We start from the raw sequence: 125,501 nt of genomic DNA on the forward strand, positions 1-125,501 counted from the left end.
ACGCGCGTATCCAAAACCTGCAAGTTGCGCTTATTGCTGACTCGGGCCATATATCTATCCAACTTATGCGTTGGTTGAATATATGTGTGCTTGTATACCAAAAGGGAATTGATGTGTCTCCATCCTATTCTCACTTTTGGAAGCTATATGTTTGATTGGAGAACAAGTTGCGTAGTAGGGCTCGTTTTTTTTTCCATGGTTTAGAATTAATTTTGAAGATAGTTCCACCGCTTGCTCTTAAGCTTAACAACCACATCTAAAATTTAAAATTTAGAAAATCCAAATTTGGTTGTAGCTTATAGTCGTCCATTAATTATAACACTGAAGAAAATCATCGGAAAAAAAATATCTACTTGATTTTAAAATTAAGTACTAAAATCCGAATTTGGTTGTACCTTATAATTCTATATATTGCTCTAGGTGTGGTTGTTTTCGAAATGTAAGCTGTATTAGTTCAACTTGTGTCACAAGGATGAAGAAAATAAATCAAATGACTTAGTTGCCTTTAATTTATAGTACAACATTGAAAAATATGAGTCATGTACTTTTTTTTAATAATAACATTTATTTAGCAAGTACGTACAAGAAGAAAAACAATAGTGACTAAAAATTCCAAAACTACTTACATTTACATTTTGAGTTGAGAAGGATAAAACAACTTAATTAAGTACAAATTCAATGTAACTTTTAGTTTTTTTATTTACAGGATTAATCTAGATTCTTTTTATGCTTTAATTTGTTAGGTTATAGTTTACTGTTTCATATTTAGCAAGATCCACGCTAAAAATATAATAACATTCTAAAAAATAAGTTATAATTTCATTTGTATAAATTAAAGAAAAAAGTTAATATATTAATTGTTTGAGCGTGGATCTAGTAGTTAAAAAGTGTTGAAGAAATAAGGAAAAAAAATCTTTCGACAAAAAGATGGCCGGTGAAAACGGTACGGAAATTTCCGAGATTTCCAGCTGCCATTTACAGTTTGCACCGATCGTTTCAATCGGTATTGGTAACCGATTATGGTGGAAATGGAAACAGTAATATCTTCTGGAAATGATAGTGAAAATGGGATGGAGGTTTTTCCGACCGTTTTGGTCGGTAACCGTAGTTGTACGGTAATTTTCGTCAAAATTCCGAAAAGATTCCAAAAGTTCCCCAGCGACTCAGCCAGCTCAACCCATCGGAAGCCCATGAATAAAAGAAGGCTGGTAAGCTTGCAGCCCAGAAAAAAGAGGAAGTGACAAGGGAAATGTTGTTAACCCTATGACATGGCTGACATGGCATGTGGATTTTGCTGAACTTTGGTCTCCTCAACTTATCAATGTTGAAGTATTGTTGAATTTTATTTATAGGGAAAATTTGAACCATGCCACATCAATTTTGCAAAATTTGTGATATGCCACCCCGACCCACATATCATTGACTCATGTGGGTCCTACATGTCATTGAGATACGGGTGACATATCTCAAATTTTGCAAAATTAGGGTGGCATGGTTCCAACAAACCATTTATATTGCTTGTCAAACTTATTATCATATCATTAATCATCATATAACGGTGTTATGTGGAGTGTGATGATGCAATAATAAAGTTAAAAAGTCATCTACGTGCATAGTTAAATGTGTGCTATGCCATACTCCGTTGATTCCGACATGAATTTTCGATTTCTGACCAATAGTATATTCCGTTCTGATGGTCCTGTTTCCGATATACCAATATTATTGATATCGTTACCGTTTCCGGGTCTACCATTCTAATTCTATTTTCGAGAAAAAAATATAAAAATAAAAATGGTACATAGTTTTTCCAACCATTTCCCTCCGACCATTGCCCTCCCTAGATGGCCCCATATTTTTCAGCCGTCGGAAATACTGTGTGTCCATATTACGTCGTCCCCAGTATCATCCGGCCGGAACCCGTAAATGCAAAAGTTGACGAATGCGACAAAACAATGGCAACTTCATTCTCAAATCGTGCGATTTTACTTGTTTTTAAGCATCACACATATCGCACCATTCTTTTACACATTAATTTACACACGTACGCTTGAAAATTACCGAAGTCAAACAAAAACATATCACTTAATTAATTACTATACACATGTTTTCCCATCAAATGCGCACGTCAATCTCTGATTAATTATTCTACCTAACCTTAGGTCACATTTTGAGCCATTAGGTAATTAGACATTTAGACCCCAAACTGTAATATTTAATTAAGAACCCGACACGTATGTGTCATTTGGTTAGCTAATTAATATTTGACAGAATTAACCAGGCGACAGCAGACATTTTTTTTTTTTGTGTGTGTGTGAATTGTATCAATCGATCTGTTGCTGTCTTGCCAGCATAAATTGTCTTTCCATGATAATCATCATCGTTGGAAAATTTATAAGGCGTGTCAAGGGTTTATTCCTGTTGGTGATTAATTAGTACACGTACGTGCGCTGACGCGCGCGTGCTGCATGTGCGCTATTAGCAGTTTCATCTTTTCTGCTAGCTACTCCTACTATGCATCAATAATCGTTGGCCTATTGCTGGTATACAGGGGTGGAGCCAAAAAAATTTCTACGCCTAGAACTCGAGTAGGGCTTAACTTATAGGATATTTGCTCTCTCAAAACATACATAGTGATTTAAAAGGATTTAGGCATGTTTATAGAGACACCGCCCCTGCTTGTACAAACGTGCAACACTCTGTGTTCGTTTCTCCAACAAGACATGGATTAAATTTTAGATACTCGTGACACATTTTTCAAACTACTAAACTGTGCGTTTCGTGCAAGAATTTTATATATGAAAGTTGCTCTAAAATATCAGTTTAATCCATTTTTCAAGTTTGTAATAATTAAAACTCAATTAATCACATATTATTACCACCTCGTTTTACGTGAAACAATCTTTATCTTTATCTTCATCTTCAGGAGATTCAAACACCACAATATATGTATTTATGCCACTAATTACCCTGCAAATATTTTTGGATGAGCAAAAATGCTAATCACAGTATCGGTTTTTTTTAACCAATAGAGAAAACTTCTATCAATATTTTTTAATGAACCGGCAAAAAACCGAGTCAAGCCGAGCCGCATGTGGGGTGAAATATCATATAAGTCGTGTCTCTCCCTCTCCCTCTCTTCCTTCTCTTAATTCTTCTCCACAGATCTAACCACTTCATTCGGAGGCGTCTACATTTCTAGCCGTGGCTCGACTTTGGCTTGCTCTTGGTAGGCGACTACATTTCAGCATCTCGATGCTGAAGGGTCATGTTGTAGTGGCAGCGGGCGCAGATAATATGAATTTCCTAGAGAATTTATGTGGCGAGCCGGCGACTAGGGATTAACGGAGCAGGCAACATGGTTGTCCCTTCAATACCGCTACACTGAGACCGATAGATCTGGTCACCATGAGCTCAAGGGTAAACAGATTTGTAACCAACACCCGTTATAAACGTAGACGAATATTAAGATTAAGTACGAGCATGTAAAACGAAAAACCCATTAGAGCATGATTAATTATTTTTTAATTATTATAAACTAAAAATAGATTTATTTGATTTTTTACAACTACTTTTATATAAAAAGTTTTTACATAAAATTCACAGTTTATCGATCTAGAATCTACATCTTAGTCAGAAAAGAACGTGGCCACTTGTGAAACTGATAATTAGGAATCTAACATGCCAAATGAACATCTAATCAAACTAACATATCACATCGATATATGATTCGACCATCGCATGCATCCATCAATACCTGTACAGTATACGAGACATGCACGGATGAAATTGAAGACATTATCACGTTGTCCCCATCGACCTTTAACCTCCATCTAAAGTCCCCATCGACCTTTAACCTCCATCTAACACCTGATATGATTGCATACAATCAGTCATGTCACACCATGGATATATATATATATATAATCCTGCAAAAAGAGCTTTGATTAATTGGAGATTGATCTGGCAATAATTATCGATCGATCTGCATATCTACGACATCACTACGTCCAGATGTCCAATGTTACGATCGACCGATCATTTTTACAGGAAATTTGATCAGTACACGTCGTGATCAATTAATCAACATATAGCAACAAAGAGCAAAATGGTGGTTTAATTTGAACCGTTCATTGGTTAACTCATGGTTGGTGCAAATTAGCTAGCTCACTCTATCACTGCGCTGCATTAGCTTAGCATGACACGTGTCTCCGATCCAAACCTCCATGGGCCCACCCAATCAAGTCCTGATGGCGAATAAATCCTTCTCTATCTGGTCACCCATCACACGTGTACAGAGCCCGGCTAGCTGCATGCCCTTTCAGCAACTTGGCTTTGTTAATTAGCCGGTTAATTAGCGTCGATTAACCACAGCTCCAGGCTCTACGTAATTGTGAGATTAACCTAACTACAATTTTAATTACGGATTTGAAAAAATGTGCACTTGCTTACCCATGCGTACACAGTTATATATTCTCAAAATATTGTAATTATATTCCCTCCGCTCCTAAAATATAATAAATTTTGGTTGGATGAGACATATCATAGTACAATAAATCTATACAGGAAGCCTGTCCAAATTCGTTGTATTATGATTCTTTTTGTTAGATAATGAAATATACTTTCAGTATTTGCTCAACGAGTTATAACCAATTATTACACCAAATCGCTCAAAAACGTTCGCAATCTAATGAGACCAAAACAGAAAGCAACACAAACTAATAAGCATCAACACAAGATTAAAGATCTACAATTATTGAAATCTTATTCGTGAACCTTCATTCGAAGTTGGCAAAAATGTGCATATTATTCGTTGTACTATAATATATTATATCAATCAAAATCTTTTATATTTTGATATAAAGAGAGTATTAGTTAAAGATAGATCGATCCTGGTTGGATAAATCCAACCGCAGTTCAATTCCGGCATAATCCAGGGAAATGGTATTCATGTTCTAAAACATAGGTAGCGTGTTGCTAGAGCTATCTATCTATCTATCTTCTACCTGTCGCTAATGATCTTTTCAACTGTGACATTTGTGTTACTCAATTAATCCAACAACTCCCCAGCCCAAGAGTAATTAAACTAAACCACGTAATTAGTCATGTAATTAAACTGCCTGCAGTCCATTCCGGTGTGACACTTGCGCAAAACAACGAGAGAAGCTTCAATATGTTTCTTCACACGTGTGCGTACGTAGCGCCAAGTGGATCCTCAATGATTAATGATGATCAATTTGCATCTAATAATTGAGCATCACGGATTGGTATGGTTCTCATTTAATTACCTTTGGATAAATGTGCATGACAACCGAGGCATGTTAGATGGTGGAGTTGTATGTGTAACTTAATTAGGCCTTTTTTTTCTTCTAATTGTTTAAAATTTAGAGTATTATTTTAATGGGTATTTAGGGTTTCAATAATTATGGGTTCTTTATCTTGTATTTGGTGCTTATTCGTTTGTGCTTGCGTTTTGTTAAATCTCGGTGTGTTCGTGTGAAACTATCTGTGTGCGATTGCTTTAGAGCGAATTTGTATAATAATTTATTGTAGTTCATTAAGTAAAGACTGGATTTTATTTTATTATCTTAAAAAAAGGTATTTAGGGCCGGGATCTAGTCTTAACTGTTCTACTCTCGGTTCCACCCTGCCTTTAATTACGTTTACTAACTAACGGATATGGTGTTTGATTTTTACAGGCTCTCCGTCTCTTGACCATGTGTAAGGATCAGCACACGCTTTAAATGGATATGTGTTTGGTGACGTGCAATCGAAAAATGATATAGTTAATAGCCATATGTCAACAATGTTCTATACAGTAATTAGCATACACAAATGGAAACGGAACTTTATTAGCCATGTGCCACATTGGCTACCTGCAGGATGGAGAGGATGCATATGCATGATATGATGTTGTACGAACCTTATCATAACGCGTAAAGACAAACCGACCAAAGGTCAATTACGCAACCGGAGAATTAATTCCAACACCTACAACTCTCCGTTTTAAATGTACATCACTTTTAAACATACGTTTTATCATTAAACTTATTTAAAACTTTAACTTTATGAAATACTTACTCAGTCTCAAAATATAAAAGATATTTTGGACGGATGAGAGATTTACTTAGTAGTATAAATCTGGACAGACTCCATATCCAAATTCATTATACTAAAAGTTTTCTTATCCGTCCAAAATTTCTTATATTTTAAATCCATATCCAAATTCATTATATTAAAAGTGTCTTATCCATTCAAAATTCCTTATATTTTAAAACGGAGGAAGCACAAGTTATGCATGCTTAAAATACTATGAAACAAAAGAGATAATAATTGTATAAATTTTGTCAATAAACAAATGATTAAATATATATGTCAGGAGGAAAGTACTAATACAGTACATATATGTATACAAGATCACAATACACACCGTATCATTGGTTAGGTATATATGAGAGAGATACATGCACTAGTATAATACACATTCACAGTTTCACACCAAGTAGCTTCCAAGATCACAACACTTCATAGCATTTGTTAGGCACGCATGAGAGAGATACATTCACTACTCTACTCTTAGATTTTACATTTTTACAAAGTATATGTATGACTTTAATCTTTTCTATGAACAGAACTATATGTACATATTTCCCTATATAAGCATGATTTTGATGAACAACAAACATAAAAGGGAAAACATTTACATGATCAATGCACGCGTATATATATATCACATATTTAATTAGCATGTGCATGCAGATGCAGTGCAAGAAAAAAAAAACTGCAAGCTAAGACCTCACGACGTCGCCGATGGCTGGCGGCGGAGCACCGGCGGGATGACGGCGGCGGCGAAGGGGCCAAAATGAGGCCGTCTGGCGCCGAACAAAGCGGCGGACGACGACGGCGGTGAGCCAGCGCCCGGAGACGGCACGGCGGCGGCGGTGATGGCGGCAGGGGCGCCGCCGCCGGCGAAGACGCGCGGAGAGAAGCTCTCAGAAGCTGCCGCAGCAACGACCTTGCTATGCTCACATGAAGGGCACACCCGGAACACCGTGCCGGCAGCAGCTGGTAGGTGGTGGAGGCCGTACAGCGGCGGGTACGACGACGTGGTGGTTCGGAGAGCGCCACGCAGCTCGGCCACCTCCCTCTGCAGCCGCCGGTTCTCCCGCGTCAGCCTCTCACAGCAGCGCTTCAGATGCTCGCAGTCCACCTCCGTCTGCTTCAGCTTCGTCCTGAGAATGATATATACATATATGTTGAGATGATTGATTCATGAATCATGATATAGTTTGGAGAATAGCTAGCTATAGCTAGCATCATTCTTAATTTGTTTGAGATATTGGAGAACACAGCAAATTAAAGGGAGATTAGTAGTATATGGTATGGTTTGTTTGTTACCTAGCTCTTCTGTTTTGGAACCAGACCTCCACTTGGCGCGGTCGAAGGTTGAGCCGATTAGCTAAATCACTCTTTTGTTTCTGTATACGAAATGAAAGGTAACTTTTGATTTCATTTCGGCTGTATCGATCTTATGCAAACAAAGAACTTTAGCTTTATTGACTTTAATCGCGATATGCTGGAACTTTTTTCTAAAGGAAGCTTAAACTGTAAATTAACATCCCAATCACACTCGAGTGTGAAATCAAACATGTGATATGTAAGTTAACCACTGAAGTGAGATGTAACATTTATTGCCAAGATTTCAAAAATTTTATTTTGTTACAAGGATCCGTTGCCATCAGAAGACCAATGTCCTCTGGAACTAATTTGGACTATTTCATAATCTAAGGCATCGTGTTAGTAGAAAACAGAGATGTGTGATGATTATATAGGGTTTCCTGAAGAACATATGGAATCCATCAAACTGTTATAACTCACAACGCTTTGTAGCATCGAAACTATATGTAACTGATCTCTTCGAACAAAGTCAAGAAGAGGAGGTAAATTAAGTTGATTGAACAATATCCTTCTAATTTATATGAACTAGACAGCATCTGCAAATTAAGAGACCTGATATACTTGATAGGACATGCGGTCTGATGCTTGATAGGTTTGTAAAAGTTGGAAAGATTGAGCAAGATACGACACATACCGGAGTTAGGGTGCTGTGTTCTTTGAAACTATCCTCCAGAAACGAGGACTGTTCCTTGGATAGCCTCAACTTCTTCCTCGCGCCACCACCGCCGTTATCCTCATCGTCTGCAGCTTCCTGATCAGCTACCTGCTGTCTTGTGGATGCCTCCTGCATAGAAGATGGTGACGAAGGCCTCCCTGCCTCTGCGCCTCCGTCTGCTGGCCGAGTGTTCACATCAAAACCACGTGTGCACATCTCTGAATTTGCACTGCCTACACAGAAAAGGACTCATCACCATCCAACGATTTTTCATGCTCTTATATATTAAGCTCTGCTGTACTAAACCACCTACAGACCAACCTGGAAGTTGCAACTAATCATAACAACAGAGCAAATATGTAAAGTTCTCCTTCGCTTACCGGTCTCTGCAGAGGATACAAACAGAGGGAAGCTCAAGCTCTCGACAGGAGCCTCGCCATGAGGGCGAGTTTCATCTTCTTCTCCCTCCATAGCTTCTTCTGATGATTGTGTGCATGTTGTCTGGTCATCCTGTTCATCTCTTCTAGTTGCTCTTACTCCAAGCACAAGCTCCAGGTCTTCTTCATCGCCCATGCATGTTGGTGTAAGCACCGGTGTAGGTGCAATGGTGGCCTTCACTGGAGCTGGAGAGTCCCCTAGACTAAGCTCAAGTTCCATATCAAGGAGAGAGAGGGGTCATGGAGTGAGGAGGCAAAGAGGAAGCAATAAGCAACTATCATATATATAGTGGTGATGGGCCAATCATCAGGGATTGACCAGAATAATAAAATAACAGTATCCAAGATGACTAAGTAATCAGAATATAGTTTTAGATTACTGTTTATTTAATGCTAGGGAAGGTGATCAATCTAATCACAAATAATTGGAATCAAAAGTTCATGTGCCATTAGCTCGGTGATTCTTGAATTATTATATCAGTGAAGGTTTGCTTATTTCCAAGAGGATTTTCCGCATGGACATTCTATATTTGAGTTGTTCCTTCAGTATATATTCTTTCTGATTAACGAATGTAAATAATATTGGAGAAATATGAACTCTTTATGTCTCACAGTAGTTTAGTATTTTTCATATGCATAAAAGGTCTTTTTATTACCAAATCATTGTACTTCGTTTTAGGCAATTAAAACATACCATTTCTTTTTGTAGTCATAGCTTATATATAGATGTCTCAATATGTAGAAGTTATATAGGAAATATTAAAGATTTCCAATGGTTGCGATAGAGCCGTGTCAACTGACCATAATGTTTCTTGAAACAGAAGGAAATTAGGTGGGGAAAAAGGAGAGATTATTTCCTCCAGTACAACATTTTTTAACTTTGAAAGAAAAAGCATGGCTGAAAGCTTCCATCTATTCACAGTTTTTGAATTATCACTTAATTGTACAGACAGTGATACTGAGCATAACAAAGGTAGAAATTACTTTGTCATAAAAATTGCTTCAGAAGTTATCCCTCCTCAAAGATTATTTAATAAATCAGTGGTATAAAATGAATATAAAATAAAACAATAATGCAATAAAGTCTCATTGAATTAATCGTATATCACCAGGTGGTAAGTAGGAAAGCTGTGGTAAACTGGTAATGTCTAGAATCTGTATATGTCAAATCTGAACTGGAATCATCTATGAACTGAGTTGAGTGGGGCCTATATCTACTGATATAGATGACCATGATAGTATGAGAATGTGATTCTATGCAAAAAGAAAAAAAAAGAAGGAAAAAGAAGTTAATGATTTAAGAAGGGAACACGCTGAGTATGTAGTGAGTACAGATGTGTGCGTTCTACAAGTAAATAATGCTAAAGCAACTCCTATTAGATGCATCTAACCAGAATTGCTATGTAACTTGAGCAAGTTTCATCTGGACTAATTAACATGAAGCATGAGTTCAAACTAAGACTATATTCTGGTATAGTGAGACAGTATACTACTGATTGACCACAATGAATTTAATGCTATGCATGATAATGCATAAAGATTATACTGAAACTGATGAATCTTCCAACAGTGACTTTAGTCAACCCAAGGTTCTGGTATCCTGATGGAATACATTGCAGAAAATTTGATTATTGCTACATCAATCATGCAGCACACATGCACATGAATTCCAATCATCACGTAATGATATTACTAGAGGGATGTCATAGATTACAACTAAGGACTGTTATTGCTCTACTTGCAAAAGAAAGATTTGAGTAGGAATCTATCACATACCTTATAAAATGAGAACATTGCTTTCAGTAAAATTTCAGCAAGGCCGTACTTTGACAATTAGAACCAGTAATATATTTATAATATTCTTTGACAATGTATGGTTATATATAATAGAGAAAAAGGTTGATTGACATGGTCAAGGGTATAATTTTATCATGAAGACAAATTGCCTGTTGACAGCCTATGGATCTAAAATTAATAGGACAGAAAAATGAGTGAATTTGAGGATCATTTTATTATTGTCTGCGTCTGAGAATATTCTTTAGATAGATGAAAGTAGACGGTTCAGTATAGAGCACTCAACTGATGGTGATGAGGCCAACATTCCGACCCTCATGAATATTTGCAAGTAACTGATTTTGAATGTTCCAGAAAAAAAAAACTATTTTTTTCATCTATATATCTTGCTTTCAGAGATGGCAGACTGAAGCATCAGCACTAAAACCTGTAATATCTAGCCCTTGTTTTTAAAGTCTGAACGTACTACTTATTTGATGGATCAGTACGTATTTATATTTTGGAACAAAAAGAAGCACTCAGTATTGTTTTATAGAAGCAGTATTGTTTTATAGAAGTTTCTATTAGTTTTATGCCATTTAGTAAATTATGAACGTATAGTAAAATTGTATTCAAATTTTAACTCCAAATTGAAAGACTCAAATGTGAAGGCAGAATGAATAAAGCTCTCTACAAATTATAATACCATTGGTTATCATGCCACATCATTGTGTGCTAGAAATGTTCTTCATACTTTAAAACATATCACAAAATTAGAAAATAATACTTTGAAGTTTGGAGATGATGCTGTTTTTTGAACAAAACACAGGGGAGAAGTCCTCTGCGGTTATATTTTATATTTATATTCAAGAGAGTTGCGTCTTCAACAGAAAAGTAATACAACTAATTTTTCATGCCTTATCGTGCATTTACTTTTTTTTGGTTTAACCAACGGGAGAAACTTGGTTGCCACATGCAAACAGCAAACCTATCTTGCTATGATTTCTCTTGTATTAAAACCCGATTAGTATTTTTAAACAGGTGATGTTCTGAAGGCTGGGTCTGGAGAAGCTGAAGGTTTCTTAGTAGAGCACAAACAATACTAGTTTTAAAATGTAAATGTGACAGTTCATTTTATCATAATATAGTTTGTCTTTTTTATGAAAACCCATTCCTAACAACCCATGAAGCTGCGGTACAATGAGATAATAGGAGTATGTAGATCCAAGTGATATGCTTTGAAAAAGAGCATACATATCAATACAACAGAAGTAAACCTTCAGGAAAAGGTTGATGCGTATCATCCTAGATGCCAAAGCTAACTGGTCCAGATAAGTGTGATAGCATTTTCAATGTGTCAGCATAAAAAGAAATACAGTGAGGGTACTAAATTTCCATAACAAAACTATGTTTCAAAACTATAGAACAATTTAGTTGAAAATGGATTCAAATCAAGCCACAACACCTCCTAGCAGGACTTAAAGAGCCAAATATATTACTCTCTCCATCCCAAAATATAACAATATAACAATTCAAAATTTATCCCAAAATATAACAACTTCACCTACATTCTCTTCTCAACCAATCACAACCTTCCACCATTTAATTTCTCCACCTACTTCCTCTTCTCAACCAATCACAACATTCTCCCATTAAATTCCACATACTTTCTTAATACCCGTGTCCAACCCTAAAACTTCTTACATTTTGGGATGGAGGTAGTAGCAGGTCTTAAATCAGTTGTTTTTTTGGACAAAAATAGTGAAGTCAGATATCAATCTATCCAAACCAGTTGGCAATTTCATTGCTACTAGGTCTTCTAAACTATAATAAAAGTGAGGTATAGGAATGGCTAGAATGCCATCATTCGGATGCTCTGTATAAACCAATATAATTGGATTTGCAAGCTACACTGTCATCAACAAAGCTTCGCTCTAGTTTACTCACCATACAATCCACATTGACCAGTGATGCAAAAGCTTTGATTGAAGTGTTAGCAGAAACAGCTGCATAAGTAGCTATTGTCGGATTACAGAGTGAGGGCTCAAAGACTTGGAGTTCTTTTTTTAAGGTAAAACAAATCTAGGCTTTAAAACAGAATCAGTCTTTAGTATCAACTAGGCAGACATTTTTACAAGAGAATTTGGCAATTAAGAGCACTTCTAGCTTGCTTTTCTCAAGGAGTATGTATTCTCTTTAATGGGCAGAAATTCAACTTTCATCCAGGTATCGTGATTTTAGCCTCTATTATTGAAACAGTCTCCAATATTGTGTTATCCAAACTACTTGGTATTGCACATTTTAGTCATTCACTTGGTATTTCATAAATCATGGTTGACTCTATTTTATGTGCTATGACAGAGCTGTATGACAAAGTAACACCAAATCATGAATAACCTCTTTTGCAATTGTTGTTCACTTTCACAAGACCACAAGAAATCAACTTAAAATCAGATTCTCTGTATGCCGCCATCTCATAAGATATTATTGAGTGTTTGTTATGTTTCTGCATTTATATGCAATCACCAAAACTTCATCCATATCCTTCATTTAATATGTACATGTTGTGGTTCATATGATGCTTTTCCGTAAAGGCATCCAATCAACAAATGCAGGCAATGTCTTAAGAAGAAACATACCTCAGATCTGTTGGGAACAATCTTACACCACCTGTCGTCAGAAAAGCACTAGCAGCAGGCCTTCATCGATTCAGATGTAGCAAAGACCTTTGGTTATTGATTGGTGGTTCCAAATTATTGGAAAAACATCAACCGTTTGGGGACACCAGATAGATTATTTCTGAAAAAAGTTGATGCAGTGATTAACTTTCATGATGCAATACTAATACCAAGCACATTGTGTATATCGGTAATCTCTCCAATTAATTCATGCACATTAAAATCTGAAATACAAATCAATCAATGTATTAATCCATCATTACCAATTTAACACTTGAAAAAACTGCCTCTTGTATATATGTAAACTAGAATATCCTTCTAGATTGAAGAAAACATTTCGCCATGTGGAGTCTTCCATCAAAGTGGATAACAACACTAGCGCTATTTTCTCTCAAATTTGAATGTTTAACGTGGACTTTATTGGAAACTTTTACACATCAGAGTATCGTGTTCCATATGTAGAACTTGAACTGCTCCAAATCTAGATGTGCATGACAATTCATAATTTCATACAGTACAAAAAGTTCTGATGCACTGAAAAACATTGCAGCACACAAGCACATGCTATCCCTCCATACAGACAAAACTGAAGTGGGATGAACCAAGCAAAACTAAAGAACATAATCCAGATGTGCTAATAGCCTGACAAACCAAATAGCACAACTGATTATGTTGTGCCGAAACTGAAGAACTCCATGCCATATTTTGCCATAGTTACCACAGAACAAAGCCTTGGCAGGGAAAACTATAACAGTTAAGCATTCTACATATTCTTATTGCTAACTTAATTAACCAATGTGTAACTGGAGAACCAACAGATCCATAAGATGGCAAGGAATGACACTATGACAGTCATAATACACAAAATTTAAATTTTTAATAATTGTTCATTTTTAGTTATGAAAGGTATAGGTGTAAAATGAAATGTATAGTGCCAACGAATGTGATATGTATATGTCATATTTAATGAATGCCTCCTACGGAAATGCATCAGCTGATCTATCCTTCTTAGTTCTTACATGATAATTATTAATTGGAAATAATAAGTGTGCAACATGACAATACATCGCGTAAGTTGCGTGTCTGCTATAGGAACTGAGGTGGCATTCTCTTACGTCAATTATACTCGACGTAAACTATAAGAAGAGAACATGATAACATAGATCTAAAACAGCGGCATCACAATTAACAAAATTTACAATATGCAATAGATACCAAGTGACCTTGTAGCATGGCAGTTTCTTGAATATTAAAATGCTACATGACTTGTCCATGATCATTTCTTAGCGGCCACAACTGAAAAAAAAAAACAATGATGTACAGATGCTTGTCAACTGACTTATTAGGAAATTCAAGTTTATAATGTTAGTCATGGGAAATATGTGAATAACAATCAAGCTATGTTCATGACCTGCAAATACCAACTTCAGATAGTTCATGCTCTAGATTATTAAGTTTCAATCCCATAGAACTTTCCAATTCTTGATTTTGTGCAAAGCAGCAAACAATGCACCTTAAACAAGGATAGATTCAAGAATGACATGGCAGTCTTAAATGCATCTTCCTATATACTAGAAAAGGGTTATGTATTAGCTCTTATAAGATCAATTTAAGTTGCACTTTACATGAAATATGTTAAATGAACATTTTTACCATTGTTTACCGATGATAGATGGCATAATTTAAAGAGGCCATGCCAGAACAACACTGTCATAGCCTTTTCAAGTCACTTTAAAGCACACATCTATATTTTGCTAGAAAGATATAATATGGGATCATTTCCAGTATTTGACTTGCGTGTAACAGGCATCAAATATATGAAAAGAAAACCTGATAACATTGAATACTGCCATCTGTAAACAGTCATTTGTGTGCCACTTCTAGGAATAATACGATTGACAGGTCTTGATGTTCTCTATATCATGCATGCAACTCAGACTGCCTGCCTGTTAAAATATTTCAGCAGGTTAAAGTATGAGCATTTTGAGTTCATACTAGTAAAAACCAACATTTATGAACTGTTTTAAGAATTTATAGTTGTTGTAAACAAATTTGTCCAAACATCACAAGTGAATGCATATGAACACATTGAAACAAAAGCATAGAGTCCCCAATTCCCATACTGAGAATAAACTACTGTCACTCCACGAGCACTACTGAGCTTTTATTGTTTTTCAAAGGTTGACTTTCTATATTATTTGACTTCCAGGGCCCACATATTCTTAAAGCGGGTTACTCCACGTCCATGTTACTGCCGCCCTGAGGTTATTGAATGCAGTATAGCTTAAAGATCTAATAACAATATAACATTCATGCTTGAGCAACTCCTAATTATTTATAATATAAAGTCTATCTAATATGTTCAGTTTAGTTCCTTCTCTTTGTACGTGGAAGTGTATCATTTAGTCATAATGCCCTCATGAATATGGATAAACAATGAGAGGTTTGTGTCCCTGTAGGCGTAGCGCTGTCAATTACATATTTTCTACCAATGTTAAAAAGAAAATTCAAGATATTCACATTCAAGAGAAACTAAGCATGGAACAGGTTGCAGCACATATGAGATTGGTGGATACTGGATAGAAGAGCACAAACTAGGCAAACTCACATCGCCATTGAAGAAAGAGTATAAAATAAAGTCATGCCACGGCCACTTCCTCTATGAATAGTACTGTAATTCTTGCCGGATGCAGCATGTGATCGTATTTGTTATATCAAATGTTCTTTCAGGAGCACCATGGCATTGGTTGCCTACAGCATGTGCTACGGGATAAGCCTTATGTATCACTCAAGACACTCATTAATAGAGCATTAGGGCAAGATTAATTTATTTCCCCACCAAACCTCCCTCCCTCTCAGTCTGTGCGTGTGTTACTATTAACAGTAGCTTCGGCTAAGGTCCACGGTATATATGCAGTTAAGCAGAGAAAAGATAAGGAGGGCACAAGGATCAAAAGTAAAAAGGAACAGATGCTCAGGGCATGTTTTCAGTAGAAAATGTGATTTACCTGTAGCGTCAGAGCGACTGCATATTTGCATTGCTGCTGTTATCTGCAGTCACCTGTGACAGGGTAAAAGGAGAGAATAAGTACAATTGTACTACCACTCTTCCTAGAAACAACATGCATTGTACTACATTCTGTCGGTACAGAACAAATCAGAAACCAGTGTACTCTAGTTTTGGAATGCGACATTGCAGTCTGCTAACTGCACGCGGGAGAAAAGGCAAACAGAGCAGCATGCTAGTAAAGAGTGAACTGCAGAGGACACACAGTTCATGTCTAAAATGCAAACCAATGCAAGACACCACGGTCTAAAATATCAGACTTTATACAGAAATTAGAAGCTGAATCTTGCACGAGTCTCCATGCTAAATCCTGGAAAATCGTAACAATGTTTTACATTATAGAATGTTTGGACATGAAATGCAGGAGCTTGTTCCAGGGATCAATTGAATGATTTCTTCATTCCTTTTTAGTTTCTTCCTTTGCACAAACATAACAGCTCAAACACCAAACAGATATTCAATAGAAATCATGAAAAATGAACCCAGATATGAAGCTTTTCCAATGAAAATAACATAAGGCTTCCTTTCGAGGGCATCATTTATCTTAGTTTCTGGAAAAAAAAATCATGTTCCCAGTTCAACGGATTTCACCAACAAATACGGCTGACTTGACACTTCAACAGATTAATCCCTCAAAAGAAAAGAAAGGAAGATCAAAGCACCAAAATTCCAATGAACAATGCTCAAATGTGATTGGTATTGAAATATTATTTTATGAGCCAACTTAGAGAGTTTTAAGAAGTCCATAAGTACAAGATGCACGCAAGAAGCGTATGTAACAAGAATACCGATTGCAGTGATCTCACAATAGGACAATATATACATATTATATGAACTAGAAATCCAGCACCAATCATTATCTGCATTTGCATATAGATCTGCAATTGGAGGCGTCAACGGCACAGCAAACTGGATGCTTCAAATTTCTGAAGAGGCCCTGTACCTGTCGGGCGGTGGCATTACAAACATCTCGGTTGTAAACATCACCTTTTATTATTCAACATAACTCATGAATCTCTCTTTCTGTGCTAGGTAAGTTGACTAAGCAAACTCAAAGACATCAATTATCATTCTGGAGTCCTTACCTTCATTAATTGTGCAATGTGCATTAATTGAGCAGGAATGTTTAGCATTTGAAAAGTACATGGAGCCTGGAGAAGATGCTTCATTCCCCCTAAACTATAGCGTGAAAAGTGAGTGAGGCAGAGCAATGGAAGGGGGCCAGTAGTCATGCAAGTAGCAGCACCCTCTGACTGGATCAATCAAATCCTGGCTGTATTTTCATTCATTATCTTGTCAATTTTGCTGACAAGCTAGACTTAACTATAACACACAAGTTTACTTTTATGGACGTAAGCATTCAGGCAATAAAGATTGCTCATGCATGCATTGTGTACTCATGATCTAATATCTAATCAAATGCAGAAGCATCTTTCTGTTAGCTCAGTTCAAGAGGGCCTCAATACTAGATATGTAAAGGTGACAGTTCAGTTGCAAAATGCGGAGATTTGTGTTTTTTTTATGGTTTCATAAGCCAAAATTGTACCAGACTATCTCTATATGGTGAATACGAAAAAAAAAATATTGACGTAGGTTTTTCACTGGGACCATGGAAATTACAGATTGCAGAAATGTATTATTATGAGAAACAGAGCAAGAATTTGATTCGTTTCTTACCCACCATCACTTCCATCAACTTGCATTAGTTTGATATGCTTTAAAAGCAATGAATTGACTATCAGAAGGTCAAAAGATATAATTGCAGAAGCTTCAATCTTTTTCCATGGTAACAACACCCCTAACAGAATAAAATTCCAATCATTAGCATTGCTTTTAGTATAAATTTACAAAATGTGAAGTAGTTTGCTAGTGTAAATCATCAACATAGCTCAAATTAATATATCGAAACAACCCAGCACAGAATTGAAACACGATGTGATTGTCCATGATACAAGACAATACAGTAGAGAAGGCACAGTGTTCAATGAAAAAGGACATGGTATTAAATCAATAACTATAATGTATTTACTGAATTTTCCTAAAAAAATTTCTCATGATCACATCTGTTCAAACTGAATTTGGATATTTTATTTTTTAAAAAAATGCTCTGCATTGTAAAATTAGTGTCATACTGAAAAGCAACAAATAGCGTTCATGCAAAGTTGATAAAACACAGGCAGTACACCCAGGAATAATGTTGCATGTCAATTACTATACTGATCTGGTAGGCTGGCAGTTGACATGTGATAGCAAAGAATCTATCCCGTGCTATATTTTCATATGGATTCATGGCATGAGGTTAGGAATTCCAAAGTTCTCATCTGCACTTCGGCATTCCCACAGAATCATTAGCAACCTTCAACCAAATAGGATGGCATGCTTTTACTATAAAAAATTGGATGTACTCCCAAGTATTTGAACTGATTGGCTGGTGTGAGTATTTGATAGACGACAGATAAGGAAGACCATATAAAAAGTTCCAAGTGACAAGCAAATTTACAAAATAAATGAATGACATCACATTAATGATAGCAGGCAAAAGTAACCAAAGAGAACTCTTCCTTCTAAATAGGAAAAAAGTAGTCTATATAAATAAGGAGTTAGTGTAAAACATTCTTGCCACATCACCAAAACTACTAAGTGTTAGGACAGATGAAGCAGAGTAGTTGTGAAGTTCAAAATTTAATATATCTACCAACTTAAGAAAACATCTAATGGTTTTGACCTGCCAGTTTATAGAACCTTATAACTTTCATATGGAAGAGCAACATAGGAAGCTATAGGAAGTTGGTGTATCACATAGATCGGACATTAACAGCATTGTTTGTTACAAGATAATCAGAATTCTGTGCCTTCATTCGGCATTACATTGACTTTTGAGACACTCAGTATATCTGTATTGGAATTTTGGATGTACAACTAACTGAAAGCATATTTTGAAGCTATTGCATGAAAAAGCTCATTATAATTGGTAGAGATTCCCTTGGCTAACTAAATCTCAGAACAAAGCACAGGAACTCTAAACTAGCCCTTCAATTAGATTGAAGATAAATATGAAGCATAATTAAATTTTATTAAGTAAGGGGACCCAAGTTCCATAAGTATAATTTGCACTTAATCAATAGTAGTACCATACAAAACATACACTTGAACAATTAACTTCCAAATGGATTATAGTTTTTAGTAGGAATAAAGGCGCTATGGTTCAGCATTAGCACATAAAGTTGATTAATTAGAAAAACTGTTTAGCTTTAGCACATATATCCAACTGAAACTATCGTCCAGTTGTCTGTTTCATATTTTCTAGAGTTTTACTTTTAAAAAAAAACGACTAGAGTTTTACTTTCCATGGTCACTGGGTTTAAGAAATCTTTGTAGGGCACGCAATTGCTTTCTTAAACCAACCAGCTCACCAAAAGTCACATCTGTTCACTGCTTGTTAGCTCAAATTGGCCAAATCAAGAATAATTGTTGACGAAATAATTAATTATCTTAAAGATTCTCACCAGGGCATTATTTCAACTGATTCAAAACAGCATCAGGAGCTATTGCCGTTTACTATAATGTGACAGTGAGCCATTGCTTATGCAGCTACAAATTGGTGTATAATCCCAAACACTAATAACAAATACAAGAAACCGATCCCATGTAGTTGATTCCTTGATTCACTATGTAGCAAATTTTCTTTCTGTGATGCCCCTAAAACATATTGGTCTCCACAGAACGAAAAGGAAAAAAGCGATCATATCCGTTGAAGAATATGTCAACTGCAAATGTACCCAGTATCCATCTCACAGTTGATTCTAACATTAATAGTCGCAGCATCGCAGGCTGCAAACTTATCTTCATGGGCATCAAGCCATCAACAACTTGAGTCGCTATAGACGCAACTGTGATAGCCCAATTGCCCAAAGGGATAACGACCATCACTCCAAACTCAAAGGCTTCATTCCTAGAACAGCTAACTGAGTCTGGTTTCCAAGTGAGGTTTTACCACTACACTTCTACCTCGAACCCTGGACTAGTAAGCATCGCGCCGCCGTCCAGCCTCCAGGACGGCCTAGGCTACAGTACGAAGTTGAGAACCCTAGTGCCTCGATGGCTAGTCCATGGCAGCATACTCCTCTCAGCCTCTCAGCCTCTCACCCCGGCCGCTACAAGTACAAACCCCACTCTACACTACACCAACCCGGTCGGCGGAGAGCGGGCGCCGGGAGACGCTCGACTCGGAGTCAAATTTGAACCTCATATTGGCGAGCGGAAGCGTTTACCACCGCGAGGATGAATGCGGAGGAGGCTGGCCGTGGCCGGCCGCCACGCCGGGGATGGCCACGGCGGCGGCGGCGGCGGATCGATCATCGGCTCCCGGCGCCCGGGGGCATCCCCGCACCCAGCCCTCAGGCGCGCCGGCCGCCGGCCGCCGGGATGAGACGGAACAGGTGTTGGTGGCCGCGGCGGCGCGGCGGGGGGCGAGGCGAACGGCGGCCGCGCGCTCGGTGGGCGTGCGAGTGGGGAAGGGAAGGAAAATGGAAGAGAATGTTCGCTTTGCTTGTGGGAGGGGGTAGTGGGCCGAAAGCTGGGAGGAGGCCCGGCCCAGGAAAAATTTTGCGTTCGCATTTGGAGAGAGTAGAGAGATCTACATCCTATGAAGCCTTTATTATTTTGCATCTAATTTAGCTAACTTTTGGTCTGAGATGCATTCAAATTCTGAAATGTGTGTGTGCCTACAAGATTTGAAGGGGGGACTACAAAGTATTTCGTCCTCACCGTCACTGCACACAGGAAAATTGCCTTGTAGAGCAATTAAAATATATTATATTTTATTAGGGACTTGTAATATTTAGAGTAAATTTCACAGAACTACATATTTTGTGGTCCAAGTTAAATCATTGGTAGACTATAAATTACTTACATTTATATTTGTAATTACACTCTAAATTTAAATAGTTACATTGTATTTTTTATATTACACACTACATGAGAGGATTAGTATTAAAAATGATTTGTTGCCTACTTGAAAAGGTTTATAGGAGAGATATAAACATACCTACATATATAAAAGAGATAGCGATCACTTAGAGAAAAAACACTGAAATCAAGTAAAAAATGGAATATTTTTAGAAAAACTATTTTATTATATATAAAGTATCATTGTGAATAAAAAAAAGTTTTCATAATACTTATCGTTTTTTGACAAACTGATAAAAAGAGTGGGCATGGGAGTAGAGGTCATGTGGGCTCTGCCCGCGCAGGTTCTCGAATCCTGCCGACCACGCCTTTCTTATAAAAATAAATTGCATAGTTTTTATTCAATTTTGCACAAGATTTGTATTTATATAAGAGAAAATTCGATCCATAGCACAGGAAAGAAATCGGTACCAAAAAATAGCACACAAATTTTTCGTTTTCGGCGAGAAGCACAGGCCACCGTTTTTCCTTCGTCCCATAGCACTTCCGTCGCATTTATCCATCCAGTGAAGTGTTTTGCTGTTAGTCAACAGATAGAAAGACCAAATTGCCCTTCTTCTATCTGTATAACAAGGCCCACTCAATTTGCCCTGCGCTGGTATCACTGCTTGAGGTGAAGAGAAAGGGGAAAAACGACGGCGACGGCGACGGCGATAGCAGCGGCGGTGCCAGCGGCGGCGAGCAGAGGGGAGACAGCGACTGCTAGCGGCTGGCGGCTATATCGCGGCTGCATGCTCAAGGCTCTCTCACGGTATGTGCAATGACGAATTTGTGGTTGGGTTTTTGACTGGGGCAACCTAGATCTGAAGAAATGTTCTTTGTTTGTTTTTTGTGGTTTCTGAAGCAGGAATGTGTTTTTGTTAGACTCTTTTTGATAGACTGTTTAGATGGTTGCTCCAGACGACATCCCTCTTTGGTAAGATTGTTCTACAACCAAATCACAAATCACATTGTTCTTTGAAATAGGGGTTAGGAATGTGTGTGCTAACTATAGGAATCAATCTTGCTATGGCAGGGTTGATCCCTTTTCGGCATATCGGGTATGCATTACTATGCAATCATATACTCGAAAGGGTGATGTTGAAGTGGTTTGCGATGGGAAGGAATAGGACATAGTTGTTGATGGAGATAAATTCAACTTGATTGCGCTTACTGATGAGATTAAAGAACATTTTGAATGGGGAACCAATCAAAAAGCTAGCATGTTATATCTTGATAGTACAGGACAATACCTTCCACTGACTAGTGATGCTGCGCTGAGAAGACTGGTAGATTCAAATTTTCTATTTCGCGAAATTAGTGTTTTGGTTAGGGTGGAGGATATTGTTGAGGTTGCTGATGCCGATGGCAATGGCAATGCCAATTGCAATGGTGGTGATGGCAGTGGTGGTGATGGCTCTGGTGCTGATGTCAATGGTGGTGATGGCAATGATGGTGATGGCAGTGGTGCTGATGGAGATGGCAATGTAGTTGTAGGTGAGAAAGAGATGCAACAAAAAGCATCTAGTAAATGGCAAGCTATGCTTTGGGATGATACTCCTATTAGTAATCCTGAAGATCCTGAAGATGAACCAATTGGGGTGAATGAAGAACACTTATATGGAGTTGTAGATCTTGAATCTTAGAAGGAAGGGACTAGTGGAAAGAAGACAGATAAAGAGGGGTCAAGTGGGAATGAGGTAGCTACTCAGGATGTTCCAAATGATTTTGACCCGTAGCATGTCCCTGAAGAGGAAGTACCTGTTGATGAGATTGGCAATGTTGTGCCCTTGTTTGTGCACAATAGGGAGAATCCTACATTTGTTGTAGATGCAACATTCCCAAATGGAGAGGCTTTAGAACTTGCAATGAGACAGTTTGCAATAAAAGGAGAATTTGAGGTCGATGTTAGCCATAGTAATAAGGCTAGGTATATTGCAAAGTGCGCTAAAACAAAAGACTGGACATGGAGGATATATGCGAGGAAAGAGACCAAATCTAGTGTTTGGAAGGTTATTTGACTCTTTTTCTTGTTATTGCATATCATTTTTGATCTTTTTATTATAATATTGGCATCTCATCCTACTTTTGTTATGCATTGCAGATCAGTTGCTTAAGTGAGATTCATACTTGTGCTACTACAAGCAAGCTGAGTGGAAAGATGGCATCCTCAGGATGGATTGCAGATAGGGCTAAGGATATAATGACCACAGAGCCTAACATTGGCCCTAAGGCACTTCAAGATAGGTTGGAGAAGAAATATAATGTAACTCTCAGGTATGGCAGAATTTGGGAAGGCCTCCAAAAGGCAAAGGATGACATCCATGGATCATGGGAGGCTAGCTTTCAGCTTCTGTGGAGTTTTAAGGCTGAGGTAGAAAGATCAATGCCAGGTAGCATTGTTGACATCGATGTGAATGCAATGGGGGAAAAGGTTTTCTTTAGGAGGTTATTTGTTGCATTAAAACCCTGCATTGATGGATTTCTACTAGGATGCAGACCATATCTAGGTTGTGATTCTAGTTTTCTGACTGGGAAATATACATGGCAAATAGCAGCAGCAGTTGGAGTTGATGGTCACAATTGGCTTTTTCTAGTGGCATATGCAATTTTTTACAAGGAAAACTATGAAAATTGGGAATGGTTCATGCAAAGGTTGAAACAAGCAGTAGGTACTCGAGATGGATTGGTCATACATACTGATGCATACAAGGGATTGCAAACAGCAATTAGTGATGTTTTTGGTCAAACAGTGGAATATAGGGAATGCTTTCAACATCTCATGTTGAACTTCGGTAGGGGTAAAGTATTTGATTCCAATATGTGGCCTGCAACATGGACCTTTTCATTCTACAAGTACCAAGAGTACATGGATCAGATTAAAGAAGCATGCCCTGATGCTTATGAGTACCTAGAAGTCCACCATCCACATGCATGGACAAGAAGCAAGTTTTCAGAAGCATGCAAGATTGAGTATGTATGTAATAATCTTGCAGAATCATTCAATGCATGGATAAGTGATATAAAAGGCTTGCCTATTATTGACCTAGTAAATAAGCTAAGACAAATGATAATGAAGCAGATGTCAAGGAGAAAAAGAGTTGCAGAAGGCTTAACAGGTAAAATTCTTCCTAGTGTTGTTAGAGCTCTAAATGCCAAGAGTAGAGGACTAAACTATGAAATTGCAAGAAGTGGTCTTACTGATGCAGAGGTGATAGTTTTTATATGAAAACCAAAAAACACAACACTTATGGTGTTTTTCTAGAAAAGTGGGAATGCACTTGTCGACAGTGGCAAATTTCTGGCAAGCCATGCACACATGCAATTGCTTTCATTTGTTCCATCAGAGGAGCTAGTTTGGAAGATTATGTTGGGGAATTTTTCTCTGTAGATAGGTTCAAGTTAGCATATGCAAGTTCCATTGTACCCATGTCAGACAAGACCCAATGGCCAAAAGTTGACATAGGGTTCAAAATGTTGCCACCAAAGCTTGGAAGATCAGCAGGAAGACCTCAGAAAAATCGTGTGCCAAATAGTGCTGAAGGGAAAGGAAAGGGCAAGCGCAAAAGGTGCTCGAGATGTCAAGGATTTGGCCATCAAGCTAGAACTTGCAAGGAACCTGAGTGGGTAGACCCATCTGATCTTGCATCTGCTCCAGCACCCCCCCAAAAGAAAGAAAAGGTCTAGTTTTCCTGCTTCTCCTTCTGATATCTTAATCTGCATTTTTTGTACTGCTAACAATTTTTTGGTTCTCTTTCAGGAAGACCAAACCTGCAGTGGTAGTTGTCTCAAAGCCCCAGACAAGGTCTAAGTCCAAATGTGATGCCTCATCTTCTTCCCAGCCACTGCCTACATCCCCTTCACATCCTGCTAGAGTAGTTTCTACATCTCAGCCGCCTACAAGGACAACTCCTCCCAGGCTAGCAAAGACAAAAGCAAGGACAGCTGGTGTTAGGACAAAATGAACCAAAATACTACCTGTTAATCTATGGACCTGTATCTCTCTATGGATCTGTTAATCTATTCTGTATCTCTCTATGGACCATGGACCATGGACCATGTAAACTCTATGTTTGTATGCACCTGTTAATCTATCCTATTATGTGTGGACATGTTTGGTAGAACAAATGTGCTCAAAATCTGATCCTTAAGTATTCATGTTTTATTCCTGTCACACTATGTAAGTGCATAAACATACAAAAGTACTATCTTGTCACATAATTATCATCATTTCATTAAGATTAGAATAATTATCATCACATAATCTCCATTACTTCAAGTGCATAAACATACAAAAGTACTAACTTGTCACATACATCAGAGATCACAACTAACTTCCAGATTACAGCAGAGCTCACAGAAAGCCCTTTGCCACCACTACAACAATCATACCTAAAAGTACAGCACCAAAAACAACAATGCCAAATGCTGCAATCTTCAAATAGAGAGTTTGCTGCTTCACTTCGGACCTCATCATCAATACAACATCTATAAGCTTCTTCTTTGAACCTAGGTCTTCAACTTCATCCTCTTCAGAACTATCTCCCTTGATTTCTTCCCTACTAGCATCTCCATTCAGCAATCCATGATCGATAAGGTACTTCTGGTAGCATTCTTCCCAATACCGAAAATTGCATGGGGCATTCCTCTACAAATTTGACCCATTCATCACCTTATTAGGCACAATACAGGTGCAAACAACAAAAATAAATCACAACAAATTTGTACTTTACCTCTGTGCGGTTTGAACACTTGTAGTACACTCGATTTGGGTTTTTCTTGCTGCGGGACACATACCGAACAATTTGCTCTCCACAATCCGGATAATACACCAATGGCAACGATGAGGAGGGGGTAAAACGAATCTGACCAGTGGAAGAGGATGATGCATGACGAGGACGGCGGAGCATGGATCCCTCAACATGTGAGCCACGAACAGTTGAGCTACTCGAAGCCGCCATTGCCAACAAGAACTAGGGTTAGGGTTTGCTGAACAGAAAATGAAGAGAATGAACGGGAAAGAGCAAAGAAATGGGGAATAAGGGAGAAGAGACGAAGGGCAAATGAGTCCAACGATATTTTTCTCCACTCCGATCTAACGCCGTTACCTCACAATGCGACAGAAGTGCTACAGGATGAAGGAAAAACGGTGGCCTGTGCTTCTCGCCAAAAGTGAAAAATTTGTGTGCTATTTTTCGGTACCGATTTCTTTCCTGTGCTATGGATTGAATTTTCTCTTTATATAATACTAGTATTTATAAGACGCTTCGCATTCACATTTTCATTTCGGTTTGCACAATATTTTTCAGTTCGTATTTAATAAGACGCTTCACATTTCATTTGAAACCTGCTCCTGAACTCCTCTGACATCGGCCCACCACAAATTAAACAGAGCCCAATTTCCGCAAACATTAGTTAACCCCAACAAAAGCCATCGAAAAGAAGCCCATTAATTATACTTTAATGGCTGCTTGTGATTTTGGCCCGTACCTGCTGGTAATTCTATCCCGTGGTAGCTCGTAAATTTTTGCCCATTGGCATTGAAAATCTCCGTTCGTAGTTGCTGATAAATTTGGCATGTAAGATGATAATTTCGGACCATACTAGAAAATGGGTGCGCCTTTGGCGCATCAACTAAAAATAGCTCGTGAATCTTTATATTTTTTTCATTTAGGATATATAAACATTGTAGAGTTACTTATAATTAAGTGTTTATTTTCCGACAAATATATTACACCTAGATAAACGAAAACCGGCAAAAAAAATCTAAGCTCAAAATAACATCTCAAAATAGATGCACTTTGCCGCATATTGGATCAGGAAGTAGAAAATATTGATGTGCTAGCCTATAGAATGTTTTAATGGTCCAAATTTGTAAACGTTTCGCGTGCAGTACTATTTAGCAAGTCTTCGATAAAATAAAGGGTTAATTTGATCTGTGTCATTGCAAATGTGTTTATTTAGATAAATATATTACAATTCGTCTATTCGTAGCTATGCAACTCAAATTTTACAAAAATGGAACCATAACTCCGCCGCCACGTTTTTCATCTTCTTCCACATCTGCACGTGAGACACACCCGTCAGATTCATCTTTTTCCTTTATCCTTCCCTATTTTCTTTTTTTCCCCATCTCTATGGAACCATGCCATCGTAAATTTTACGATTTGAAAATAGAGTAAATTGCATCCACGGTGCATCAACTTGGCAGGTGGGTGCAATTTGGTGCAATAACTTGAAAAATGAGCATTCTAGTACACGAACTTGACAGGTAGGTGCAATTTAGTATAAGAACTTTATAAGTGATCGTATAAATGCAACAACTTGCATGGTAGGTACAATTTTGATAAAGTAAATTTAAGAGTTATGCGACAACTTAATTATTTGGAGCATTTTTTTTATATAAATTCAAATTTTAAGTATATTTATATTTTTATCCTAATAACTAATAACTGAAAGTCAATTAAACTGGATTTAGAAATTATTTTTTCGGTTAATATTTGAGAATGTGAAGAAAAAAATTCTTAAAGGTAATTGGATGTAAATTGTATTACTATGCGCAATATAATTCTTAAAGATTAAATTCAATATTATAAGGTAATATCCGTAAGATTACTTTGTAATGGCATATTGACATTGTGAAAAAAAACTCATATATCATATGCTTAGCCAAGTTGATGCACCAAAATAATAAATTGTTAAGTTCTTATACTAGAACGCACTTACTTGTCAAGTTGTTGCACTCGGACGTTCAATTCTCAAGTTCTTGCACTATATCGCACCCACCTATCAAGTTGTTGTATCGTGGGTGCAATTTACTCTTTAAAAATATATCATTACTATTCATCTATTTGTTCGGTTTACACTTTAAACCATAAATATATAACCATGAATTTTAGCATATTTTTTTAATATATGCATTCATGCGTATAGGTTGTGCTATGGTTTACTGACGGATTCTGTAATTAGTTTTTAAGTCACATTCATGGTGATACTTAAAAGCAAAATCAATTTAGAAATTAAAATAAACCTCACTTCCATCCTCATATAAATAATTCAGAGAAATTAATTTACCATCTTTGGAAATTGAATAACATATTATTTTAAATTAATATAAACATAATCATATCCATTCAAAGACATTTACTGATAAATTCTTATGAGACATTGTACAATTTTACATCTCACAAATCAACCCACAAAACTCAAAATATTGATAAAAAATGAGTCGTGAATTGAAGACTTATAAACAAATCTTGTCAGAGGTTATAACTTCTAAACCACCATCCCAACTAAAGCATAGTTGCCACTGGATAGAGAAAGACTCTTACGATTCTACTCGCAAATTAGCAAAGCTCCTTGTAAATCATCCACTCCTCACTACCCAATTTTGGAAGTCCAAGGCTAAGTCAATGACCCATTAATTGTGACAGAACCACTCAGCATAAAATTTATGCACATCACTGTGCCCAACCGAAATTAGCCACCCAATTGCCAACTCACTACTAACCTAGGGGAGGAGGGATATTTCCAACATAAAAACTTCCTGACTATATCAAAATTCAATGCAAACTCACTACTCCCTCTGTCCCTAAATATAATAACTTTTAGCTCTCAAGATTTGTCCCAAAATATAACAACTTCTACATCAACATTCTCTTCCCAACCAATCACAACCTCCACCATTCATTTTTCCCACCTACCTTCACTACTCAACCAATCACAATCCTCCATCATTTACTTCAACCTACTTTGTTAATAACCGTGTCCAACTCTAAAAGTACTTATATTCTGGGACAAAGGTAGTACTTGTTACTGTAATTTTATTAAACATTTGATCAAAGAAAAAGAGAAAACATGGGCTGTATTTAGGCGTTGGCAGTGACAGGCTGGACTAAGCAGCTTCACTATAGGCTGCCGAGGAATGCAGAACATATGTAACATTGGTTAGGCTGTGTTTAGTTTCTAAAATTGGGGAAAAGTTTAGGGAAAGTTGGTAGTTTGAAAAAAAGTTAGAAGTTTATGTGAGTAGAAAAGTTTTGGATGTGATGTGATGTGATGGAAAGTTGGGAGTTTGGAGGAAGTTTGATGTGAACTAAACGGGTCTTAGTTTCCTCCGACAAATTACAAGGCAACTACAAGATGAATCCCAGAATTACCTTATCCCAAATCTTGCCTTGATTTTTTCCCTTCCTCTTGGTAAGCCCCAAATCTTGATTTGAACTTTTTCTAGGCTCTCCCTCAAAAGATACGGAGCTATTCACGTCTAACTATAAAGTAAAAGTAGAGTAAATGACTCGTCTCAGGAAGAATACAGCAAAGCAACGTTCGAAAAAAAAAAAGCAATAGCAATTAAAGCTACTATGTTCTGCTCTTGGTAAGATCATGCAAAATCGATGCCAAAGAACAGCACAGCTCGAGTAATTTCAGCCACAATTAAAGCTTTATTCAGAGTAAAAGCATGATTTAGTATGTTGGGCCATTGGGCTGAAGAGGGCTTGGTTGGCATGGGAGTAGGCGAGGTGGCTGAGGTCACCAAGCTGCACGGACAAGGCCTGCTCGGCGCCACCAGGAGGCAGCTGAGCGCTGACCAGCTCCGACGTCATCCGACTGCCGGCCGCCAACAGCTCCGCTGACACCTCCAAAATCTTCTCGAACTAGGGTGGTGCGGATGGGGCAACCCCTTTCTCCTCGCTGGTCCACCCTGGATCCAGGCATCCAGCCACCAAGCTTGCGGCGGCAAGCTCTGGCACCTCCGAGCTAGGCATTGTTAGATCCGGTAGGAGCAGTTGTCGTCTGGAAGCGGCGACGTGCTTAAGCTCCACCGAGATGTGGAGGGAGGCTGGAGAGAAGCGGCGGCGGGGGCATGGAAAAGGAGGAGTCGACGGCCGGGGCAGGAAGGAGGAGAAGGGGAGGGGGTGCGGGCGGCGTCTCCGCCACCAAGCGCGCCGTCACGTGAGAGGCGAAGGAGGCGGACGATGTGCTGGAAGACTGAAATATGCGCGAAAGGTTATCCAGATGGACACTTGGCAGATTTTTGGGTGAGGTCTAACCAAAATTTTAGGGCGCCACGTGGCCCAATCGGAAGGCAGATCCTAGACCCAGAAATCGGTATTAGAGATTTGCTGGTAACTTCGGTCGGTAGTTGCTACTTGCTAGTGCAGAAGTCTAGAGTTGGGGCTTGTTCAGCCATTTATCGGTGAAACTATGGATATGATAAATTTGAGACGAAGGATGAACAGAAAGGGTGGTCGTGCCGGAGTGGTTATCGGGCATGACTAGAAATCATGTGGGCTCTGCCCGCGCAGGTTCGAATCCTGCCGACCACGCCCTTTTTGGCTTTTCTGTACGAACATCCCCAAGACTCCTATTTGCTTTTTTTTTTTGTGTTCATTTTTTTTATATTTTTCAGTTTCTTCTTTTGCATTTTTTGTGTTCATTTTTTGTGTTAGTATTGATACATTTTACTATTTATACCACATGCACATCCCCCATTTTGCTGCATTCCTTTTATATATAGTTTTCTTTATTATATTTTCAGTGCATTTTGCTTTTCTCTGTGTGTAAGAATACTTTTTTTTTCTATTTATACCACATGCACATCCCCTAGGCACATACTGTGCTGTGCTGGTCCTGGTCAGCTGTGCGGTGGTGCCTGGTGTACTGTACTCTTTGTCCATTGAGCTGGGCCGCTGGACTGGCTTGATGGGCTTGATGGGCTGGCTTCTCCAGGCCTCCAGCTGGTTTGGCTAGTTTTTAGGAATAAGTTCACTTTGACTCCCTTAAAAGTGATCCGAATCTAATCCATGCCCCTAAACTATAAAACCAGATATCTTGACCCCTAAACTATTAAAACCGGTGCAACTTGACTCCCTCGGCAGTTTTGAAGAGCGGTTTTGCTGACGTGGCGTCCATGTGGTAATGTTGACCTTGTCTGCCGTTGACGTGGCGTTTGGGTGGCATTAAAAATTAAAAACATACATGTGGGACCCATTCGTCATTCAGAAGAAAATTTTTGTGGGTCCACTGACATACGGGACCCACTGATATCTGGGACCCGCACGTCATCCCTTCTTCATCCTCGCTCTCTCTCTTCCTTCTCTCTCTCCCCCCCACGCGACCACGCCGGCGTCATGAGTCCCTGTCGCCGGCGCCTCCACCTCGCCACTGCCGGCACCTCCACCTCGCCACTGCTGGCGTCGTCCTCCCCGACCTCTCCATCGGGGTTCATCTCCTCGCCGGCTCCGCATCCATCGCCTCGAGTCAGCGTGGGCGGTGATGCTGGACGAGCTCCTCCGGGACGAGGCCGCTGCCGCCGCCGGGGGGTGGAGGTGGACGCCCCGTGCGCGTCCTCGTCTACGACGCGTTCCTCCTCTGGGCGTACGCCGTGGCGCGCCCCATCGGCGGTGGCGTTCACGTTCTTCACGCAGTCGTGCGCCGTCAACGTGGTGTACGGCCACGCGTGGTGCGGCCGTGTACACGTCCCCGTGGAGGCCGGCGCCATCGCGCTGATCGGCTTGCCGGCGCTGGAGCTGGAGGGCTTGCCGTGGTTCATTAAGGTCGGCCCCGGCCCGTACCCGGCGTACTTCGACTTGGTGATGAAGCAGTTCGACAGGCTGGAGCTCGCCGACGACGTGCTCGTCAATTCATTCTACGAGTTCGAACCCGAGCTGAGCTAGTAACCCCATCAAAGCTACAGTAGCAACTATCTGCTGGTGATAATGAAATTGCAGAGTTGCCTGCAGCTTGCTTGCCGGCGTCACTGTTGGCTTGCAGCTGGCCCGCTGCTGTCTGCCGCCTCCCGTGCACGCCCGCACAGTGTCACGCCATCGCCATCTACTGTGCGTGTCACGACATCGGCTCGGAACACAAGTCAACCCAAAAGATCGGACCGTGTAAAGCGGCCCTCGACCATGTACCCACAGAGTGTGTGGACCCGGTAGTCAGAGACCGGGCCACGGTAAGAGAGAGAGACCTTGAGCATAATGCTATAAAGGTCAGCAGGATTGGAGAGAGAGGGATATGAAAAACATTGTACACAACAATTCCCAATTGATTCAAATCTCTCTTCCTGCTATCTTGTTCTGTTCTTTCTTCCTCCTCAAGCTGCTCTTTCCTCCCTCCAATTCCTCAAATCTCCACGAACTCGCTGAAGAATTAGTGTACTCGTGACAATTTGGTATCAGAGCATCGATCCTGGAGAAGCCACGCTATACATCTCGCCTTCAGCTGCAGGTCGAGGCGATGGAGAAGCAGAACATCGACTTTGGCAAGGTCTTAATGGAGATTCAAGAGTCGCTTGTCTCGCTGAATCGGGCGCAAGGCGAGACGCAACCGCCGTCAACAAGCTGGACCAAGGCGTGACCAACTGGAGACCGCAAGTAGAAGCGGCAGTGAAGGAGTTGCGTGAGGAGGTGGGTGATCTCCGCTAGCAAATGGACCTGCTCGGCAAATCGCAGTCCGCGCCGCCGGCGACGTCTTCCCCTCGAGTTCCGTTGACGGACGAGGAAAGGAAGGCGCCGTTGCTTCCTACGCCACCAGCTTCGCGCGTGGCTGCGGCGGGGGACAGCGGAGACAAGTGGGCCAGTGGCCGCCAACATCCACATGAACACCGGGGAAGGGCACCAGGTGTGGTTACCACCGTGGTCCCGACCTCAGTCAAGGGTATGGTCAGTTCACCTGCTCCATCTTTGGGAATTTTGGATTGGGAAAATGATTTTGATTCGGGAGAGCGTAGGTTTAACCATAGAGTCCCTAAGTTAGATTTCCCAAAATTTGATGGTTCAGATCCACATGATTGGAGAATGAAGTGTGAGCATTACTTTGATGTGAATAACACTTATCCAGGGTTGTGGGTTAGAGTCTCTATCATTTACTTTTCTGGGAGGGCTGCTTCGTGGCTGAGATCAACTAGAGCCCACTTGCGGTTCCCTAATTGGGAGGATTTTTGCGCTGCAGTATCTGATAAGTTTGATAGAGACCAGCATGATTCGCTAATTAGACAGATGGATCAAATTAAACAGACGGGTTCGGTTTGGGAGTATTATGAACGATTCGATGAATTGATGAATCAATTGCTAGTTTATGATCCTGGGGTAAATATGCGTTACTTGACACATAGATTTATTGATGGGTTGCGTCGGGAGATTAGAAATGCTGTTTTACTTCAGAGACCCAAGAATCTCGAGTCTGCTCTGGCTGTTGCTTCCTTGCAGGAGGAAGTGTTGGAATCATCTGACTCCACACCGGTGAAGGAGGGCAAGAAGTTTGAGAGTTCTGGGCAGCACAAGACTAGTGGAAATTTTAAGGGAGCTTTTCCTTTACCATTGCCTCCTGGTCGTCATTTGGGGGTAATTCAGAGTGCAAGAGTGGATGAGAAGAAGGAAGGGGAAATTAAAAGATTGTCTGCATCTTCAGAGAAAGTGTCAGCTCTTAAAGCACAGCGTCGGGCACAAGGATTATGTTACATATGTGCTGAGAAATGGTCTCCCACTCATAAGTGTGCTAACACTGTGCAATTGCATGCAGTTCAGGAGCTGTTTTCTGTTTTGCATGAAGCTTGTGATGAGGCAGTTTGCAGTCCTGAGAATTCTGTTTTATCGGACAGTCAGGTGTTGATGGCAATCTGTCACGCCCGGAATTTCTATCCAAAATTCCAAACGTTTACATATGTGTGAACCCTCGTCCAGGAATCAGCCGAGGCACATAATAACAAATTGATAATAGAGTACAATTATTACTCTTAATTAATAAGCGAATAAAATGTCATTGCAGAGGTAGATAGTTCCTCTCAATCAATAAAGATCTAAGCAGCGGAAAAAATAAGATAAACGGCGCAGACGACTCCACTCCACAGGCATCTTGACCAGGGCTACACCTAATCCTCCACACCATCTTCATCACTGTAGAACTCCTCCTCTGATGAATGATTGCAAGGTGAGTATATGACATACTCAGCAAGCCACGCAACAATTATGCAAGTGCATAGGATAACAAAGGATGGCATAGTAGGGTTTCATTTGCATAAACAACATTTAATAAACATTTCAGAATTAAATAAAATAGTTAAGTAATAATTAAACAATATTAATCCAATGCTATACAACATACCCTGTTGCATAGGCCCAACCAATCTGAACAACCATCCCGGCTGCACAGTTCTATCTCCAAACCAGGAATATACCATTCCAAACCGGGGGCTTCAAATTATTACCAGTTATAGCATCTTTTATAATGATGAGAAGTGTGAAACTAATCACGAAAGACATTGTTAGACCCGCCCATAACCGCGGGCACGGCTATTCGAATAGTTTTACTCTGGCCAGAGGTGTACCACTGTACCCACAAGACACAGCCCCACAACATGTCACCATGTGCCTCAATACCACCACGGTACCTCGGAGAGGAGCTGTGACAGTACCCCTCGCACAACACAATCCACCACAGTGCACCGTTCCTGGATCATAATCACCCCCTTATAAACAAGGCATGGACTCCCCAGCGACCCCCGTGGGCTTATCTCCGCCACTTCTCAGTCTGGTGCCCCGCAATGAACCATACTATACAAAAGGTAAAGCCGTTGCCCACGCTGGCTTGTGGTTGGCACGGTTAATGTTTCACAACCGAAACTCGTGAACCGGTCCTTAATTGTCATGAGCACGACCATCAAAACCATGTGCTCACAACCCACCATTATCAGGTTTTAGTTGGCAAATTAATTAATTAACCAATTATGATTAACCATCACGAGCTATCATTAAGCCATCATTAATTAGTAGTGAGTCATAAGTTATCCCAATAGTGTGCTAACGTTTCTAAGCATGGCTAAGCAATCATATCTAATATCTAGCTGAACCAATATATAAAGCCCAACTAGTCAAGTTATAATAACCCAAGGTATCAAGGAATAAAGTAATCAAGAACAAAGGGCTATAACAAACAATAGGTTAATTCCACCCAATGACATTCGAAAATAAATGCAATAGTTGAATAGAAACAATAGCTTTAAACGGGATCAACATGCTCAAAGGGTTGTTTGGGATCTGTGTGACTTGCCTTGCTGGCCTCGGAACTCCTCAAATTCTTCTCCTGCGAAAACGGACTCTCGGGAAACGTCGGAATCTAAACAGAAAAGAGCAAAAACACCAAAACAGCACATAAACAAGCATGAACAGTACATGTGGATATTTTTAACATGTAGATCTCAATTTTAGAAAAATTTAGAGACTTGAACCAACTAAATCCGAGCTAAGATGAATTAGTTATGAATTTCTAAAGATTAAATCGGATTAAAACACTTATATGTATTTAATTGAATTATGACGCAATAATGAATTATTTTTGAAAAGGAAAAGAGGATTTATTGCGTCAGCGGCTAGGGTTTGCGGTGGACCGGGCGCACGGCGACGGTTCACAAGATTGGACGGCCGAGATCGATCCATCCAAAACGGACGGCCGAGATCGATCGGTCCACAGCCAGACCACGGCGGTCGGCACCAATGTCGTCAGCGGTGACGTCACCACCGGCGGCGGCTCGGGTGCGCATGCTCGCCGGCGAACGACGGCGCGGCGGCGCGAACGGAGAGCACCTACGGGTAGCAGACGGCACGGCGAACTCACCGGTGACCAAAACGGCGGCGGAAGATCAACGGACGGCGACGACGACGAGGAAGAAGCGGCGGCGACCTTCGGCTTGACGACGGCGACGGTGTTCCGGCGGTCTACGGCGACGACGGAGGGGCGGACGAGGTCGGCGACGGCTTGGCGATCACGACGGTGGCCTCCCCGAGCGACGGCGGCGCACGGCTGGGGCGACGGCGGCGCTAAGCTACACAATGCTAGGGCTCTACCGACGACGAGAGGCGAAGGCGAGGGTGGCGACGGGTAGCGGAGACACCGGGGATCCTTTTAAAGGGGCAAGGAGGCGGCGGCGAAGGCCCACGGCGACCGGCGACGCGAAGGAAAGGTTAGGGTTCGGGAGAGAGAGACGAATCCGATTCGAGATCGAATCCTCCGCTTTCCAAACGATTTAGGTGAAGTTTCCAAAAGGGAAAAGGTAGAGGAGATCCCGAGGATCATTTCCCCTCAATTGATTTCACCGGAGAAGGAAAGACGCGGCCGAATTTGGAAGGAGACGGCGGCGGCGCGGCGCTATGGTTCAGGCGGCGGCGGCGGCGCGAGGAAGACGAAGACCTAACAACTGGGCCCCACCTGTCAGCGAGCGAACACGCGCGCGAGCGGCGGCTGCGGGCCGGCTTGGGCCGAGGAAGAGAGAGAGGATTTTGGGCCGACTTTCGGCCCAAAGCCAAAAGAGACTTTTAAAAACCTTTTTCCAATTTAAATTATTCATGAAATGCAATTCCATTTATTAAAAATACTTCCTTAGCTCAAATAAATCCCAGAAAAATCTAGGAATTATAGAATCAAGCAAAGTATTTAATGAAATTTTATCTGGCCCCATTTTATATTGGAATTTATTATTTAAAATTAGACCTTCTCTTCTAGGCTTTTAAAATCAATTCTAATAATTCCAATTAAACAACAATTTATATTTTTAGGATTTTTAGGATGTGACACAATCTCTGTACATGCAGTTCAAGGATCTGAAGCTAGTGGATGCATGAGGATGTTGGGTCAGATTCAAGGCAAGGACGTTTTTATTTTGGTAGATTCTGGTAGCACTGCAAGTTTCATTAGTGCTAGAGTGGCAGAAGGGTTATCGGAACTTTCTCAGATTGCTACTAATTTGCAAGTGAAGGTGGCTGATGGAGCTACTTTGCACTGTCAGTCTGAAATTCTGGCCTGTGAATGGAGCACTCAAGGACAGAAATTTTGCACTACTCTCAAGATATTACCATTGGGAAATTATGACATGATATTAGGAATGAACTGGCTAATGCAGCACAGCCCAATGACTGTGAATTGGGTTACTAAATCTCTCACAATTGAAGGCAGGAATCCAGTTGTTACTTTGCAGGGAATTTTGTCAAACACTGCACAGTGCGGACTTATTCCTTCCAAACAGTTGAATGGGTTGAAACATAGACAGGCAGTAGCAAATCTTGTTCAACTGTGTTGTGTTACAGACCTGGAACCTTCAGAAGAATTTCCTCTTGCAGTACAATAGGTGCTAAATAAATTTGCTTCAGTATTTGAGGAACCTCAGGGTCTGCCACCTGTGAGATCGTTTTATCACACCATTCCTTTAATCCCTGGAGCAATGCCTGTCAACGTGAGGCCTTACCGTTATACTCCATCCCAGAAAGATGAGATTGAGTCTCAAGTCCAAGAAATGCTGTCTAAGGGATTGATTCAGCCCAGCTCAAGTCCATTCTCTTCACCTGTGCTGTTGGTTAATTTCTTCCTCCTCAAGCTGCTCTTTCCTCCCTCCAATTCCTCAAATATCCACGAACTCGCTGAAGAATTAGTATACTCGTGACACGCAGTCGAGCCATTCGTCGCCGCCCGCCAGCTGCTCGCTATCGTCACCCAGCGCAGCTTCGGCCCTCACCGCCCGCCGCCGGCCGAAGGGGAAGAACCGATGAGAAAGGGAGAGAAAGAAAGAAGGAAGAGAGGGAGGAGGAAGAAGGGATTTATGTGGGCCCCACATGTCAGTGGGCCCACAATTTCTTTTTTGAATGACAAATGGGCCCCGCATATATATTTTTAATTCTAATGCCACTTAAGCGCCACGTCAACGCCACATAGGACGAAGACCTAGTCAATACTGCCACGTAGACGCCATGTCAATGAAACCATCATCCAAAACCGCCGAGGGAGTCAAATTATACCGATTTTAATAGTTGTGGGGTCGAGATATCCGGTATTACGGTTTAGAGTCATGGATTAGATTCTGGTCACTTTTAAGGGAGTCAAAGTGAACTTATTCCTAGTTTTTATTAGCTGTATAGCTGGCCATCTAAGGTGAAATTTTTTGCTTGGAGATTATCACTGAATTCCATCCCAACTGAGAAGGTGCCTAAGCAACGAAATATGAGTACAACTTGTATATGTAAAGTTTGTGGTGCTGCAGAGGATACTTGGGATCATGCACTTCTTCATTGTACTATGTCAAAATGTGTGTGGGCTTTGATGGATAATGATCTTGCAGAACTAATTGCAACCACGAACATTAAAGATCCCAAGGATTGGCTCTTTTACATGCTTGATGTTTTAAAACCTGGAGACAGGACGAAGCTACTTGTATCATGTTGGGCAATTTGGCGAGCTAGACGGAGAGTTTTGCATGACGAATTTTATGAAAGCCCTTTAACAAGAATGCATTTTATTAAATCATATTTAGCTGATATGGATTTGATTATTATTCCTCTATGCCTACAGGATAAGAAGCACTTGACTTATCCTAAAGTACCAGTATGGATGCCACCTCCAGAAGATTATGTAAAGATAAATGTGGATGCAGCAATATCACGATGGGGTAACAAGGGAGCTGTTGGGGCAGTGTGTCATACTGTATCTGGTGAATTTGTGGCAGCCAGTGCTATGGTCTGGGAAGGGCTCTCTGACTCGGCAACTTTGGAAGCACTTGGATGCAATGAAGGCTTGGCAATAGCTATGGGCTGTAATATGTCAGAGGTCTGTATAGCCTCTGACTGCCTTGAGGTCATTAGGAGCATCTCAAAGAAACCAAGGTGCCAATATTTAGCAGTCCTAAATGATATTGAGGCAAGAAGGAAGCATTTTGCAAAAGTAGAGTTTCGTCATGAAAATCGGGCTTGGTTTTCAAATCCTCCTTGTAATATAAATAGGAATGTAAATGTGGACAGTAATAAATAAATTGTCCGCTCTTTCTAAAAAAAAAAAAAAGCTGTATAGCTGAATAATTTTGCGATCAGTGTTCGAGGGTACAAATGAATCAGCTATTATAAAATTGAGAACTAGGTCAAACACAGTTTTTTAGAAATAATTTATACATATAATTTTCTTATAAAAACTACACTATTAGAAAGCTAGGAAAGCATATCACATTTACATACAATCTATTAACTTATTAAAGTAATAAAAAAAGAGCCTTTACATTTGCTCCAACGGCCTAGATATCCTTATATTAATTGGATAGAAAGAAAAAAAATAAAGTCTATAGAAATATAATTTAAGAAAACAAAAAATTCAGAATTAAAAAAACAAGGAATATTGAAAAAGGATACTAGAGTCCATGTATACAATTTAAAACTAATTGAAGTTCGAAATTAAATGTTAATAAAATTAAAGCTATATCCCCGCAAAAAAATAAAATTAAAGTTATAGGTTACATAGTTCATATAGAAATACAATATAAAAGTAAATAAAATTATTTTTTAAAAAAAATATTGGGAAATAGTTTATAGTCCATATAGAATATAATTTAGAAATAAATCAAATTAAAAATTAAAAAATAAATATTGAGAAGAGTCTAAGGTCCATATAAAATACAGTTTATAAATATAAATTAAAAAATAAAAATAAGAAATATTGAAAGAGAAATATATAGTCCATATAAAAATAAGATAAATAAGGAATATTGAAAGAAGGGGCTAAAGTCCAAATAGGAATATAATTTAAAATAACTAAAGTTTGGAATTTAAAAATAAGAAATATGAAAAGAAGGGTTTAGAGTCCATATGGGAATAAAATTATAAAAAATGAAAATTCGAAATTAAATAATAAAAAATATTGGAATGGTATTCTAGAGTCCATATAGAACAAAATTTAAAATTATAAAATAATAAACCGCTACCACATATATATCACATTAGTTTGGTAAGTTAGTACATAATTTAAAATTATGTTATCATTTTAATATATTCTAATAGTAAAAATGTGAAAATCTATATATAATTTCGTGAGAAAAATATAACGACGTTAGCCCCACAGTCTACCGGGTGTACTGTTTTACCAATCGGAGAAGAACCCACGACGAAGCCGCCGCCACCGCCGCGCATCGTCTTGTCCATTTCGCAGGACAGAAAAACAGGAGTTCGCAGGTGGCACGCTGCGTTCACCCCGCGATCCTAGTGATCTGATTCAGGCGACTAGTAACTGGCACCACATGATCATGGTTGTCACTCGCGGCTGTCAATCAGACAGCGGAGCAGATCAGCAGAGCACCATATGCGCCATGCGACAAGCTAGCCCATACTGAACTAGTGCTAATTAAATTCCTAACGGGTTATCAATAGAGCGGTTAGCTAGCATAAGTCTTGATTATAGTGGTAAAGTGGGGGAGTGAAGTGCGCTGCTGTTGACACTTGACAGGTAGCTCGGCCTTCTTTTTTTTTTCTCTCTCTCTCTCTCTGGGATTCTTTCCGTTTGTCTTGTTGTATCTATCTTCTGTCTCCGACATGAGGTGGAGAGCTCGTATTTGGTGGGGGGCCTTGGGCAAGGAAGTGGACGGCCGACGTGTCACGATGAGCCGCAATAATTGCGCTCACAATGTGACAATTAGCAGCCAGTGTTAAAAAGCAGTGAACATCACCCCCACACACAGCTATTAGTATTGGTGTCGCAGTTGCAGGATCCTATTGGTTACCCATGGTTTATTATAAACCGCAGCGGTTTATTAATAATTAAAAAATAGTTTTTAGATAAAACTTTTGCATATATATTTTTTAACTATTCAAAAGTAAATGTTGAAAAACATTAAATTTAAATTTAAAATTTATTTTTTGACAGCGGTTTATAAGTCATGGGGGTTGTGTAGATGTGAATTGTGAACAGGGTTTACAAAATCGTGTGGTTAACCTTCTTATTTTTAAAATCACGATATATCTCGTGATAACCGCACGGTATTCACGGTAACCACGCGGTTACCGCCAGACCGTGGGATCACGGTAAACCCACCCCAAAACGCTTTGGGGGAAACTTGCGGCCTGTTATTTACACTTAAATCATGCCACAAATATATAAAGAAATATTAGTAGTACTAATTAATTACCATCCTAATTTAGACCATCTTTATATTGGCCATTTCCGGGAACCCGGGGGAGAATATCACAGGACCCAGGTGTACACAGCTCCGACCAGCTTCCTTCACCAATACCGTTGTCCCACCTGGCTAACTGGCTAACTTTCCTTGTCGCGTACGCAGTCCATGCCCAGGGGCCCCACCTGCAGTCTCACATCACAAAGCCATCAAAACCCCCACCACCCCCTCACTACCGCCTCCCGACTCCGAAGGCGAAGGCCAGCCAAAGGAAAGGAGAAAGAGCGGCCATGGCGGAAGACGCGCCGCCGTCGTCGCTTCCGCTGCTGCTGCCGCGGAAGTCGTTGTCCTCGTCCTCCGCGCAGCGCAAGCAGCAGTACGCGCGGTGCGTGTCGCACGCTGGGGACGAGCTCCACAGCTTCCGCTCCTGCCTCGCGTGGATGTGCGTCGACCACTCCACCCGCGCCCGCGGCGCCGCGTCGTGGGCGGCCTTCCTCCTCCTCGCCGTCGCCGCCCCGTCCGCGGCCACCCTCGCGCTCCCCTCCCCGGTCGGCGGCGGGGGGTCGCCGTTCGACGGGCAGGTCCAGGTGTCGCTCACCCTGGCCGCCGCGCTCGCCTACCTCACCCTCACGGCGCTCCTCCAGGGCCGCGGCCTCCGCCGCCTGCTCTACCTCGACCGCCTCCGCGACGACTCCGAGGAGGTCCGGTCCGGCTACATCGAGGAGCTCGCGGGCTCCTTCCGCGTCCTCGCCTGCTTCCTCCTCCCCTGCACGCTCGCCGAGGCCGCCTACAAGGCGTACTGGTACCTCGCCGCGCCGCCGTTCCGCTCCCCGTGGTGGTCCGCCGCCGCGTGCGCCGTCGAGGTCGCCTCCTGGGCCTACCGCACCGCCGTCTTCTTCATGGTCTGCGTCCTCTTCCGGACCATCTGCTACCTGCAGATCCTCCGGATGAAGGGCTTCGCGCGCGAGTTCTGCAGGTTCGCCGACGTCGCCGCCGTGCTCGAGAGCCACCGCCGCATCAGGAAGCAGCTCCACAGGATCAGCCACCGCTACCGCCGCTTCATACTCTGCTGCCTCGTCCTCGTCACCGCCAGCCAGTTCGCCGCCCTGCTTGCCACCACCAGGCCGCACGCGCAGATCAACCTCGCCACCGCCGGCGAGCTCGCGGTAAATCTTCCTTTTCTGCTCCTCTTTTTTTTTTTAACTTCCATTCCGATTTATGTTAAAAGGTAAGTAGTAATTGCTTCCTTCACCGAGAAATCAAGGTGATGCGATTACCGATTTGGTATGAAGATATCAGTAGCATCATGAACGATCTGAATCAGAAATATGCATTGTTCAAAGATGCGATTCACTGCATAATTAGTAGTAGCATTTAGCAGTAAGTAATCACTACAAATTTATCTCTTCAAGATAGGAAAATGATTCGGTGGAAATGGAAACCGCAATTGGATACATGTAAAATTGGGACAGGAATGATGAGAAGGGGCTGAATCGAAGCAGTTTTTAGTAACTGTTAATTCTGCTCTATCCCTGTTTCTTTCTACAAGCTCAGAAATCTGAATTCCGCTGTTGGGGATAGTGAAAATGCCAGATCAGGTTGAGCAAGGTCAAGTGGCTACTGGCTAGCCACACTGTAAGTAAAGTTAGTCCTAGAAGAAGCTTGCATACCCTGAAAAGGAAGCACAAATGTTCAGATAACTCTAGAAGTAGAACAGAACAGTGCATGAACCTCCACCACCCACCACATGTCCACAGCAGACAACTAGATCCACATTCCCATCACCACTCCATCAGTAGTTGTCTGTGTCTCAAAAGGGCTATACAGCTAGCTAGATTTGTATTGCAAAATGTTAAAAGAGAAAAATTCCCTGGTAGATGCTTGAGGAAATGCATATTCCTGAAGTTGAATATAGAATGTTATCCTTCAAAAGTGAGATCAGGAAGAACAATTAGGTTGCAAAATGGAATGTTGGAATTTCTGATAAAACTGAAGTATATTTTATAGTGGTCATTCAGCGGGCCATTTTTTTTATAATGGATAAAACTTGGTCTTTGTTTCAGCCATCTGTTCCTTGAGAATCATTTTCCATATTAAACATAACTCAATGTGTTTGCTCTGATAGTTAACCCAGGAACCCAGCAGTAAATCCCTGCGTTCATCGTGAACTCTGATTTTTACCGTGAGACTTGGAAGTTTTTGCCGGGGGACTTGGAAATTTTCATTCTGTCAGCCACTGGCTTCAGTGGCCTCGGTCTGAGACTCGAGTACCTGACATCTGTTTGTCGCTTCACATTTTGTGCAGCTCTGCTCGCTGAGCCTCGTGGCCGGGCTGCTGGTGTGCCTCCAGAGCGCGGCGAAGATCACGCACAAGACGCAGGCGATCACGAGCGTGGCGGCGGGGTGGCACGCCGACGCCACCATCAACGCCTTCGACAACGACAAGGAGGACCCCAACCCGGACCTCCCCCGCATCGTCGGCTACCTGGTGCCCGTGAACGCCTACTGGATGGCCTCCGGCGAGACCTCGTCGGACTCCTCCTCCTCCTCCTCCAGCGACGACGACGACTCCGGCCACCCCAAGTCCAAGTACATCCCTTTCCAGAACAACCACTGCTTCCAGCAGAGGCAGGCACTTGGTAAGCGCTCACAACAAAACAAAACAAACAAACAAAAGAACAAACAAACATATGTGAAAGCTGCATTTCATTTCATCAGTTCGTCCTGACCTGATCGATGTGGTGGTGGTGGTGTTTTTTTTGTCAGTGACGTACCTGGAGAACAACCGGGCCGGCATCACGGTGTACGGCTTCGTCGTCGACCGGACGTGGCTGCACGCGCTGTTCATGATCGAGTTCTCCCTCGTCATGTGGCTGCTGGGGAAGACGGTCGGTATATCCTGAGGCCTGAAGGAGAGCTTTGCCTCCTGTTGAAGCTTTCAGCTCTCTCTGCTCTGCAGCCGTGCCGAGATTTCTGATGATCAAAGATCTCCGCATCGTCTCATATTGCTTCCTGGATTGTACAATACAAAGTCGAGTGCAGAAATTGCAGATAGTAGTTCAGTTTCTGTGCCATGTCCGGCACAAAATCGAAGCAACAGTTCTGAAGTTTTTAGCTGTATGTTTTTCTTTAAAATTTTTTATGGTTCTTTGTTTGAGGCAGATTCTGATGGAGCATTAGTTGTATGAAGAATAATGGGATGGGATAGTTGTCCAGCTTGATTTGATGAGATTATGAGAGAACAGTAATCGTTGTATACTGTATAGGTTGATTTCATGAAACGATTACAGTGATATTCAGGTTGACTTTTTTTTTTCCAGATTTGTTCAGGTTGATGTTGTATTCTTGTTGCGTAGGAATCTCTAACGATAAATCATGGTTCTTACAAAGCTCAATGACATCCCTTGATTAGATCATTTCTCATATAAGGGCTTGTTTAGTTCCAAACTTTTTCTTCAAACTTCCAACTTTTTCATCACATCAAAACTTCCCTACACACATAAACTTTCAACTTTCCATCAAATCATTCCAATTTTAACAAAATTTTCAATTTTGGCGTGAACTAAACACACCCTAAATGTTTCGCAAAATTCAAAATTGCCCTGTTTAGTTCACACCAAACTTCCCCCAAACTTCCAACTTTCCATTACATCCAAAACTTTCCTACACACATAAACTCTCAAGTTTTTTTCCAAACTACTCCCTCCGTCCTAAAATAAGTGCAGTTTTGCACTATTCATGTTCAACTTTTGACCATTCGTCTTATTTGAATTTTTTTTATGATTAGTATTTTTATTGTTATTAGATGATAAAATATGAATAGTACTTTATGTATGACTAATTTTTTTCAATTTTTTCATAAATTTTTCAAATAAAACGAACGATCAAACATCGGACACGGTTCCCCACGACTGCACTTATTTTGGGACGGAGGTAGTACCAACTTTACCCAAACTTCTTCTCAATTTCAGGATCTAAACACAATAGCAACAAACTGATATGACTGCTGTAGCGTTCCTGTCAAATCAACAGTAACAGGTTGCAGCATGGTAACAACAAACAAAAGATATGCTCATGGATGATAATAATAGCTAATAAGTCGCTAGGATCAAACGTGCGATCCACTAGAACATGGATACAAAACGGCAGCACATGACAAGCAAATATGCCCAATAAGTTTTCATGATGTTCATGTTTTGGAACAGCAATCGCTGCCAAACAAAAAAACCCATTTGCGTCGATCCAATGGAAGGAAAAGAAAAGGGCATTCACAAAATCCATGCAAGGCAGCACCGGAAAAAAGCAGCACTGTTTTTGCCCTATATAGGCATGAGCAGTGCCCTAACAGAGATCTCCGTCCAACCTGTATCCTCGGTTGCTGCCTGTCTCAGCAAAGAAAAAGGTACTGGAAGAACATGATGATCCTCTGAAAACCAGGCATCAAATGCCGCGGTATGTTATTTTGCCTCCCTTGCGGATGGATAGAATGAACAGAACCCGTGGTAGCTCCCTTTCTTAGATGCCATGTGTTGACCTTACATGAGTCACCACAGGATGGTGCCGCCGCGAAGTCCTCCCTATGGCCCGAATACCACCGACACGTCCCCTTCGAGTGTTAGCTGAATCATGCTGGATATCAGAGGCAGCGACCGAGCTAGCTGTGACACTACGCCTAGGCCTCTCCCTGTACCTTCTGTAAGCTCTGGTGTATGAATCACCACTGGCAATTCTCCTGCCATGGCCAAATAAGGATGCCAAGAAGTCAATGCTGTCATCCAAACTACCATCTGATGACTCATAGAAGTCAAGCCTCTCATTCAGAGTGCGATCTAAGGATGTGAAGAAGTTGAGCCTCTCCTCCAAGTCATCTCCATCAGAAAGTAAATTGTTGTTGCTGCCACCATTAAACTCAACCACATAATCTCCCATAATGACAGCCCCTGGGGTCATGCTTCTGATAGTGCTAATGGCATCCTGCCGCTCTCTTTCACATTCAAACTTTTTCCACTCATCTGCATGTGCAGGATCAACTTCACGAGGTTTTGCTGAAGGATGCTTGGAATTCACATGCTTGCAAAGTTCTTTGTATGAACCAATGAATGAGCAGCCATCATGCATACAGGCTCTTTTCTTGCGATTGAGATACTGGCGAGCTGGTTCGACCACAGTCCATCCTTTGACATCCCCACGACAAAGAGGGCATGCAAGTTCCATTGCACATTGTTGCTTGCTGGCTGGCTGAGAATTCAAAGATAATGAAAGGCCAGGTGAAGACTCAATTAATACACTGTGGGCCAACTTCTCCTTTGCATAAGCTTCTTTGAAGTGTTCAAGGCAGTTAGAATGCTGGTGGTTGGTACCACACATATATGGCCGGCAACCCTTGTGGTGAGAAGTACAGAGGAGGAGGACAGCATCATGTGGATGCTCCAGGCAAACTGGGCAAGAAGCTCCTTTCCATTCTTTTTTCTCAGAGACCAATGCTATATCATTTTGCTCGCATGTTCCTTTCATCTTCCAGCAGCAGGAAGGTAAATCACTAGAAGATGAAGATGATCCACGTCGACGAGCTGGGAGGTTCCGGCCCCTTGGAGATCTACCCATCTCTTCAAAATAATATAAGTAGGGAACTGCAGGATGGAAGGACAATTATATGTCAATGCTACATATTAAAATTGTGACTCTTGCACACTATTCGGGTGCTACTGAAGAATGCATGGACATAAAATTACCACCTGCACTTAAGTTTAGGACCCATTTATGTTAATGACTTAATGCTACAAATTAAAGTTGTGACTCTAGCACTCTATTCTAGTGATACTAAAGCATGCATGGATATAAAATCACCGCCTGCACTTAAGTTTAGGACCCATTTCGAAAGTATGATTCTCTCAAAGATATCATACGAGACACCATATCCAGTTAGTAGGAATTTCTGTTCTATGTAATCCCAATGCTACAAACAGGGCCTTAGATATTCAATTGCCACCAGAATAAATGGTAGGAAATTTACATATTTTGTTAGCAATAGATATGATATTCTTTGTACAGACTGCTAGGGCAACTTACTTTTGCTGCACAGATCCTATATACAAAAAGCTGGAGATTCTTATGGAGGGTAACAAATAAAGGATGGTTTCGGCAAATTCCCCTCCCATGCATCTGATTAACTTGACAAACATGGTGGAAAACTGAGACTGAGAGACAAGGAGCATCCAGCATGAAGGCAAGCTACCCAGTATGCATTCACCACTACAACCACACTTATCTTCCATAGTTCGCATTCACCACTGCAGTAAAGCCATACTTATCTTCCATGGAACATATTAGACAGCCTGAACATCACTTGGGGACATGCACAAAATGGGGGAAATGCAATAAAGAGAACATGAAAGAAGTTTAGGTAAATTTATTTAATTCAATCTGAAGCTATGGGAGTTTTCTTTAGTGTAAATTTTGTATCATACCTAAATGTCTTTAGGATATTAAAAAATAATTATTTCCACTAGATATGTCCCAAAAAGCGTATTGGGACCTTCATAGTTTAAACTCAACTGGCCTTTCACATGAAGCTTGCTAGGCATACAACGGAAAGTAGTAGAGTATGATACAATCAATATTGAACACACAAAACACACTAAAAAAAAATCAAAACCAATCATCAAAGCTATGCATATGGAAAATAGGTAAACCTTCAAAGCTCTGTAATATATCTGAAATGAAGCATCAAAATGAAGAAGAAAAGAGTACGATATTTTTCACATACATCAGAAACAGATTTAGCACATAATGTAACACAAACAATTGTACAGGCACATTCCCAGTGGCGGATCTAACATGGGACATGGGGGTTCGGTTGAAACCCCCCAAACCTTTTTGGGAACCACCAAACTGCTACTAGTATTAAGGTTAAGGCAAATTTCAAGAACGGAAGCTAGGGTTAACGCAAATTCGAGAAAGAGTGCGTGGGTCGAGAGAGAGAGAGAGAGAGATGGGAAAGAGGATCTGCGTACCGGATGCGGCGGAAGCAGCAGGGCGAGCGACGGCGACCCTCCTCGCTCGCTCGCTCGCCGGATGGATGGATGGGGATCGGCGGAGGCGGAGGCGGAGGCGGCAGCGGTGGGGAAGGGCAAACTGACGAGGTGGAAACTCACAGGATTACAGTACTCACTCACTAATGGTGAGGGTAAGTTAGTAATTTCGCCTAGTACTTAATCCCCCCGGATTGTTTGCACATACCATCCCCACGACCCCACCCTACCCAAACGTGGAAATCTGAAAATTAGAAATAACTAGAAAATGAGCCGACCAATTATAACTCAGTATTTGTTATTTACGGTGTGTTTGATTCACGGTCATGCATGGATGGGATACGGCCATTTATATTTTATTTTATTGAACTAGAATAAATACCCGTGCGTTGCAACGGGTGAAGTCTATTTTAATTTTGTTGTTGTCATATAGTTTTAGTTAAGATGAAATTCGCTGTGGGAGTTCGCTTGGATATATATTTTATTAGAAAATCATGACCTGCAGTTAGTAGTCCGATCGTCTCAAGTTAGCATCCGAGTTTTTTTAAACATATTTCTTATATGATTCCTTCTGTATTACTAAAAGTGAATGATCTTAAAAAAGACTCAAATACGGATATGTATTTTCAAAAGTAAACAAACTTAAAAACCGACTAATACACGGATGACGTATCAAAATACCGACAAAAACATCTTCACTTTTTATAATAGTAGAGATATGGCGATCCAATTTTTTGTTTGGTTTGTATATATATGATGACCAAATTTCTTGTTTGGTTGGAGGGATATAGTACGGATGGGAAAAGCCAAAAGTTTGTCATATATATATTTTTATCAAAATATAATCATCCGATATCTTATTTAAAGATTTAACTATAGTAACAAATATAATGATTTAATCAAATCATAAATTAGATAAATGGTTTAGGAGAAAAATTTTTTTGGAGCTTTCTTAAAAAAAAAAAATCAAACCAACCGCGACCAATCAGAATAGGACATATCGCCCAGACAAAAACTTGATGGCTTCATCCAACCAAATCGGTCGGATGCACTCATCCAGCATATTGAGGGAATATTCCTTATTCCGGACAGCCCCGTCCACCCTGCCCTTAAAAAAAAAAGGCGGCCATCTCCTATCCAGGCTACTAACATTGATAGTTTCTCATCATGTGTTGGTTAGCTTATCGGTTGTAGCCAAAATAATTAATTTTTTAGTGGCTCTAGTTTTCTTTTCATCATAGATTATTTTCCATCATTTTCTTTTAAACCCGCTACTAACATTGATATATTATCATAAATTATTTTTACTGCTTAGTTTATTTTTATATGCTTACCAATAATAGCTCAAACGATTAATAATATATCCTGATTAGTGGGTTTATTGTGCTATATAGTCTTGTTAACTTTAATAAATAGCTCAAGATGGTGTTAGGGAAAAGGTTGAGGGATGTTTTTGATAAACCTTGAGTTCCACTTTACACTCACGGCTGTTGTTCGCCCGATCTTTCGATGAGTTGATAATAACTACGATTTAGGAGAAACGTTGATGACCCGACTACAACCGTACAAGACGTTGCATTGCGCCTTATCGATCGATACACCTTTCGTGGGTTGTTGATCTTGCCGATGCAGATCAACCTTATTCTAGCAATAAAAGCAATCTGAATTACAGATAGGAATTGATGCAGATCAACCTTATTCCAGCAATAAAAAAAAGCATAATATAATCTAGAATATATATCCATTTTCCTCTTGTTTTTATTTAGATTAATTTCAAGTAACGTTGTCGGAGACAAAGTTTATTTCAATATGCAGAATGAGGATAAACCGATCTCATGAGGATATACGCATTTGTGTTGCTTACCTAATTGGTTAAAAGGAAAATATTTCTTCACTAAATCAACACTTGTTAGAGAGAGTTAATAAATTAATCTCAGCTGGTAGAAACAAAGGGGTGGTAAATATTTTTGCAACAGCACCAGGTGGTTTTAGCAACGACGACAGATCTCCTCCCGCTCCGTGCCAGTCCCGGCGGTAGCGGTGGCGGCCAAGGCGGAGGCGAGTAGGCACGTTGGGCGGCAGGCGGTGGCGAATAAGATGGAGAGTTCGTCCGGGTTTGACTTGCTACTGTGCATTCGGTTTGTTTTACTGCTGATGTGTGACCTACGTGTGGGCTACTGTACTGCAGAGGTGCAAGGGAAAAACAGTCAGGTCACTATGGAAATGGATCCTCTGACTTTGGCTACAAAGTCACGGCCGTGCAGTTGGGTGATATCAGCCGTTGAGCCAATCTGACGGCTCTTATTTACGTGCCTTTGCTGATTGCCGAAGCAGGCCAAGCCGGCTGTAACATCTTCAAATTTTAAACTATAATTTGATTGCATCATGCTAGCTTTTGACTAGATTAGGGTAATTTAAAATTTTATTTGATTCTTAATTGGTTCAAATGTTACTTCTTAGAACCCTACTAATTTACCCTACCTATTCCCTTTATTTTAAACCTTAGTGAATTCGAGCAAATTCTCTCAAATTCCAAACTTCAAATTATTCCCTTAGTTTATCCTATTAATAGTGAGAATTTGCTATACTTCAAACCCTAGTGAAACCCCTCCAAACTCAGAGATTAAATTCATTCTTTTCTAGGGAAATATTCAAAAAATTCTGAAAACACTGTTCATTACACTCAAGGTGCTCGATGAAATGCCTAGCCCAGCTAGAGCAGCCCAACCTCTACCCAATCTTGCACAAAGTTTAGATATGGTCCTTGGGGACCACAATCCACTCAAAGCCGTGGTTTTCTTTGTCTCTTCCTCCCCTTCACGCATGCTGCCTGGTGTCCGACTTAGCCACGCGCCGAGCCGCTGCGTGTCGGCCTCGGGACCGCTCGCGCGTGCCCAACCGCCTTGGCGCGCCGCCAGCCGCACGACGCTCTCAGACCGCCGCCGCCACACCAATTTTGGCGACGACAAAGCCGGGACTACCTCCGCCGCGCAACGCCGTGCACGCCCGTCCAAAGCCACCGCCGAGTCCGATTTTGATTCTACCCGGGGTGAATTGAGCCAAGACTTGCCACACGGTTGAATTAAAGATAGACTGTGGTTCCCCTCTCACAATTCAAACCAATCACCGCCGAGCCGGCCGTTTTAACCCTCGTCGCCGCCGCGCGTCGCGCCTAGATTGGCGCCAACACGTCGCCAGTCGTTTCTACCCGTGGTCGAGCCAATCCTTCGTCGGTAAGTATTCGAACGTGGCCTCCCGCCACTCAAATTGATCTTGCCCGCCCTCTCACAGCCTCTGCCACCTTTGCCCCATCCTATTCCCGAGCTCATCCATGGGGATGATGGCGTTTGAGCTCATCCTTTCCCCCTGGCCCTATAAATAGGACCCCAATCCCTTCCTTGTCCATCATCGATCATCAACAACCATAGCCCCACAACCCCGAAGCTTTGCTTCACCAATCCATCTTATCAACCATTCTCGCCCGTCGGTCGAACACCTTGTGCGCGATCGACTCCACGCCTTTTCAACCATCCTCCACCCTAAATAACCCTTAGAACACCTTATATCAGCTATGTTCTATCATACTAAGTCCTAACCGAAGCCCTGCGTCGAGCTCTACCTTGCCGCACCGAGTGGAGCACCGTCGCCCCTGCTCTGCTCTGTTTTTCGTCGCCAAGAAGTTTTTCCGGCCGCAATCCTTCATCTCAGCTTATCTCGGTGAGTTCTTTCGTTTAAACCATCTATATACTCCATAGATTCCATTTTAGCAATTAGTTTGCACTACCATGCCACCCTCTGGGCTGCCGACGTGAGCACGATCGCCGCCAATGGAGACGCTCGTTGGCAAGTATTTTCTGCACCTTGCCGAAGGTCGGCAAGCTACCTAAATCCCTCTAGGAACTTTGTAGATGCTCTAGGAGCCCTCCCCGAGCCTTGTCTAACTCTCACTACCCCAATCACCTTCACAGCTTAACCATGTCACCGCCACTCTAGCCGCCAGCCCAACCACATACCAAATTAACCCCTCCGCCGCCGCTCGCCGTCGCCGGAGAACCCTAGCTCCCTCCCCTCCTCGGCCGCAACCCCTTCTCTCCTCTATCGCCGCTGCAATCCGAAACCCTAGCGCCGCCGGCCGCATTTGGGGATCGACTGGAGGTTGAAGAAGAGAAGAGAGAGAGACTGACAGGTGGGACCCGCACACAGTGCCATTTCACATTTAATTGATTTTCAAACTTTAGAAGCCAATATCTTTTAAAATATAGATCCAATTCCAGTGAAACTTGGACAAAAATTCTTCTAAAATCATTCTCTATCTTTTGAGACCCCTTTTGCTATTTTTCTATTTTATTCTATTTTCTCTATTTTTCTTATTTTTGGATTTTATTTGAATTCCTTTTAAATTTGAATTTTATATGTCTAACCCTAGGTCTTGAGGATTCTTCTGACATACTAGATAATATCAGTCAATCTCAGGACATTGAGCAAGGCCAGTTACTATACACCTTTTGATCATTTAAGCCTATATTTTACAAATTATTTATTTATAGCCTTCTATTCAATACTCTATTTTATATACACAATTTAACCATAGAAACCCAGATAATTTAGTATTGCTTATTTTGCTTACAATCTGGCTAAAATATCTTATCCTTAGATTGGGACAGTATGTTAGAATTGGATAATTTCCGGGTGGCTAGTATTGTCTCGATCGATATAGTTATTACCAGGTACTTATGTCGAACAAATGGGTACGACTGCAGTTTCTAGAATGCGGACAGACCTATTTATTATGTTAATTAGCAATGTGGTACCTCTGTATAGTGGTTCTTATTTTTAAGTCCTCGCGCAGGAGGCAACTATAGCCGCGAAGGGCAAATTTGACCATTACCATGTACAGGTAAATGGTTTGTGATACTCGAGTATAAATTATATGGTATATTTCTAAACCCTGATCGAGATGACGTGGTGTCATACGATCAGTTCCCTTTGAATACCTCAGGAACGCCAGAACTCCTCTTGCTGCTGTTAACATTACGTTCAGAGCATATGAGGATATAAGTTCATGGAACAGTTGCCACAATTGTTAATAACCTAATACTGGGCCATGACTAAAGCTGATGATTATCATCAAGTCGTGGACTGCTGGTAAATCGTACATCTGCTGCAGTAGAATATCTTTGAAACTATTCGAATAGCCGTACTCATGGAATTGAGTACCGGGACTCATATGGTACCCTGGTTAGAAATTTAAAGTCTACGTATTTATAAATTCTTGCTATAATTCTTCTAGATTATTTATTACTGCTTTTTGCAAAGAACCCTACTATATGCTAATGTATAACATATTTCCATGATAACTTGCTGAGTATTGTGAATACTCATCCTTGCTCTTATAACCCCTTTTTCAGATTTGGGTCAAGAGGAGGTCCCCTATGACTATTACTATGATGACCCCGATAACTTAGAGAATCCCTAGAGGTTATACCTCCCTAGTCAGAATATATAAAAACTTCCGCTGTGTATTAGTTCTACATATGATTAATTAGGTGAGTATCTATTATTGTAAAACCCTTAGTATTGTAAAACTTTAACGTATGCAATGAAGAACCAGCTATATTGTATGTATCAATATTTACTGATCCAGGGATTGATACATTAATTTTAGTCGGATCCAAGTAATTAGTTCTGGGACCCGATACCGGCCCATCAACTCCACGATGGTCTTTCGCTGTACGTTGTTGCCTGCAAAATAAGGGGTACTAGCAGATGAGTGAACTTCAATCTAAGGACAAAACTGAATACATAACTAAAATAAAGGCGATGCATTGAAACACAAGCTCCATAACTAAATAACTAGTTTTCAAAAAATAAAAAAACCAAAATAACTCTGTAATATTAAGGTATCACAAATAATAAGCATGTAGTAGTCATATTTTACTGCTCGATCCATAATGCTCTCTACTAGTCTTTTCTTCCTTACTTCACCACACAGAAATTGGTCCATGGTAAAAATTGGATTTTCAGTTGACTGCTTCTTTTACAACGTAGAAGGGAAGAACCAAGACAGGAAAAATAAGAATTGGAGTGTTATATTCGGTGATACCTTTTATTAGAAAAAAAAACTCTAGCGACAAAATAAGAATTGGCGTGGTTCTACAGAGCTGATGGGCCGGCCAAGCTTGCTTCAGCGATCAGCACAAGAAGCATATAAGAGCCGCTGGATTGGTTCAATGGTGGATACAACGCGGACTGCACGGCCGTGACTTTGTGGTCGAAGTCAGAGGATCCGCTTCCGGTCACTATTATATAGAATGACATGCCTAAATTCTGTATTTGGTTTCTTACCATAAAAGGTGGATACACACGATCTCATACAATGCATCAAACTTATATGTTATCGTGAACGTCGAGTTACACTTAACATGTACCAGTATGCATATCTAACCAATTATGATCTACCGATCCCAAGAGCCTAACCAAAATAGGTCAGCATGAGCAACATCAAGACAATGAACGTGCGCTATGTGAATCTTCTTTATATTTGTTACTAAAAAATAATAGCATCTTACTTTGGAGGACAAAAATTTATTAGAAAAAAATCCAAATAACCCCATAGACTTTATTTGAAAGTCCATCTAGCATTCTAAAGTTTGAAACCTTACATTTAGCATCCTAAATTTTATAATACCGTTCATATCGGTCCCTAAGGTGTTTTTACAAAGTGTTCTTTTATTTAATTTGCATATACATTAGCTGAGATTTGATCATGTGACATACGTACTGGACATACATGTTAAAATTTTCACTTAAATATAATCTTTCTTTTTACCCCTTATTCGCTCTTAATTACAAGAAAAGTACCGGCGTAACAATAGTATGACATCACTGTATATTATAAATTGACAACCTACAATTGACAATTGATGATACATAAATATATTATATTAGTTGTTTAAAGCCGTTTGTTTAAGTTCCTAAATACACAAAAACCACTATCCAAAACTGAACAGAGGTATGCAAATGGTTGTTTAAATATCATGGCAGACCTTTGTTCGGTTTTAAAGTTTAGGGTGCCAAATGGACTTCCATTTGAAGTTTTTTAGGGGGGGGGGGGGGGGTAGTTGGATTTTTTTTTCAAATTTTATTTGGTTTATATCCATATAGGAAAAATTTCAGAAAAATGGCATATGTATCCTCGTGGTGAAATTTACATCTAACTTTACTTTTGAAGGTTTTTATTCATGCATCGATTTTAGGGTGTCTATCCTTATAGACTTTTTATTGTAATATTGTAATTGCCTTTATAAGCTCATTAAATTGGGCAACAATTAGGACAAATAAATATAATGATATTCCACAAAGGCCTATAACCTCGATAGTAAAGCTCATTCGTCACCTTTGGCACTGAATTATCCTCTGCTGTCACCTTCTATGCTTCCATCTCCTTGTATTTGTCTTCTTTCTCTCTATTCACAGTAAATTTAACCTAACCACACATATTATGGTCTAAGTTACACAAAATCACAGAAATTTTAGCATGTGACAAATAATCATAAAATATCATAAAACCACACTATTGATCATTTTGACTTTGATCTAACACATTTTTTAGTTCTACAATCACATATAATATTCATGAGTTTTCTTTATCCATCATATGAATGTTGCGTCCATGTATGTATAGCATTTTAAAATTTTGATATAGGATCATGTCAAATTGGTTAACAATGTGGTTTTGTGAAGCTTTAGAACCATAATACCTGGGATTATGCATCACGTGTCAAAATCCCCATGGTTTTGTGCAACTTTGACCATAATTAAGTGGGGTTTTATGAAATTTACTCGTTTATATTTGTCCCTTTACTAGACCAGCTTAGCATATGGATAAATAAGATGATTTCACGGGGTTGTAATTAAAGGCCTATTATCATAAGAAATCTTCTTTTCTAAGGACAATACAATAAGTTGGTCATGACACTGCCATATCATTATCTATGCTATAAACACTTGAAAAGTATGCACAACCTTTGTACTGTTACAAAATATTGAGGCTGCTAGCCAATGTTATCAGCATATTTAATCCATCGTCACTTCTTTTCCATACATCGTTGTATATAAACACATCATAGAAATAATATTATAGAGCTTGTGTCCCTATTTCATATTGGTGACATTGATTCATGGTGTGAGAGGTCCTATTTGTATATATAAGTGTTTCATAGAAAACATAATCAAATAGGCCTTACTCATGAATCATGATAGTCGTGTTTAAGTAAAGGTGCATTATGTGTCTGATAACCAAAGAAGTACACAAGCCAACAAATCTACGACATGCCATTGTTGCCATGTTCTAATCATGAAAGAAGGAAGTAAAAATGACATAGCAAACACAACCATTGTCATCATGAATTGACTGCCAAAGTTTATAACTACCCTTTACATACCACTGTTTTTTTTTGTTATGTTTTGCTTGTAATAACCTCTTCATTTTCAAAAGAATAAATTTCACAAAACTATAAGTATTTTGCACAATTTATCACGAACTACAGATTTAAGAGCTTGTTTCACAAAACTACAGATTTAAGAACTTGTTTCACAAACTTATAGATTTAGTGTATTCGTTTATCACCGAACTACACATTTAGTGTCTTAATTTATCACAAAACTATGGGTTTTATGTCTCCATTATAAAACCTATAGCTTTGTGATAATGGAGACAATAAACCTGCAATTTTGTGATAAATGAAGATATTAAATTTGTAGTTTTGTGAAACAAGTTCTTAAATATGTAGTTTTGTGATATATGTGCAAAGTACAAGTAGTTTTGTGATAAACAAAGACACTGAATCTGTAGTTTTGTGAAACAAGTTCTTATAAATTTGTAGTTTTGTGATAGATCGTATAAAGTATCTGTAGTTTTACAAAATTTACTCTTTTCAAAAATATATTCACGTAGTATAGGATTCCCGCATGGTTCACCAACCAAAAGACCAAAGGAGAGGTGTATGAGGGATTGAGGGGAGCATTATGCAAATACACTAGTAAGTGATAATTCCATAAAAAAGCTAGAGGTTACTTCCAAGCGCACTAAGGCCCTGTTTTTTTCAGCTTAAGATTATTGTATTCTAGATTTATAGAATTAGATTACTATAAGCTGGATTATAATAAGCCGACATAGAATAAGCTACTAGCTGTTTGTTTCTCTGGATTATTATCTGTTTGTTAATTGTTAGTCACCCAATAATCTAAAATAAGCACCTTTAGAGTGGCTTACTAGATTATAGTAATCTGGCTCATAGATTATAATAATCTATCATAATAAGCTATTTGTTTGTTTCAGCTTACTCATAATAATCCAGATTATAATAATTCTAAGCTGAATCAAACAGGGCCTAAGTCTCTGAAGATTGTTGTTATGAAGGTAGGGCTTGGCACGATGAGTCGATGACTAGAAATAGTAGTGGATGAGCTCAATATGGTTGGACGACAAGAGAAGAGAACTATAGGACGGTGAGAAGGAGGAATGAAGAAAATGGAAAGGGACAAGAAGGCCACAATGGTATATATCAAACACAATACTATGTTTTAATATGTTATTTTTACAATTCAGTTTGTAGATTCTTAGTGCCCTTATTTAAAGAGTTAATTTTTAGAGTACTATAAATTATTTTTTCCCTTATCTTTGCTTACCAGTCTTGACAAACTAAGTTAAAATAAGAAGTAAACATAACACAGAAATAGGGGGAAAACGTATGTCTAGATAAGATCCACTTTCACTTCACCCATAAAAAGGGGGAAATCAAATTGCTTAGCATTACCAATAAAAGCAATGTAATCATAACTATTCAACTCGATCAACCAAATTGTCCAAACACAACCAAAATGGATACACATGAGGACTCGGCTTGCAACCGATGATGCAATCTTAGACTAATTAATAATAGCTTTTCGACACCTAAAATCCATACAGAGAATTGGTAACAATTACATGGAATTCCTAATTACATATGGTTTCTCCCCAAATCAATTGAGTGCGTCAGTGCAATAGGTAGACAACTCCTATAACCACCACAAATATATGCATAATCTTTTAAAAGTCATCTTTTTTTTTGTTTGTGCCCCTTTTGAAACCCAACCATCAGTCACTTCAATTCACCAAGTTGACCTTGAGCTATTTCTCAACAGATTCATAGGACTATCGACCAAAGAGGAAGCGTTCCTTTAAAGGAGATTGGAGGAGGTGGTGACCCTAGTATCTATTGCGTATGAATTATCCACTATGTTTAGGGAAGCCATTGATGACCGGTGAGGATCGTAGGGTTAAGGTGGCTACTAGTGAAAAGGAGGATGAGAGGAATATATAAAAGTGAGGAGGGAGAGGAAGAAGATGGGCGAGGATAAGAAGGTTATAGTAGTATATCGACTTTGCTTCTTCTTCTTTTTTTCAGTTTCTAGATTTTGAGCAACATTCTTTAAAGTGACAATTTTTATAATGGCATAAATAAAAACATTCTCTCTCTACCAATCTTTATTCATTCAGTTAATATAAAAAATAATATTGAAAACAAGGAAGAACAACTATCTAGATAATACCCACTTTCACTTCACCAACCATTAACAATAATAAAAAAACAAACATACAATATATTATCTACACAGCAATATCATACTAATTTAATTTGATTAGTTAAATCGTAATAAGAGAAAAATAGGCACAACACATACACAACCACCCTGACTCTAAGATAAAGTTCATCTAGAAGACTACCGGTAGTAATAACGCGTGAGTTTTCTATTCCAATGAAAAAAAAAAGGAGAAGGATATTCCAATGAAAAAAAGAAGAAGGAAAAACCGTATCTAACTAAGTATAGCCACCGTGGTAGCCAAGAGCCCCCCCACGACTTAATCCTATAAAACCCCCGCGATAATAATCCGCAACCTAGCTCCCCCCACCCCCTCCCTTTTTCTCTCTTTTCTTTTTGTTGTTTTCTCTCTCTCTCGCTCTCGCGTTGCGCCTGCGCCCCTTCCACCCCGCAGCCGCCGGCCGCTTCCAATTCGACTCCTCCCCCTCGCCGCCGCGGAAGCCGCCGGGCCGCGCGCCGCCGCCGATTCCCCGGCAGATTCGAGAGACTCGTCCGCCGATCAGAGGAGAGGAGAGGAGGCACCCGCCTCCAGGAGTAGAGGAGGAGGAGGAGGCGGCGTGAATTTGTTTTTTTTTTCTTTTTTGGTGTGTGTGAGTGTGTGAATTGCGGTTCGTGTGGTTCGTGTCTAGTGGGTGAGGCACCCCCCCTAGGGTTTGAGGGCGGCCTCGCTAGGGTTTGGGCCCCCCCGCGCGAGGGGAGGGAGGAGGAGGCTGCCCTAGCGGAGGAGGTGGAGGTCGCCCCCTGGTGTTGTGGGGAGGAGGAGGCGGCTGAGGCGGAGGTCGGTGTGGTGTGGTTGTGGTGTCGCATTGCGGAGGACGTTTGATTGTGCTGGTGGGCGCTGATTGGATCGGAGGGAGGAGGAGGAGCCATCCCTCTCTCCCCGCCGTTGCTAGGTGGGTAGATGGTGAGAGGCGCCGGCTGCCATGGAGCAGGACTTACCGGCGCTCAAGCCGCAATGGCTGGTGCAGGGCCAGGTCACCACCACGGGAGCCGCCAACCTCTGGACCGTAGCTTCGCCCCGCCCAGGCCCAGGTGAGCTCCACTGGCCTTGCCAATTTTGTGTTTTTTTTTCTTTTCCTTTGTTGCACTTGTGATTGCTAGTATGCTATAAATGTGATATATATCCCCTTTTGGGAATTGCTATGTGTTATATACTGTATAGTGGCATCAGGATATCGGTGTGAAACCAGTGATAGTTGTTGATTCATTCCATAGCAATCAGACATGAGTTTAGGGTTTTTTGGTGGTTCTGTATTGAGATGTTCATGGGAGCAATCTTCTCTTAATGTACTCTCTAACTCGTAGTTTTGGTTGATATGATTGAATTTGTTATGTAGTTTCATAATTGATTATTAGGTGACTGATATGGAAAAGTTAAGAGTAATCAGGTAGATTTCATCTGTATCCTTTTACAACCAATGTGTCCTGTATCACGAAATAATGCTTATTGTTTGAGTGCTATAAGGTGTTTCTAGGCACATGCTCTGTTGGTGTCACTGAAATGTAACAAAGCTTAAGATACTACTCTCTTCAAATAACTGTAAACATATAGTGATATTGTTGAAAATCTTATCATGCTTGCCACAACTTATCTACAAGAGAGACATACTTTAGTTATATGCACACCAAGCAAGTGATTACTACTCAATTTATGACATGTTTGCCTCTATTAATTATATACATGTCAATGTAATAATATCACCGATAACATTTAACAAAGTTCATTTGGTGGGCCTAGAAAAACTGAAGTGATAAGTATTTGTAATCTTTCTAAAATGACATGACATTTTATTTTGACCATATGGAATAGAGTACAGAGAAGTTTCTTTGGCTGTATCAGTTGATTTATTGTAGTGCTTAGTTTTTTCCCGATAACAAACACCATGCTTTGCATTGAGGATGTTTGTAGAGTACAGAGAAGTTTCTTTGGCTGTATCAGTTGATTTATTGTAGTGCTTAGTTTTTTCCCGATAACAAACACCATGCTTTGCATTGAGGATGTTTGTGATGTTTAGTTTCCACTGATATCACTGGATTTATGGTAGTGCTTAGTTTTTTTTCCTGATAACAAACACCATGCTTCGCATTGAGGATGTTTATGCTATTTAGTTTCCAGTGATATCACTGGATTTATGGTAGTGCTTAGTTTTTTCACGATAACAGAAACCATGCTTCGCATTGAGGATGTTTATGCTGTTTAGTTCATAGGGATGTTTATGTTGTTTAGTTTTCAGTGATATCATTGTAGGGCTTTGCATTGAGGATGCTTATGCTGTTTAGTTTTTAGTGATATCATTGTCCGTCAAGTCTAAGACACTTATTTCCGAATTTGGTAAACTATATATGATCATTTACATTGGTAACAAATATTTTCTTGGCACTTTCAGATAACCAAGGTAGGGGTGGTTCATCAAGGAACCATTCATCATCTGGCCACCACCGTGACCAGAATTCTAGGACATCTTCATCACGGATTTCCTCAAATGGGCCCCGTAAACATGACCGGGACCGGGATGGTATGGGAAAGTCGAGGGGTTATGCAAGTTTTGGTAGAAACAGGGAAAGGGAGCGAGAGAAAGAATTTGACTCCCGTGACAGAGAGAGTAGGTCCATTACAGCAGACGGTTTTGGGTCATTTAGTACATGTAGACCGGAAAGGGATAGATTGAATCGTTCCCGCTCGAGGACAGATTCATGGAATAAAGGTGTAGTTAGTCCAAATAATTGTAATACCTCTAGAAACAATACTGGTACTGGTGGCTCCTTTGAACGAGAATTTCCGCAGCTGCCTTTTGATGACAAGAGGCAAGATATCAACAGAGTACCATCTCCTGCCTCTCCAATTCAGAGAACTGTTGCACCGGATCGTTGGAATTCACTGCTAGCGGATGTTCCTGGCTCAAGTGAGCCAAAGAAAAACCTGGGTGTATCTTCTGTATTACGACCGGCTCCTAGTAAACAGCCTGAGGCAGCGCCGAACAGCGGGATCTCATTGAGCATGGCGGAGACTGTGATGCAAGTTCCTTTGTCAGTTGGGCCTCAGGTATTGCACATAATGAGTTTTTTGATACATTTTGCGATTATCTCTTGGCTTTCTGGATTCATGTGCATATTCTTCTCCTAACAGTTATCGATGGAAGCCCAAAAGATGGAAGAAATCAGTTTAAGACAGAACACTCTAAGGCCTATGACATCTCCAGCAATCAAATCTTCAGTAAGTTATATTTTTCCTTGACATCAAAATAATGATTCACATTTAGTAGGTGTCTATTGTCTGCCATCATTTGTGATTAACTTTTGGTCTTTGGCGAGAGTCTAATTGATTTCCATTAAATGTTGGCACTTCTAATTGCCAAATACTTTAGTGATCCCATAAATGAACTTATAAAGAGTTTTTATTGTTGGGATGGATATTTCCTATCACCATTGTTGCACAGAAAACATTTTTCATTGTTCATGGTGTAATTACCATTTGGAAATATCCTAGACGGTTTACAATACCATGAGTGAGATAGAGACTATCATGCCCCCTGGTATATAGGTGTTAAAACTACTCAACATGATATATAAAAGCTGCAACTATCAGTTCCTAGTAATCCCTAATTCTATGGATGCTCTGCTGTTATTCCCAGTTCAGTGGTTCGATCTTATCCACAACCACCTTATTTGCTAGCAGTGAGTCCCCACCCCCCCCCCCCCCCCCCCCCCCAAAAAAAAAAAAAAAGGTGTTTTGTGTTAAGCTGCTGCTTCTAGTTATGTTTTGTTTCACCACAACTTCTGCAGCACTGGGTGTTCTGATTAAGTAATTCATTTCATTATTCAGGTAACAAATTCTTCAAAAACAAAAGGTGTGAGAAATGGAGATCCTTCTGGTCCTATCAAGGCACATCAATCATTAATACCGTCCACAAATGGCTCTGCTCGAGCTCCAGTTAAAACTGATCTTTCAAAGGTATCTCAGGCAGGAAATCTAAAAATCCTCACCCGAGAGCAAAACTGTACTATACACACTGCCAAAGACTGTCCTGACAATCCTATGAGTCCTCCTCCAGCTCCTGTTGCTTCAGTGGAACCACTGAAAAAGCCATGTGTTAGCCAAAAGCTTAAGGTTGCCACCCATGACATTCCTCTCTCTATACTGCAAGGTGCTTATGTAGATAAAAAATTAAATGCAAGAGATAAGCATAGATTCTTTGAGTCGTTGAGGATCAAGTCTTCAAATGGTTCAAGCTCAACTGCTGAGTCAGGTTGTCCATCACCATCCAGTGTAGCTGATGTGAAACAAGATTCTTGTCTTAATGTTGGAAAAGATATATCCTTGTATCATTCTGGAAAAGATATATCCTTATATCATTCTGGAACAAAATGTATGGGAAATGGAAAGTGTTCCTGTGAAGAAGCAAATTCTTCTGATGGATCTCAGAGGCATCTGTCTGATAATGAGAACAATTCATCCTTGGATCACACTGCAGATGGGGTTTCTCAGAATCTTCTAGTAGAAAGCAGGTCCATCTCATCATCTGAACCTTCTGATAGGGGAGATGAATTCCGGGTGTTCCTATCAAACAATACCGAAGGCAGTTCATCGTCAGCACCTGCTGATTCAGATGATGGGTACAAGAGATCCCAGTCTGGCAGTGAGGAGGCTAGTTCATCCTCAGAGACTACCGAACCAGGAGATGAGGAGCATCCAGCTGAGGATAGTCTTCCTGCTGATTTTGTGGCTTTCATGATATCTCTCGGCTGGGAAAAAGACAAAAAGGTGGAACCTTTGGGACTGGAAGAGATTGCTGTCACTGTAAGTTTCCATTTGCATCCTAGTTTCTCATTGGTCTATCTTTGTTTTCCTTAAACAAAAAATAATTGTTCAACATGCCCACTTCACCAAAGTTAGAATCTGATAGTGTTTCAGTAATCTTTATTTACTTAGAAACTTCTGCTATCATTTTGTTGTGACACTTGTTCTAATCTTTCAGGTGAGGGCTAATGAGGAGCTAGAGCAGAAACTTTTGTCCATGGAAGACAATGCCAACATCAAGATCGTTCTCCTGTATATCTATTCGGGCAGAGGGCTGGATAAGGAGCTGATGAAGCCTAACGCAGGGGATAAAAACAATGCTTGAAGAACGCAGGTGCTAGGGAGTAAGGCCACAGTAGCTATCTGCAAAAAAATGCATTGCCAATCACACATCAGTGAGCAATTGGGCGTTGGTTTTGTTTGGATGCTGAGAAGACAGGTAGCAAAGGGAGTCTTGGCCTGAATTTTGTCTTAGATTAACAAGTCAAGATTATTTTTTTTCCTCTATTGACGCTTGTCCAGCAATTTGGGGAGGTGGGGGTTCACTGGTAGCTCTGACAATTTTTTGCTTGATAAAACAGAGGAAGTTTAGGATTTGTCGTCTTTTTCCCAGGAATACCAAAATGTAAGTCCGGTTATTGGAGGCGCATGGCTGTGCTGTCCTTTAAAAAGAATAGGTTCAAGTTTTCCCCCTTCTCAGGGCTTATCTTTGTTTTGGAAAAAGATAAGATGGGTTTTTAACATGAGGAAAGGTGAATAGTTATATTGGTCTCAAAAGGTCTGTCTCCTTTTGTGTCTTTCGTTCGTTTACTGTGGTGTGTTTAGTTGTTTGTTTCTCGGTGTTCCCTTCATAAGATCATCTTCAGGGAGATGCATTCTGAGCGTGCATGATAGTAACATCTAATGATCTTGCTTTGATCCAGCTGTTCTCAATGGGCAGACATTTTCTGATCATATTTTTACAAGGAATCAAGGATTATAATGCAGGGATTTCGTATGAGACAATTTGATCCTTGCAGCGCGTTCGAAAACTCTGTTGTTAAACCAGGGACTGAGAGGGTCCTCCACTGCTCACTGACACATGGCCCACATGTCAAATGACCTGCATGAAATTGAGTGACTGATGCTACGTCATTAGCAGGAACAAACGGTGACTATTGATTGTCGCACCATGGCCAGCAGCCAACTCCATATTCTGGCAGGGATTAATTCACTAAAAAAATGAAAATACTCTAGAAAAAACTACAAAAAGAATTGATCAAAATTTGCATGAAACAACGTTTTCTACATATCACTTCGATTTTTTCTACTTTGGTACACGGCACCTGAGAAACAACTCCCCCCTACATCTAAATGCAAGCCACTCCGGTCTCTCCTTCCCTCTTTCTTCGCATCACCAAGTCACCAATGGTGACACCAAAAAATAGCCACATCTACCGAATACTCTGAACAAGTAACATTTCACCATTTCAGTTCAAGCTAGCACTTGTGTAGTTGCGTAGCCGTGTTGCCATGTCGTCAATCCAAACCACCAGAAATGAGTCGAGTCCATCAGCTAAGGTGAGTGAGACCATAATATGCCCTGTTTCCAACATTTCCAGATTGTCGCTGGAGCAAGATCTCTCCATCAATCATCAGTCTCGTTGAGCCTACGAGGGAGCATTCGCCTGTGCAAAGGTCACCATGCGAGCCTACCGTGTATGTTAAATATTTACGGGGCAGCGGGTTTCTTTCTTCGCTAGATTAGAGCACTCCAAACAGCAGAATCTCCTTCACCGCATCGAGCATGTACTTCCTTGATCCTCTCGACCGACTTGCATATGCCGCTGCAGCTCCAATCGAAAGACGCCACACAGACATTGCCAGCTTGTCCTTTCCACTCGCAATCTGCGGAGTTGTTATTCAAAATTTAGAGGGAAGGGATGAAAAAATGGAAGCGTGTACGAGAAGCATTGGTCAAGATCGAGGAAACGCACCTGGTGGAGTCCCGCAGCACATGTTTCTTTCATCGATATGATTCACTTCTAAACCAATAAACCATGAACCAAGTGATACATCTTCGTTCGCAAATTTGTGTAAGATAGGCCTGACAAAACATCATTGGAAACATTAGTATTTTTTCGGTCATAAGGATTTTGCATGGCATGCATAGGAAACATACTGGTTGATTGAAATGTAGGTCGCGAGGTCTTTTGAAATCGCGTATATCTGCCCAGTAGCATGACGGAAGTATTTGTTCCCTTCCTCCCCAAATTTCCAGTACTCAGGTTCATGGTACTTCACATTCCTGTATGAAAGGAGCCAGTTCAAGCAGACATTTACTTCAAGCTACAAGTCAAATTTAAATTTCAAGATAGGGGAGTTAACGTTACTTGTCAGCGAGAACTGGGCCTGACTTCATGCATCCAATATACGTTCTTGGTTTTGATTTATGCCGAGCAAGGGTAGTGGCAAGCATTCCTGTTATGTTGTCACATGAAGTGGGTTATTATAGATTTCAACATAAGGCCAATCGGCACGTGAAAAAAATAATATACCCACCTAAGTTCACATGCACATCATCATCAACCTTCACATAAAAGTCAGCATCCCAAATACCAACTGCTGTAGAGAAGAAAATCTTTGTCTTAGCTGAGAGTTCATGATACCCTTCTACATGGTCCTGGTTGAACAAATGAACACATGGTAAAATGGTCAGTGCTGGTTCAAGGAAAGCATGTTCAAAGCTTTGAAAGGCAGGAAAGCATTACTTACTAGTCTAAGAAAGTCACGATGCTGAGCATCCTCTGAATCTATAGCTTTGTCCAATATACTGTTGGATGTAGCACTGCACAGCCATCGAAGCAGTTAGTATTTATACGAAATTTAAAAAGTATTTCAAGTTTCGATATACACATATATGGGAACATATGAAAACACGTGTTCTGCGGTGATTTATAGAACAAGGCAGTATATTAATTCTGGTTTTATCATTGAAGTCAGCTATGCACAACCAAAAGCCCTTTCAGATTGGCACTACTGATTATCACAAAACAGAGGAAGCAAAAATGGATTTATAAAGTTCTACATAAACAAATTATCCACTAGATTTCAGTGCATTCTCAAAAATCTTAGGAACTTGGTGTATTCTGCACACAAACTAGCTCTTAGCAAGCACAAGGATGGAATCCAAATGTCCTTGATGACAAAGATACTTAAGAACTACATATTTTTGCAACATGAGGTATGTTATAATGTTGTCCACTATACCAGCTCACCCAATTCTGACATTTCATGAGGTTATTTGCATGCTATTTTTGCAGGCATATTTTTGCATGTTATGGTAATAAAGGTATAGTGGAAGAAGTTGCTATCTAACATAAAAGAGAACAGAATGTCCAAATGTATGATTAAAACCACATGCAAAGATAAAAAAGGACAAGTGATTACTGATTAAACTGTAAAACGCACTAGGAGTACAAGAACCCTTTGTTTACCTATGCCCTATTGTGAAGCGGATAACAATTCCCTTTTGATCTTCTAGTTGCTGCAGCTTTGCACCTAAGAACAAGAAGTTCTAGTTAAAAAATGACGACAATGATAGCTTATGGAATCCAATAATGGAAGGGCTAACAATTAGCATGGTGATGATATCATAAAGATTTCCAAAATTACTAGCAGAACTATATGAACAGAATGATCATATGCATTATACATATTTCCTAGAAAGATGGACCCCAGAAGGAATTTTAAGTGCTGACTCCTATAAACGAGTATGCAAGATACCACCAGCATCTATCACATTCGACTTATGACTTATCTATGGAAGATGGCGTCAACGTAAATGGCAAAGACTAAGGTCAATCTTCTAGACTAATTGCATGCTTGTACAGATTAAGCTAAGCTAGTCCAAGTAGAACTATGAATTGCTTCCTACTTAATAAACTAATTCGTAGTAAGTCAAAATATGTTATTTAAATTTAAACTGTCAGATAAAATAGAGAGCTTAGAATTCAGTGTCATGTGCCACATGACGTGCATGTGATGAAAAACTAGTTCTAACAAATATCGTTATAGCAGCAACCATTGGGCCACTAGGAACTAAATAATCAAGCTAAGAGCCTTGGAGATGATGATGATTAAAAATGAAATGTCTAACAATAATAGAACCGTCTTGCTAGTTCATCCATAAAGTTATAATACAAGAAATAGCAACCTTGAGGCATCCATGTCTCTCGCACTGAATCACGGCGCTTGCGGCTGCTGAATGCGGTGTTTACTCCAATTACAACAAATGCCTTCTTCCTTGGTTGGCTAGTTTCTGAGGTTACTGGTGAGCCACCAGCGCGGAGAAGTTCCAGCGTGCTACGCTTAGCTGCAAGTTCCATCTGCAGCGTGGAGATGGACTTATCCAACAATCTAACGCCACAAAACAAATCCAAAGGAGAGAATCCTTTCAGAAACAAATATTCAAGCAACTCGTAATCATAAAGTGAACTCCAACTAGGGTCAAGTGAGCTCACTGTATGGCTTCGTGGGTCTTGGTTACCTCACCCATTATGTCCTTGTCTTCTCCATGCTTCTGCAAATCCAATTGAAGAAGCATATGGCAGATTACATGAGATCAATGGCAAAAAGACTAGAACCATGTGAATCTATTTAAATTTGGAGCCCACCCTCTTTGTATTGCAATCCTCTGATATGAGTTGCAACTCCCTATCCTGCCTCCGGCGTTGAGACATGATGTGGTTACTGGTATCAGGTGCCGTCCAAAAACTGTAAAACCACCCAAAAGAAATCGTCAGGGAGATGAAAGAGCAACCAAGAAAAGATAATCTGATCATCAAAATGCATGAATTCAAAAATAAAAAGGATCAGGAACCATAATAACCCGTGTCATTGCCTTTCCGTTATTTGATTAATTTCACTATTTCACAGCCTCGATATTTGAAATGAGCAACTGAACCTATGAACTATGATACCAAATCCCAGCTAGTTCGTATGCCAAGTTCCAGTCTAAATGGAATATACTGAACTACTGAAGACAATTCCATCAAGAAAAGTATAACTTGAACTTGTTGCAAAAATATATTTCCTCCTTAAAAAGGTTGAAAAGCTAAATCCGACCATAACACTCAATGACAATAACGCAGTTGTTCCGAATCCAAAGATATCATAAATGAAAATAAGCCCACACACAGCATTACTACTGTCTAGTGTCTACATCAAGTACGAATCCACACAGGAAGGCCACCACTTCATTGGGAGAAGCAAAACATCCTCAAAATGCAAGCTTTTGATAGATCTCATACAGGTATTAGGTGAAAAGAAGCTCACCTAACACAAGCAAAACTTCCAATCCTTCTTCGATTTCTAACCAAAATTAGCTCACCCAAAACAGCAAAAATCCCATCCTTCTTCCATTATTAAACCAGATTACACTCTACTAAATGCAGCATTTTTTTCCCTTTTCCTTTAACATGAAAATAGCAAAGTTTTTTTTTTTTTGGGTAGAAACTAATGCGGAAACAGTGAGCTAAGCATCACCTAACCACACACGCACGAGCAGATACAGCAGAAGAGAACACCTGCACCAGTCCACATCGAAACGCGATCTCCCGTTCTTAAAAAAAAAGGCGATCTTTTCACCAACTCCAGAATCCCAGATCGCCATGAACTCCGGAAGAGGAGAAAAACAAATCTTGGCACGCCAAGTTTTTTTTCAAGCAGCCCGACACGCCATTGGCTATGATTAGAAAGCTTTTCTTTTCAAACTCCAAATCTCAAACGGGTCGATCTCAAAAAAAAAAGAAGAATTAATCTCAGATTGGTCAAAGACCAGGGGAGAATCTACCAATGACCACCCAGAGACCACTTTTTTTACCCGACCACCGTAACAAGGAAACCGCACGGCGAGATCCGCCGCCGCCACCGGCGAGAGAGGGGAACTGGGAGAGGGAGAGAGACGCACCGATCCGTGAAGAGCATGCCGAGGCCGAAGCAGAATGCGCAGAGCAGCAGCATCCTCCACCGCGCGGAGGACCGCCTGTCCACCGCGCCGCCCTTCCCCTTCATCATCATCGCCGCCAGCCGAGCTCCAGCGCCCCCCCGGATCTTGGCCGCCTCCAAATCGTCGGAACCAAAAAAAAAAAAAAAAACCTGACCACCAACAAGACGAAGAACAAGAAGCTCCCCCCGTTGGCGCGGCAAGGCCCAAACCCGCGAGGAGATAGAGAAGAAGAACAGGGAGGGGTCAGAGATTGGCGGTGAGCCGACCGGGGAAGAGGAAGAGGAGAGATGAGGAGGAGGAAGCAGCTGCTGGTTTTGCTTTGGTTTGCTTGGCTTCGCCGTCTCAAACAAACGAAACTATGGAGCGCGTGATGGCCTCCTCCTTGTTTTGCCTTTCCTTTTTCCTCACAGCTTTTAAAAATTATTATTCACTATTAACATTTCAGTTTCCTTTTCCTATCTTTCTTTTCTTTTTCTTTTGTTTTTGTCTTTCTCCTTTTGAGCTGTGCTGCTGGTAAGTACAGTATATTTCTTCTGTTTTCCAACTCTGTTTCTTCCTCTCTTTTTTTTCTTCAAAAATCTCTTCCCTCGAATTCAGTGGGTGGGTCCATCATCTAGCAACCCGGGCTCGTCGATCAATATGTAATACTCCATCCGTTTCACAATGTAAGTCATTCTAGTATTTTCCACATTTATATAGTTGTTAATGAATCTAGATATATAAATACGTCTAGATTCATTAACAACTACGTGAATGTGGGAAATGCTAGAATGACTTACATTGTGAAACGGAGGAAGTAATATTTTAATATTGATATAAAAATCGAAAATATTATCTAAAAAATAAGAACTAAAAATAGAATTGTCGATTTGTCCGGCCTTTAAAAAAAAATTCTTGGCTTTGCAGCTACTTTAATTGTGGCATGAAAAATTCTTCATTTGAAGTATAAAAGGGAGTATATTAAGAATGAATATGCAAATGAAGCAACATTGCAATGGTTGTAGAATTAATACAAAATGTACTTTGGTGTGCTTTGGTTGGATACAAACCCATTAGTTGTTTAATCATGTGATGTTACGCTGGGCTAAATTATTACTACTAGCCAGAGAGGACGGGAGTACCTGCTGCTTGGTTGGATTACCTGGGACAGTGTGTTGAGTTAGGTCACCAATGCCTCTCTTGGATGTGACCACATGAGCTAATTTTGGGTCTCCACATGTTACAAAAACCACATTTTGAAATTTGAACAGATGACCAAACATAAGAAAATTCAGTAAAAACAAGTAAAAAAATATACAGCCAATTTGATATGCTGGCATTCAGAATTAAAATGGATAAACTTAATAACTAGGAGTAGTAGCAAAAGGGGAATAAAAGAATAATCCAATTAGATGTGCTGGCGACATTGGAGCTAGCCAACACGGTTGGGAATTTCTTTTGCCAGTCAAGCCGGAGATTCGATAGTCAAGACGCAAGCACCACTCTGATTAATTAGGAAACAATGGTTAAGAGAATCATTAGTGCATGCTAGTTGTTAGACAGGAAGAAGAACCATGGTCCAAAAGTCCAAACCGCCAGCTTAGCTCAGCTCAGCTACGTGCATTCGTGCGGCAACACCAACGTGCCATGCACGATGAGTTGGCTGGTAGTGACATTTTACGCAATTCCGATGGTTGGCTGGAAACTCGTCGATACATTGTATGACATGAAAGCATATGTAATATTTTTTTATAAGCACAGCACAACATTGAAACGCAGACACCCACTATACGGGGTACACTCATCCCTATAACACACATATATAATACTAATATGTTTTCTTAATAAATGATATGGTTAACTTTCTGATATATTTAATCACCCGTCTTACTTAAAAAACTTTTATGAATGCTGTTTGTTTTGTTGTGATTTGTTTTACCATAAGAAAACTTTAATCCTAACTTGTATTTACACTATTTTTTTCATAACACAAATGATTAAGTAAAAAAGTTAATAGTGCCGTATGTTAGAAAAACGGATACAAGTAAACTACGAATGCATAGATGTACAATAATCTTCTTCTAGAACGAACTTACTTTCATGTCGGGACACCGGCCAACATTTTTTTTTTCTTTGAGATCTGGTTCTGCATTATTTCGATCCAGTTGCTGGTTCTTTCCCCCCTCCTATTAAAATATGCAACGGATTCTATTTTGTTTGCGAACACAATGGATTATACACATTAAAAAAACTTAATTTATTTATGTGAACATGTAAATGATGACTTGTTTGGCATATGCTTTACATAGCTTGTGGCCAGTCCAACTTATGGCCTAAGCCAAAAAAGAAAAAGAAAATCTCCCCTTGGTTAATTAAGCTTCACTGCTAAACAAACCTATCTGAGGTGGTGTGTCAAGCATTGACAAAGATTTGTCATTTGTGGATGTTGATGCATGAGCTTGTGATCACAAATCACAATTAGACGCCGGTGGACAACCCATTTTCTTGCAGTGGTTGCCTGGCAGCTCGTTTCTGAACCAGCCAATCATTTCACAAAGCCAATAAGCTTTGAGCCGGGCCTATATAATTATGATTAGATTCTGCACCAAAGATTCTACATGCATGGACCACAATCGCATACATATATGATTTGATGTCATATATATACCAGTACTTTATTATGTAGGGAGATGATTTGCAAGCTTAACATTGACCATGTTAGGTAGTAGAAACATTCTATCTAAAATGGATACTAGAAGGTCAGGTTAGGTAGAAATGTTTGGTAAGTTTCAACTTGCAAAACTGAATGTTCTTTTTGGAAGTAATTGGGCTATGGCATGTGACTTTGTGACACTAGAGGTTTCAGACTGTTCAAGTGGCATACTGGAGCTGCTTCTCTCACTTTTGACATTGTTTGGTAGTGTCATACTAATCATACCCATGATCTAGGAACTATTTTTCCCCCAACCCAACAGAGTACACCCTCTGTAGGCTATGTCCAATAGACAATTCATGTATAAAAGTGAACTTAATTTGAGACAGAGAATATAGTAACTTGGAAATGGCGACATGATTTTTTTTTTTGTTCAAACAGCCCCCCTAAGTAGTACTACAGTAATGTCAACAACCAAATCCCAATTGAAAATGATTGATAACTGATAAGCACAGGAGTGGCATGGCTAATACTTTGCCTGAAAACCATGCCTTGTTACACCCTATCGTCTTCTGCATCAGAGGTTTGGTTGGACCAATACATCAAGTGAAGTCTTCAGAAAAGGGACTTCTTTAGCTTAGAAAAGCCCCCTGCAAATCAACACCAACTCATGAACTGTTAATTAGAATCCACGAATATACTCAGGACGTGTATTGTAAGGCAAAGAAAATTCCCACTGTTCTACAAAGATGTGTGTCTGTCAGTGGCCTACTGGTCAAGCTCAAGCAGGATAACTTCAGACAAGTCTATGCATACATCTCCGTGGAACATGTGGAATGCAATTGTGTAAAGCAGGTTGTAAAGTTATTATCAGTTGCTAGTAGACTTAATTTAGGTAGGAACCGTATCTAGGACTCAAGGAAGTATTTTCTGCATGCAACTACCTGGACTTGGTTTTTCTAAAAATAAAGAGGATTATGGATAGCTTACAGATGCAGTATACTGACCAGTCTAGCATTTAGGTTGGACATAAGCAGATGATGTGATACAAGAGCTTACTTGTCATACCTCACCCAATCTTCAAAGTGAATACATGTCCCCAGAAATATGAATTATTGATTCCACATAACTATTTCTTTCTGATTGAATCATATTTCGCATTCTTATCGTTTAAGTATCAGATATTTCGTATTCACTTAGGGATGACATCTGAAACGGTTATCCGCGATAAAAAAAGACATCTGAAATGGTTAACATTTAATAATAAACTAGCTAAATGCCCTTGCTTTGCTACGGATAAAAGGAAAAGAATATCATAATACTGCATTAAATAAATAAAACATTTTTTCATGATTATGTTACCCACCTTTTTGCTACAAGGAATACTCACCTCAATTTAATTTTATGTGGCTATCTATGTAGATCTAGTTGTTATGTAATATTAAGAAGTTCAAGGGATAATGTATAAAACCACAATGGGAATAGGTGATGTAATCTGCCACCACCATTAGAATCTTTTTAAAGGAGTATAGAAAACCATATGTGCAACAAGTAAACTTCATGTAAAATTGGTTAGCGCAAAAAGATATAGATCCATATATGCTATTTATATTCATAGAGGTCTGTTTACTCCAAAGTAACACAGTGAAACTAACTTGAGCCGCTTGTTATGCAATTATATTTACAGAGTTACTAAACTATGAGCAGAACTGTATAGTGCGACACAAAATTTCACATATCCCGTAACAAGGTTATTTCCGAATCGCCTTTACATTCCTCATCTATCTTGGCATACTTGTTAAATCAATCTTCAGAATGACAAGTCCAGTACATCAACCCACTGCAAGGCATAAATATCACCAACGCCATAAGAACCAGAAAAATAAGGGTGTGAGGGAAAATGTAACACAAAGAAAGGTAGAGCTAATACCTTATAAGCACAAACACAGACTGTAGGACGCCAGCAACACCAGTCCATGCAGATGGACCTGTATCTGTAAGTGCGTCTTGGACCAAAAAACCAACAGCCCCAGCCAAGGAAACAAAAGACACCACGTATGAAACAAAAAGCCAGAGTTTCAACCTGCAATTTAAATGTAATCATTGTCATACAGTGGATAATGAATGACAGACAGATGGAATTGTATTAATATGGAAAAGTTACCACTTTACAAGGGAGTAATAGTAGACAGACACAAGTACACAACAGATCAGACAGGTTTTTAGATATCATCATGACTCGACATACTGGTTTATGCATGGCCGTCTTGGCTTGTCAGAGGTTTGAATAACAGAATCATCTTTTAAAACACCAGCATGCAGAAAACCAAATCGAACATTCGATAAGTTGCGGGTAGTAATAATGAACTAACGACTAATATGATGTGCCATTCTGTTCTTAGTTTGTGTGGCACAACTGTTGTCAGTATAATGTAGATGTATCCCTCAGAAGAGTAACAGATCGAAGATGAATGAATGATTTCACTCTTATTCCATGGTAATCTCGTTCACTCATTGACAACGAAAAATCATGCTTCATATATTTCTCTGAGAAAGTAAATCACAGTTTACAGAGCCATATACCGTTTCCATTGTCTCGTATCATTGCCATTCTAGCATCTATTCCTTTATATCCCAAAACTAAATTAAAGAAATATGGCTCTCTTCTCCACGCATAGAATACAAAATGAGCACTACTGTGTTCCTAATCACATTTCGCAAGTGTAAACACGCATTCTTCAGAAAGCACCAAAAACTAACAGCTCTGAGTTGCACCAATGGATGCATGCGCGTAGCACTAAATCACAACTGGCAAGGTTAAGCATTATTAATCTTCCCAAATCAAGCTCCCAGACCAGTAAATAATCTAACCATAAGCAGCGATAGCACTGATACCCATGAATCAGTAAATCATGACTGAAGTTTCCAACACTCCTGCAAAACCAGAGGCAGGATTGCAGAAACCCTCGCAAACTAAACACAAAACCCACCTAAAAAAAGGAGCGAAAAACAAAGAAAAAAAACTTAAAATTATCCCCTCACCTCCACTCGGAGTCGTCGTAGGGCGAGTAGTAATTGTAGTTGGCGTCTTCCCTCTTCACGCAGTTGAACATGAGCGCGGCGAACGAAGCAAATAACCCTAAAAAAGAAAAGAACCAAACCCCCAACACCCTCGATCGGTTAGGTTAAAGGCTTCAATCTTTCGATCTTTGGGGGATTAGGGCGAGAGAGGAAGAAGGTGGTGTTACCGGGGAGGTAGTGAAGGAACGGGACGGCGGCGGCGCTGCAGACGACGGCGTCGACCCAGAACCACCAGCCGACCCCGAATACGGCGCCGGCGACGCCCGGCCCCACCACCGCCCACACCGCCGGGAAGCTGGTGGTATCCATCGCCGCCGCCGGGAAGAGGAACGGAGAAAGGTGAGAGCTTTTTTTTCAGTGTGGTCCTTGCAAAGCTGCTGCTTTTAGCCCTCCTGCTGCGGGTGTATACATTTTCTTTTAATCGCAAAAAGAAAATACATTTTCTTTTACGCATTGGTCCTTCCAGTTTGTAAATTTTGATGTAGTGGCACCGGTTAGACAATGCCATCTTTACAGAAATTTCACGGTAAATATGTATGGAGTTTCTGCAATTCAAGCACGGGCAAAGCTGCTAAATTCACATATCAACGCGGCGCAATCAAGAACCCGCCAATTTGCACTGACATAAGCAGCGGTAAACCAATTGGTTCGCCTGACCAGCCGCTACTCTCGGGAGTTTGTTAAGAATACATATATAAAAAAAGTTTTACTTATAAATTAATTTTTATTTTCTAATGAACTTTTTTTCTTATTAAAAATATGAGCAACCGATGAGGACCTAAATGTCCGGAAGGCAGTCTGAGCCAAAATAATTTTCTGAAAGCCTTTCTTCCATTTGCCAAGGACAGAGCACGACGGATCGTCATTGCTTCATCTATGTCAGACGTCGCAACTAGCAATCCCTGGGATCAGCTCGTTGAAAGCAAAAACACATGAGCCATTGTTGTCTCAGATCAGGACACCCACTCCCATTGGACGTGAAGAGTGGAAAAGTGCAGCATCTGCGTTTATGAACATTGTTCCAGTCTGTGCTGGAATCCATCCTAAAACTGAAGTAGAGTCGTCACACCTAGAGACATTCACAGGTTTGGAGCAGTACTGTACAATGATCTCCACATACACCAAAATGAATAGAAAATCCACGTATGAATAGAAGCATTGTTGTTCCTGGCATCATTTCTTGCCTCCCAAATGTGCCAAAAGGTCGCAGCAAGAGCAGTATTCTGAATGTTGGATCCACGCATCAGGAAGTCAAAAATCTACTGTCTCATGTTTGTGATGTTTCTCCTGCACAAGTTGGGGTCAAACTTTTGTCTAATTGCCTCCCACACTGCATCAGCAAACGGGCAGAACAAAAATGCATGTTTGATCCTATCATCTCTGTTGCAAAAGATACGCATCTATCCATAGCTGGAATATGTTGTCTGAAATAGCTGGTTTAGTCCAATTCACTTCATGAATCATACAAATTCAGTCAAGATTTCATTTTCCTTGTAATTTTGGACCCAAAACTCAAAATTCAGGGTCCAGACTCCAGACCTGAATGCATACTAGCAGGAACCAAGTTTGAGAATTAACAAGCAATAAGCAAATTTCACACTCTATTGCAGGAAATACAGATTTTTCCAGGAAATGCTAGAATATAAGCAGCTACACAGATACTGTTGAAATTCATGAAAGGGCCAACAAACAGCTCCTTCAGTCTCATGAACACTGACAATAGTCGCCCTGATCTATGTGATCAAATACAAGAGTTAACACGATCACGGCACTATTTGCCACTTGGTTTTGATTTCGATGAGTGACTATCCTCGGAGGGGCGTGAGCGCTGGAGTTCCTCAACTATTGCCGTGACCGCACGATCGCCCCTCACTAAGAGGCGCTCCAGCAACTCTACCTTCTGCAGCAGCTGCTCAGCATCAGTACTCGCACAGCTCACCAGCTTATCTGCGGTCTTCAGAGCCGTGCACAGCTGGTGGTAGAAACAATGATGAAGCAAGATCGTCAGCTTAAATGGCTGGAGTAGGCAATTACAGTGAACGGCATAAAAAAGGAGATCAAGATACACACCTTCAGCATCAATGAAGGCCATGAAGGGTCATTTTCTTGCAGCGCTTTCATCAAATTGTCATAGTGCTCCTGATAAGATGATGAACAGGTGCAAATTTTAGTTATGAACAGACGATGAACATCTGCAAACTAATGCCGTTTATAACCTGAAGATCATTCATCTGTACTATAGATTTAATTTGAATTTTACAGCAAACACGGTCAATTTGAAGCACATCTGAACCAAAAAAAATTCAGTTCGTGGCCTGGCAAAATAAATAAATAAATTCAGTTCGTCCAACATCTGATCTGCTCCACAAGATTGGCAAAGTCGCCAAGCAAAATTAAGCACAAATATGAATCCAACTTTCCAAGAACCACTCTATCTAACCCTTGCATCTATCATCATCAACTTAAGCTCGCCTGAAAGTAGAGTAGACTATTTCCTCAATCTCATAAACTGTATCAGGCACATTAATTCTTCACCTACTTAACCAGAAAATACCGGCACCCAACAGATAGCTCAGGAAATCGAACCAATTGCAGGACGGACGCATGATTAGGGAACTAAATCTCATATGATAGGATGAATCGATCGATTGGTGCCGACCAAATCTAGGAACGGGGAGGAGAGGAAAGAAGAGGAAGGGAGCACTAACCCCGAATAGCCGGTTCAGCTCGGATGGGTCGGCCTCCTCCGCCTGCTGCCCCGCCGAAGACGGCGACGACGGGACGGACACCTCCCCGCCGGCGAGGTCGGCGCCGCCGTCGACGGCGAGGTCGCTGAGGAGGTCGCCGATGGTGAGCAGCGGGCCCCCGACTCCCCGCATCTCGCCGCGTCTCCCCCTCTTCCCCTGTGGGCTTCGCTCGGTTTCTAGTCATGAGTATTTGGGCCTATTTAGGCCCACATTAGTTCATGGGCCCACACTGCACCAGCGAATTCCGGGAGCAGGGTTGACGTAAACCCACATTTACGCCTTCCCGTGTTATAGACGTAATTTGAACCATGCGCCGTAAAATTCATTTTTCCAAATGTCTGGAGTTACTCTGAACTGTGGAATCAGCTAAGTTTTTCTTTTCTTTATTATTATTATTAAGGGGGAAATGTACACCCCGTAGGAATGGTACAATTGTGCTGTAGCACAAAAGATGCAGCAGTGTTAACTATAAGTCTATAACTATAGCGGCATCCTCTTTGTGCTGAACAATTTAATGATACACTGGCCTATATAGAATGCCAATTTCTTCGTTGTAGTGATATCGCTAATACTTTGAGTTCAGATCATGACACGCAACTCAACCCTGTGTGGAATCATCCCTCCTGTGATGGCTCCTCTGATCTGCAATGTGAAACGGATAGCGTCATCAAAGCAAAGTCCAAATTAATTCATGTTTACTGGTTTTCATTATATTTTTTTTAGATAATGGACTGGTTTTCATTATATGGTAAATCATGTAAACACACTGTTAGAAAGTTAGCTTTTACGGTGCAGGCGGAATTATCAGCTCCATCGTTTGCCACTTTGCCCTCCAGCTTGTCTGCCGCAGGCGAAATTCAAATTCATATTACTAGTTTGAATTTTAAATTTACAGCATTAGCTTTTATTATTTATGATTTCTTAAAGCTGTGTGTTTCTATCTTCACGAATCCATTAATCTAGATATACGATTACATTGATAACATTTGAATAAATCATTTTATTCTCATTTTAGATTAAATTTTAAAATTTTAACCACTACAATTTTATAGGCAAAATTTGTTATATAACATCGAAAGTTCACGTTTTTGGTTTTATAGCACCGAAAGATACCGGTTCACTTTAACAACCAAAGTTTACATTGTTCCCATTTTTAGCACTTCCGTCAATTTTTTCGTCCGTCTTGATCGTTATTGACCCAGCTACGCACACGATATGACGTTTCTACCCCTCATTGACATGCATTCTACTTGTACTTGTGAGGGGTAGAAACATCATATCGTGTGTGTGGCTGGATCAAGACGGACGAAAAAGACCGAGAATTGACTGAAGTGCTAAAAATGGGAACAAGGTGAACTTTGGGTGCTATTAAAGTGAACCAGTATCTTTCGGTGCTATAAAACCAAAAACGTGAACTTTTGATGCTATATAACCAATTTTTCCAATTTTATATTATGTGAATAGCCAATACAGCCCTGAAGTTTCGCTTCGGGCTCAGTTTAGAACTCGATGTTTCAAGTCGTCCAAACAAGTCCTCCAAATTAACCATTTGGGTTAATATAGTCCTTGGACAAAAAAATACCACGTGAGTATACCAAGTCATCCTCGCATGCAGCGGTATGAATGAAATGATCATATTCTACCCCATATATACCATATAGAAAAGAAAAAAAAAAGACAAACAGAAAAAATAACAGGCCAGCCCAAGCCCAGCATTGTTGCGGATGGATGGCCAACAAAGGAATTTATACGATCAGTGCTTGGCTGCAGCAATCGTAAGTGACAATTCTAAAACGATCATACACGTGTGAACCATTCATCTTCTTTTTTTATTTCTTTTCTATATAGTATATAAGGGTAGAATGATCATTTCATTCATACCACTGCATGCGATGATGACTTAGGCTATGTTCGTAACGTAGTGTTGGGAACCCATCTCCTCCGCACGGAAAACGGAGCAATCCATTAGTGCGTGATTAATTAAGTATTAGTTTTTTTTCAAAAATGAATTAATTTGATTTTTTAAACAACTTTCGTATAGAAACTTTTTACAAAAAATGCATCGTTTAGTAGTTTGAAAAGCATACGTGCGGAAAACAAGGGAGATTGGTTGGGAGCAAGGAGTGCCGAACACAGCCTTAGCATACTCATGTGGCACTTTTTGTGAGTCTAAGGACCATATTAACCCAAATGATTAATTTGGATGATTTGTTTGGACGATTTGAAACCTCGAGGACTAAACTGAGCCCGAAGCGAAACTTCAGAGGCTGTATTAGCTATTTGCCCAATATATTATATACAAGCGTTAAATTTGTCGTAGATGTAAGACCTGGAGCTGTGCCAAACAAAACCTACGTTGCTAAGAACAAATATGTATATATAAAAATACTTATAGAGTTTTTTTTTGGTTGCTAGTAAGCGTTACGGCTTATTTATGTACATGTATGAAGCCAGCCAAGAATTTACTAATTAAGCAGGGATCGTTGACACTGATTCTACCATTTGATGGAACAACATTTGATGGTAGCTAGCTTACTCAGCAGGCGGCGACGATGGAGCGGTGTACTTCTGGATGGCGGCGATGATCCTCTCCTTGTCCCGCGTCGCGAACGCCTCCAGCAGCACCCCGTTCTTGTAGAAATGGAACAGCGGCACCACCTGCGTACATGCTCAACGGATCAACTCACAAACCATTTGCGCAATGATCAGATCGATCCACCACAGCAAGAACTCACTCGATCGATCGATCGATTGTTCCAGTCAGATATGATTATTTTATCGGTTACCTTGATGCGAAGCCGGTCTGCCACCTCTGACTGCTCGTCGTACTCGTCGATGACCTGCATGCATTCGCATCGTCCGGTATTCAGATTCAGATTCAGATTCAGATTCAGAATTTTCTGGCTTTTTGTCCAACGAATTAGCCGATCGACGGTGAGGGGTTAATCAGGAATGGCTTAATTAACTAACGTACGTTGTGCTTGAGGAAGACGACGGGGGAGCCGTGGTCGCCGGAGCCCTTGCAGAGCTTCATGAAGCCTTGCTCGATGTACTTGCAGCTGCCGCAGGACGGGCGGAAGAAGTCCACCACCACCAGCGCCCCCGTCGCCTTGGCGCGCTCCAGGACGCGGGCCAGCTCCTCCTCCGTCTTGAACTCCGTCACGCACTCCACCGGGCAGAACTCCTCCTCCTCCTCCTCGACGACCACGGGGGGGAGCCCCGGCAGCGACCCGTTCGTACTCCCGCCGCCGCCGTCGCTCTCCGTGGACGACGCGGAGGAGGAGGAGGAGGAGAGGTGGCGGTGGCGGCGGAGGGGAGGAGGAGGTCTCGGGAAGGTGGTGGTCGGCGGCGGGAGGGAGCGGCGGCCGGAGGAAGAGGATGTCGCGGGGAGGGGGAGGAGGGAGGCGGTGATCATGGCTGCATTGTGGCCGTGAATTGTCGTGCTAAGGATATTGCTTTTGATTTATTTTTTTTTTCTTTTGACAAAACTTTCCTCTTGGTGTTTTTTGTGTACTGCGCTGCTACTATGGGTGACCGAGGAACAGAGCTGGGAGAAAGAATTGTTTCCGCAGCTGGGAATTGGAGAAATTTGTAGCCATCGAAAAATTTTGGTTCAATTAAAATGCCATCACTTGAGGCAGTGGTGGATCTAGAAATTTTTTTTAGCCTGAGCAAACCTAACGATAGAAAACAAATTAATAAGTAAACACAGATACATATAGCATTTTATCATGGATAGAAGTAAATTGGGCTATTAGCTAATGACTAGGTGTGATAATTAGGTATAATCTAATGGTGCATGTATGTAGCTAGACTAATGGCTAAGCACCATAGTTAGTTCTAATGTATGGATGCATGCATACGGCGGAGCGGGCGCCTGCCCGTGCTGGCCGGGCCTTGGCTCCGCCGCTAACTTGAGGGCTTGATAAAATGTCACTCTCGATCAAGGTGTATTAGTCGAAATGCTATTCTAGACTATTTTATCCTTTGAGCTGTTTGTTCCTCCTCCAACACCTATACTTTCTCCTTTTTAGTGTCGGATCAGCTTAACAATGACCACAATATTGGCCCACTACAACAAACGCAATATTTCTGATGTGGCTACCGGCGAAAGGCGGAGTTGAAATTCATAAACAGCAGCAGCGACTAGGCAAAGGATGGCATCGGCCTCACTCGTGGGCACTTCCACATCTGCCTCCTCTATGATGACTCTGCCTCCGTCGCCGTGCTCCTTCACATCAACCCCACCCTTGTGCTCTACATTGCCAATTGTAATTGACAACAGGAGAGAGCGGCGGTCGGAGGAGGGGGAGGGAGGCAGTGATCATGGCTGCATTGTGGCCATGAATTATCATATTATGGATATTTATTTTGATTTTTTTTCTTTAGATAAAAATATTTGTATATTTTTTTACTACTGTGACTAAGAAACAAAACTGCGAGAAAGAATTGTTTACACAGCTAAGAAATGGGATTGAGTTATAGGTGTGCTTGTTTGTTTGTAGCAGACTTGGCTCATAAGTGTTATTGCAATCTCAACCGGACTTCGTGATACAAGGTTTCCTCTCAAGTTAAACTATAGAGGAATACACAAAAATCACCTGTTTGCTAGGCCGAGCCCGTGGCCGATGGATTTTTTTTCTCTTCTTTCTAATTTTAGGGAAAAAATGAATTGTTCTCAACATTTGTCTATTACAACTTAACCATGCTACTCCCTTCGATAAATACTGATGCTTAGGATTAGATTAAGTAAAACTTTTGAAATTCATACCATCAATGATGTCTCAAATGCTTTAAGAAAAGGGTTTGGTATATCGAAAGTATTACCATAATATCATGAACTTTATTATATTTTATTAACCTATTCTAATATAGAATTGATGGTTAAAATTTACAAGTTTGTCCAAATCTTGTCGGAAGTATTTGAATATTTGCAACAGGAGGGAATACATTTATTGAGTGCATGCTACAGTGCAGCCAAGGATTGGTTAAGGGTTAAAAGTGGCAAAAGGTTAAATGCCCCCGAACAATGATGTGATATCAATATATATATAAGATTTATTATGAGGTGGAGGAGAGTTACCGTCTATCAATATTACCAAACCGTTTAATAGATAGCTTAATACTACTCCTATCTATGCCATTGCACGTGTTGACCAAATATTTGAAATAGCTATTGCGTGAATTGTCTGTATTCTATTTAGATATGACGTAAAAAGGCTAGATTATATACTTAGAACAAGTACAATAGCAGGCTATAAGCCAGCTATAACCATATATCAAGAAGAAAATGAAAGAGAAAGAAGAAAGCGGGTTACGAATTTATAGCCAGCTGCAACACAAACTACAAGACGTTGTGTGTGTATGAGAGGTGAGACCGAGTATTAATGGTGTAGTATATTTTTATATGTAACCATTGTATGAATAAGTTATTAGATTAGCTATAGATGTTTTGGAGCTAACATTTGGCTATACTGTTAAACATCATCTACACAAATCACCTATAGTCAATTTAATAGCCAATTCATATAATAGTTACCTATAAACATATACTACACAATTACTATCTGGTCCCACCTATCATACACACATGCATCTTAAAGTCTGTGCTGCAGCTGGCTACAAATCTGTAACCCGTTGCTCTTCTCTCTCCTCTCTTATCTCCTTGAAATGTGTTTATAGGCTTATAATCTGCCATTGTACCTGCTCTTAGAGCAAGGTTAATAATACAGTCGACTTGGTGGCTATAAGGTTCTTGCAGCCTTTTCTTAGTCCACCGATATAATAGTTAGCTCTTTATAATTAATATAGAACCTACTTGTCTCTCTCACAGAGTTTTTTGGTTCTTGTGTCAAAGCCGGTGGTAAGTTTACAGCCCGCTTCTCCTCTCTCTCCTCTCCTCCATCTCAACATTTAGTTGGCTTACAGCTTACTATTATACTTGCTCTTAGAGCAAGTTCAATAGTATAGCCAACTACTAGCTCCAATTCATCTATAGCCAATCTAATAGCCCATTCATACAATAGTTACATACTACACTATTAATACCTGGTCCCACCTATCATTCACACACTGTGTCTTGGAGTCCGTGCTACAGCTGGCTACAAATCTGTAGCCCGCTGCCATTCTCTCTCCTCGTTTATCTTCTTAAAATATGTTTACAGCTGGCTTGTACCTGCTCTTATAGTGGTTTAAACCACTGTTACAAGAGATAGAGCATTCCAAGTTCCAACACTAGCAAACATCATGCATGGGCTATCCCGCAAATCTAGTACTTATCTCTGGTGTCTGCAAATAGTATGCCTTGTTGACTGATCTTCATGTTGTCATGCATAGAACCATAAACCACACTTACATTTCCCAGGCGGATCAGACTAGTATGCAGGCATGGACACCAAATCAAATGAATATAATCAACAACAGTAGCTACAGGTCAGGTTGGAGAAACATATCTGTCTAGTTAGCAAGATTCTGTACATTGTATACAGGTCAATGAGATGTGTCTTGCTGATTAATCACAGCAGTTTGAAAGAATCTGTTCCGATGCTAATTACATTGGAGTTAAGGAAAGGCTGGATTTCAACAGGAATGAATATTTTTCGACCACGAATCAAGGTCGGCCTTAAAAAAAAATATTGATGTAGTCATCTAGTCCTAATTAAGAATCACAATGCCGTTGCTATTCATCAGTGCTCTATACGGTCAGTAATTCACAATTTAGTTGACCTCAGAATAGACATGTCATACCAGTCTTCATGGATCATCTTTCAACATGTAGATGCCATCATGGTCAAAAGAATGAGAGTAAAGCTGCTGGGTATGAAGCTAGCAGTGTCAAAGACAACGAGCTTCTCACTTCCATAAAAGCTATTCAACAGAAGCCACCTCCTCCCTGCTAATTCAATTGTCGTTCTATATCAGAACTCCGAGAAAGTCCATATTATTGAAGAGGAGGTGCCACCAAATACAATGGCAAGTGGTGCAAAATCTTCGGCTCTTGTGGGGGACTGGGTGTGCTGCAAGGTCAGTAGCTTCCTGATAAATCTAACAATAAATGACTATTCACTTGACCCACTGTTTCTAGACGAAGAATCTGTAATAAGAACATATAAGAAAGTTAATTTGATGCCTCATAATAAGTATATAAAACAGCGCTGCAAATTAGACCTCGTGAACGACGCTTCCCCTCCATGGCTTCTTTCTTTTCTTGACAGCCTTGGCAAAGGAATGGACCATCCCAGCGACGCAAGTTCCCAGGTTGTGATGAATCTTCATGTACGGATATCCCTTGACTTGGTTTTAACTCCACTTGGCAAATGGCACATATGAAGAGCTTGAACATATTTCGAACTGGGTATTCGGAATCCAACCTGTAGTGATTAGAAAAAACTATGTAACAAACATATTCAGGATGTTTGATCAGACAGGATTGCAATAGAAAGTCCAGTTTCGAATTCCAAAAATTTCAACTGTTGTACTATTTGAGTGTATATTGTAGTCTGGCTCAAATTGTGTCAATTTTTACTCCATTTAACCTTCCTTATGATGTACACATCTATAAACTACTTCATGTTTGATGGTACGTGTTTGATATTTCCAGCCTTATGTTTATGTCACATGCTCCTGAGAAGGTCCTTCGGTTGAATTTGACTGTGTTACAGCGAAAAATGTATGTCCCAATTTCAACTTCTCTATATAAGGTTAGTGTCTTGAACTGATTCCCTCACATGAGGGGCACACTTAATGCTATTGATTTGTTGGTAATATTCAATGTAAATATATTTATAATTTTATTATAGTGGGTTATCAAGACGGAATTAGTGAACCAACCGTTTGGAAAGAAATGCGCATCCGTCCTCAAATATTTCCTCCACAATGTCTGGGTCCATATATTCTCTATCTGTATGGGATGATGAATCAGATGGTGTTTTCTTGCGAAACATGTTTTTGAAAACACCCATTCCTGGTTGCTTTTTTGTATATGGCATGGTAAGATTTGCTTTGTCTGGTAGTATGTCAACAACAATACAAGTAGTGTCATCCCTAAGTCCCTTTTGTTGCACTGCTTCCTGAAAGGATTTCAATTGTCAGAAGAGTATCATGTACTACTTAAGAGGTAAGATCGTGGGGAGGGAGAATTATACTTTGACAATTTGTTCCGCAGCAGCCTCTGGAGGAAGTGTTCGTGAACAGTTAAATGCAACTTCTGCAGTCAAGACATCCCAAACACCATCACTTGAAATAATAAGCCGGCCTCCAGCCGTTGATAGCTACAGAAATTAGAAAGCATATTAATGTTTCTCGTAATCAAGTGACGAATTACATGAATAACCTTGTCAATTCATGTAATTGTCAATGTCTGAGAGACAAAATATAAGCCTTAAATTGTCAATAAACTTTTTTTAAAAAAGGTAATAACTGGCAACCTTTTTAAACAAACAAATGACAATGCATGCAGCTAAAGATTAGGACTGACAAACTGATGTGATTAAAGTAAACTATAAGGAGAGCATGCAGATTCACATTGGTAGCATATGCAAATATAAGCTTTAAGTAGCCTAGTTGCAAAGACCATAGATTGTATATATATGGAAATAGACAATTTTGACAATAGGGAAGAATTTATAAGAGTGTCATGCCAGATATTAAGCTTGCCAAGAGACTCACTACTTCTATGATTTACAGAAGAAATGGGGTTGAGGAACATAAATATCAAAGCTGTGAAACTTCTTTTAGTACTCTAGTCTGCTAACAATATAACAAACATAATTGGAAATCGCCTTCAGGGCATACCTTTACTTGCTTGACATAAGGAACCGGAACAATGAATTGACCCACATCCTGGTCTCCAATTGACCTTGATAGACACAAACCACCAGGCCAGCATCTAAGAGGGCCAATCTGGGGGTAGAAAAGAAAGCAAAAATAAAAAAAATGAAGCAAGCAGAAAAAGGAAAGGAACACATTTAAGCAGTTAACTAACAAAGAACAACAGTACGCCTCCTTCCTACGCTTCCACCTGCATCAGTCACTATCCCCATCCTTTTTCTCTTGACCAACACGGCATATCCTCCCCTGCTACACTGTTGATGCAAGGCTAGCATATGCAACTATGATGCTAGAAAAATTGGCTGTCAATGTCAATACAGCTATACACAGCACACTATCCTGCAGAATTTTACTGTAGTGGTGAGCATACTACTCCTGTTTGCGAACACTTGTCACTTTTAATGACGCATGCTTAACTAGGAGATCATTTGTTTTTATCCAATTCAACTAAATTACTCTCAATAAATAAATTGATAAACATTGCCCCCCCCCCCCCCCCCCCCAAAAAAAAAAAAAAAAAAAAAAAAAAAACTGCAGGTGGTGGGGGAATTAGCAGGGGCAAAACTGAAATGAATGCTTTGGAGAGCTTGGGGTGACAAGTATTCGTGAACAAATAAAGAGATCAAACTAGATGGGTCTTTGTGATTGGAGTATGGACAACACAAATATTACACCCTTCCAGAAAAAAAAAAGAATCCCATGTGATGAACTTAAGCAAAGAAAATGGCAATATTGAACCACAAAACAGGGCAGGGTCACTTGAGTGACAAAAAAGGGATAGGAAAGTTCAAACCTCAGCACCACCAACGACATTAAGTCTACCAACATCACCCCCAGATTCTGTTACACGGTCAACCCTGCAGATCAAAATTATTAAGTAATAAAAGATAGATGATTGACATGAGAAAATCAAGAGCCGTATATCAGGATGAAAAAAAAAAAACTTACTCCTCTTTACTGGCATCAAATCGATGATCAGCAGATAAATGATAAATAGAACCTTCAGCTTCTAGTACACAACGCGAATCACCAACAGATGCAACAGTAATAAACAATCCATCTATTATGACAAATGTTACCGTTGTCCCTGATGAGCGGGCTGCAAGAAATAAAAACATATAGACATATCAGGCTCAGCTCTGATAATTGGCAAATAATAACATTAAATATGTAGTTATAAGAATTAAAAAATGAATAGTGATGGCTATCCATGTAACTCCATGGTAAAATGTATGGTCGTCTTTTCTAGCAGCATATCAAATTTTGGTTGGTTTTAGTAACGAGATGCATTGACAAGACACTAAATTGTTCAAAAATGTTACCAAAAAGGAACAACCGCAAGAGTCACTTCACTCCAGATTATTACTATCATTTTCGCTTATAGTTAGCAAACAAAAGATTCCCTTATTGGTTTTTTGTGTGGCGCCACACGAAAATTGCACCTCAACCCACCAGGCTGGTTATCCTCACGCACCTTTCGTTTGGAAATCTTTATCAGTTTTGACAAATGCTGCAACCATTGCTCTCGGAAGCGCGGCAAGCCAATCCTCCCTGTTGAGATCAGCAGGGATTGCGGTCAAGATGTTGCTCAAGAGATTCTCCTTGGTGTAAATCGCGGCTCCATTCCCATTGTGCCCATCAAACAGCTGCAACAGACAGCGGTTAAGGTACTTAAAGCTCAATTCATGCATCCCATAATCACAATTACTACTGACAGTTAGAAATGAACCCAAGGCAATTTTCTTATACAATACTGTAGTAACTAACACGGCGTGATCATGTCCATTGATCAATCGATCATCATCCTACGTCAAATCATCACAAATCGTACTAGTTTGGATCAACAGTAATAGACTCCCGGAATCAGGCAAATTCCGGCACGGTACACCGAGAGCCGACCAAAAAATTCCTACCCAACTTTCCACCCGCATTTCGCCCCCCACCCAACCCGATCGCGCATCACCACCGATCGGCTTACAGCCGGATCGGGGGGGGGGGGGGGGCGGCGTCGCGGAAGACGGCGATGGATAGGGAGGAGAGCGCTTACGCCGAAGGCGGAGAAGGAGGAGGAGGGGACGCCGGGGAGGCGCTCGCAGTCGGGCTTGAGGAAGGTGTAGTCCTCCCCCTTCTTGGCCTGGCTGAAGAGCCCGACCTGCAGCTCGGGGCGCTCCGCCGCGGTCTTCTCGCTGACCACCTCCCGCCGCAGCAGCACGGCGAGCGGCACCGTCGCCGCGCCGCCCCCCGCGGGCACCGGCACCGACTTGGACCGCGTCGACATGCCCCCCCTCCCTGCGACTGCCACCGCCACCGCCGAATCCGCTCCCGTTTTGGCGTGGAGCGATGCGGTGGTGGTGGTGGTGGTGCCCCTTTTTTTGGGGGGGAGGAGGAGAGGGAGAATGGTGGTGGTGGAGGTGTGAGAGGAGAGAAGAGGGAGAGAGGAGGGAGGAGGTCACATGGGGGGAAGGACGCGCAAATCCAGCCCGCTACGCGCATTAGACAATTTTGGGGCAAAAAGTAGGCGAGGGACGAGGATTCCACCACCCCGCCTGCCGGGGAAGGGTTTGTTTACCTTTTTCATTTTCGAAGTAATGCAGTGTTTAGTTCCACAGCTAAAAATTTTTTATACGAACATATATTTAAAATTATTAAATATAAATTAATAACAAAACAAATTACATATTCCACCTGTAAACTGGGAGGCGAATTTATTAATCTTAATTAATCCGTCATTAGCAAATATTTATTGTAGCACCACATTATTAAATCATGACGTAATTAGGCTTAAAAAATTCGTCTTGTAATTTACATACAAACTGTGCAATTGGTTTTTTCATCCACATTTAATGCTCTATGCATGTGTCCAAACATTTGATGTGATGGAATTTTTGGAAGTTTGAAGGGAACAACACAGCCTAAAATTGTTCATCACCGGTTTATCGAAAACCGATAAAAACTGACATTTTTTTTGTCCATACCGTGACAAAACTAGCTATTGTCGATCGGTTTTCACGAATCGAGATCAAGCGATTTCATGAAAACCGATTGATCGGTTTTCTAACCCTACTGTCAGGTTTTTTTTTAGAAAAAGAGAAGAAGTTTTAGTGCTCGTTCCAAGGACATAAATTTTGGTTGCTTTTCATAAGAAAACAGCTCATTTTTTTAAAAAAATATCGTGAAATTTATCTCCGAACCGAATATATCCTGAAAATATAGAAACGTATGCTCGCTTATTATGTGAGTGGAAGAAGAGTGAGTAAAGTAGGAAGTTCTCAAAGAAAAAAAGTAAAGTAGGAGTTTTTTCGCCATGCTTTTATCGAAGGTCATATGTACTTGGAATGGATTTAGAAAACCATCGAAATTATACGACCACTCGCTTATTTCAAAGCTTAATCACTATTACATGTTGACCTATATGAAGACGATATTGTCAGGGTTATGGATGCCACATATCTAATATTAGTTGACTAAATCTCGGCAGGACCCACCACATACCTTGTCCTATACGGAAACAACCTGCGGATATAGGAGGAGTTCTGGATAAGGAAAGACAACTAGAGTTCTACATGGAAACGACAAGTACTATTCGGATTATATCTATATCGGTTTCCCTAGTCCTACTTGGACAAGGAGACACCTATGGGTATAAATACAAGGCCCCTTAGGAGGAGAGGGGACACATGACCACCACAATCAACACCCACCACAGAAGACACGGAACAATAGATCAAGACAGAAGATCAACATACAAGCCAACATACGCCAAGACAAGCCGCCGGATATCGACATCAGAGATACGCATGGATCGACCATATCCGGTACCTACAGAGGCCGGCCGTAGGGATCTAGCGCTATCTTTGATCTCGCCGGGCACGAACTCGAGGAGGAATACTACCCTGTTGTCGACTACGAGTCAGACCTTCAGACCGCCATGTCGACAACAGTTAGATAGGCTACCCCAAATATTGTACTGGTGTGATTATGGTGAATAAGAGCAATATCGGCTTCGGCCAATAGGATGTAGGGTTATTACCTGACAATTCAGGGGCCTGAACCTGTATAAAAATCCTCGTCTCCGTCTCTTTTACCTCAGCCTCGCGTATATCCTAGTACCAACGATCCCCATACTATGCAAATACCGGAATCGCGACATCAAACATCGACAGATATCATAATATTGTCGTTATCGGACAATAATAACATCATGATCAAGTTCCCTCGTCTATTGGTAAAACTAAGATCCTTGACTTTTTTGGCGGTGTGAACCATGGTTTTCATACCAGGTGATTGGATTCGACGAGTGGCTATAATTTACTCTCTCTATCCCATAATATAAGGCGTGGCCAAAGTTGTTACGATCTCAAAAACTAATCTTTAGCTTATAATTTTTCATATGCTATAAGGTTTGTAGCAACAAAATTATAGCCATATAAAAGTAAATTTAAATCTCAATCTAATGATGTAAGTTTGAACAAATAAAATTTATTTCATATTATACTAGGTGCTGGCTAAATATTTTAAATGTTGAATATTAAAATATGTGCATGTCTTATATTATGGATAGTATAATGAAATGTTTTGGTACCACACTACCACCTCTTAAACCAAATCATACTTAAAATTCCCCTGAAAGAAAGAAGAAAGAGACAGGAAAAAAAACCAATGGTGATGGCTGGGTGGCTGTGGCTGGCCTATGGACGACGGTGGCGGGAAATTTTGGATGATTTTCATAAGAAAATAGCTCATTTTATTTAAAAAAGAATCTCGTGGAATTTACCCTCAAACTGAATATACCCTGCGAATATAGAAGAATGAGTAAAGTAGGAAGTTATTAAAAAAATTATAGTAGGAGTTTTTTCGCCATGCTTTTATTGAAAGTCATATGTGCTTGGAAAGGATTTAGAAAACCATCAAAAATATACGACCACTCGCTTATTTCAAAGCTTTGAGTGTGCTACTGTTAACCACTATTACATGTTGACCTATATGGAGATGATATCATAATACGGTCGTTATCATATAATAATAACATCATGATCAAGTTCCCTGGTCTATTGGTAAAAGTAAGATCCTTGACTTTTTTAGCAGTGTGAACCATGGCGTCATGTCTGTTGGATTCGACGAGTGGCTATAATTTATTATGAAACGTTTTGGTACCACCCCTTAGAGTAGGTACAATAGCAGGCTATAAGCCAGCTATAAACATATTTTAAGGAGATAAAAGAGAAAAGAGAAAAACAGCGGGGCTACAGATTTGTAGCCCAGCTGTAGCACGGACTTTAAGACGTAGTGTGTATATGACAAGTGGGACCAAGTATTAATAGTATAGTATGTAACTATTGTACAAATTAGCTATTAAATTGACTATAGATGATTTGAAGCTTACGTCGCCTGTACTATTAAACTTTCTCTTAAACCAAATCATACTTAAAATTCCCATGAAAGAAAGATGGAATAAATAGGAAAGAAAACCAGCGGTGATGGCTGGCTGGCCTATGGACGATGGTGGCGGGAAATTTTGTTGGGCGGCAACTCGGTCACGGTGGCGGGTAGAAATAGAACGACGCGTACTGCCTGCCACCGCCATGTGCCCAACGGCAAGTGGCAACTCTGACCACTGACCTCACCTGACCAGGATGGGCCCACCGCGCATGTGTCATCTGGACTCTCTCACTCAACCGAGCTCATCCATGGGCCCTCGTGGGCTATGGGCTACGTGGGCCAGGGATATGTCGTTGTGGGTTCTTCAGTGCCCCTGGCCCGCGTACAGTGTGACCGTTAGTGGTAGGAATAAGTTCACTTTGTGACCCTCAAAAGTGATCGAAATCTAATCCGTGACCCTAAACCGCAAAACCAGATATCTTGACCCCCCAACTCTTAAAACCGGTGCAATTTGACTTCCTCGGCGGTTTTGGAGGGCGGCTTTTCTGACGTGGCGTCCACGTGGCAGTGTTGACCTGATCTCTCGCTGACGTGGCGCATAGGTGGCATTAGCATACACGTGGGATCCATTTGTCATCCACACAAAAGGAAAATTTATGGGGCCCACATGTCAATCTAACCCTTCTTCCTCGTTCCTCTCTCTCTCCCTTATCTCTCTCTCCCCCTTCGGCAAGCAGGTCCCGATGGCGGCGGGCGGGTCCGGAGTGGCGGCGGCGGCGGCGAAGTGGGACGGCTCCTCCTCCTCCAGTTGGCTCCTCCCCACCTGTGAGCCGTCGGCAACGGAGAGGGAGCTCGGCGAGGGAGAGAGAGGCGGCGGCGAGATGGAGCTCGGCGGGCGTGCTTGTGCGCGGCATGGAGGCAGCCGGCGTGGAGATCGGCCTCGGCCAGGGTGAGGAGGTGCGAGAGCTCGGCGCCGTTGCTCGCTGAAGAAGAAGCCGATGCCCGTCTTAGACCTCGACCCGGCCACTCCCGCCGCTGAAGAAGACGCCCGTCTTGGACCCCGACCCAGCCATCCCCGCCGTCAAAGCCGACACTGCTGATGGGGTTGGAGGAGGCGCCGATCGCTGCCGCTAGGGAGGAGGCGTCGCCCGCTGCTACTCCCCGCTCCATGCGGGCGATGGCACCGCGGCTACTACTCTCTCGTCGGCGCCGACCGAAGGGGAGAGAGAGAAAAAGAGAAAGAAGAAAGAGGGGGAGGAAGAAGAAAGAGAGAGATTGGATGACATGTGGGCCCCACAATTTTTTTAAATGACATGTGGGCTTCACAATATTTTTTTTTGTGTAAATGACATGTGGGCCCCATAATTTTTTAAAATTCTAATACACATAAGCTCCACGTCATCGCCACTTGTAAGAAAGACAGGGTCAATACCGCCACGTAGGCGCCACGTCAGTAAAACCGCCCTCTAAAACCACCGAGAGAGTCAAATTGCACCGGTTTTAAGAGTTGGGGGGTGAAGATATCTGGTTTTGCGATTCAAGGTCACGGATTAGATTTCGATCACTTTTGAGGGTCACAAAGTGAACTTATTTCTTAGTGGTACGAGCGGCTCAGGCCGGAGATGGGCCCGGCTAGCAATGCATGGCAGTTGCCCGTTAGCCCGTTATCCCGTAGGCCCATGAAGAGAGGAGCACGGCCTCATCCATGCCAGTATGCCACTCTGCTTACTACTACTGCTTCCATTGCATGCAAACAGTAACACCAAGATTCCTAGATCAATTGCAGTGGAGTCTCTTCGTAAAACGGGAAAATATAGGGTGTAAATCATATATGTAGTGCAAACCTGAAAATTATCGTAGGATAAAAAATTGGACGTATGAGATTCCTCCACATTATCTCGAATATACTTTTAGTAAAACTTCTACTCCAGATTAAATATAAAGAGTGAAGTGCATGTGCGGTGTTTAAACTTACAAATGTGTCATCTAGATCCCTATACACTCAAAATACATTTTTGAGTCGCCGAACTTCATCAGTGTCATGTAGGTTCAGACGGGCTCCAACCTGCTCCGTGAGATGACGTGGCATGCGACAGTGATGCTTACGTGTCAATGGGATCCACATGTCATTCACATAAAAAATAAAATTTAAAAAGAAAGGAGAGAGAGGAGAGAAAATGATGTTTTTAATTTTGAAAAAATAAATGGAAAAAGAGAGGAGAAAAAATATTCTTATTTTTTTCTATATCCGATTGACATATAGGTTCTACTAACACATAGGCGCCACCATGGCATGCCATATCAGCACACGGAGTGAGTTGGAGCCTATTTGGACCTACATGATACCCTAGACAAGTTAAGGAGCCCAAAAAAATTCATTTTGTGAATTCAGGGACCTAGGTGACACATATGCACAAGTTTAGAGACCGCTTGTGCACTTTACTCAAATCTAAAAGTAAACATATTCTACTCGAGGTGGTATGGATGAATCTCGTACGTTTATTTTTGAACCTTTGCACCACATATTTTTGCTCCTAAAACAAACGGGGCTCAACCATTGTAAAGACAAAATGTGAGCCGGCCCGTAAGCATGTAAAATGCCTTTTTTTAGGGTAAGGATGTAATTAAAAAGTTGTGTTAGAGAAAAAGGAATTATTACTATTAGTTCATAATTAAATATTTACTGTGTAGAGCAAGATTCGATTCAACTCTACGGATCTCGACCGTTAGTTTTATAAGATGTATCGTTTGTGTAAACGGATATATATTTCTACGGCTTTTTTTATAGGCATTGGGAGTTCATACAGTGTTTTACTTTATATTTTAGATAATGAACACAAAACCATCCTGGCCTTTGCTTAATGAGCTATGTCCAATTATTACACCAAATCATTCAAAGCGAGTTATCTCAAAGTAAGCTTAAAACCACTCCCAAATTTAAAGCGAACACAAAGCAATAAACGTCAACACAAGATAAAGAGTACACAATTATCGGATCCTATTTGTGAACCTCAATCCAAAGTTGACAAAAAAATGCATAACAGTTATCTCAAGATTACGACACGCTGACTTTAGAAATTTGTTGTCTTCATCACACTTTTGTAGGAGAGCCCAGGACCGGAACCAATAATAAGTTACCCTGAAAAGAATCTGCATATAGGATAAAGTTGATGACTCATCAAAAACCATATCATTAATGCTCAACCATAAAGCCCAACATACAACAGACAAAGGAAAATGTACGAATTACCCCCTGAACTATAGCGGTCGACCGAATTACCCCCCTAAACTCGAAAACTAGACATCGTTCACCCTGAATTTTTAATACCGGACAAAAAAAAACCAAGGTACTATTGAGAGCGGTTTAAGGTTCGAATAGCACCCGTGTAGTCCAGTCGGCAAATTTTTTTTTTAAAAAGCTAGGGCTCACTTGTCAGATCACCACCCCCCTCTCTCTTCTCTTCCTCTAAACCGCGCGGCTGCTGCGGCCAGCCCACTCTCCCGCACACGCTCGCCATGGAGGGGTGCAAGTGTGCCCGACATGGAGGCGGAGGCGAGAGCGTTACCACTGGCGGCGCGACCGGCGGCAAGCGCGCCCGGCATGGAGGTGGAGGCGAGAGCGGTGCCGACTGGCAGCATGACCGGCAACGATCGCGGAGGCGACGACGACACAATCAAAGATGAAGATCCGGCGACAGAGACAACCATGTGCGGAACGGAGAGGTATCCGCCGCGCTCGTCCCCCACCCCAGCCTCACATGCTCCCGCGTCGGCTCGCCGCTGCCGCCGATGTCGCCGAGCGCCCGAGCGGCGGGAGCTGCATTGGCCAGATTTGGCCGTTAATGAAGAGCTCGCCTCCACCGCCGCACCTTCACTGCTGGGGAAGGGGGCATCGCGGGCGGGGCTGGACAGAGCGCTGACAAACAGGGTGGAGCCCTGCATGTGCTATCGCGTCAGCCGCTGCCGTCGATGAGGTGGTGGTCGCCGGAGACGGTGGCAGCGAGGTGATGGTCGTTGTAGAGGTCATGGTTGTCTCCGCCGCCGCACTCAAATGCCACGATGTACGATTACGATTACGAGGATGAGGAGGACTACGAGGAGGAGCTCTACCCGACCGGCCGAGCTCACGCCGATCCGCCTCCGCCACCAGCCCTGCTGTCTCCTCGAGTGAGGTCCCTCTCCGTCCTCCTCCATTCATAGACGCAGAGAAAGAGAGAGAACAGCCGCCTCCGCCACCAGCCCTGCTGTCTCCTCGAGTGAGGTCCCTCTCCGTCCTCCTCCATTCATAGACGCAGAGAAAGAGAGAGAATAGGGAAGTAGGGGGCAATGGGGATTGGAGAGGGCTTGCTTGAGGAAAGAGTAGACATGTGGGCCTAGATTTTTTTTTTTCTGACCGGATGCCACGTTGGCGGACACGTATGCAAACTGAAGTCAAAACCACTTGGAACAGCGCTAGAGGGGTTATTCATCCGGTATGAATAGTAGAGGGTGAACGATGTCTGGTTTTCAAGTTAGGGTTAGATCCGTGCTTTTTCCTTAAATAAATAGAGGTCCAACCATTGAGGCTACCTTTCCTTTACGTACTGTAGATCAACAAGGTGGTGACTATGTTTTTTGAACTGATCATTCTGCCCGCGGACAAGTTACGCATGTGCTGACGATCGATCGATCGAACTCTCTCAACCAACACAGGCCCTGTTTGGATCCTCGCCTGTTTGGATCCTCCGGGCTATTAGATAGTCCTTCGGAATCTTACTATTTAGGAGTATTAAACGTAGATTATTGACAAAATCCATTTCATAATCCATGGGCTATTTTGCGAGACGAATCTAACGAGGTATATTAATCCATTATTTGCTACAGTGATGCTACATAGACACAGCCCATCCTTTCCAGTCCTTCGATCGGTCGAACTAAACAGCTCCACGTTGAAAATCCCATGCTTGATGCTCATAAACTGCCGATGCTAACAATATATAGGCTGTGTTTAGATTCAGGGGTGTAAAGTTTTGGTGTGTTACATCGAATATAGGGACACACATTTGAAGTATTAAACGTAGTCTAATAACAAAACAAATTACAGAATCCGCCTGTAAACGTCATTAGCAAATGTTTACTGTAGCACCACATGTCAAATCATGGCGCAATTAGGCTTAAAAGATTCGTCTCGCAATTTACACGCAATCTATGTAATTAGTTATTTTTTCGTTTATATTTAATACTCCATGCAAGTGTTCAAACGTTCGATGTGATAGGGTGAAAAAATTTATGGGGTGGGATCTGTGGCCATATATCTCGCATACTACTGAACATTTTTTTCAGACGATTAAATTTGATTTTTCACATGCGGGTGGGTGATCCATCTGGTGTATGTGAAAATCAGATCTTTGCATACGGGTAGAACAACCACGTGTGAAAATCCGATTTTCGCATGTCGTCGCTTAAGCCATCTGTATGTGAAAATAAAAAGTCTTAGAAAAAGATCCAAACCCTAGCCCATGGATTCGGCGTCACCTGGTCGCCACTGCCACTCAAAACCCTAGCCCGCTGCATCTACCCGAGCCATCGTCGTTGAGGTCGTCATTGTTGCGGGGGAGGCTGGCCGTTCGCCGTATCGACGCAGGGGCGGGTCATCGTTGCCGGATCCGTGTGGGGAGAGGGCCGCTGCCGCTGGATCCGCGCGTGGGACGACTGCCGCCGCCGTGCGCCTCCTCCGCCGGCCTCCGCGCGGGGGAGGGCCGCCGTGGCCGTCGTGCGCCTCCTCCGCCCTCCCCGCTGCCATCGCCGGAGGAAAGAGTGGGAAGATGAGGACTTAGTGGGAGAGAGAGGAGGAGATAATTAAAAAAAGAATTAGTTATTTTCGCATGCGAAGCACTTAAAAGGACAACATATGAAATAAGCTTATTTTTGCATGTGGCTTCCTAAGAGACCCGTATGCGAAAATAGATTTGCATGCGGGTCTCTTAAGGAGCTATATACGAAAATGATGTTCGATTTTTGCAGACAGGAGCAGTTATGGTTTGCCTATAACCTATAGGGTTCCTCATATAGAAAAATCATTTATACAGTAGTGTCGAGCGCTGGATTCCACAGTAGTACTACACCATTTTTAGAAAAGAAAACTGCTACAACACGTTACAGAAAATTCCAATCCCACGTGTAGTACTTCTTTTAAGGCTCCTGTATCCCCTAAACCCTAACTTCCTCTCTCCTTCTCCCGTTCCCACAACTTCGTTGCCGGTCTTGATTGAGTTTGCTTCCTTCATTCGATCCTTCGCTGCCATCGCTCGCGTCGCTAGTGCTGAAAAAGAACCAACCGTGCCGGTGAGACACGCCATACCTTCGATCTCCTCCTCTCGCCTTCTCAGCTCTTCTCCATCGTCCTACCTTCTTCCCCATCTCCAGCAGCTCTTTGCTGTCGGAAATTCCCCCATCTTCTAACTACTCACTTTGCTTTGCCCTCGCCGTCAACATCGGCTTACCGCCTGCTATCGACCCTACAACTTTGGTTGCAACACTGCCGCCTCGCTGCCCACTCATTCTGCCGTCCACCACCAAGCCGTCATCTCCCACGGCCATCCCTCTAAGGCTGGCGGACCCCTCCCTTCCCCCTCCCCCACCTCTAACCTCAGGACTCTAACTGGTCGAGCCACTATCATCTCGTCGGAGCTGAAGCATAAGAAGTACAACATGAACAGTAATACGATTCAATGGTGATTTTATAGAAATCCACTCTAAATTTATATCAATGAAAGTTACCAATTCCGTAAAAGGGAAAAACGCAGACACACACACAAAAAAAAAACGGACATGCTATATTTATGGCGACACAAAATTAGCTTGATCACAGTCGGTCAATCTGACCCTTGGATATCATGTAGATTGATTTAAGGAACGTTTGATTTGCTAAGTCTGTATTTATTCCATCTCTCTGTATTACGAACCTGTTGCTCCTGTTATACATTAGTTTTCCATTAAATTTGCACTAGCATCTCTTCTATTTATATCTACTTACATATTTAATTTTGAGACTTACATTATAAATGCACTAAAATTACATATATAATTTTATGACTTACATATGTAATTTTAAAACTTACATTGTAAATACACTAAAATTACATATGTAATTTAGAGACTTACAATGTAAATACATGCCGACTATTTTTTGATAAAAAATATGACGCCATAAATATAGTTACTTTAAAAAAAAGGACAAGAAAACAAACACAGCTGCCGTTTTGGCGTTTGCGCGCGGCAGTTGAGCGTCGTCCTCCGCGTGATCACCAATATTCACGGGCCGGGGAGACACAGGAGCAGCGGAGGAGAGCGTACGTTACGTTTACGTTTTCAAAGCGTTGGACGTCATCAGGCGGCAGCCGCGCATGCTGTGCCTGTCCTCTCCTTGTGTCTCCTCGCTCACATTCGCCCGCCGCATGCAGACGCACCGAGCAGCCACGACCGGTACACACGGATCAACAACATTCACGCATATTCCACCCAAGGTTTGTTATCGGGGTATTAAGTTGTATCGTTTTTTCCAAGTAATATCGTATCATAGTATCGGGATACTATAAAATTTATTTTTTAAATTTAATTAATATTTAGATTAATTATATATAGCTATTCTATAAAAAATATAAAAAAAATATAGTAATGATATATGTCATATAAATAGAGACATTTATCAAGAGAAACAACGTTGGTTTTGATATAATTAACTGATTTTATATAAATTTGAGCATATTTATTTACATTATTTTCAAACCATATTATTTTAAATAATATTTTGTAATATCGTAGTGATCGTAGAATCGGGATACCACCTAAGATTTTGTAGGATCGTGTAGTAATGAATAGTAGGATCAAGATACTGTAAAAATTAGGATACTAGATGAAATCGATATCGTTTCGGCTTGAATAATGATAGTATTATAAGATAATAGGATACAAATCGAGATACAGACAACGTTCCACCCACCCATCCGAAAGTAGCACGTCACCCCGGCAAAACTGACGCGTCAGGCGTGTAGCATCAACCAGACCAATCAACCGGGGCTGCTCACATCGGAGTACTTTTTTTTTTTAAGAACTAGTACATCGGAGTACTAGGTTTGCATATATTATGCCATATGAGAAACTGGTTTCGGTATAACGTCATCGCTCAAATCAGTAGGGAGTTACAAAGATTTTTAAATATAGATAAACTTTACTATAAATAGCTTTTGATATAGAAATTTTATCACTAATTCATTCAACAACATAGAAATTTAATGGAGTTTTCTTGATTTCTTCGATGAGCCTAGGCTTGATGAGCTCCATCCCTACCTCCAATGGGTTTTGACAAAAATGTCATGATTAAATAGAGGGTATTCGCTAGAATTAATTAATGACATCATGGATAATATTGTCTTTCGGCTTTTCTACTTCCTCGGTCGAACGCTCGAAGAGAGCTAGGAAAGCATCTATACCGGGGAACTGGACGTTGGTACCAATATCGGTGACAGGGTGGGTGAGCACTAGCAGGTGTCCAGGCAGGTCGCGAGCTCTAGGTCATGGCTAACATAGTCTATGCTCTTCCGGCGTTAGGGCATCGATCTACAACCAAAGCTACTCCTAAAGTGTCCTCACTAACTGAGGACACTCTTTAGGAAGCTCATCTTCCAATGGAGGATACCACTAATGGGTTCTTCAAAATATGAGACCGCTTAATGAAGATACTCTAATCCACAATGGGTGTCCCAGCCCAAGGTAAAAAATTTCACCCCTACCCCTCCCTGCCAGCCCAGCCAGCCCACCCACGCCTCTTCCTCTCCTCACTCATTTCGGTCTCTCCAGCACACCCACGCCTCCTCTCCTCTTCTCGTCTTCTCCACCCGCTGTCGCCTCCTCTCTCTCTCTCTCTCCTCTGCCCCATCGTGCCGCCACCGCTTTTCCTCCGCCCGTCGTCGCTGGTGGCCGATGGCGAACGACGAGTGGCGTGGGTGAGATGCAACGTCGTGGAGTCGTCGCCGTCGTCTTCATCGCATCGCCGTTGTCTTCATTGCGGGGTCGTCGCCGGCCAGAGGCGGCATAACCGGCACCCCGCGGAGGAGTCGGCATGGAGCGGCGGCGCCGCATCGAGGAGGAACGGTGGCGGCCTGACAGTGGCCGCATCAACGACGCCGAGGAGGGCGTCCTGGTCCTGGTGGTGGAGGCGTCTATCTTTCTCTCCCTCTCTCTCCGTCACCGGCGGCTGCGAGGGCGATGAGGAGGGCCACCGCCGCCCCGGAGCCACACCTCTCTCCCCCTCCACCAGTCGCCGCTTCTCCCTCCCTCCGTGGCTGGTCGGGAGGCCAAATCCGATCGCCCGCAATGTGCCCAGGCGGTCGCGGCTCCTCCACCACTTCACCGCCTAGCCGAGGACCTCAAGGAGAACCACGGGCGAGAGTGAGAGGGGTGAGGGGTGGAAGGGGAATTTTTTCGGCTGTGAACGGTGTCCACGAGCCACACCTCGTGCCCAACGCGTTCCTCGGCTGTGTGCCTCTACGAAAAGTGAGCTAGGGCCGCGTCCCTCTACTAAGGCGTGCGTTCCATCGTTGGGAGACGATGCAGGCAAAAGAGAAAATGGCGACCGACGACGTGTGCTAGGGCTACACCCCAAGGGCACCCAATGCTGATGCTCTTAGAGAGAGAAATAAGAAGATCCAAGATCAATATCGTCCACAGTGTATTTTAGCGAGCATCCCCATTTAACCATGGATATTTTATCGAAGCCCGTTTACTAGGTAGGCAAAATTTTCTACGGGACACTCAAAAATTATGTAATTGGCTGAGGGACACCGCAAAAACGTGACACTGCCGATGGACACTAGAAAAATTGTGTAATTTGCTGTAGGACACCTGAGGTATTATTTTATAATTTATGGGCTGAAAAGGGGGAAAGGAATTTCAAAATGACAGGACTGCCCTCGGCGGCGTTCGTCGCGCCGTGCACCTCTCTGCTTCGCCCCTGAACTTGAGGCAGGGCTGCTGATTTCCTCGACGAGCTTCCGGATGTCTGACGGAGGCGGCAGAGTCGACGCTGTCGTCATCGTCCAGCGTTGGGCCACATGGTGCGCGATGTTGTAGCCGACGCTGTCTCCCATGAGGAAGCTGGCGGAGAGTTCCATGGGGACGTCGTGCTCATCGCGGAGGCCGGTGGTGATGAGGTGGCGGAGGACAGCTTCCCCGTCGTCGTACGCAGCAGGGAACCAGTGCTCGGGGATGAGAGGGACATGAGATCCGGCCGGCGCGGCCCGCGAGATCAGCGTCCTGTGCGACGCCGAGGTCGGCGTCGTCTTCTTCTCCAGCGCCGACAAGCTCTACGACTACTGCTCCCCCAAGACCTTGTGCGTGCCCTCAGTACGTTCTCACTCTTCTCTTCTCTTGGTTCTTCAGTGTATTCTTTGTCCACATAATAAGGTGTATATATATGCAAGAATCATTTTGATGCAACAGCTACATGGAATGTCCCCGGCTGCTGCTGCTGCTGCCCCGCCTCTTGTTCGATGGCAGAGCGGACAGACGCACGACGCGGTGGGGTGCCTCTGGGGGCATTCCCGTCATTTTCAAAATTTCTCTCTCCTCTTTCAACCCAAAAAATTATAAAATAATGTCTCTAGTGTCTTATAGCCAATTACACAACTTTTACAGTTTCCATCGACAATGTCACATTTTTACGGTGTCCCTCAGCCAATTACACGATATTTGAGTGTCCCGTAGCAAATTTTGTCTCGGTAATACTAATACGGTACTACTGAAGAAAAACCACTTTTTGCCGAGGGCATATATGCAATTTTCAAGGAAACCGTCGCGCTTACGTACGCTACTTGGACTAGCCCTTCACATCCGCGGAGATCCCAAGAAGACACGAGTAGTACTCGCAGACAAATTCTCCTCCTGAAAATCCAGTGAACTGCAGCAGCAGCAGCAGACGAGCTAGCAACCATGGCGTCGTCCACGGCAGCCGACGGCGACGACGAGGTGGTACGCGAGTTCGGCCCGATCCTCCGGGTCTACAAGAGCGGCCGCCTGGAGCGCCCCCTCGTCGCGCCCCCCGTCGGCCCGGGCCACGACGCCGCCACCGGCGTCCACTCCCGGGACGTCCACCTCGGCGACTACTCCGCGCGCCTCTACCTGCCTCCTCCCGCCGCCGCCGCCGAGCGCCTCCCCGTCGTCGTCTACGTGCACGGCGGCGGGTTCGTGGCGGAGTCCGCGGCGTCCCCGAGCTACCACCTCTTCCTCAACCGCCTCGCCGCCGCCTGCCCCGCGCTCTGCGTCTCCGTCGACTACCGCCTCGCGCCCGAGCACCCGCTCCCGGCGGGCTACGACGACTGCCTCGCCGCGCTCCGCTGGGTGCTCTCCGCCGCCGATCCCTGGGTCGCCGCGCGCGGCGACCTCGACCGCGTGTTCCTCGCCGGGGACAGTGCCGGCGGCAACATCTGCCACCACCTGGCCATGCACCACCACCACGACGCGCCGCCGCGCCGCCGCCTCAGGGGCGCGGTGCTGATCCACCCCTGGTTCTGGGGCTCGGAGGCCGTCGGCGAGGAGGCCCCCGACCCCGAGGGGCGCGCCAGGGGCGCCGGGCTGTGGGTGTACGCGTGCCCGGGCACCACCGGCATGGACGACCCGCGGATGAACCCCATGGCGCCCGGCGCGCCGCCGCTGGGGCGGATGGCGTGCGACCGGGTCATGGTGTGCGCCGCGGAGGGGGACTTCCTCAGGTGGCGCGCCCACGCGTACGCCGCCGCGGTGGCCGCGGCGAAGGGCGGCGCGGCGGTGGAGGTGCTGGAGACGGCCGGGGCGGGCCACGTCTTCCACCTGTTCGACCCCGACGGCGACAAGGCCAAGGAGCTGCTCGACAGGATGGTCACCTTCGTTAACGGCGCCGGCGCCGACGCCGCGTGATCTCCGAGTTAGCGGCCGCGCGCCATTGTTTTTGCTTTTGCGTGTGCGAAAAAAATTCCCTACTTTGATTTGATGAACTCTGCCAAGCTGTGATTGAATAAATGTGTGATTTTTATGGTTGCTGATGCATAATGTGTTAATGAAATGCCCGAATTTCCTACATCTTTCATATGAGAAAATTTTGAGCTGCAAAACATTAGAAATGGTGGCTCAGTGAAATCTTCGCTTACCTTAATACGGTAAATCTCAAGAAACGGTTGAAATGTTTGGTTGACAGGGGTATGTGGGGCTTATGATTATTACAATCTTGGCTTCAGTGAATCTTATTTTTTTTTTCCGATCCCAGATAGTTTTACTTGTAACTGGGTTACGGTTGTTGCTTCTCTGAGAACATCACTCAGGATGTTTAAGCCGGATTAGTTACAGTCGCCTTGTATTTGTCGTTAATTGGATGACAATATATAGTATTTATTTTAAACTTTAAAGAAGAGTTATTATTGATTTGGAAGCTACAGTAAATATAAACATGATTGTACATGCAACCACTGCAACTGTAGCACTTATTAACTACTGCACCTGCAACATTATTAGAGCAAAGCTAATAATACAGCCGACCTGTTGGCTATAAGATTATTTATAGCCTTCTCTTAGCCTACCCATACAATAGTTAGCTCTTTACAATCAATACAGGGTCCACTTGTCTCTCTCACAGAGTTTTTTGGTTATTGTGTCTAAGCCGGCTGTAAGTTTACAGCCCGCTTCACCTCTCTCCTCACTTCTCTCCTCCACCTCAGCATTTAGCCGGCTTATAGCCTACTATTATACTTGCTCTTAGATAGACACAACGCCATCGTTGACGTTCTTTAAATGTGGATGTCGCTCTTCTTTCACAAATTGATGTTCAGGCTGTGTTTAGTTCGTGGTCCAAAATTTTTTAAGTATACAGATATATATTTGAAGTATTAAACGTAGACTAATAACAAAATAAATTACAGATTCCGCCTGTAAACTGTGAGACGAATCTATTAAGCCTAATTAATCCGTCATTAGCAAATATTTACTGTAGCACCACATAGTCAAATCATGGCGTAATTAGGCTCAAAAGATCCATCACGTGATTTACATGCAAATTGTGCAATTGGTTTTTTCGTCTACATTTAATGCTCCATGCATGTGTCCAAATATTTGATGTGATAGGAAAGTTAGAAGTTTGCAGAAAAAAGTTTGAATCTAAACACGGCCTCAGCATGGAGAATGACTTATGTAGTTTTTTTTACTGGGAAACAGTGGGAGAATCCCCATGGTAATTTTCATTATATAGTTATATTGTGTGAAACTATTATAGACTTTCGAGGGGATGTTCCCTCGTTTTCTTTTGCATGTTACTTAAATGGTTATGAAAAAAATTAAAAAGATGTATTAACATGTGATATATCACTCCATAGACATGTAAGTTAAAATTCAACTTTTACATATCACAACGAAAAAACAAATTAAACTACAACTAGTTAACATATATTCACAGTCAATTTTTTTCGTTACGATATGGGAAAGTTGAATTTTAACTTCTATGTTTATAGAGTGATATATCACATGTTAATAAATCTTCTCGAATTTTTAATTAAAATTTTCATAACAAATTAAGTGACATGCAAATAACGAGAGGACATTCCTTAAGAGTTTAAAATCCACTTTCCTTATATTGTATACTATTTTACTAATAGAAATATAACACAAAAAAATAAATAAAACGCATAATCTTTTCATATATTAATAACTCCGGACCATTAAGAGTAAGGCTAATAAGAGAGTCAGCAGTGGGCTCTACAGTAATGTCGTGTCACTAGAAGTTTACTTAGGATTCACTTATATAATAAACTGGCTATAGGTTTGGCTGTTAGTCTACTCTATTGCCAATTAGAAATTTAATGTCTGTATTAGAGATGGCAACGGGGAATTAACCGACGAGGAATGTATCTCCGCCCACGCAAGCCAAAACTTTTCTTGTCACCGTCCCAGCGAAGTACGACGGGGATACTTTCTTCCCATGCCTGTCCCCGCATTGGGAATTAATCCCTGTGGGTCTTCGTCCCTGCTTAAAACAATATATACACATCAAATTATATATGCAATACAACACATATATTCATGTTTTATATTAATATATCAATATATATCCACTAATTCACATAATTAAACATAATATTATCGTTTATAAAACATCATGTAATATAATCACATAAGATAAGTAAAAAAAAGTTGAACTTGATCCCTTTGCAGGTCTTCACGGGGGACGGGGACGGGGAACGGAGGATCATCCCCGTCCCCATGAAATCCAACGAGGACATGGTTCCTCCCATTCAATTTCCTATGGAGAACCAATTCTAACCATCCTAACATATTAATAGGAGAATTCCTTGCAGGGAAACAGGGAATGGAGGCACATTGCCATCTCTAGCCTACATGTGCAGATCATCTGCTGTGGTTATATCTTTGTGGCTATTTCATCAAATAAGATACTTGTGTGCTCAGCCATACCATTACCAAAACAACAAAATAACACATGTACAATATATTCATATCATGGTGATTAAACAAGAAAACATATCAAGATATGTGAAACAACAATCATAATGATAGCAATCATACTTAGAAAAAGATAATACATTCTGTTAGGGTTACTGTCGGTGATATGGCCCGGGGGTATCATATTTAGAGGGAGGAGGCTGCCCCCCAAGGCCACGTGGTCCTCCCCCGAGGGGAGTGAGGCCCGAGGTGGGGTGGCGGCCACTGCTTCCAATAGACAAGTCGGAGGAGGCTGCCCCCCAAGGCCACGTGGCCCTCCCCCGAGGGGAGTGAGGCCCGAGGTGGGGTGGCGGCCACTCCTTCCCAAAGACTAGTTGGAGGAGGCTGCCCCCCAATGCCACGTGGCCCTCCCCCGAGGGGGATCGGGCCCGAGGTAGGGTGACGGCCACTCCCTGGTCGAGACTAGAGGGAGAAGGCTGCCCCAGGCGCCACGTGGCCCTCCCCCGAGGGGGGATCGGGCCCGAGGTCAGGCGGCGTCCGCCTCCTCCCGTGACTAGGGGTCGGGCTCCCCCGACCCCCTCTCTAGGTCACCACGTACGGTGGGTTAGGTGTCTGCCTCCAGGTGCCCACCTACCCGCATTAATGGCGACCCGAGCGGTCGCGCCACGCCGCATTTAATGTGGTGTGCAGTGCACTCAACCGGTCTGTGACCAGTCGAATGACTGATGGGACCCAGGATGTCAGGCGCACCATCGCGTGTGTCAGGTGACGTGCAGCCCGACATATCCCATCAAATAATGATGGTGAGAGGTTCTCATCCTCTTATCCCAGCCGGAGTCGGTCCTCCCGCTCTGGTCAAAGCAAGGCTCCCGTTTCCCGGTGTAATAGGAGCCCAGAAGTCTTCACCCATTAAATGGTGACTGACAGGGGCACCCCCCGTGTCAGGTGGCAAGATTTGACAGGCCCCATTATCAAGACGACGTGCGCTTGGCTTCCCAAGTCAAGAGACAAGACATGCATTTAATGCAAAGATTATAATACTTCTCCACCGGAGTTAGGTTAGGTTGTTGGGCCCATGTGGTAACCCCTTGAGGTATAAAAGGAGGTCCAGGCCTAGTGGTGGAGAGGGGGGACTTCCGAGCGAACTGGCGCTTGAGTCTCGCAACCCCAAGCACTTGTGTTCTACACTCGACCATAATCTCAAACACAGGAGTAGGTTATTACGCTTCTTAGCGGCCCGAACCTGTATAAACCCCTTTTCTCTCATCGTCTTTGGGGGATTGAACCCCCTCAAGATCACATATCGCTCACCGAATCCTCGAATCTCACCCGCTGCCCCCGGCCGAACTCACAAAGGGGGGCCTCAGGGGTGTCGCGCCACCCCAGGCAGGGGGCTAGGCCCCCAACTTCCTTATCGGAAAAGGCCAGCGGCCAGGCTTTTGTAGCGAGTCTTCGGAATGTCCGATGGCCCCCAAAGTTCCGGCCCAGCCTCATTGAGAAGTACGACGGCGGCGTCAACCCCTTCGAGTCCCTCCAGATCTGCACGACGATCATAGAGGCGGCGGGGGGTGATGATCAGGTCATGGCGAGCTTCTTCCCCATGGCCCTCAGGGGCCAAGCGCGGGGTTGGCTCATGAACTTGCTGCCTGCCTCGGTCTACTCCTGGGAGGACTCTTGCAGTTGAGCTCCGGATGCCATCGAAGCCCGGGACCGCCTGTGCTGGCTCTTCCGTAGCGGCTAGCTTTGGTCCCGCCGACTGGCTATGGTGCCCGGCCCGGCTCAACTAATCGTCCTTTCAAGTTTCAAGTATTTTCAATTTTTCAATTCATCAGCTTAATACAGCTTGAAGTCTTATATTTATTTTCCCCCGTTCTTTTCTCATGACTCTGCGACGCTCGTGTGTTACGCATTTGTTTGCTGCCTCGGTGGTAAGGGCCCAACCTCTCTCCCACTACATGAACGTTTCCTCGCTAAGTGTGGGGGCTAAGTTTTCTAGCCCTATTCCAGCCTTAAGTTGAGCGTCGGGTGCCGTCGAAACCCGGGACCCCCTGTGCTGGCTCTTCTGTAGCGGCTAGCTTTGGTCCCACCGGCTGGCTACGGTGCCCGGCCTGGCTCAACTGTGGACGGGGATCGCTGGCCCTAGAGTTTTTTTGGCTCTCACACTCGTGCGAAAGTAGTCGTCCGTGTAGAAGGGAGAGATATTGGAAGGAGGCCACCGAAAGGAAAGAGCAAACAGAATGTGTAGCATGGGGACACAGGCTCATGGGAACCTAACCTCGTTTGCTAAGTGATCACAGGCTTCCCAAGATGGTTCGGAACCCATGGTGAGAGGCCCTCTTCGAGCTAAAGGTTTGAAAGGTCGCGACATGCAAGCAAGGTTTGTGTTTGCTTCATTCATACAAGCAATTCTTTGCTATAAGTGTGGGGCTACGATTCCTAGCTCTATCCTAGCCCTGCGTCGAGCTCTGGGCGCCATCGACGTCCGGGGCCCCCTGTGCTGGCTCTTCCATAGCGGCTGGCTTTGGCCCCGTCGGCTGGCTACAGCGCCCAGCTTCGCTTGATCGCAGGCGAAGATTGTTGGCTATAGAAAGTTCAGTCCTCACACTCGCACGAAGATAATTGTTTGCATAGAATTATTTTTGCTTATATTTATCTCTCGCCCATCTCTTCCTCGCGGTCCCGCGGTACCCACGTGTCGCGCGCTGGCTTGCCTCCCTTGGTAACAAAAAGTTTGTATTCGCTTCATCTATTCAAATGATTCTTTGCTAAAAGTGTGGGGGCTACGATTCCTAGCTCTATCCTAGCCCTGCGTCGAGCTCTGCTCGCCGTCGACGCTCGGGGGCCCCTGTGTTGGCTCTTCCGTAGCAGCTAGCTTTGGCCCCGCCGGCTGGCTACGGTGCCCAGCCTGGCTTGATCACGGGTAAAGATTGCTGGCTATGGGAAGTTCAGTCCTCACGCTCACGCAAAAATAATCGTTTGAATAGATGAAGTAGAACACCAACAGAGGTGTTAACAAAAGGCAGGGGCAAGCGAGGTACGCGGCGTAAGGTCACGGGCCTGAGAGAATCTAACAACGTTTGCTGAGTATATACAGGAAATAAGTTCACGGCCTAAGATACGTGCTAAACTCCCGAGCCCACAGCGCTTCGGAAACCGGGAGGAAAGTGAGAAGTTAAGGCAACGTATGAACGTGACTAAACTCCCACCGCCCAACTCCCAGAATGATAGGATAGAAGATCGGGCCCACATGTCAACTGACTAAAAGATTGGCGTTAACCCTGACCACCTGGGAAAGGTTTTGGTTAGGGCTAACGCCGGGGGCTACTGTCAGCGATATGGGTCCGGGGGTATCATGTTTAGAGGGAGGAGGCTGCCCCCAAGGCCACGTGGCCCTCCCCCGAGGGGAGTGAGGCCCTAGGTGGGGTGGCGGCCACTCCTTCCCAAAGACTAGTTGGAGGAGGCTGCCCCCCAATGCCACGTGGCCCTCCTCCGAGGAGGATCGGGCCCGAGGTAGGGCGACGGCCACTCCTTGGTCGAGACTAGAGGGAGAAGGCTTCCCCAGGCGCCACGTGGCCCTCCCCCGAGGGGGGATCGGGCCCGAGGTCGGGCGGCGACCGCCTCCTCCCGTGACTAGGGGTCGGGCTCCCCTGACCCCCTCTCTAGGTCACCACGTACGGTGGGTTAGGTGTCCGCCTCCAGGTGCCCACCTACCCGCATTAATGGCGACCCGAGCGGTCGCGCCACGCCGCATTTAATGCAGTGTGCAGTGCACTCAACCGGTCTGTGACCGGTCGAATGACTGATGGGACCCAGGATGTCAGGCGCACCATCACGTGTGTCAGGCGACGTGCAGCCCGACATATCCCATCAAATAATGATGGTGAGAGGTTCTCATCCTTTCCCAGCCGGAGTCAGTCCTCCCGCTCTGGTCAAAGCAAGGCTCCCGTTTCTCGGTGTAATAGGAGCCCAGAAGTCTTCACCCATTAAATGGTGACTGACAGGGGCACCCCCCGTGTCAGGCGGCAAGATTTGACAGGCCCCATCATCAAGACGACGTGTGCTTGGCTTCCTAAGTCAAGAGACAAGACATGCATTTAATGCAAAGATTATAATACTTCTCCACCGGAGCTAGGTTAGGTTGTTGGGCCCATGTAGTAACCCCTTGAGGTATAAAAGGAGGTCCAGGCCTTGTGGTGGATAGGGGGAGGGGACTTCCGAGCGAACTGGCGCTTGAGTCTCGCAACCCCAGGCACTTGTGTTCTACACTCGACCATAATCCCAAACACAGGAATAGGGTATTACGCTTCTTAGCGGCCCGAACCTGTATAAACCCCTTTTCTCTCATCGTCTTTGGCGGATTGAACCCCCTCAAGATCACACAGCTTCGCTCACCGAATCCTCGAATCTCACCCGCTGCCCCCGGCCGAACTCACAAAGGGGGGCCTCACGGTTCCCTGGTGGAGGAGTTCATTCTCCGACAGTTACGGATAAGGCATACCCTCTATCCTACGACTTATGAAATATATGAATAAGGTATACCTTAACGTGTACGGATCGGTTCCGTATACGCTGCTGGGAAGCCGTCTCGAATTATAGAAAATATCTCTATAAGTTAAGAAACTACAAGTGTCCTACTCGGAGGGGATAGAACCTCTACTATACCGTGCCAGATTACATATCTCCAAGCCTTACTTAGGGGTCAAGATAATATACGGTATAAAAGGGGACCCCTGGGGGCGGTAAAGATCATCGAATCTCTTTGCCAACACACCCACCGAAGTTTACGAAGCCAGAGTACGCGGAGCCAACTTGCCGGGAGATCTCGTCGAATCCCTCGAGGACGATCTCATCGGTACCCTCTGTTTCAACTACTCTCTTTGTAATCTGTTCTCGTCATCATCAATCTCATCTAAACTGGACTAGGGCTATTACCTGTTAAGGGGCCTGGACCAGTATAATCCCTGTCTTTTATCTGCTTGATGTCGTACTACGTAGACCCTCGTTCTAACGTACCCCAATACTCAACTCATCCGGTCCGCGAGTATCCTTCGTCGACACATTCTTCTCAAAATATAATGATTTTTAGGGTTGGACACAGTTATTAAGAAAGTAGGTAGAATTAAATGGGAAAATATTGTGATTGGTTGATAAGTATAGATAGGTGAGAAAATTAAATGGTGGAGGTTTGTGATTGGTCGGGAAGAGAATGTTGATAGAAAAATTATTATATTTTAGAACAAATTCTAAAGGCTAAAACATATTATATTTTAGGACAAATGCAATAATTGATTAATTTTGAGTACCATGCATACAGATCAACTTCAAGCAACAATGTTCATCTTAATACCGAGATGACACAATTTTTAAGCAATATGCCAGCATGATCGTGGCACATGGCAGATACCACCATGACATAGACACTTAAACATTACATAAATCTTTCTAAAAAAGTATTTTAAAAAATACTGCTAAATAAGTCTTTGCCAGACAAGCCATTAATAATTAATCTAGACAACGAGAAAGGTACAAACCCGTGGTTCAAACTTCAATAGAAAGGAGCAACCGACCCATTCGCATCAGCAACCTTCAGTCACTACATGGAAAGAGAGAAGGAAACAAGGGTATGGAATAAATATTTAGCCAATGCAATATTACAATTTGTACTATCAAACATGACCATGGTGTAAATAACCTGTCACTGTCACGTACTCCCTCATTCCTAAATGTTTGATACCGTTGACTTTTTTAAACATGTTTGACCGTTTGTCTTATTCAAAAACTTTTATGAAATATGTAAAACTATATGTATACATGAAAGTATATTTAACAATAAATCAAATGATACGAAAAGAATTAATAATTACTTAAATTTTTTAAATAAGACGAACGGTCAAACATTTTTAAAAAAGTCAATGGCGTCAAATATTTTGGGATGGAGGGAGTATTTATTTTTATTACCATTCTATGCTTAGAGGTTCAGTACATATCCGCAAATAACCACAGTACCAATCAACAGACCATAGCACAATACTGAAAGAAGGTACATGCAAGATATCGTGTTGGTCCATATAAATCTCCCGAAGCGCCGTAGGATCGGTGAAAATTTAGAGCGCCACGTCAGCCCATTTTTTGCAACGTATCCCCACACTTTGAGTTAATTACGCATAGATCCCTGTAACCATCGACCGTCTGATCTTGCGGTAGGATCGATCTGACCATACACGTGTCCCCCTTGCCGGCCCTTCCTCATCCGTGGGATCGTTAGATCACGAACGGATGGCACAATTCTCGCCCGCCCACACCAAACCCTAGTAATATTATAGCAAAAGAAGAACAAAAACATGCATATATTAGTATCCTACCATGACAAATTGCAAATGATATTTCCAAACCTATTCCAAATGGGCTCAAACCAAATCATTTTTAAGTTGAGTATGCCGTGGATAAGAACAGATAGTAGCTTTTCTGCGCAGCACATCAGCGATACACAAATTACCACCAACATCTACTTTAGGAGGCAATGCAAATGATACCCTCTGGATATTCGTTCAAGTCAAAGTGAATGGTAGCATCATGTTTCTCATATTCGACTATCATATCATAAAGAACCATATAAGCATATAAGCTAGCATGATCTTCCCAACACTCTTTCACTTCCACAGGCAAGCAAGTCAAGGAACAATGGTAAAAAGGGAATGCAATACTCTGAAATCACACTCCACATCTTTCGTTGCCCCTTCTTATTTCTTGGCAAACAACTCATACTTCTCTGTTTGGGTCTTTGGGGAAGTGGTATAGTCTTCATGAAGGCAACCCATTTTGGATATATACCATGAACAATATGGTAACCCGTACTATACTTAGTCTCATTTATTGAAAACATAACCTGATGAGCTTCTCCTTTCGATGCATAAAAAACAGTGAGGAATGATTGAGCACATTAGGATTGTTGTTTAACCCAACAACTCGAAAGAAAACATTCCAAATATGAAGATCCTGAGAGAAAAAATAGGATTGAATAAGAGTTGGAGTGTAAAAGCCTCCTAATTAGTACTACCTCCATATTTTAATGTATGACGCCGTTGACTTTTTGTCCAACGTTTGACCATTCGTCTTATTCAAAAAAAATTATGTAATTATCATTTATTTTATTGTGATTTGATTCATCATCAAATGTTCTTTAAGCATAGCATAAATATTTTCATATTTGCACAAAAATTTTGAATAAAACGAATGGTCAAACATTGGTCGAAAAGTCAACATTAAAATATGGAGCGAGTAGTGAATAAGAGTGGGAATGCAAAAGCCTATATGGCTAGATTGGGGCTTGTGAAGACTTGAAGTACCATCCAAATTTTACTGCACTGTAATATCACAAGCATTATCAAACATTCTCTATGCATTTGATATGCTAGTACAAGAATAATATATTTTCTCATATATCATGTGGGCTTAATGTTTCCGATGCTGCTTAGAGCTATTATTCTTACCGGGACAATATTTATTAATTTCCGTGCGAGTAATTTGTTATCTTTGTTTATAGTTGCTTTACGCCCTAAATTTACTGGTCCATAAAAATTACACTATTGAAAACCAATAGTTAGACATTAAAAAAACCCAATTACATGCAATTTAAAGTTCATTAAACCGATAACACCACCATCGATTAAACTTAATTAACCTTAACAGCTTACCAAAATAGCACAATAACAGCCGCTCGTTCCCATCTACGGGGGATGCCCAAAAGTAGAAGCGAGCTGAGAGAGCAGCAACTCCCACCCTTCCCCTAAAAATCCCCCCCCACCCCACGCCTCCAGGGGGCCCACGCGTCAGCCTCTCGCATCCGGCGCATCTGACGGCCAAGCGCCCCCGCGAAATCCTAGATCTGACGGCCCAGATCCGTTTCTAACGACCTATATATATTCCCCGCCTCACCCAACCCACGCGCTCCCCTCCTCCGCCTCCACTCCTCTCGCGACCACCAACCAGCGGCTTCCCGGCGGCGGCGGCGGCGCGCGCGGGCGAGGGCGAGGGCGCGGCGAGGCGATGCAGATGGCTGCGGCGGCGGCGGCGAGCACCGAGGCCCCGGCGGTCGCGGCGGCCGCGCCTCACCACCACCACCCGCACCCCCACGCGCACGGGATGCACCCGCACGCGCACCACCACATCCAGGCGCAGCCGAGGTGGGTGGTCATCCCGTACCCGCCGCCGCACGGCATGGTGGCCGCCGCGCCGCCGCCTCCCCCGCCGCAGTTCGTCAAGCACTTCGCGCCGCCGGCGTCGGTCACCCCGCCGCCGCCGCAGCAGGCGCAGGCGGCGGCGGCGGCGGCCGGGGGTGGATCCGGCGGAGGGAACGGGGACGATAACCGGACGATTTGGGTTGGGGACCTCCAGTACTGGATGGACGAGGGCTACCTGCACAACTGCTTTGGCCCCAGCGGCGAGGTCCGGTCTCTCCCTCCCATTCCCAGCTCGCTCGCTCCCCCCGATCCAGCCTTGTCCGTAACGGATCTCTTTAATTCAGCTAGATTTGTTGTAGGGATGCGCGCTGATTCGTTCATTTTGTGCCGCGATTGGGATGGAAAGCTTTGTTTTGCGGCTATTTCTTGTTTGTGTATGCTGTAGTTGTTAGTTTTCCGTAGGATTTGGTTGGTTGCTGCTAAAGGCGCCTTAACTTTGAGTTCATTTAATGCAGTATGAGTGAATACACGAGTAATTTCGTGGCTCTTTACACCGCGATTTCTAGCGTGTTGTTGTGCATTAGCCAGGATGTCACAGTTTTCCCTCTTTTGCTGTTTGGTTTTCCATGTTTTGAACCGTGGTGACATTCTATAATATGTAAGTCGTGTAGGATTCATGATGGTATATGGTTACATCATCATCATTTACGTTGTGACTCGTGTAGTGGGATAAATTTGATCGTAAATGTTGCGATTTGCTAAGACTGTAAACATCTTCGCGAGTGTTGCTCTCTTTCGTGCCCTCTCTTTCTTGCGCGCACGAGGTCCATAGCATGCTTTTGCCTGGATATATTGGCGCCTGGTTGTAATTATTTAACTACATTAAATTGTTGATCATGCTAGTTATTATGCAATAATTTCATTAAATATAAGTGTATGTTTATCCCTTTCTTCGTTTTAACTATTGGTCTATGTAACTATATTAATAGAATGTTTTGGAAGAGAATAAGTATTTTCTAGTACTAGCAGAGTATTTTTTCCCATCTGGTCAATTAATGTATCGAATCTTAATTAAGCCATGTATGGACATATGGTGGACAATCTAATCCTCCATAGATGTTCCGATACGCATACGTGCCCAAAAACCATCTAAATACGATCCAAACAACTCAGTGTTTTGGGGAAAGGTATGGAAATGGCCACCATCATCACCAACTACTTTTATGGAAGTAGAAATTTACTAAGTGAAAAAAATATGTATCCTAAAAGAGGGGAAAGGTATGGAAATGACCACCATCATCACCAACTACTTTTATGGAAGTAGAAATTTACTAAGTGAAAAAAATATGTATCCTAAAAGAGGGGAAAGGTATGGAAATGACCACCATCATCACCAACTACTTTTATGGAAGTAGAAATTTACTAAGTGAAAAAAATATGTATCCTGAAAGACTAAATCTTTCTGTCGGTATGTCCTCTGTGCATTACTAATTTCCATTTTTTTTTGATTCCTACCTGTTTTGTAGGTGGTCACAATTAAAGTTATTCGTAATAGACATTCTGGAGTTTCTGAGGGTTATGGTTTTGTTGAGTTCTTTTCTCATGCATCAGCAGAGAAAGCACTCCAGAATTTTTCTGGTCATGTAATGCCTAATACCGACCGAGCTTTTAAGTTAAACTGGGCATCATATAGCATGGGAGAAAAGCGCTCCGAACTTGCTTCTGATCACTCAATATTTGTTGGTGATCTGGCTGTTGATGTTACGGATGAAATGTTGATGGATCTTTTTGCCAAAAAATACCGATCTGTGAAAGGAGCTAAAGTTATTATTGATGCAAACACCGGACGTTCTAGGGGCTACGGCTTTGTTAGGTTTGGAGATGATAACGACAAAACTCATGCGATGACTGAAATGAATGGTGCATATTGCTCTACCCGGCCAATTCGTATAGGACCTGCAACACCTAGAAGATCTTCAGGTATTACCAAATTTGAAGAGTTTGTTTTGAAGCACTCTGTTTCTGTCCTGCCTATCATTTAAAGTTTCCTAAATTTCCAAGTGTTGTAATCTTGTATGGCCTGGTCAGCCTACTTCAGCTTCAGCGTATGGTCTGGTAGGCTAAAGCCAGGGCCAACATATGGGGGAATATGTGGGTGGGTGTGAAAGAGTACAATATAGTATCACATTTGAAAACATTCTAGGTTTGATAATTGTTTCTCACTTTCTCCCATTGGACATATTTTTAATCTTTATATTATTTTTACTTCAGGTGATTCTGGCTCCTCGCCACCAAGGCAGTCAGATAGTGACTCAACTAACAGGACGGTATGCGCTACTTGTTTACATTGCTAATTTGTTAGCTTCTAACATAACTTGTAAAGAAAAAAAACATCTTATATCTAATATTGCTGCAGATATATGTTGGCGGGCTTGATCCCAACGCTACTGAAGATGAACTAAGGAAAGCATTTGCTAAGTATGGTGATCTTGCCTCTGTTAAAATTCCTGTTGGCAAACAGTGTGGTTTTGTTCAATTTGTCAACAGGTATATCTAAAACATTTTATCCTTACTCGATGCATCCTTAAGTAATAAATTGTTGAATGCTTAAATATTTATCGATTTACTGGTAAAAAATTGAGATCATGTAAAATCGCACATCTTTGTTATGTAGACCTGATGCAGAAGAAGCACTGCAAGGGTTGAATGGATCAACAATTGGAAAGCAGGCAGTGCGTCTTTCCTGGGGCCGCAGTCCAGCAAGCAAACAGGTGGGGACTTTTGACTCATTCCTTAAGTTACTCACTTTAACTCTGATTGACATGTTCAAAACTTGATAAGTGGAGAATTGCAAATCATCGGTGAATAAATTTTCCGTGCGGAGTCTAGGAAATGCATCATATACATGCATATGGGTATCCTATCCAAAGCGCTTTGCAGTTTGTGGAAGGATTTACAATGTATGGAAGGGAGTAATCTTGGTTTAAATACAAAACACAAAAATGAAGTGCTTTTGTCTTTGTTCTGAATCAACAAATGAAGAGGCCTTTTACTCTTAGTATATCCCAGTAGCCTGACTTTTACAAGGTCACATGTGTACTCGCTGGAGTACACTATCACCACTAGCTAAGACTCTTGACTACGGCAATGGTTCAAGAATGTGTCCTCTTTGTCAATGAAATCAACCTATTCAATCATGGATTTGCTGCATATTGTTGATTTTGCCTCAAGCTAGACGACCCGAAATAAATGTGTCAAGATAGGACCTGTTTGCCTATGCTTTCTTTCTGCCTACTGCCTAGAGGCTTCAAGAGCCCCTACATAAGGCAACAAGGCACCTGTGCTTGACAGCCTGAGATCAACTTGCTACAGGTGTTGCCACTTCTCATGGAGCAATCTCCTTGTTAGAGATTGTGAAAGATCTGATCCATCCAACTTTAGTTCCTCTGATGCTGCCTTGTAATACCCCAGCTTCCAAAATTCGAATTAGCACAGCTCTACCAAGGAGCAGGTCCACCTACGCATAGGATATTGCACCCCACCTATACTTTCTTCCTCACTTCATGAACAAATCTAAATTCTCCATGTAGGACTAATCTAACATTCTAACCAGCACCACACAATGGGCCACTCGGCCATCTACTAATTGGCTACAGTGTTAACCTCACTCCTCTTAGGAACTAGCACCCTTGGCAGCTCAAATGCATACGCACTCATACAGTGAATCTTCTGCTCTGATACCAACTGGAGCATCCTAGCTTCTAAAATGTGCATTGGTCCAACTCTTCTGAGGAGTGACCGAGTGAGCCTACATACGTATAGCACCCCACTTACAGTTTTGTGCTCACTTTGTAATAAAAGTGTTAACATGGAGGTGCTATGGCTGGAGTTTGTGTTCTTATTTGCTGAATTCAACATATGTAAGTTCTTCATGTGACTAATCCCACCATCATCGCACCATAGGGCACACAGGCCTCTACCAGTGGACTGGGAAAACTACATGCTTCTAAATCTGATCCTCCTACTCTAGCTTTGGAGATTTTCAAACTGATGTTGTTGATCTCCCTGTCCAAAACTAGTTGCATAATCTCCATCATCTTTAGGGCCATGCTATTATGAGCTCATCTGCCACGAGCGGTGCATGTGGGATGTCATGAGGGGGTGAATCTGACTAGTGGGCGGCGCGCACTGTGCATGTGGACTCTACGTGGCATAAGGCTGGTAGGAGCTGCTGCTGCTCATGCCTTCATGTGCTCATCCACCACTTCAGTAGCTTATCCGCCATCATCATCAGAATGCAAGGAAAACTTTGCTGTCTGAATGCATACTGAGATGGTTGTGTCATGGCTACTTTTGGGACTCAGGTGTCTATTTGCCAGAAAACAAGAAAGGAAAAATAATAACCTAGTTAGAAAGTGGTAAACATGACCTAGTTAGACAGCCGTAAACATACCTAAGTAACCTGGTTCACGGGACAAGCCAGCGTTCCAAGTTCTGGGAACTTTGTCCCTGGTTGAGGGTCGCTGCCTAGGTCATCTCAGACATCGATGGGTCGCTGCTTGGTCTATGGGATCCATGGCGTCGCCTCGGCCAGCAGACAAAGCTCGAGCAGAAGGGGGAGGTGGTGAAGAGAGGAATGGATGGTGACGGAGATGCGGTCAATGCCCTCGAGTCGACTTGCTCGTGGGGCCAGTGATGTCGGCAGCTGAGGATAGCAGAGGCTGCGAGCCATGTAGGAAAATAAGAGGTAGGATTAACGTGGGATTAATGTGTTAATGGGCCAGCCCAGCCCACCTGGCCGAGTTCACAACATAGAGAGAAAGGAGAAGTGACTGGGTAAGATTGAAGTGCTAATGGTAGGCTCTCTTATCGTGCAAACATCGCTGCCCAGTCGTCTCCAATCTTGTCTTGTTCTGAATGTATCGTCCCAAAAACATTTTAGTTCTCAACCCATACCTGTAACCAGCAGGTTCCCTGTCATCCCATGTTTTTGGAAGATGGCATCCCCCATTCCTCATTCTGGTTCCTTGAACCATTGACCTGGGAACTTCTGTGACTTAGCTTCAAACTTCACTGGTAGTGTGAGTTCTTTCTTCTGCTGTGCATATCACCAAGTATACCACAACATATATTATTGCTACCTTTTTGAAACCTGTTTGTATCCATGTCTGGATGATGCAAGGGAAATTCTCATCAAATACAACTCTTTGTCGCTTCTCAGCTTAATACTGTGTTTCTCCTGGAACTTAAATTTTCTTGTTGTTGCATGGTTACTCTTGTTCCATGGAGTTGCTGTGACTTGTGAATGTGATGCTTACTCATGTTACTTCTTGTCAGCTCAAAAAAGCTTTACAATACGTATGGATATTGTTATCATCTCTATTCATTACCCACCATCTGTTAAGTAAAATAGAGGTGTTTGAGCTAATTTCTTCTGCTCACACATTTGAATTTCTGTTTTTTCAGTCTAGGGGTGATTCCGGCCACCGGCGCAATGGCATGTACTACGGTACACCTTTCTACGGTGGATATGGCTATGCGTCGCCACTTCCACACCCAAACATGTATGCAGCAGCATATGGAGCCTACCCTTACTACGGTAACCAGCAGCTTGTGAGTTGATGAGAGGCTTCTCTCTTGTTTCCTCCAATGGAAAACGAGGTTTTGGTCCAGTAAGCATAGTAGCGTGTGATGAGATATTTATAGATGGCCATAAAGAAGTTGGTGAGACAGCAGGTATTACCTGAAATGGTACCTGCAGATTTGTGTCAGTGAGTACCGAGTAGAACCTAAAAAGCTTGTAGACAAAATAAGAGTTGTTCTTATTCTTTCAAGAAATTTTGACTCGCTAATAAAACTGAGCTATGTGATGTGCGACTATTTCCTTCCTTCTGCAACTGGTACAACTTCTAGGGTTAATCGTCATATACATGATGCTTATCTAGGAGAAGGTTTGTTAAGCTTATTACTTATGCTTCTCGTAAACATGATCTGCAAATAGGATGATTTGGTGAGATTATAAATGCCTCGCAGCTGGGAGAATTCGGTTATTTCTGATGCCGCTATTGAATATCTAATGACCTTGCGTGTTGTAATTAGCTTATGAAGCTATCGATTATTCGTGCCATGGAAAAGTATTATTTTTTTAAAAAAGAACATCAGCATTGTTTAGATACTTTGTTTTTTTTTGAATGGAACATTGTTTAGAAAATTTGTCTAGGTTATTTCTAGCTTTATAATACTCAGAAAGTAATATTTAGTTGATCACTGTAAGTAATTGTGGCTTCCTTAGCCGATGTGCTCTCCAATTTCCCCATTATCATGTTGGCCCAGGACAGGCAGACACGGCTAGGCACTTGAAGCAAATCTGCAGCCATACTACGGGTCTGTTTGAGGAGCTTTGGAGAAGCTGGGTTTCTCAACTTCTGGCTTCTAGTTCATTTTTCGGCTTCTAGTTCATTTTCCATATTCTAGAACTACAGACTCTCAAAATCTGAGTAAAAAGCTTCTGGCAAAACTGTAGCTGCTAGAAGCTCCCCTAAGCAGTCCCTACAAGCTAGAGGATAGTTGCAGGCTTGCAGCCAAGCCATGGCCATTACTACCAGAACCTTTGCTCCATCCGTCCCAAATTATAAGGTCTATATTTTTTTACACGGTCTTCGATGATATATTTTGATCATTAATTTATTTCATGTTATGTTTCCAACAAATATAAAATTAACATTACATGAAAGTACTTTAAAATATAAATATAGTGATATAACATGAATATAGTGAATATGAATATGGTGATATAACATGAAATTATGCATATTTCATACTAATCATATATATATGCTTTAAACTTGATAGCTTTTAAGTTTTGGCTAATTTTTGGACAGCCACAAACCCATGGCCGCTACAGGAACTTGAGCAGTTTTCTTTTTTAAAGAAAAATCTTCAACAACATTTTAAAGTTTGTGTAATGCACATGTAACACATGCTGGCATGGTGCACAGGAGTGTGAGAAAACCGCTGCAACAGTTGGTACACTGGGACTGCTGCTGGTGTCGACACGGTCGCCGTATGCAGACAAAGAGCAAAGCACAGGAGATGGTGCTTCATGATTCATGAATGTGCCCGGCATATGGCGTGTACAGCAGCAGCCAGCAACAGGAACTACAGGAGGAGGATGAGCTTTCCACCAACGGACAGGGGCACTGTGTGTCTGTGTGTGCCGATGCCGATCGATCCCAACCCGGCCCAGTCCTCCATAAATTTTTGGAGCTGTATCAGAGACGGCTCACGGGTGCTACTATTCTAGCCTGATGCTACTGCCTCTCATTCCCCCGCTCCCCCAGTTTCCCTGCTCTTTTATTATGGAGCTGTAGGAGCTCTGTACCCTGTAATGGCAACTCGTTAAAAAGAAAAACAACGATGACTTGTAATGGTATATATTCTTGAAAATTTCGGTAGTTGCCGAGGGGGCTAGGTTGTACTCCCTCTGTTTTTATTTACTTGTCATCATTATTGATGTTTCACCTTTCATCATTAATAATAGAGTAAATTTTAGAAAAACTGTAACTTTAGTGATAAAACTATCAGTTTGCTGCAACATTAGCGACATGTTTCAGTTTATGTAACAATAGCATGAGAAATTTTTACAAAACTGTAACTTTTACATTATATGTATTGTATATAACGTAAAAGTTACAGTTTTTGTGAAAATTTCCTATGCTGTTGTTGCAGCAAACTGATAGTTTTGTCACTAAAGTTGCACTTTTCTGAAATTTACTCTTAATAATATTTCAATTTGTTATGCTTTGTTAAATGGACATTATATAATCATATTTAGCTAGCATCAACACATTTTCATAATATAACATAGTACGTTTCTTTTTGAGAGAGGGTACATTTTTTTATATTTATAAATTATTGCTAAAATATACGTGGACAGACTTTGAATATAAATATGAACAGCATCTAGTGACATTTATTTAGAAACGGATGTGTTATTTAAACTTTGATTGTCTTGATATATTGATGCATAAATCCTTTTTACATGTTAGTAAAAAAAAACTGTACTATCTGCTCATTCACATTTGTGGACATGCTACATTCTTCGAAAGGGAAATAAAGCCATAAATTAGAAGTCATGATATACATGCAACTAATGCAATCTATTATTTATGTTGGATACCTTATTATATTTATTGTTTTTTCCCCATAGTTGTCATTTCTTTTCAAACCTAGAGATTTCTAATGACCCACAACTTGAGTTCCTCCTAACACCTTTGATACCTCCCACACCACCTTCTACTCCTCCAGCCTTACCCCGTGATGAAAGCTACCCTAGCTAGCCCGGACAGCCGCTAGGGCTTGTGGTGAAAACTTCATTAAATTTTAATATTGATGAGTAAATTGATGATGGAATTTCTATAACAAATATAAATTATATTGAAATTTATCTACACTCAAAAATCTTCCAGGCTCCGCTACTAGGTCTACCCCGTACATAGCTTTGTGTCTCCTAATCAGTGAAGGTGAAACATGTTGGCTCTATCCTCACCATGTGTCGAAATTAGAATCAAGCTATGAAAGTAGATGGGTTATAAGACAAGGGATTTATACAGGTTCAGACCTTCTCGATAAGAAGTAATACCCTACTCCTGTCCGAGGAAATATTCCGCTGATTGTGGTATTGATCTGACGATCTTGGATGTGATTCTGCCCATATTCTCCACACCATGCCACCCCCATGTTCTTGCCCTTAACCCTTCTCTCCCTCGTCCCTACAACTAACCCAACATACCATTATCCTTCACACTGTTTCCTTGCCCTTCCATCTTGATCACCTGGAGCTTCTACTCCCGTGGACACAACACATGGAAGTGTTTGTCTTCTTCTCGCCGCCTCTCTCCTACTCGCAATGCTCCAATGCCACTAATGGTGAATTATGCAGAAGGACGGTCCAGCTGTTCGGGTTGATCCATCCAATGGCCAACAATAGTTGATCGCTGAATAAATACTCGAGAAAAAAAAAACATCATGTCCTTGCAATAATGCATCTTCTCTTTACAAAATACAAAATATATCACGGAAAACATTAGTAAAAGAGTAATTTTACCATCCTTACAAAGGTACCCAGAGGTAACATATTTTTTTAGCGTAAAATTTGGTACCTCTGGATACTTAATATCTTAAAGTATAAAAAATTTTAGTGTAACCTCAAGATATTTTTTTTTCAAGTACATGAAATTCCTCTTACTACAAGCATATAATTGTAGGCACGCAAAAGCCATGTAAGTTACCGTGGATGAAAATTCTGGTGCTTTAAAAAGGTTTGGATATTGGAGGTTAGTGTAAAGAAGGAGAGGAGGTTTGTCATCTGTTCTGTAGTAACAAAATACTGGTATAGGGTTTACGCGAGGCCACTGTACAATACTTCCTCCGTCCTATAAAAACCTAACCTCGTATTGGATATGATGTTTTCTAGTACAACAAATCTAAACATACTCTTGTCCAAATTCGTTGTACTAGAAAACGTCCCATCCAATACTAGATTGTTTTTTTTTTTGGAAAAGTCCGTTTTACACCCTCGAACTCTTATACTTGTCTAAAATACACCCCCGAACTACAAAACCGGGTATAGTACACCCTCGAACTATCAATACCGGACACTTAACCCCCCAGGTTGTTTTTACCGTGGTTTTTGCCACGTCGGATGCCACGTCAGCCCTCGCCACGTCAGCACACAAGGTAATATGGGCCAAGCCCATACTCTGTTCGTTCTTCTCTCCCTCCCCTGTTCGTTCTTTTCTTCCTCACGACCGTTGGCGGCGGCCACGGCTGCGGTGGTGGCGCGGAGCTGCGAGGGCAGTGACGGCTGTGAGGGCGGAGCTGCAGTGGCGGCTCCCCGTTCCACACGTGGCCGCCACCAGCTCGCGACCGGCTGCGGCGTCGAGTCTCCTCCGCGCGAGGGGCCTGTGCGGCTCCCTCCTCCACCCGCGCCGCCTCCGCTTCTCTGTTGCGCTGGTAGCAGCCGCAAAGCCCGGGGCCGCCGGTAAGCCTCCAGGCCCCGCTCCTCCTTCCCCTCGCGTGCATGGTGCTGAACCGCTAATATGTGCGATGATATTTGCAGGGACGACTGGGGAGGCCGGAGGCAGCTGCAACACCGGTGGAAGAGCTCGCAAAATCTCTGCATGGAGTGGAGGTGTTTGATTTGAGAGGAAAGACGGTTCCCGTTGTTGATCTGTGGAAGGACAGGAATTTTTTGTCGTGCTTTGGAAGATTGATTGTGTTTGAGATGATTGATGCTGGTTGTTTGCAGGTGTGTGCTGTGCCGTAAGAGGGCCGATCTTCTTGCGGCTAAGCAGGTTAGTTTAGTGGCCGATTCCTCTCTGCGAATTTCGAGGAACAAAGAAAATACATCAAATGCTCAAAGTGATGCATTCTTCTATTCTATTTTTTTTTCAATGTACCAGGTTCCATTTACAAAAACATAAAATGTTTTCATTTTGAAACTTAGCAGCACCACCACCCTCGCAGCAGCTCCACGCCACCGTCGCCGTGACCGCCACCCTCGCAGCTCCGCGCCACCGCCGCCAATGGTTGTGAGGAGGAGAAGAACGAACAGGGGAGGGAGAGAAGAACGAACAAAGTATGGGCTTGGCCCATATTACCTTGTGTGCTGACGTGGCATCCGACGTGGCAAAAACCACGGTAAAAACAGCCGGGGGGAGGGGGGTTAAGTGTCCGGTATTGACAGTTTGAGGGTGTATTACACCCGGTTTGTAGTTCGGGGGTGTATTTTAGACAAGCA

The 125,501-nt window shown here is 42.1% G+C and overlaps 11 protein-coding genes and 1 non-coding gene across 27 annotated transcripts; 5 read left to right on the forward strand and 7 right to left on the reverse strand.

The window, feature by feature from the left end:
• Positions 1-6,373: 6,373 nt before the first annotated feature.
• Positions 6,374-20,597, reverse strand: LOC127762174 (homeobox-leucine zipper protein HOX7). Of its 16 annotated transcripts, XM_052286573.1 has the most exons (10): positions 20,310-20,596; positions 17,743-17,863; positions 16,007-16,059; positions 14,829-14,944; positions 14,222-14,294; positions 12,960-13,119; positions 8,491-8,750; positions 8,090-8,343; positions 7,396-7,475; positions 6,374-7,229 (listed from the first exon to the last, which is right to left on the reverse strand). In XM_052286573.1, exons 7-10 carry the CDS (start codon positions 8,681-8,683, stop codon positions 6,794-6,796), a joined length of 963 nt encoding a protein of 320 aa, XP_052142533.1. In that variant the 5' UTR covers positions 8,684-8,750; positions 12,960-13,119; positions 14,222-14,294; positions 14,829-14,944; positions 16,007-16,059; positions 17,743-17,863; positions 20,310-20,596; the 3' UTR covers positions 6,374-6,793. The 16 variants fall into 16 exon arrangements, with proteins under 16 accessions (XP_052142533.1, XP_052142522.1, XP_052142521.1 ...); XM_052286562.1 differs by having other exon boundaries at positions 16,007-17,863; positions 20,337-20,596; XM_052286561.1 differs by having other exon boundaries at positions 16,007-17,863.
• Positions 20,598-30,259: 9,662 nt separating this feature from the next.
• Positions 30,260-30,341, forward strand: TRNAS-AGA (transfer RNA serine (anticodon AGA)). The gene has a single exon. It is a non-coding gene; the product is annotated as a tRNA-Ser (tRNA).
• A 10,846-nt stretch (positions 30,342-41,187) lies between these two features.
• Positions 41,188-44,252, forward strand: LOC127762787 (uncharacterized). Its single transcript, XM_052287279.1, has 3 exons — positions 41,188-42,099; positions 43,239-43,572; positions 43,700-44,252. The coding sequence occupies exons 1-3, from the start codon at positions 41,224-41,226 to the stop codon at positions 43,834-43,836; spliced, it is 1,347 nt and encodes a 448-aa protein (XP_052143239.1). The 5' UTR covers positions 41,188-41,223; the 3' UTR covers positions 43,837-44,252.
• Positions 44,253-45,012: 760 nt separating this feature from the next.
• LOC127762788 (uncharacterized) lies at positions 45,013-48,091 on the reverse strand. The gene is made up of 2 exons (XM_052287280.1): positions 47,947-48,091; positions 45,013-46,563 (listed from the first exon to the last, which is right to left on the reverse strand). The coding sequence occupies exon 2, from the start codon at positions 46,535-46,537 to the stop codon at positions 45,449-45,451; it is 1,089 nt and encodes a 362-aa protein (XP_052143240.1). The 5' UTR covers positions 46,538-46,563; positions 47,947-48,091; the 3' UTR covers positions 45,013-45,448.
• Positions 48,092-58,926: 10,835 nt separating this feature from the next.
• Positions 58,927-64,183, forward strand: LOC127762062 (uncharacterized). Its single transcript, XM_052286413.1, has 5 exons — positions 58,927-59,640; positions 60,996-61,651; positions 61,736-61,822; positions 62,432-63,406; positions 63,585-64,183. The coding sequence occupies exons 1-5, from the start codon at positions 59,532-59,534 to the stop codon at positions 63,729-63,731; spliced, it is 1,974 nt and encodes a 657-aa protein (XP_052142373.1). The 5' UTR covers positions 58,927-59,531; the 3' UTR covers positions 63,732-64,183.
• A 357-nt stretch (positions 64,184-64,540) lies between these two features.
• Positions 64,541-69,768, reverse strand: LOC127762063 (beta-1,3-galactosyltransferase 7-like). Its single transcript, XM_052286414.1, has 11 exons — positions 69,357-69,768; positions 68,062-68,161; positions 67,909-67,967; positions 67,602-67,804; positions 66,883-66,946; positions 66,161-66,233; positions 65,948-66,068; positions 65,779-65,866; positions 65,568-65,693; positions 65,383-65,492; positions 64,541-65,293 (listed from the first exon to the last, which is right to left on the reverse strand). Exons 1-11 carry the CDS (start codon positions 69,464-69,466, stop codon positions 65,145-65,147), a joined length of 1,203 nt encoding a protein of 400 aa, XP_052142374.1. The 5' UTR covers positions 69,467-69,768; the 3' UTR covers positions 64,541-65,144.
• A 3,849-nt stretch (positions 69,769-73,617) lies between these two features.
• LOC127761693 (uncharacterized) lies at positions 73,618-75,489 on the reverse strand. Its single transcript, XM_052286019.1, has 4 exons — positions 75,276-75,489; positions 75,070-75,166; positions 73,958-74,110; positions 73,618-73,867 (listed from the first exon to the last, which is right to left on the reverse strand). The coding sequence occupies exons 1-4, from the start codon at positions 75,415-75,417 to the stop codon at positions 73,831-73,833; spliced, it is 429 nt and encodes a 142-aa protein (XP_052141979.1). The 5' UTR covers positions 75,418-75,489; the 3' UTR covers positions 73,618-73,830.
• A 1,192-nt stretch (positions 75,490-76,681) lies between these two features.
• Positions 76,682-78,027, reverse strand: LOC127764259 (uncharacterized). Its single transcript, XM_052289112.1, has 3 exons — positions 77,817-78,027; positions 77,179-77,247; positions 76,682-77,080 (listed from the first exon to the last, which is right to left on the reverse strand). The coding sequence occupies exons 1-3, from the start codon at positions 77,985-77,987 to the stop codon at positions 76,880-76,882; spliced, it is 441 nt and encodes a 146-aa protein (XP_052145072.1). The 5' UTR covers positions 77,988-78,027; the 3' UTR covers positions 76,682-76,879.
• Positions 78,028-78,214: 187 nt separating this feature from the next.
• On the reverse strand, positions 78,215-81,341 carry LOC127764257 (thioredoxin-like 4, chloroplastic). The gene is made up of 4 exons (XM_052289111.1): positions 80,830-81,341; positions 80,642-80,695; positions 80,392-80,513; positions 78,215-78,497 (listed from the first exon to the last, which is right to left on the reverse strand). Exons 1-4 carry the CDS (start codon positions 81,268-81,270, stop codon positions 78,470-78,472), a joined length of 645 nt encoding a protein of 214 aa, XP_052145071.1. The 5' UTR covers positions 81,271-81,341; the 3' UTR covers positions 78,215-78,469.
• A 2,952-nt stretch (positions 81,342-84,293) lies between these two features.
• LOC127763418 (probable protein phosphatase 2C 15) lies at positions 84,294-89,154 on the reverse strand. The gene is made up of 9 exons (XM_052288111.1): positions 88,732-89,154; positions 88,159-88,330; positions 87,633-87,783; positions 87,478-87,541; positions 86,649-86,756; positions 86,000-86,125; positions 85,686-85,924; positions 85,023-85,225; positions 84,294-84,948 (listed from the first exon to the last, which is right to left on the reverse strand). The coding sequence occupies exons 1-9, from the start codon at positions 88,960-88,962 to the stop codon at positions 84,914-84,916; spliced, it is 1,329 nt and encodes a 442-aa protein (XP_052144071.1). The 5' UTR covers positions 88,963-89,154; the 3' UTR covers positions 84,294-84,913.
• A 13,771-nt stretch (positions 89,155-102,925) lies between these two features.
• On the forward strand, positions 102,926-104,412 carry LOC127761947 (tuliposide A-converting enzyme 2, chloroplastic-like). Its single transcript, XM_052286283.1, has one exon. It carries the CDS (start codon positions 103,032-103,034, stop codon positions 103,992-103,994), a length of 963 nt encoding a protein of 320 aa, XP_052142243.1. The 5' UTR covers positions 102,926-103,031; the 3' UTR covers positions 103,995-104,412.
• Positions 104,413-114,487: 10,075 nt separating this feature from the next.
• Positions 114,488-120,580, forward strand: LOC127762801 (polyadenylate-binding protein RBP47-like). The gene is made up of 6 exons (XM_052287292.1): positions 114,488-114,965; positions 116,227-116,680; positions 116,972-117,027; positions 117,117-117,247; positions 117,375-117,471; positions 120,167-120,580. Exons 1-6 carry the CDS (start codon positions 114,567-114,569, stop codon positions 120,320-120,322), a joined length of 1,293 nt encoding a protein of 430 aa, XP_052143252.1. The 5' UTR covers positions 114,488-114,566; the 3' UTR covers positions 120,323-120,580.
• Positions 120,581-125,501: the final 4,921 nt, after the last annotated feature.

The sequence above is a fragment of the Oryza glaberrima genome, chromosome 2 (genome assembly GCF_000147395.1).
Source record: "Oryza glaberrima chromosome 2, OglaRS2, whole genome shotgun sequence".
Lineage (NCBI taxonomy): Eukaryota > Viridiplantae > Streptophyta > Magnoliopsida > Poales > Poaceae > Oryza > Oryza glaberrima.

Excerpts from the sequence above, each read along its gene's own strand:
- LOC127762801 (XM_052287292.1), top strand. The coding sequence starts at position 114,567 with ATGCAGATGGCTGCGGCGGCGGCGGCGAGCACCGAGGCCCCGGCGGTC. Across the intron at positions 114,966-116,226 it reads GCTTTGGCCCCAGCGGCGAG|GTGGTCACAATTAAAGTTAT; the intron begins GTCCGGTCTCTC and ends CCTGTTTTGTAG. Across the intron at positions 117,472-120,166 it reads GCAGTCCAGCAAGCAAACAG|TCTAGGGGTGATTCCGGCCA; the intron begins GTGGGGACTTTT and ends CTGTTTTTTCAG.
- LOC127764257 (XM_052289111.1), bottom strand. The coding sequence starts at position 81,270 with ATGATCACCGCCTCCCTCCTCCCCCTCCCCGCGACATCCTCTTCCTCC. Across the intron at positions 80,696-80,829 it reads TCGTCTTCCTCAAGCACAAC|GTCATCGACGAGTACGACGA; the intron begins GTACGTTAGTTA and ends GAATGCATGCAG. Across the intron at positions 78,498-80,391 it reads CCATCGTCGCCGCCTGCTGA|ATCAGAGGAGCCATCACAGG; the intron begins GTAAGCTAGCTA and ends TTCACATTGCAG.
- LOC127761693 (XM_052286019.1), bottom strand. The coding sequence starts at position 75,417 with ATGGATACCACCAGCTTCCCGGCGGTGTGGGCGGTGGTGGGGCCGGGC. Across the intron at positions 75,167-75,275 it reads GTTCCTTCACTACCTCCCCG|GGTTATTTGCTTCGTTCGCC; the intron begins GTAACACCACCT and ends TTTCTTTTTTAG. Across the intron at positions 73,868-73,957 it reads TCTGTGTTTGTGCTTATAAG|TGGGTTGATGTACTGGACTT; the intron begins GTATTAGCTCTA and ends TATGCCTTGCAG.
- LOC127762174 (XM_052286559.1), bottom strand. The coding sequence starts at position 8,767 with ATGGAACTTGAGCTTAGTCTAGGGGACTCTCCAGCTCCAGTGAAGGCC. Across the intron at positions 8,344-8,490 it reads TGTATCCTCTGCAGAGACCG|GCAGTGCAAATTCAGAGATG; the intron begins GTAAGCGAAGGA and ends TTTTCTGTGTAG. Across the intron at positions 7,230-7,395 it reads TTCCAAAACAGAAGAGCTAG|GACGAAGCTGAAGCAGACGG; the intron begins GTAACAAACAAA and ends TATCATTCTCAG.
- LOC127763418 (XM_052288111.1), bottom strand. The coding sequence starts at position 88,962 with ATGTCGACGCGGTCCAAGTCGGTGCCGGTGCCCGCGGGGGGCGGCGCG. Across the intron at positions 88,331-88,731 it reads CCTCCTTCTCCGCCTTCGGC|CTGTTTGATGGGCACAATGG; the intron begins GTAAGCGCTCTC and ends TGTCTGTTGCAG. Across the intron at positions 87,784-88,158 it reads TAAAGATTTCCAAACGAAAG|CCCGCTCATCAGGGACAACG; the intron begins GTGCGTGAGGAT and ends TATTTCTTGCAG.
- LOC127762787 (XM_052287279.1), top strand. The coding sequence starts at position 41,224 with ATGGCGGAAGACGCGCCGCCGTCGTCGCTTCCGCTGCTGCTGCCGCGG. Across the intron at positions 42,100-43,238 it reads CCACCGCCGGCGAGCTCGCG|CTCTGCTCGCTGAGCCTCGT; the intron begins GTAAATCTTCCT and ends CATTTTGTGCAG. Across the intron at positions 43,573-43,699 it reads CCAGCAGAGGCAGGCACTTG|TGACGTACCTGGAGAACAAC; the intron begins GTAAGCGCTCAC and ends TTTTTTTGTCAG.
- LOC127762062 (XM_052286413.1), top strand. The coding sequence starts at position 59,532 with ATGGAGCAGGACTTACCGGCGCTCAAGCCGCAATGGCTGGTGCAGGGC. Across the intron at positions 61,652-61,735 it reads CTTTGTCAGTTGGGCCTCAG|TTATCGATGGAAGCCCAAAA; the intron begins GTATTGCACATA and ends TTCTCCTAACAG. Across the intron at positions 61,823-62,431 it reads CTCCAGCAATCAAATCTTCA|GTAACAAATTCTTCAAAAAC; the intron begins GTAAGTTATATT and ends TTCATTATTCAG.
- LOC127762063 (XM_052286414.1), bottom strand. The coding sequence starts at position 69,466 with ATGATGATGAAGGGGAAGGGCGGCGCGGTGGACAGGCGGTCCTCCGCG. Across the intron at positions 67,968-68,061 it reads AGGATTGCAATACAAAGAGG|AAGCATGGAGAAGACAAGGA; the intron begins GTGGGCTCCAAA and ends TTGGATTTGCAG. Across the intron at positions 65,294-65,382 it reads GTGCTGCGGGACTCCACCAG|ATTGCGAGTGGAAAGGACAA; the intron begins GTGCGTTTCCTC and ends ACAACTCCGCAG.
- LOC127762788 (XM_052287280.1), bottom strand. The coding sequence starts at position 46,537 with ATGGGTAGATCTCCAAGGGGCCGGAACCTCCCAGCTCGTCGACGTGGA.
- LOC127764259 (XM_052289112.1), bottom strand. The coding sequence starts at position 77,987 with ATGCGGGGAGTCGGGGGCCCGCTGCTCACCATCGGCGACCTCCTCAGC. Across the intron at positions 77,248-77,816 it reads AGCTGAACCGGCTATTCGGG|GAGCACTATGACAATTTGAT; the intron begins GTTAGTGCTCCC and ends TCATCTTATCAG. Across the intron at positions 77,081-77,178 it reads GGCCTTCATTGATGCTGAAG|CTGTGCACGGCTCTGAAGAC; the intron begins GTGTGTATCTTG and ends TTCTACCACCAG.
- LOC127761947 (XM_052286283.1), top strand. The coding sequence starts at position 103,032 with ATGGCGTCGTCCACGGCAGCCGACGGCGACGACGAGGTGGTACGCGAG.